The 140,468-nt window shown below is 44.9% G+C and overlaps 1 protein-coding gene across 5 annotated transcripts; it reads left to right on the top strand.

Annotated features, from left to right (window-relative positions):
- The first annotated feature begins 59,807 nt into the window (after positions 1–59,807).
- On the top strand, positions 59,808–139,733 carry LOC103188273 (cytoplasmic phosphatidylinositol transfer protein 1). 5 transcript variants are annotated; one of them, XM_042341013.1, is made up of 11 exons: positions 60,642–60,718; positions 63,483–63,747; positions 106,144–106,292; positions 113,357–113,445; positions 114,997–115,004; positions 122,074–122,145; positions 122,692–122,787; positions 123,349–123,504; positions 132,324–132,387; positions 136,082–136,197; positions 138,863–138,927. In XM_042341013.1, exons 2-10 carry the CDS (start codon positions 63,700–63,702, stop codon positions 136,177–136,179), a joined length of 780 nt encoding a protein of 259 aa, XP_042196947.1. In that variant the 5' UTR covers positions 60,642–60,718; positions 63,483–63,699; the 3' UTR covers positions 136,180–136,197; positions 138,863–138,927. The 5 variants fall into 5 exon arrangements, with proteins under 5 accessions (XP_042196944.1, XP_042196947.1, XP_042196943.1 ...); XM_042341010.1 differs by lacking the exons at positions 60,642–60,718; positions 136,082–136,197 and adding an exon at positions 59,808–59,838 and having other exon boundaries at positions 138,863–139,733; XM_042341009.1 differs by lacking the exon at positions 136,082–136,197 and having other exon boundaries at positions 138,863–139,733.
- Positions 139,734–140,468: the final 735 nt, after the last annotated feature.

Here is a 140,468-nt window from a genome sequence, read left to right as displayed (position 1 = left end):
AAGGAGTTTCTGCTTACTTTCTACCCACGTGGGGGGCAGGGGATACCGAGAGTAAGGTAAGTTATGTAATCATTTCAAAATGGAATTTCCTGCTGCAAACATGCCTCAAACCAACCACTAATGTGAGTGCATAGCTGGCCCAATGTGCAGTATATGAAATTAGCACGACATTGAGCCATTTCAAGGCTATAATTTCAGTTAACAACTAAAAATTGCTTGAGCATTACTCTCATGGCCTAGATTGGTCCAACTGGTGGCCCACAGGCTGCATCCTGTCCACCTGCTTCCTCCACAACCCGTCAATGTTATCTTACGTTTCTGGAAGGGAAACACAAAAATATTGCTTATGAGGCCTGTGGACGTTTCTCAAATAGGGCACCCGGCTCGTGGCAGCTAACAGGTTGGACCATCCTGGTTTAGAACATGATTTGAACCCCTTAATTAGATAATAATAATAATCCTTGCATTAGACATAGCACCTAATCACGTCTTCAAGACATCTCAAAGTGCTTTACAGAATATACTGTAAAGTGAATTGACTGTATATTTGTGGGCGAAATGTGGCAGCCAATTGTGCACAACAGCGTCCCACAAACAGTCGTGGATTGAAGTGACCAAATTATTATTGTTTTATTTTTTCGGGAGAGGGTTTTTTAATGGAGAGTTTAGTAAGATTTCTGATTTTGGAGTCCATCCCAAATCTTTGCATGGTGATATATATGTGTGTGTGTATGTATATATACATAATATATAATAGATATATTTAATAAGTGTTAATTTACTCCATGCCTTGGTTCAGTTACCTTTTGAGGTATAATGACCATCACTTTAGCTGAGTGTTATTGCAGATGAAAAAGGACATAAAAATTAATAATCATATGATTAGTACAACTATCAACCATGAGCACTTTGCCAATCTGGCCGAATCAGTAGATCTGTAAAAATCCTGCTTCACTTTGTCACATTTCAGTTTCAAAATTGAAGTCCATTGACGCGATTAATTTTTTTTTGCAAACGTCAAGTATTTTCCAACACCACATCATGTGTAGTAGTTCCAACTTCCTGTTGATGGTGCTGCTCACCATATACTATGGATGTCAATGTTGATCACCACACTGGCGAGGAGATCCAGGTGCAGAACTGTATTCCCTTCAGTCAGTCCATTGGATACATCTCTGGGCAGAGGAACTCAAAGCCATTGAGAGAACAGGCTTGCCTTACTCACGTCAACACTAGCATAACAATCCTTCTTGACTATCCTCCAGAGTGGGGGTGCGTGCGGGTGTTAAGCTGGGTGTCCTTGCTGCTGAGCTGGCTCGCAAGTGAGATGCTTCGCAAAGGAATATCAGAATCGAGTTTGTCATGGTCTCAGTTGTTCAGGTCATGAATCAGGTGGTTACGCAGTAATCCAGGTCACTGCTTATGGTAGACCAGCCAGCCTGGCTCATCGGCAGGATCTGGAAGGGTAGACCAGTCTCAGGTGGGGGGAGGGTATCTTCCCACTCAGCTCCTGTTAACCATGCAAGCCAAAACCCTAATGGGTAGTGTGATCTGAGCTGGATAAGCAATGGGAAAACTTACCAGACAGTGATATCAATGGGAAGCTGTGCAGTTTTAGCTGGTTGAACTCAAGCAGTACTGGATTGCATATTCCGTGATCCCCAAAACGCACCACCCTAAGCCTAATACTCCCCAGAATTGGGTAAGCAGAGTTCTACCCTGTGGGGAGAGAGTACAACAACAACTTGCATTTATACAGCGCCTTTCACGCGGGGAAGCATCCCAGAGCGCTTGACATTGGCAGAGTCTGACCCCGAGCCAGGGGGCGAGGGAGAGGAGAGGTGACCCTAAGCACGATCAAAAAGAAAGGTCTTTAGGCTGGATTTGAAAGTGTGGAGGGAGGGGGCAAGGCCGAGGGATTGAGGGAGAGAGAGTTCCAGAGCTTCAAGGTGTAGTGGCTGAAAGCACGGCCGCTGAGGGTGGAGCGGAGGGGGCGAGGGACGAACAGGAGGCTGGAGCTGGCTGAGCGGAGGCAGCGGGTGATGGAGTGGGAGGTAAGCAAATCGGAAAGGTAGGGAGGTGTGAGGGCATGAAGGGAATTGAAAGTGAGTGAGAGGATCTTGAAGTCGATCAGTTCGGTAATTGGGAGCCAGTGCAGCCTGGCAACGAGTGCACATTGCACAACACAGGTAACTTTCCGTATGTTGCTGTCATGTATATATTGGAATATAGTTTGTGGAATATAGTCTCAGTCTAGTTTGGATACTCTAGACACGGTGATGGGTTTCCACATGTTTCAGACACTTAGCTGACTGAAAACAAAGGGTACATGACAGTGTACTGAAACTGTTTGTTTATTCTGATTCTGTGCTATCCTCGGATAATCTTGTGCTCAGTAATATGTTTGTGTGCAGTCATTTTAATCCTCTTGTTTAATTCTGGTTCAAGTGATTACATGCTGCCCTGATCTTTACCACTCAGTTGATTAGTCCGTGCTCGCTATCTGATTCCAAAGGTTGTGTACAAGCCGTTTGAATTGACCACCTTACCGCTGTCTTCCTTTCTCTCACATTTATAACTATAGAAATCAATGTCACAGTAGGTTTTGGTGTTTGCTCCTTCACAGAATCCGTCCATCCTAATCACGATTCCTGCTCTTTCCCTGTACCCTCTGGTAGGTGGAGTCCTGTCACGTATTAGTCAGAACTCTTGCCTCACAAGCGAGAGGACCCGGGTTCAATTCCCGGGCAGGGCGAAACCTTAGGCGAGTTTCCTTCCTCCACGCGCCTCGGTTTACCTGACAGTAAGTGGGAACCCGGTCGCTAGTCACTTTCCAGGGGTAATAATCCCTTCAAATAAATAAAATAATAATTTGGTCACTCAATATGGGAACATTGCAGGGCGCTAATTGGCTGCCGGGTTTTGCCCACAAAATGTACAGTCAATTCATTTGACAGTATATTTTGTGAAGCGCTTTGAGACGTCTCAACGACGCAATAAGGCGCTGTATCAAACCTAAGTATTATTATTACCCTTCAGCCATGTTTGCCTTTCAAAATGTAGAAAGACTACAGCACTTGGCATTCCCCCAACCAAATGCTAACCAGGATTGACCTTCACCTTGTTAAGCTTCTGAGATGAGACAGGATTGAGCATTGCCCATATTTTCCCGCAAGCTACATATTTTAGCATCAGGAAGGTTTGGACCTTTAGAGGAGATTGTGACTTACCGTCTTCTCATTAAGATACCATTGGGTTTTGGTTGACTGCCTCATCTCAGAGGGTTGGTTAGGCTCCCAGTGAGCCACCACTGATGAAGGCTAATGATCGTCACAGCTCTTTGGGAGCAGAGTCACAGAGCACATAACAATAAATAATTAATGATAATGCACCTTTACACGCCACCTATCATGTAAGAATGAATGCCTCGAAGCGCTTTACAAAATATAATTGATTAGAAATGAAGCGAACATTGTTGTACGGGCAGCAGCTAGCTTGTGCCAGTGACATTGTGTAAACAGGGTGACGAGCAGGCAATTACTTAGAATTTGGGAGTAAATTTGGGACAATGAGGGGGAAAAAAACTGCCTGAAAGGGTGGTGGAAACACATTCAATAACAACTTCCAAAAGGAATTGGATAGGTACTTGAAGAGGAAGAACTTGCAAGATTATGGGGAACGAGTGGCGGAGTGGGACTGATTGTGTCGCACTTCCAAGCTAGTCAGCAGTCATGAATGGCCTCCTTCTGTGCTCTAATATTCTATATAAAGCAGAAAAAAACAGGAGAAAGTCCCTTTGGTTCTTTCAAATAGTGATGACAGTGTATCTATGTCCAAGTATTCAAGCGCACCATTCAATAGTTGTTCAACAACAGCAGCTTGCATTTATATACCACCCTTCACGCAGGGGCGAGGTTGACGAGAGCCATATGCTACTCTGTGGAGGCCTGTTATTTATTTGTTCAGCCAAATAGAATGTACCCTGTGCAAGGAATTCTATTTTACACAGTACTGTACAGGGAATTAACTCAGCCTTGCTGCTGTTCCTTGTGATTCACTGAGCTACTTAAGCTGGTGGCTATCTATCTTTGCACTGCAATAAACTGCACTTGTGTCTTACAGAAAGAAGCCTGAGGTTCTGTGTTCTGATATTAACCGCGATCCATTTTGATCCAAACATGAAATTATTTGACATTTCAGCAATCCCACAGAAGTTGTAGTTAATATTCACACGTGTGTGTTTGTGTGTGACTATGGGTATGTATGATAGTGTATACAACAACAACAACGCTGCACAGTTGGGTCAGGACCCGAGCAGGGGGGAAATGGTCAGGGTGAGGGGAGGGAAGGGAGGGAGCGAGGAGGGGGAAATGGTCAGGGTGAGGGGAGGGAAGGGAGGGAGCGAGGAGGGGGGAAATGGTCAGGGTGAGGGGAGGGAAGGGAGGGAGGGAGCGAGGAGGGGGAAGAGAGTCGAGGGGGGAGCTGAAGGCTCGGTCAAAGAGAAAATATGATTGTGTCTAAGTTTGTATATGTATGACTGTGCATATGCGACCATGTGTGTAACTATGTATGCATGACTATGTGTATGCATGACTGTCTGTGTGTGCGCACATGCGTTTAAGTGTGCACGCATGCACACGTGTGTGTATGAGCATGTTCGACTATTTTAATATCCGCCTGTGGATTGGTAAAAAGTTAATGAAAGGGGAAAAAAAGTTCCACTATAAAAATACCTTAATTGTAAAGACAATGAATATTAACTAATGTATTTTATGGCATGTTTTATTTTGTCAGTTAAGTAATATGAGTGCAATTTCAGTGAGCTCCAAACCTGCCGTCAGTGTGAATCATGTCTCTGTACCTCCCTTGGGTTTCAATTGTATTTGTGCCTTATAATAATCAGAACAAGCTGTTTAGATGATAGATTACCCACTTAAATCAGTGACCTTAAGTCATTCTGACAAGCATATACAATGTGAACGTCAGTGATTTTTCAAGGTCCCGTCTCAAAACCTATCTCTTTGACCCCGCTTTCGGTCATCATTCCCTTCTCCACTCCCACTGTTGAGTGCTTTGAGACGTCCTCCCGATGTAAAAGGCTTTGTATAAGTGTGAATTGTATTGTAATTACTGTATTCCTTGTGCTAGTTCAAGAGCGCTGGAATATTCCGGGAGGGACGGACATCTTCCCGAAAACCTTCCAAACCAAAGTTTCGCCAAATGTCATCAGTTCAAAACTACAGAAAATGTTTTATTAAGACAACAGCTAGGATCGTGCTCATAGCATAACATCTCGGAGTGCTTTATGGTAATGGAGTTGGATGCTGACACAGCCAATCTCAGCCTGGGGTTGGGGGGGCAGGGGGTGGGAATGAAGGGCCCTTTATCTGCCTAATCAGCGAGACTTAAGATTCAAGATCCTCATCCTCACCTACAAGGCCATTCACGGCCTTGCTCCCTCCTACCTCTCCGACCTACTATCCCCCTACCTACCTGCCCGTATCCTCCGTTCCTCTGGCTCCGGTCTGCTCCACATTGAGGCCTTCAGCCTCTCAGCCCCTCGGCTCTGGAACTCCATCCCCCAGTGCCTTCGCCGCTTCCTCCCTTTCCTCCTTCAAGGCCAGTCTCAAGACCTTTCTCTTTGACCGTGCCTTCAGCTCCCCTCTCGACTCTCTACCCCATCCTCCCTCCCTCCCTCCCCTCACCCTGACCATTTTCCCCCCAAGGCTCGGGTCCAGACCCAACTGTCCATCGCCTTGGGACATCCTCCCGACGTGAAAGGCGCTCTATAAATGGAATCTTGTTGTTGTTGTTAACAAGCTCCAGTCACCGAGCAACCACCCATTCCACAGGAGCTACTCAAAGCTGGAGCACAGAGCGACCATCTTGCCCCGTACCTGAACAAAACACAAAATACTGCAGATGCTGAAATCTGAAACAAAAACCGAGAGAGCTGGGAACACCCAGCAGGTCAGGCAGCATCCATGGAGAAAGGAAAGGGAGTCAACGTTTCGGGTCCATGACCCTTCGTCAGAACTGAGGCGTGTTGGGAGGGAGAGGTTTTTAAGGACAAGTTGAGAGGGGGGCGGGCAGGACAAGGATGACAAAGAAGATAAAAAAGAAGACAAAGGAGAGAATGTAGAGAATGTGTCAGTTGATGGGTTAAAGAGGTGATAGTGGCGTAAAACAAAAGGGAGGCTTGTACAACAAAATGGGGGGTGGGTTGAAACAAAACTGAGGAGAAGAGGTGCTAATAGTGCAGAACAGGCAACACACCAGAGAGAGGCAAAGAGTGTCTGGGGTTATCAGGTTGTAATGATAACAGAAGATAACTCTTCTGGTAACAGAAAGAAGGGGGTGGGGTGGGGAGGGGTCGTGGTTATGGTCTGAAGTGGCTGAAATCGATATTAAGGCCAGAGAGTCCCTACCAGATAGATAAGATGCTGTTCCTCAAGCTTTCGCTGTGGATCATTGGAACAGACCATGGATGGAATGGTCAGACTGTGAATGGGAGTGTGAGTTAAAATGGCAGGATCAGGGTTGACCTTACGTACAGAATGGAGGTGCTCTGCAAATTGGTCACCCAATCTGCGCTTAACCTCCCCAGTATATAGGAGACCAGACTGTGAGCAGCGGATACAGTAGACTACATTGGTGGTAGTACATGTAAACTGCTGTCTTACATGGAAGCTGTGTTTGGGGCCTTTGTTAGTGGTCTGGACGGAGGTGAAAGGGCAGGTATTACATCTCCTGTGCTGGCATGGGAAGGTGCCAGGGGAAGGAGAGCAGCTGGTAGCACTGACAGTGGAATAAACTAAGGAATCCCGGAGGGAACGATCCCTTCGAAATGCGGAGAGGGGAGGGAAATACGTGTTTGGTGGATGAGTTACGCTGGAGGTGCCGGAAATGTTGGAGAATGATGTGCTGAATCTTGAGGCTGGTAGGGTGGTCGGTGAGGGCTAAGGGGACTCTATCCCTGTTCCGGGATGGGGGGGGAAGGGGTGAGGGCAGAGGTGCGGGAAATAGGGTGGACATGGTCAAGGGCCTTGGCTGTTGCTGTCGATGGGAATCCTCGGTCGAGGAAAAATGAGGACATTTTGGTTGCTCTGGGGTGGAAGGTTGCATTGTCAGAGCAGATGGGGCAGAGGGGGAGGAACTGGGAAAATGGAATGGCGTCTTTGCAGGAAGCTGGGTAGGATGAGGTGTAATCAAGGTAGCTGTGGGAGTTGGTGGGCTTATAGAAAATGTCTGTGGATAGTCTCTTACCTGACGTGGAGCAAGTGAAGTCGAGGAAGGGAAGGGATGAATCAGACATGGTCCATGTGAATTTTATGGAGGGCTGGAAGATGGAAGCAAAATTTATAAACGCTTCTAACTCACTGCGATAGCAGGAAGCAACCCCTGACAAAGTCATCGATGTACCTGAGGAACGGGTCAGGGAGCAGAGCTGAGTAGGACCGGAACAAGGAGTGTTCCGGGTGGCCAACCCATGTGGGTTCCCATAGGAACACCTTTTACTGGGAGGAAGTGGTTGGAATTGAATGTGAAGTTGTTCAATGTCAGCACAGGTTCAGCCAGACAGGTGGAGGAGGGTGGTGCTGGATGGAGACTGGTTTTGCCGTTGATCAAGGTGGAAGCAGAGGGCATGGAGGCCGTCCTTGTGGGGGATGGAGATGTAGAGGGACTGAACGTCCATTGTGAAGAGGAGAGGTTCAGGACCGGGGAACCGGAAATTGTCAAAGTGGTAGAGGGCGTCTGAGGAGTCACGGATATAGGTGGCTAGGGATTCGATGAGGGGAGTAAAAATGGAGTCCAGATAAGACAAAATTAATTTGGTGAGACAGGAACAGACTGAGACAATGGGTCTACCAGGACAGTCCTATTTGTGGATCTTGGGGAGGCAATACAGGCAGGGCTGTGCAGGGCTGGGTGGCTATGAGGTTGGAGGAAGATCACCAGAGAAGATGAGGTCATGAGGTTCCTCTGGCTCTGGTCTGCTCCACATCCCCCGCCCCAACCTCCCTACCATCGGTGGCCGGGCCTTCAGACTCTCAGCCCCGAGGCTCTGGAACTCCATCCCCCAGTGCCTTCGCCGCTTCCTCCCTTTCCTCCTTCAAGGCCTTTCTCTTTGACCGTGCCTTCAGCTCCCCTCTCGACTCTCTACCCCCTCCCTTCTCTCCCCTCACCCTGACCATTTCCCCCCTGCTTGGGTCCTGACTCAACTGTACAGCGCCTTGGGAGGTCCTCCCAACGTGAAAGGCACTCTATAAATGTAATCTTGTTGTTGTTGTCATTGACTACCTCGGTGATGGTGGCTTGGTGTTCAGCTGTGTGGTCATGGTCCAGGGGAAGGTAGGAAGAGTTGTCAGAGAGTTGGTGTTTGGCCTCTGCCAGGTAGAGGTGCTTTGGCCAGACAACGACAGCGGGTTTCATAATGGTATCAGGGTTGGTCCTGAGGGAGTGGAGTGCAAGGCGTTCAGAGGGAGAGAGGTTTGAATTGGAGTGGAGAACTGGACACGGCTGATGAGCAGATCGAGGGAGGGTAGGGAGCCTGGCGGTGGGGTCCAAGTGGAGTGGGACTTCTGGAGACAGGCAAAGGGGTCCGATATATGGGGGGAGGCATCCTGGCCGAAGAAGTGATCACGGAGGCGTGGGAAGATGAGCTCAGCATCCTGATGGGATCAAAATTCATTGAGATGGGGGCGTAAGGGGATAAAGCTGAGGCCTTTACTGAGGACAGATCGTTCGGGAACAGAAAGTGGGAGGTCAGAGGGAATGGAGAAGATACTGCAGGGAGTGGGATTGCGGGGAGAGGTGGTGTCAGGAGAAAGCAAAGAGTGGGAGAGTTCAGGAGGTGAGTTGGCACCCAACTGTCACTGGAGTTTGTAATCCTTGCCATCTCGAAGAAAAAGGAACAAAAGGAATCTGTTCTGCACTATTAACACCTCTTCTTCCCAGTTTTGTTTCAACCCCCCCATCAACTAGCACATTCTTTACATTCTCTCCTTTGTCTTCTTTGTGGTCCTTGTCCTGCCGTCCCCTTTCAACTTGTCCTTAAAAACCTCTCCCTCCCAACATGCCCCAGTTCTGACGAAGAGTCGTGGACCTGAAACGTTGACTCACTTTCCTTTCTCCGTAGATGCTGCCTGACCTGCTGAGTTTTCCCAGCTCTCTCTTTTTGCCCAGTACCTAGCAGATCAGTGGACTCTGGGCATGCCCTGTTACCTTCAGAAGTCGTGCTCACTGCAAAAATACTTCACTCCACACTGGATGGACCACAAGACACAATGATCTGTTAAAGATACATGTTTTACTTTATGGTAATAAGGTCAGATGCAGGTGGGGGAGGTGGTGGGGTGGGGAATAATTTGGTCACTCAATCCATGACTGTTTGGGGGACACTGCTGTATGCAATTGGCTGCCGTGTTTTGCACACAAAATGTATAGTCCGCTATATCAAAACATATCCTATATCAAATGCAAGGATTATTATAAGGAGGGAAGTGACCGTAGGCATGTTCAAAGAGGTTGGTTTTAAGGCGAGGACATCAGGAGAAACTCAGCTCAACTCATTTAGAATCTTTCACATCAACAACAACATTCCCCTGAACAGGCACAGATGGGACCTCGGGTTTAACGTCTCATCTGAAGGACGGCGATAGGGTGGCCAGCTTGACTCTGTGTGGTACTGAGAGCTGTAGATGGAACCTTTGCAGCCTGTCGCACATTTGTGTCCATCTCTGATGGAGAGGCATAGCAAAAATAAACCAATCAACATAGCTCTCCAATAAGTCCTATTCTCCTAACTTTTTTCCCTGATTGCCTTTTAAATTTTTCACACTTTTATATTTATCTAATTCGCTCTTAAGCGCTGAGATGAATTCTGCTTCAACTTTGTTTCCAGTGAGGGCATTCCATGTGCTAATAACCCTCTGGCTGCAATACAAAATTCTCTTAACTTCTCCCTTTGTTCTTTGGATAATTACCTTAAATCTGTGCCCTTGAGTTACTGACTCACTGACCAGTGGAATTATATTCTCTGTTTGTAATCAGATCCTTATCATTCCAAAAGCCTCTCTTGGGTCTCCTCTCAACCTTCTCTGTTCTGGGCAAAACAGCTCGAGTTCCTCTTCCTGGACTCCCCCTTCTCTGTTTAGTAGTTCGCCTTCAGACTTAACTCTTTGACCTCACTTTTGGTCATCTTTCCATCCTCCACACCCTCTTAAGTCAGGTATCTAAAGTACGTTTGATACGTCCAGCTGCTGTGAAAGGCCATGATTCAATGTAAGTGAGATTGTCATGTAGTGTATTGCTGGCATTGCCCTCCCAAGGCTTATGGATCCTCATCTTAGTCTTATGACGTGTGATAATAAATGGAAACCAAGCGCAAGGCACATTAAGGGTACGAATGGCTCAATTAAGATGGAAATGTGCACAATCAGCTTTACCCACCAGCTGTGATATCAGCTCTCCTCCAGAAAAATCTTCTCTTGGCAAAAGAATGCACTAACCTTCAGTCAGCGAGGGTGAGAGGACATGCTGCTCCTCGCTCCCATCTACCAGTTGGTGCACTTGGCCATTATTTTTGATAAATCATGTTACAGAACATGGAATCGTAGAGTTATACAGCACAGAAGGAGGCCATTCGGCCCATCGTGCCCATGCCGGCTCTTTGAAAGAGCTGTCCAAATTGGTAAAGGAGGACAGTTTTGTCCTCTTAATTTGAAAAATGTGGACCTCTAGAAATGATGCTTTTGTTGAGCATTGTTTTCTGGAGTTTATTGCTGGCAAAAGCATAGGAACACAGATACCTCAGTCCTGCTCGAATTGCCTATAGCTAGTTTTGTGTGAATGTTAATAATAATAATTATAAAAATAATCCTTGCATTTGATATGATGCTTTTCAGTATACACTGTGAAGTAGATTGACTGTGTATTTTGTGGCTGAAACATGGCAGCCGATTGCACACACCAGTGTCCCACAAACAGTCGTGGATTGAATGGCCAAGTTTTGTTTTTTAATTGATATAAAGGTACAACGAACATGTTCAAACAGGCAGCTAGATGACAGTTTCCGAGACTGTCATCTGAGCTGCAAGTCTCGTTCCCTTTTAAGGATTTGCTGATTGTGTAGCGGTTAGACTGTACACTTCTCATTTTAATTAACACATTCAGCCTGACGCGTTTCAAAGTGCCCGCTGGTTTCTATGACGACAGTTGGTCGTCTTGGAGTCTAAACTGTTTGAAGTCATTGTAACCCTGAGCGGCTTTGCATTAAAAAAAATTACTCAAATAATGTCAGAATGACGTGAGTTCGGTTTAATCTGTGATTTGTTCTCGGATAGTTAATTGGTACGTCAGAGTACAATGATATATTGTAAGGGTATTTATTGTACTTTAAAGTACAACATATATCTCTGCAGTATATCACTGAGATTCTACAATAAAAATAATCCTTACATTTAATACGGCGCCATTTTATGTTGATACGCCGTCTCCGAGCGCTTTAAGGATTCACTGTAAAGTGTAGTGACTGTGTATTTGTAGGTGAGTGCATAGGAGCAGGGCTTTTTTGGGGGGGGCAGCCGGGTATCTGACACGTGCGGAAACCCATCACCGTGCTTAAAAGGATCCAAACCAAACTGAGTATTCCATGCGTCCCACCTACACATGGAAATTCCAGAGATAGATTGCTGGAATGGAACAGTGAGGATGGGCTCAGAGCATTGTGCAGAGACGGGGTGAAAGCTCAAGCTGGGAAGGAAATGCTGGGGGGAGGGGAGTAATGTGAAAGCAACCAGAGATGGGCGTTTCAATGGATTTGGAATTCGTGTTTTGTGTGGTGGGTGGAGTGGGGGGGGGGGGGTAGTGGAGGGACTCTAACTCCTAATTAATGTTTAGAAAGTACAGTGTGGTGACCGCTGCGGGGTAAATTGCAATGTTGAGAATAATTTATTGTCAGTTCCAGTCCTCCGCAAAATGAAACCGTACCGTACATTTCCTCCTGTCCGATTGTACACAGCTGCATTGCTGACAGGCTGTTCCTTAGTCAGGCACTCCCTCTGATAGACTCCGAGATTGTAATGAGAGGCCAAACTGCTTCACAGGATATACTCTAAAGTGTAGTGACTGGCTGCAGCATTTTGCTGCATAATTGTGGCACAGCAATGTCCCACAAACAACCATGACCAATGATCAATTTTATTTGAGGGATTGTTGGCCAGGAAATCGGGAGAAAGAAACTTCCTTTCTCTTTTCAACTAGTGCCAGGGGATCTTTAACATCCACCTGAACAAGCAGACAGAATTTTAGCGTTGTATTGAGTAAATATAGAAATAGAAATATAAAATTGAGCCTTATCATGACATTGAAAGCATCTGAAAGCACGTGACAGGATATACTGTAAAGTGGAGTGACTGTGTGATTTTGTAAGCAAAATACAGCAGCCAATTTGCCCACAGTAATGTAGTAATGTCCAACAAACAGCCAGGAAGCAAATGATCAGTTTTGTTGGCCTGGACTCTGGGAGAAACTCCCTTCTCTTTTTGGATTAGTGCCTTGGCATCTTTAGCGTCCATCTGAAGAGGTCGCTGGGACCTCAGTTTAACATCTCTTCAGAAGGATGTAGCAGATGATTGAGCCTGGAGGGTGCCATTGATGGCGTTTGCTTTGCTTCAGTGAATAATTTCCATTACAACCTACCACTGACCAAAGTAATCCCCTTTTATCCTGCTAATATTATGGAGGATCACTTTGCCTTTTAGAGGCATGGTGGATAGCAAAAGAGAATAAATTACCTACAAAAACAGCTCTGCATTGTTTTAATGAGTAACCGGTCAGGTCAAGTGAAATGGAACCTGTTGCCAACAATTACTGATTTCAAGAGGAAGATTACAGAGACGGAATCTGCTCAATTAAATCCCATTACTAATGTAAACTCATACCCGACAGCTTTCATGACTGCAGCTACCGGTGTGTCTTTCTCATTCTCCAAACGTGTGCGCTCAAGCGGAGTGTTACATCTTGTAAACTCTGTGTACAAACACTTCAAAACAGACAGTATCAGGCGTCTCCCACAGCCTTGTCTGTCCTCTTTTAGGATTCAAAACAGCCCAACACAGTCGCTTTGACACATCAGACTGAATAATGCAGGTATTACAATTTACTACGCAGAGCTTTGCAATACAACATTAACAAATTAAAATTGTTTATCTCATTCCCTTTCAACTCTGACGTTCCTCTCCACCCTATAGAATCATAGACTTAGACAGCACAGAGGGAGGCCATTCGGCCCATCATGTTAGTGCCGGCTTTTTTAAAATAGCTATCCAAATCAATCCCACTCCTCCGCTCTCTCTTCATAGCCCTGCAAAACTTGTGCTCCCCTATACATGTATCTGTTTTTAATACTCTTGTTCCACAGTCCCTCCCTCTTTCGCTCCCCCCCCCCTCCCCAATCACTAAGTGCTGACACTATCGTGCCACTGCTGCCCACCCACAGTTGAGTGGTTACACAAACTGTGGATGTTATATGAAACCGTTCCCTATCTACTCTGCACATCGGCTGTTTGTCAGGTAATTATAATCGTGCCCTGGCCATCGCAGGTATCAGCTCATTTGGTTACACTCTTGCCTCAAGAGTCTCTACTCACTGACATTATTAACCTTTCCCTGTCATCTGGTTCTGTTCCCACCTCTTTAAAAACCGTTGTCATCATGCCTATCCTTAAAAACCCTCCCTGACCCTTCTCTACTCCATAACTAACGCCCCATCTCCAACCTCCCCTTCCTCTCCTGGAACGAATTGTTGCTTCTCAGCTTTGCTCCTTCCTCTCCCATCCCTCCTTTCTCGAACATAACATGTAGGAGCAGGAGTAGACCCTTCGAGCCTGCCCCGCCATTCAATCATGGCTGATCTTCTAATCTAACTCCAGCTAATGACATAACTTCTCCAATCGGGTTTCCATGCTGCCCACAAGCACAGAAACCGCCCTGGTCAAAGTGACAAATGACATTCTGTCCATCTGCGACCAGTGCTCCCTCTGCCTCCTCATCCTCCTTGACCTCTCTGCTGCTTTTGATACCGCCGATCACTCTATCCTCATCCACCGCCTCTCCTCTCACCTCAACCTCCACGGCGCTGTCTTTGATTGGTTCAGATCGTACCTCTCACACCGCCTGCACTTCATCTCCTCAAATGGCATTTCCTCTATCCCCCGGACCGTCTTGTGCGGCGTTCCTCAGGGCTGTGTCCTTGGTCCCCTCCTCTTCAACACCCTCTTGGTGACATCATCTGCAGACATGGGGTCAATTTCCACTTGTATGCAGATGACACCCAACTCTACCTCTCAGTCTCCACCCTTGATTCTAGGACCCACTGCTGTGCTGACAGAATGTCTGTCAGACATCAAGTCCTGGATGAGAGTGAACTTTCTTCAGTTGAACGTCAACAAGACCGAGGCTCTCTGTCAGCGCCTCCTCACCTCAGGTGCTGACAGCATCACCATCCATGGTTGCACACTCCACCTCACTGAGCCAGTCTGGAACCTTGGGGTCTTGTTTGACCCATAACTATCCTTTCTACCCCATGTCTGCACCATGACCCGCTCTGCCTTCCCCCACCTCTGCAACATCGCCCGGCTCCGACACTGTCTCACACCACAGGCCGCCAAAACCCTTATATATGCCTTCACTACATTGAGGCTTGACTATGCAAACTCATCGCTTGTCGGCCTCCTCAACTCCTCCCTCCATAGGCTGCAGATCATCCAGATCTCTGCAGCCTGTGTCCTCTCCCCAATTAGGCTCCGCGACCCTATCACCCCCATCCTCACCCAACTCCACTGACTTCCCATCACTCAGAGGATACAAGTTCAAGATCTCGGTCCTCACTTTCAAAGCCCTCCATGGTCTTGCTCCCCCTACCTCTGCGACCTCCTAACCCCCTACGACCCTATTCGTTACCTCCGCTCAGCGGGTTCCGGCCTGCTTCATGTACCCCGCCTTGCTCACCCCACTATTGGCTGGCGGGCCTTCCGCCACTCTGCACGCATCCTCTGGAACTCCATCCCACAGTCCCGTCTCGCCCCCTCCCTCGCCACCTTCAAGACCCACCTTAAGACCCTCCTCTTCGACCGTGCTTTCGATCTCCCTGCTTCCCGCCCCTGCCCTCCACTCTCCCCGACCACGACCCTCAGCTCGGGTTCGTATCTCTGTCTGTCCAACACCTTGGGACTTCCTCCTGACGTGAAAGGTGCTTTACAAATGTAATTGTGTGGTTGTGCATTCAAGCTGCCCTTCAGGACTTTGAACTCATATCGTCTAAGCTGATGCTACGGTACAGTGGTGGGGAAGTGCTGCATTTTTTAATGAGAAATATAGTAATAAATAATAATCCTTGCATTTGATATAGCACCTTATCAATCACCTTATGGTTTTTGGTCAGACATTGATGTGTGCATATATGGCTGTTGCATTCACCTACAAATTACACTGTCACTACACTTGACAGTGTATCCTGTAATGCTTTGCCGATGCAAGTATTATTAGGCTTTGTATTATTATCATATCAATGGTTATCGCCATTCATAAATTTGGGCCTAAAATTTGTAAGCCACTTCTTTTTCAGCAGCCGTTTTCAAATTCTAATACAGTATTTAATAAAAAAATCACCCACCAAATATGTAATCAATTTGCTTTACAGTATATCCTGTGAAGCTCTTTGAGATGTCTCAACAATGAGATAAGGTGCTGTATCAAATGCAAGCATTATTATTATTATTTATTATACATTAATTCCAAATTAAATTTAATACATTTAATAAATTTTCACAATTCTGCAAAATCTTTAAATGTTAAGACAACTGGCCCTGCAGGCGAAGAGGAGATGCAATTTCAGGCCTCCTGTGTGTTGGTTGACCCACTGCTTGTGTGGATAACAGGACACCCTACTGCTTCAACAATCCAATTAAGTATTTACTAAAAGCAAGGAAAGGTCTGATTACCCTACAAACTGCAGCTTAAAATAGTTCTTTTGAGGGAGGGAGCACTATATTTAAAAGAAATCTTTATTTTCTTTGAAAGAGCCGTAACACATGGAGTGTGTGGGTGCGAGTTATCTACATGCGTGCTCTAACCACTGAGCTACAGGACTTGTGTGGAGTCCTGTAGCTCAGTGGTTAGAGCACTTGCCTCTCAAGCGAGTGAACTGGGTTTGATTCCCGGCAAGGCGAAACCTTGGGTAAGTTTCTTTATTCCACACGCCTGATAATAATCCCTCAAGAAAAGAAAACCATAATCATTTGGTCACTTCAATCCGAATGTTTGTGGGACGCTGCTGTGCGCAATTGGCTGCCGCGTTTCGTCCACAAATATACAGTCAATTCACCTAACAGTATATTCTGTGAAGTTCTTTGAGACGTCCAGAAGACATGAAAAGTGCTATATCAAAATGCAAGGATTATTCTTGTTATTGTTATTATTATGCTTGCTTACAAGGTAACCAGAGATGTTTCCTAGACATTGGTATCACACCAAACACACTCGCACATGCGTTGTCTCATGCTGGCCCAACCTTGCAGATGTTCCGGGCTGGACGCAATTCTGATTGTCACGTTGGGCAGATTGTTCGTTGGCAGCTTTGGTGATGACTATTTCAAAGCGAGTGAGAGTAAATTGATCCTGTTTCCAGGAAAGTGCATCAAAGGAAAGAGAAAATTGCAGCACCTCTCTGGGTGACATGGTCTTGCAAATGTTCCAGGCCAAATATAATTACATCAGTCTGACGTACTTAGCCAGAGCTGGGAAATTGTATCTGGTCCTTTTCTCACTGGAAGTTAAGGATGTCGAAAAGCACTTCACAGAATATTGTAAAGTGAATTGACTATGTATTCTGTGGGCCAAACACAGCAGCAGTGTCCCACAAACAGTCGTGGATTGAGGGACCAAATCAATATTATTATTTTTTATTTAGACGGATTATTAGTCCTTTTTTGCCATTATTTTCATTGGCACAGATAACGTTGAATTGTATTTGCTGAGATGAAATCTAATTCTTAAAATAACAAAACGCCATTACTTACAGAAACCTGTGATGCAGTTTATGACATTTAATAACTCTGGAGCACATAAAATTACAATAACACGGGTGTGGGTTCAGTTCCTGTCTCTTGAATCCTGCTGGAGAACTTTAAATGTGCTTCTGCCCTTAAGGCTCCAATTTTTGCATTTATAGTTCTGAACATTAGGCTGCACTATAACATTACTGTAATTGTCCATTAAACTGCTATTGAAATTGTTAATCATTCTATGAAACCGTTACAAAGGGGACGCTTTCTAAGCGAGTTTTCATACGTTGCAGATTGATGCACTGAACGACTGACGACTTTGGACTAAATGTTTTAGCCAATACATGCAAATTTCCTGCTGGCACAATTACAGCTAAAATATAACTCCCAGCAATGCTCTGGTTTGATGGATTGTTGCTTGAGAGCCTTCAGGTGAGACAGACCAGCTCATACTGATCTGCAGCATCGCTCTCTCGCGTCATATGGCTTTCAAAATTTGATCATTATTTATTGCTGTCATATTCCACATTTAACTACATTCTACCATCCTCCATTCCCAGGCCAGTGTCAGACTCCTAATCCAGCATTGGGCTTCCAGTCCAGCACTGCAACCCAAGACCTGATTGCCATTTCCCTTGAACAGGCAATTTTATTTGGGGAATTGTTGGTGAGGAAGGCAGGAGAAATCCCCTTCTCTTTTAAATAATAATAATAATAATCCTTGCATTTGATATTGCGCTTTTCACGTCGGGAGGACGTCCCAAAGCGCTTCACAGAACACACTGTAAAGTGAATTGACTGTATATCTGTGGGTGAACGCGGCAGCCAATTGCGCACAGCAATGTCCCACAAACAGTCATAGATTGAAAATGACCAATTTATTATTGTTTTGGGTTTTGGAGGGATTATTATTAGGCTCTGTGTGGAGTAAGGAAACTTGCCCAAGGTTTCGCCCTCTGCCTGGAATTGAACTCAGGTCTCTCGCTTGCAAAGCGAGTGCTCTAACCACTGAGCTACAGGACTCCACAGATAGTGACACAGGATCTTTAATATCGATACTTCAGTCAAGAGAAATTTGAAGGAATATAATATTAATAACAATCCTCACATTTTGATATGGCGTCTTTCACAAATAGTACAATGGGATTGTTAACATCAACTTTAACAGGCACAGATGGGACTTCAGTTGAACATCTCATCCAAAGGATGCACCTCTGACAATGCAGTGCCCCCCTAGTATTTTGTTTTAGTGTCAATCTACAGAATGAACTCAAGTTCCTGACGTAGGCTTTGAGATCACAATCTTCTGACCCAGAGGTGAGAGTGCTACTATCTAATTCTCTGTGTATTAATGAAACAGTTCAAAATCTTTGTTGATTAAAAGCTGCATTGATTGCATTTGATGAAATGTTAAAATTGATTTATCTATAAACAGTTTGAACTTCCAGTGATGATTAGCAGTCCAGTTTTATCACTGGTTTAATGTAACTGACTGCTCTTTGACATTAGCTGAGCTGAACAACAATGACCCTGTTATAACCTCATGCTCTCAGTATTAATTAATGTCATTCCGATACTGTTAGCATAGTTCATTCTGCTCGCACAATTGCATCTCAGACAATTTTTGCATTTCGTGTAGAGTTGAGGCGCCTCAAAGCGCTTCACAGGATTCTACTGTGAAATGTCGTGACTGTGTGTTTGCATGCGAACAATGTTTTCTTGGTGCAGTGCAGATTCCTACATCAAAATACAAAGATTGTTATTATTATCTGGTGAAGCACAGGACCTTGGTTTAACATTGCATCTAAAGAATAGCACCTCTGACATTATAGTGCTTTCCCCAGCACTGAATTTGAGTGTCATCCTAGACCAGACTGTGAGCTCAAAGCCCCATTGAGCAGCTTGAGCCCACAATCTTGCAGCTTTACTTGGAATCACATGAACATGAATGGCGTCTTGTGCTTTCACGTTTGTGCCCTTTTTGGACATAGCAAAGCCTCTCAGAGATATTTTATTTGCATTTCAAGACTGGCTTGGCTTTACCAGGAGGAAATATCACATGGATGCCTGTAGTTTGTTGCTGTGTGTTTGTTTTTCAACATTTCCCGAAAGTCAGACTGAGTTCATTCAAGGCAAATAGGATGGATTGCATTGCTCTCCGAGTCCTCTCCATCTAACTGTGTAGCGTGAAACATTTAGAGAAAAATGTAACTGATAATAATAATAATAAAAGTCCTTGTGTTTGATATAGCCCCTCACGTCGTTGAGACGTCTCAAAATGCTTTACAGAATATATCGGTAAAGTGTATTTTATAGGTGAAATGTGGCAGCCAATTGTGCACAGCTTGTCCCACAAACAGTCGTGGATTGAGTGACTGTTGTGCGCAATTGGCTGCCACATTTGTCCCACAAAATATAGTCAATTGACTTTACAGTATATTTTTGAGACGTCTCAACGATGTGATAATGCGTTATATCAAATGCAATAATTCTTCTTCTCCTCATTATTATTCCTCTAACACTGAATACCATTAGTGCCAATTTAAGGTGCTTTGTGGGGTGGTAATACAGCTTTTATTTTTGTGCAGGAAAAACACAACCCTAACAAGCATTGGTGAGCTCATCTCCCCCCATAATTGTATTGCAGCAACAATTAGACGATTAAATTCCAAGACGATCAATCAGTAAATTGTAGCTAATCCCCTAGTATTGAGGTTCTATTTAAAACTCCATGCCTTATCTCGGAATTGAACCAAAAATGGCCTATTTCCTTTGCCGCATTGTCTGGAATTAATGCGCCCACGTTTGTTGCTAACTTTGTGATCTGCCACAGCCCCTGATCGTGCAGGGGATGTTGTACAGGCTATTATATTGAAATTGCTGAGGATTAGCTCTGCGTGTGGTCTCTCAAACAAAGAGTCTCTGGGGGACAAGGTTTTGACACAATGACTAATTGCCACGATTAAGATGTTCCCAAGATCTGCGGTGTCCACTTTACCTCAATGAACAGGACTATATTCATAAGACATGAGCAGTTTATAGTTTATCTCCGATATGCATGCATTATTGCTATTTATGAACATTCAAATGCATTGCGGTGAAAATGATTTATTTTTGCTTACAAAGTTTTTTCTGGGGAGACTGTGAATGACAGAGAGGGCTGTGTGTTTTCAAATCCTGCTTACCCCACAACCCGCTGCCTCCGTTCGACTGGCTCCGGCCTTCCGCATGTCCCCAGTGCCCTCTGTTCCACCATTGGTGGCCATGCTTTCAGCTACTACACCTGACTCTCTCCGCGGCTGTTTGTGGGACATTACCGTGCACAAATTGGCTGCCGTGTTCACCCACAGAAATACACACAGTCGCACCACTTTTATGGCATAACCTGTAGCGTTGTCTCGATGATGTGATAAGACACTATATGAAATGCAGATATTGGTACAGTTTTGTTACAGATTGTCTTTCAGGGTGAACAGATGGATATTAACTGCTGGCTTGATAACATTTTCCTCTCAAGACCACGACCACTTTTCAGCAGAAATTCCGTTCAGCAATCGGCACATCGATTGCCTGTGGTCTTGTGGCCCTAATGAGGTTTCCAGTTTGCAGTCACACATCGACAAGTGCACAATGTATAGCGCTGAATGGAAATTCTAGCCATTTGGGTGTTGTTTTTTTCACACTTCTGGGTTATGTTTAGAAAATGAATTGTCATCAGAAAAAAAAGCACAACGGTGTTTTTTCTAACAAAACCTGGAGGGCGTTAACCTGAATCGAAAGTTATCTTTCTGCAGAATTCTAAAAGGAATCCAGAACTTTGCACATACCTCATCTTTGTAACCAGGCAACACTGGAGTGATCTTCGAACTAATTGGCGAGTAGACAATTAAATATAACCGTGAGCACTTGCAATAGCTGAGCAACTATTTGAGAAAGATTGATCCATTTTTTCTCTACTCTTTGTCGAAGTGAGACAATTTACACTGGGTTCTTTATGCGACTGACTCCAATTATGGATGGTCTAGACATCAGGACAAAAGAGTGCGAGGTTGCTTCAATGCAAAGGCACAGCCATGAGATGGAACACTTTTATAAGTAATCAAAAAGTCTGCCCTATTATCTAAAAAAATCATTTCTTTAGGACTTATTAGACATTGTAATAGTATCATGACTTTTTGGTGACCCTGTAGAATAGCTTTTTGTTGAGAATGTATACCCATTTAGGAGAGAGCGTGTTGGAGAGAGAGAGAGAGGGGAAGGAAAATTATTTCTTGTTCTGGTGAGGCTCTTCTTTTTCTGGTCTGGATCAATCGGAGAGGTCCACATATGTCTGTTTTCCGTTTGTTTGTGGAGTATTCACTCTCTCCATGGAGGGTAACCTACCCTGCTAAACCCAGAGAGTTTAGGTGCCAGTTTAGGTGTGCGCTTGGGGTAAGCTGGAGTTTAACTAGCTAAAACTGCCCAATTATTATTGCGAATCCTGGTAAGCTACCTGTTGCTTATCCAGCCGGGACCCTCTGACCAGTAAGGGTATTCATTGGCTTCAGGGCTAACAGGCGCTGAGCAGGAAGAATCCCTGCATATTGTGAATGATGAGTCAACTAACCCACCCCCTCCCAACTCGTTCAACTTCTTATTAAAATATAATAACAATCAACACAGTTGAAACATCTCAAAGCACCTCACAGGATTTACTGTAATGACTGTAGTTTTGATGGTGAATGCAGCAGCTAATTTGCAGAAAGCAATTTCCCCAAAGCAGCCATGCAGTGAGTAACCAATTTTATCTGGAGGATTATTGGCCAGGACACTAGTAGCTAGAAACCCCCCTTCTCTTTTCGAATAGCGCAATGAGATCATTAATGTCCACCTGAACGGGCAGTCCTCGGTTTAAGGTCTCATCCGAAGGCCGGAAACTCCCAACTATACAGCGTTTCCCCAGCACTACCCTGGAGTATCAGCCTGAACTCTGAGCTCAAATCCTCATGTGAGGCTTGAACCCACAACCTACTGACACAGAGGCGAGAGTGCTATCATCTGAACCAGACTGACACCCTTGCTATGTTCTGTCCACAATGGAGTATACATCTGGGCCTTCTATTTTTATTTCCACATCTGGTACTTTGCTATTTATCAGGTTTTTGTCAGTGGATGAATTTGCAATACATAAAAAAGGGTCGAAATTGTGTACTAAATATTGACTATTCAAATGAATGCTGTCTGTAGTAATCTGGGAAGCTAAGTAGATTTCATCGTATTAATTTTACAAGGAATTTTCCTGTGAGGTTGCATTTTAATGTAACGCTTTATCACGTTGTTGAGATGCCTCAAAGCTCTTCACAGAATATATTGACTGTATTTTGAGGGCAAAACATGTACAGCAGTGGCCGATACACAGTTGTGGATTGAATGACCACTTTTTTTTGAGGGAATATTACCCCCAGAAAGTGATTCACCAATCCTACTTACTGCTAGGTAAACAGGAATGTGTGAAGTAAGGAAACTTCCCTAAGGTTTCGCCCTGCCCAGGAATTGAACACAGGTCCTCTCGCTTGCGAGACAAACGCACTAATCACTGTGCTACGGGACTCCAGTTCAGTGTTTGACATTCTCTGGAGAAGGAATGTCAGACAGAGAGTTTCGATAAGATACACAGCTTAAAATAAGACCTAAAAACCTTCCTCTAATAATGTGGTGTGTTAGCTGAACAGCCCTGAGCACACTGCATAACCTGCATCACAGCAAAATGTCAGGGAGAACTTCCAGGCAGGTCCAGATTCACTCTCTTTATGTCGTTTTTCCAACCGTCCAGAATTTGGCAAATTGTTGAATTCACTATTAACTTTGAAGTAATTTCTCTGTAGATTCTTAGATAAACTGAAAAAGTGTCTCCAAAATTAATACTATACAATTGACAAAACTATGCATGTAGCAGCTTTCACGCCAAGAGAACATTTCGCCCACAAAATACACAGTCAATCCACTTGCATTACATTCTGTGAAGAGCTTCGAAACGTCTCAATGATGTGATAAAGCGCTATATCAAAGGCAAGGATTACTATTATTACTATTATTATCTCAAACACTTGACAATTCTGAAATTAAGGCTGTGTTTATGAATTTGCCAAATTCTGGAGATCCTGTTTTGCGGCATAAAGTCAATGTAGACCTGGGTGGAACAGCTTTTGAAGCAAGCTTTTAGCAAAACGTTGAACTGATTATTTTTATGACATTATGGTCAAGCATTTAATGCACCACATCCGTTTCCTGCCTTCTTTATTCGTACATGAGTCTGTGGCTGAAGGGAAAGAGTGCGGATCTGAACCTGAGCTGAAGAACCTAGGCGTGCATGTGAAGACATTGGCTTTCCTATCTTTAGTGACTTTGTACTTTATCGCAAAAACAAGTTGATTTCCATCAGAATATGGGTTTCACCAGCAGTACATTTCATTAATACTAAACAGTCCCCTTCAGGTGCTATCTTCTGTGACATTGTTAATTTTCTGTTTCGTTTGAAGTTTCATGAATTATATTTCCTTCTGCTCTTTCTAAATGCGTGATGCTATTTTCACTTCTTGTGCCTAATATTGACAAAGTCACTGAAGTGGAAATGATTTAGGTACCAAATGTATGAGGAGATGCAGTGGAATCTGTATACAGACCCTCCTACAGAATGTATGGAAATGTTTTTCTAACAAAAAAGAAAAGATGCTGAAATTACCTTGGAAGATACATTATAATTAATCATAAGATTAAGTTCATTACGGCCCCTGTTCTCTGGAGTCCTTCCAACTTGCTCCCTTCCTTCATTCACGGCATTCTATGCCCATGTTTTCGGCCACCTTTCTCCTCCCCAGCTTCCTCGACTCCCACGCTCAGCTCAGGTGACCACCAGCAGTGTCATGTGCTTTGAAACGTCCTCCCGAAGTGGAAGGTACTACAATATACAAATGTAAAATGACATTGTATTTGATCTTATCCTTCCAGAACACCCGCCCTGCCCTCCTCCCATCACAGCATCAAGCTGTTTCTTAAATGAGTCCCAGCATCCTGTCCTCAACCACTCTTGCTGGTAACCTGTTCCAGTGTTAACTAACTTCAGGATGAAGAAATGCTTCCTGGTGTCTGTCCTGAAATTTGCATTTCACGACTCTGAATCTTTGCCCTTGATGTGATGCATTATTTACAAAAGTATCATGAAAACTAAACTTAAAACTCAGAACTGAGTTCTGGAACAGGATTAGAACCAGGGTGGTTGAGACTAGGACTCACTTAACAAGCACTGAACCTTTCAGTAAATCCAGTGACAATGTGATAACACGAGGCATCAAATGCAATAATTATTATTGTTATTATTATGTTATTACAGTTTAAATCACTCTGTAGAGGTAGTTTCTAAGTGGCTTTCACTGCCATGTTATATATGAACGGATGTTACTTTTCTTAATATATTTGAGCTTCCTAAAATGGCTACCTTTTGCGCGAGGTTGATATTTTGTTCACCAGGTATTTTGTCAAATCATTTCTGAATAGTCTTATTAACAGTCCCAGTTGCACCGATGATTATAGGAGCTATGTTTGTTTTACATTGCCACATATATCCGCAATATTATTATTAGGGTTATAGCACTTTGCAGACATGTATTCGCCCTCAAATATACAGTCAATTCACTTTACAGTATATTCTGTGAAGCGCTTTGAGATGTCTCGATGATGTAAAAATTGCTATATCAAATGCAAGGCTTATTATCATTATATATATTTAGTGTCTTGGCATGTTATGTGGTGGGTAGCAGCCTGTTTTGTGTGTAACCTAGTGAGGAAATGGTTCATTAGTGGGTTGTATATGTTCTTTGGAGCCCAGCCCAGCTAAATGACCTCTCAACCCCTGCTCTATATCATCACCTTGCAATTTTGTTTTGTCAGCCGAGGGTCTGACACACGTGGAAACCCATCACTGTGCTTAAGAGTATCCAAACCAATCTGAGAATTCCATGCATCCCATCTACACATGGAAATCCCAGACATAGATTGTTGGATGGAATGTGCACTCTCTCCCTGGAGGGACGCTCCCTGCTTACCTATTTATGGAAAGTATCAGGTGTCGGTTTGCAAGAGCAAAGGCTTGGGGACCCCAGAGTGTGTGTTGGGGTAACTGCTGGATTCTAACCAGCTAAAACTGCATAGCTTGCCATTTATATTGTTGTCCGACAAGCTTTCCTGCTGCTTGTCCAGCTAGGACCACCCTACCCATTAGGGCTTTGGCTGCAGGGTTAACAGGAGCTGAGTGGGATCACTCCCTGCCCCCAGTGACTGGTCTGCCCTTCCAGGTCCTGCTGATGAGCCAGGCTGGGCTGTCATCAGCAGTAAGTGCCCTGCAATACTACGGGCCCGCCTGGCTCAGGAACTGGACTAGGGACCGTCACAGAGGGCTGGCTCCATTCTGACATTCCATTGCTGGGCATGTCACCTTGGAGCCACTTCACCCTGTATTTACAATTTACCCTGTAAACAGCAGCGATGAGGATGACTGAGAACACACCTGCGTTCTGTGTTGTTTTCAAAAGATTCCAAAACTGTGAACTAATGCTTGGCTTTGACATTGTAACAAGGTTTGCTATTGCCATAAATTACGGTTCTGTTCAGCTGCCTGTTCAGGTGGACATTGGAGATCCCATTACACAGCTCGGAAAGAGAAGAGAGTTTCCCCAGGTGTTATTGGCCACGGGAAGGTCATTGGAGATCCATGTCTTTTGGGCGTATTTACTTTTAAGTCATAACTTACTTTATTTTATCAGTGACATTGAACCCATATATACAGCACCTTGGAACAGCATAGATAATATACACTGGTCAACTCCACAGAAGTTTCCAACAATCCACATGGTCCTAACAATTTCTCAGATCAAATTGGTCATTCACATGGGTGCTTGTGGGACATTGACAGTAAATTCCTGTGAAGCGCTTTGAGACATCCTCCCGACATGAAAGGCGCTATATCAAATTCAACGACTATAATTATAATTACTTCTATAATCTTCTCTCCAATAATCTACCCTCACGCCCAGATGCAGATGCTTCACTTCCTGCTGCTATCTCTGTGTCACCCATCTATCCTTACATGCTGTAATGCCAGCCTAATAGCTTAAAACATATCTGATTTTACAGGATTGACCTCTCGCGTTGTTTGTAAAACTGGTGATTTGCCTTTAGTCTGTGTTTGAAATCTGAGCACTCGAATGGGCAGCACTAAAATTGATGTCATAGCAACATCTCAATATTATTATTTTTACAATCTGACAACTGTTATTGGGATGTGGAGCTCTATGCCTGACCAGCTATAGCAATGTATTATTGCTATAATACAGTCTGACTGTCTGTCAGACATCAAGTCCTGGATGAGAGCTAACTTCCTTCAGTTGAAGGTCATCAAGACCGAGGCTCTCCTGATTGGCTCCCGTCAGCGCCTTCACACTTTAGGCACTGACAGCATCACCATCCATGGTTGCACACTCCACCTTACTAACCCAGTCTGGAATCTTGGCATCTTGTTTGATCCTCAACTATCCTTTCTACCCCACATCTGTGCCTTGATCCGCTCCGCCTTCCCCCAGCTCTGCAACATCGCCCGGCTCCACCACTGTCTCATGCTACAGGCCGCCGAGACCCTCATACATGCATTCGTAACATTCAGGCTTGATTATGCAAACCCCTTGCTTGTCGGCCTCCCCAACTCCTCCCTCCACAGGCTGCAGATCATCCAGAACTCTGCAGCCCGTGTCCTCTCCTGGACCAGGCTCCATGGCCTCCTTCAAGACCCATCTCCAGACCCTCCTCTTCGACCGTGTCTCGGTCTTGATGACCTTCAACTGAAGAAAGTTAGCTCTCATCCAGGACTTGATGTCTGACAGGCAGTCAGGAGCTCGGTTTAATGTCTCACCTGAAGGACGGCACCTCTGACAATGCAACACTTCCCCCAGCACAGCGTTGGAGTTTCAGTCTGGACTGTGAACTCAAAGTCCCAACCTGGGGCTTGAAACCACAAGCTTCTGACACAGAGGCAAGAGTACTTCAGTATCAACTGAGCTAGGCTGACATATCAATCATTAATAAACGACCAACAGTCAGGGATGATCTCAGGTTAAGAATCAGTTTGCATTGTTTCCAACTGATTGCGTCAAACAGCTGTCAATGGAAAAGCTGCTTTAATATCTCTCCCACGATTCCACTTCACTCAAAGCCTCAAGAGTGTTCTGTTTAAAGTGTGTCTGACGTGATGGGGGTTTCAGTGAATTAGCATTTGTGATTGTGCTTCTGGCTTGTGTGCTGCAGCATAAATCGTCACGGTGCCTACAGAAGGCTACGCTCCACTACACTTTACAGTGAGTCCTGCAAAACGCTTTGAGACTGCTCAACGGCATAATAAGAAGCTATATCAATTGAAAAGATTATTATTATTATAATTACCCCTCATCAGTGGAAAAGATTGTTGTGGGCTGGTTAGAGTGTCTGAATGTCACACGGCCGAGTCTGTTCATCGGGAGCTAACTGTATGCTTGTGCACAAGTCCTGGGTAACATTTTGTCACATCAGTTGAGGTGTGAGTTGTCTTCTCATGGGCCTGAAAAGGGCTGATTGAAATCCATTTGAAAAACAAACCTGACGCGGGGGAAAACTGACTTATTCGTCCGTAATTCTTCTGCCATAAAGCTGTCTGTGCAATATTTCCCCATTGGCAAGCTATGTGGCTTTAGCTGATTAAACTCCAGCAGTACCCCGGATCCACACTCCAGGGCTCTCACCAAATGCTCTCTGAATTAGGTAAGCAGGTGCATCCCTCCAAGGAGAGCAAACGCATTCCATTCCAGACACAGGAAGATTTCCACTTGTAGGTGGTGTACATATGTGGAGCTGTCTGGTTTGTGTGTCAGTCTGGCTCAGTTGGTCAGTCTAGACTGGCTTCTGAGTCAGAAGGTTGTTTGCTCACTGTTTGCTCACTCAGTGTTGGGAAGTGTTGGATTGTTAGAGGTGCCGTCCTTTCACTGTCCATCGGAAGTTTCGTCGGCCTGTTCAGCTGAAAAATAATGATTCTATGGTACTATTTGAAAACAAATGGCAGTTTTTCCTGGGTTGTGACCAACAATCTTCCAGTTAAAATTGATCACTTACTTCATGGCTGTTTGTGGGATATTGCTGTGCACAAATTTGCTGCCATAACCCCTACAAAAGGCACAGTCCCCACACCTTAACTATAAATTCCCTGAAGCACTTTGAGATGTCCTCCCGAAGCGCTAAGGCGTTATATTAAGTACAAAGATTATTATTATTGTGAGCGATGCCAGAGCCGGTGGTTAGAGCACTCGCCTCGCGAGCGAGAGGACCTGGGTTCGATTCCCGGGCGGGGCGAAAAGTTTGGCAAATTTACTTCCTCCGCACGTTCTCTGTTCACCTAGCAGTAAGTAGGAACCCAGTTGTTAATCGATTGGCAGGTTGCTTTCTGGGGGTAATAATCCCTCAAAAATAAATAAATAATAATTGTGAGTGATGGCATGACATGAGTGCAGCAGCAATCCACCCAGCGAGCATCAGGCAAGCCCTGAATCATGGTTCTGATGCTGAGTGGAAGGCACAATCCATTTAATGATGATGCACTCTCCGAATTAACTCATCATGTGATTCCCACAAGGCTGTTATTAATGTCTTTTTCCCCCCCCCCACCGGTATTTTATAGCCTTATTTAGCACGCAGCGCTGTAGATTTTAGTCTGTGGCTGAAATAAGCTGGCACATTGTCTTTAATTACCTTGAAGGAATTTGCCAAGTTGGCCGTGCGATTCGGCACTTTGGTTGTGTGGCTGTGAATTATTAACCGGTGATTGAGGTGTAAGCTGTGTGGTGAGAGGGGTAAGGCAAGGTCACCACTGGGGGTGGCAACGTTGGAAGATTATTGCTCAAAGTAGCAATGCCTAATCACACAAGATGGTTTTGCTATGCTGACACAGACTGGACTTCCCAACTCTTGCGTCCACAAGCTACAGATCATGCAGCAGTCTGCAGCTCATGTCCTCTCCCTCACTAGGCTCCTCGAGCCATTCACCCCCATGCTCTCCAGGTTCGACTGGCTCCCCATCCCCCAGAGGATCTTGTCCTCTTCCTCATTTTCAAATCCCTCTACGGTCCTGATGCTTCCTACCTCTGCCATCTTCATAAACCCTCGGCAGACACTGGCCTGCTTCACATCCCCCGCCTCACCTGCCCCATCATCAGCATTCGGGCTTTCAGCCTATCTGCCCCCAACCATATAAAAAATAATAATAGTTTGGCTACTCAGTCCACGACTGTTTGTGGGACACTGCTGTGCACAATTAGCTGCCAAGTTTCACCCAAAAATACAGTCACTACATTTTTACTGTGAAACATTTTGAGAGGTTTTGATAGCATGATAAACCACTTTATCAAATGATTATACAACAACAACAACTTGGATTTATATAGTGCCCTCCATGCTGGACGGCGTCTCAGAGCGCATCACAGCAATGGATCCGGGGCCGAGCCAGGGGGAGGAGCCAGGGGGAGGGGGGGGGGGAAGGTGACCAAAGTCGCTGTCGAAAAGAAAGGTCTTCAGCAGAGACCTGAAAATGGGAAGGGAGGGAGGAAGGGAGTTCCAGAGCCTCGGGGCATAGTGGCTGAAGGCACGGCCGCCGGGGGTGGAGCGGAGGACTCGGGGGACGAGGAGGAGGCCAGACCCGAAGGAGCGAAGGCAACGGGTACTGTTTTGATTATTATTATTATTGTTATTGCTGTCGGAGTGTATTCTGTGAGTCTATAGGAACACAGGAACAGGAGAGGCCACTCAGGCCTTCGAGCCTGTTCCGCCATTCTATTAGATCATGGCTGATCTGTACCTCAACTCGAATTACCTGTCTTTGCCCCGTAACTCTGGATACTCTGACCTATAGATCACTGGAAGACCTGGAAAGATCACTGGGACAGAACTGGTTAAAATATCTTGCTCCAGGCTGAATCATCAGAAACGCACTGTGCTGCCAACTCAACACATTATTAATCCTTTCAGATAGAATAAGAAAACACCGAGTGAGTCACTTCGGGCTGCATAAAGATGAGCCGATTGCATTACCTGATGTGCTTTGATTTTCATTTTTTGGATTAAAGGAATGATTTCTGTCCTTTATAAGCTTCTCCACATCATCCCACGTCACCCCTGGCCTGGAGTCTATCCACATGCTGGACTTCTGTGCAATCTCCTCCATGATTAACCAACAGGAGCTTAGACATGAGCATGGGGCTCCGGATAATGTTAACTCTTGCTTACATTACCCCCTCCCCTCCTCTTGCATTTGATTTAGTGCCTTATCACAAAATTGAGACATCTGAAAGAGCTTCACAGCTGGGAAGTGTAGTGACTGTATTTGTAGGCATACAGGCATGGTCAGTGAGACCATTTTTTTCTCTAATATAAGAGCAACTGTACACTCCCCTCACTCCCTGTGCCCCGCCCGGCCTGCTCCCTGTGGCCCGCCCGGCCTGCTCCCTGTGCCCCGCCCGGCCTGCTCCCTGTGCCCCGCCCGGCCTGCTCCCTGTGCCCCGCCCGGCCTGCTCCCTGTGGCCCCGCCCGGCCTGCTCCCTGTGCCCCGCCCGGCCTGCTCCCTGTGCCCCGCCCGGCCTGCTCCCTGTGCCCCGCCCGGCCTGCTCCCTGTGCCCCGCCCGGCTTGCTCCCTGTGCCCCGCCCGGTCTGCTCCCTGTAACATATCCATCCCTCCCCATCATCAGGTGGGGGAGCTCTCAGCAATTCTGTCCTCTTCTTTTGGAACTCCATCCTGGAGTGAGATGGGACGTCTGAAAGGGCTTCACAGGATATACTGTAAAGCAGATTGACCGTGTATCTTGTGAGTGAAACACAGCAGCCGGTTGCACACAACAATGTCCCAAAAACAGTGCCCAGTTTAGTCTGGGGGATTGTTGGCCAAGTCACCAGGAGAGAGAAACTCACTTCACTTTTTGAATAGTACCGTGGGATCTTTAATGTCCACCTGAACAGGCAGACGATACCTCGGTTTAAGGTCTCTTCCGTCGGACGGCATCTCTGGCAACGCAACACCACCCCCAGCACTGCATTGGAGCGTCAGCTTAGACTATGGGATTCCAAGTCCCAATGTGGGGCTTGAACCCACAATTTTCTGACTCAGAGGCGAGAGTGCTACTACTGAGCCGGGTTGATGCACAGATATCAAATTATTATTATTATAATAATAAAAAAAAGGTATTGGATTTTCTGCATTTGCCACACTCAAACCCTTATTTACCTTTTAGAACCAGCTTGAACTCTGCACTCTTCCAGAGGATGGGAGAAGCTCAGAGATGTTGCTGCTTCATCATTTTGACACTCCAGCTGTCAGCAAAATGCTTTCAGGTTTGCTTCAACCTTGTTCCAGATCCGCAATCCCTTTGTCCTGCATCAGCATGGGATCAATAAGTGTTTAATGGAGTTGCTGAGTAATGCCTATCAATACTGGCTGGGTCTGCACAGTACCCTTTGGAGGGAGATGGGGGAGGGTGGGGGACACATCTTTACCCCGCCAACTGATCTATCAGCAGAGGCTGTTTTAGCGGTTGACATATTTTGGATCAGGATATTGTCGCGCGTAGGGTCGCTGGTAAGCTTTTGACCTCTAAGCTCCATTTACCGTTATGAGCTGAGTATTTAATCCATTCGCGTTTAGCGATGGAAGTCACTGGTGTTTAAAGCTGAGGACTTGGTTGGCTCTGGTTGCAAATACAGCAATAATTTAGTTCAGCCACAATTATTCACTAGTTTATTATTCATCCACAAGAAAAACTCGAGTCAAACGGAAATGCTTTAGGCCTCAAATTCCACCAAGTCTTTACCTAGCCTGTAAAACAGTTTTGTCTCTAAGTTTAAGGTCGTCACCTGGAATTCTTGAAAAATTCTTCAATCCAGTAGTATCCAATGCAGTAGCGAAGCCAGCTCCAGCCTTCTGCTGGATCTCGACCCCCAACGCTCCACCATTGGTGGTGGTGCCTATAGCCACTGTACCCTGAACCTCTGCAATTACCTATCTTAATCCTTCCATTTTACTTCCTCTTTGTCCATCTTCAGATTGCACCTGAAGACCTTTCTCTTCGACCATGCCTATGGCCACCTCCCCTTCTCTTGTCCAGGCATCAAACTACATTATTCTTTCAAAGACTGCGGAAAACCAGCTTTCCAATTGAGACTAAGTTTTAAGAATTGTTCTATCATTCTGTGCTATCATAAACTTTAGCACAATACGGTGCCAGCGAGTAAGACAGGGCGAAATTTCAGGCACTTCTTTGGTTTATCCTTGGATCAGAATGGATCAGGGAATTAATTTGATCTCACTGCCATCTCATTTTGTTTCAAAAACTCTGCAGCCCAGCTCAGGTACCTTTATGTCTTCAGATGTTTTTTTTCTGGTCAGCCGTGGACACACGTGGAAAACCCTCACTGTGCTTCAGCGTATCGAACCCAAATGGAGTATCTAAAGAGTATTCTAAACCAGATTGAAATTTCCCTGTGTCTTGAATGGAACGTGTACTCTCTTCCTGGAGACACTCACCCTGCTAACCTAAATCCGGAGAGCATTAGGCGCAGGTTGGCGAGAGCCAAGGCATGGGAACTTGAAAGTGTGGGTTACTAAAATGCATAACTTGCACTGTCTGGCAAACTTCCCGCTGTTTGTCCAGATAAGACTATCCTACTTGTTATAGCTTTGGCTTGCAGTGACTAAGTGGGATTTAGAAAAACATTATTTGGCACAGAAACAGACCAATCCGGCTCATCTAGTCCGTGCCTGTGTTTATATTCCACACGACTTTCCTCCCTTCCTATTCTACTCTTTTAAACTTTATATTCTCTTTTACTTAAAAGTGTTTCAGTGTAAAAATCAAAATAATTTAACAGGACGAAGCGAGAAAGATTTAAAAAATCAGGTATATTAAAATCTTATGTTTTTAATTAAAAATGAACTTGGGTCAAATTATACATCTGCTGCTTTAAGGGTGGAGAATTGTGATGACTGTGTTACTCCGTTCACAGAGCTTCACTGTGGACTATTTAAGAACAAATGCCTGAAGGCACTCCCTGCACATCTCGCACTTTTTCTCTCTCTTGGTTATTAAGAGTCACAAGCAAACTTTTGTTCTCGAGATCTTAGCACAAACCTCTCCATGTCCTTTCAGTCTGGTGCGTTCACACATGTGCTTCACGTGTTCTCTGTCAGCATGTTGTATTCTCCCACGTGGCTTCCATCCTCTCTCCAAATAACACAGACTCTTACTCCCACTCCTACCCTTTGCATTTCTGCTCCCATTGGACAGCTCTCGAAATACCCAGCGTAAGAAGTGGAAGTTCTTACCCATTTGCATCTATTTATAACTTTAAGGCACAAGTCCGTGTGGTCCCTCTTTCTGAATCAAACCCTGTGTTCAAGAAAAAGCTTCCTCTTTCGAAGCACGTATCAAAGTGTACCTCTTTGATCACGTTTTCAATTATCTTTCCTGCCCCAACAACAACAAAATAGTTGTTTGTATAGTGCCTTTCACATTAGGAGGATGTCCCAAGTCCCCACCCCTGTCACCTCTGACTCCCAGCTCAGGTGCCCAGCCAGCACTCTGAAAGCACTTTGGGATGTCCTCCTGACATGTAAGGCACTGTATCAATGTAAATTGTAATTGTTTTGAACCTCTGGAAGTTTCTTCTCATCTCAGGGACAGATGGTTGTTGCGAATGCTATTGCGAGTGACTGTGGCAGGGCTTGAGTGGAGAGGAGCTGATGCAAGACATGGTGCAGTTCCAAGAGGTGAGATTAGCAGGGCTACTACTGTAGATGTGAGCCTGTATTGATGCCGACTGCAGAGAGATTGTTAGTTTTTTCTAGTTTACTGGCACAGTTCCCACATTCGTTCTTTCAAAATCTGCTGCAAAACTGGGAGTCAGAGCCAGCTTTTTTAGCACTCTGTTGTTAATCTTCCATTCTCCTTCGTCCAACAAGAAACCCACCTCCCCCCCCAAAAAAAGATTGTTAAAACTGTATTTCCTTAGCCAGGAAGCCCCTTGTAACTGATATTGACACTCCCCTCCTCAAATGTCACTCTGCCTCAGTTGATAACACTTTTGGCTCTGGGACCGAAGGTTCTGGGTTCAAGCCGCCACGTCAGGACATCAAACTCTTAGCTCAATGAGTTAATTTTTGAACTCATGACCCTCCAATGCAATGTGTTGCATTGTCAGAGGTCCCATTCTACAGCTGAGACTTTTAACTGAGATGCAATCCAATTCTCTGAAGAAAACAGAGGCATTTATCTTGTGTTCCTACCCCAGGGATCGCTGTGGATTTCATGCTGAGCGCCAGGCTATGGATCTCACCACTGGGACCGGCCATGTGCAAGAGTCTCTGTCCATTGAATTGCCACTTATAATGATTGATAATGATCCGTGCATTTGATTCACCATCTATAACATTGAAAGTGCTTCACAGGACTGCATTACTCACAGACCAATAAGGTTTAGTGGGGCAGCGATCTCAGGGTGTTTTACCTGTTTGGAAACCTTTCAAGCTCACATAAGTGGGTACCTATGACAAGCAAAATTCAGAGGCAAATAGCAGCTGACAAGAGAGTCAGACGGCAGTGCGTCTCACAGCTGGTGGCTTGGAATACGTGTTGTGTTGGGGGGGTGGGTGGGGATATGTTACCATCTGCTGTGCAGATTGCAAGCTGCTGTAGTAGATTTTACCTGATCAGGACATCATCGATAACACAAGCAGCAGAGCATGGCCTATCACCATCTGCCAATAAATGCTGACGAGGTTGCAGTGCAGTCAGCATGAAAGGAGCCAACTGGAAACACTGCTAGGAATAGGAGACAGACCACTACACACACACAGTCCTTTTGCTTTTAATAATGATCCTTAAATTTTATATTGCATGTTGCATGTCAGGAAGACATTTTAATTTTGCCCTCAAAATACAGGCAATCCACTTTCCAATATATTGTGTGAAGCGCTTTGAGATGGGTCAATGATGGGTTAAAGTACTATATCAACAACAACAACAACAACAAGATTCCATTTATAAAGCGCCTTTCACGTCAGGAGGACGTCCCAAGGCGCTGCACAGTTGGGTCATGACCCGAGCAGGGGGGAAATGGTCGGGGTGAGGGGAGGGAAGGGAGGGAGCGAGGAGGGGGGAAATGGTCAGGGTGAGGGAAGGGAGGGAGCAAGGAGGGGAAATGGTCAGGGTGAGGTGAGGGGAGGGAGGGAGCGAGGAGGGGAAGAGAGTCGAGAGGGGAGCTGAAGGCTCGGTCAAAGAGAAAGGTTTTGAGACCGGCCTTGAAGGAGGAAAGGGAGAAGGCGGCGAAGGCACTCGGGGATGGAGTTCCAGAGCCTGGGGGCTGAGAGGCTGAAGGCCCGACCACCGATGGTAGGGCGGTTGGGGCGGGGGACGTGGAGCAGACCAGAGCCAGAGGAACGGAGGGTACGGGCAGGTAGGTAGGGGGATAGTAGGTTGGAGAGGTAGGAGGGAGCGAGGCCGTGAATGGCCTTGTAGGTGAGGATGAGGATCTTGAAATCAAGTGTAAAGGATTATTATATCAAATGTAAGGATTATTATTAAGATGTCTCAAAGAGCTTCATAGGATTCACTGTAAAGTGTAGTGCCTGCCTATTATTTAGTATGTGAACACAACAGCTAATTTTGTGCACAGCAACATCAGTCAAACAGCCATGAAGTGAATGACTGATTTTATTTGGGGGAATTGTTGGCCAGGACACCAGGAAAAACGCCCACCTGAACAGACACAGCTAGAATCTTAATGGTTTAATGTCTCATCCAAAGAACGGCACCTACATCAAAGCAGCGCTCCCCCAACACTGCACCAGTGCGTCTGCCTAGATTATGAGCTTGAAGTCCCAACCTGGGGCCTCAACCCCTCTAAATCTGTGGTGGATTCATTTCCACTTTAATTTATTTGCCAGGGAAAGTGAAGGCAGTTTTTAGATTGGGCTAAAATAATAATAATCCGTGCACTTAATATGAGAATAAAGATGGAATATAAGAATCTCAGAAAAATGGCACAATTTCCAAAACATCAGTAAATATAAATTAGCCAGAGTAACAGATATAAAAGGGAGTTTAAGAGAAACGTTTTCATGGTGACGGTGGTGAGAATGTGGAACTAACTCACCATTGGAAACTGTGGCTGAAGGAAAAAGCATCAATGTATTTAAGAATAATCTTGATGCATACATGAATGAGGGAGAAGGGAATAGAGTGGGGGTGGGAGGGGTGGGAACAAGTGTGGAGTATAAACACTGGCATGGACTAGATGAGTTCTCTCTGAGAGAGAAGGGAAGCTGCCATTGGGTTGTCAAACATCGAAAATCAGGTGCTAATATATTCTCAGTGCTCAAATTGAAAGAGTGAGATTGAGCAAAATTAGGGCATATTTTGCTCAAACTCTCAGTCCCACTCCTTCAGTCTAGGTCAACACAAACTAGTTGATCTACATTGCCCCTTTCGGACTACGACTCAGCAATCCATTCACATTGAGGTGTTGATTAAGTCACCCACGCGTTTGTCTGCCCGGCTCAGAAACCTGCTCTCTGTCCACTTTAGCCAGCAGTTTGAGGTCTTTTCCTTTGAATGGCAGAGATCCTTGATGTTTTTGTCAGTACCAAAGTGCTTTGTAGAAGTGTATTTGACCAGGATACATTGTGTTCAGGTGGAACCCAACTGATAAAACCATTTCAGACTCTGTGTGACCTTCAGTTTTTTGATCCAATTTCATGTACATTTACCAGAATTTACAGAGATGGCAGCCTTGTGTCCGCTCCCATTTGCTGTTGTAATTCTTGGTATGAAACAGTCAAGCACTTTAGGCTAGAAACAGAATAGGAACCAATGAAAGGCATGATGTGAGTGGTGTGTGTGTGAGCAGTGTTTGTGTGTGTGAGCGGGTGTGTATGGGTGTTTGTGAGCAGTGTGTATGTGCAGCAGGTGGGTGGGCAAAGGGTTGATGCTACTATTGAGCTCTGTTGGTTTCCCCCAACCTTTATTTGAATCCATTTGATGGAGGTGAGCTTACATGGGAACACAGGAAATAAGGAACAGACTGAGGCCATTCAGCCCATTGAGCCTGCTCTGCCACAGACCTTTCAATGGCCCACATATTACAATATCTCCAAAACCCACCTCCTTGGCTTCCCGGCCAAGGGCAGCCTGCCTCAGTTGGAAGCACTCTTGCCTCTTAGTCAAAAGATTGTTGGTTCAAGCCCTAAATCGGGACTTTGAACTCATACCCAAGGCTTTTTGGGGGGGATTATTAGCCCCAGAAAATGATCTGCCAATCAACAAACAACTGCGTTCCTACTTATTGCTAAGTAAACAGGTGTGTGGAATAAGAAAACTTGCTTAAGGTTTTGCCCTGCTCAGGAAACAAACCCGGGTCTTCTCGCTTGTGAGGCAAGTGGCTAAGCACTACGCTAGGGACTCCACACAAATAATATTATTACTTCACTTAATGTTTTCAGGCCCTTTCCTTTATGGTTCTTTCTGTGATGAGTGATCTGTTATTTGTGCTCTGACTGTGATTTGGGACTGTGCGGAAACAAGTGTAGCTCGAAACTACAAGAGATAAAAATAAGGCAAAGCCTACTGAGTGCCATGAAATATTGAAGGCAGTGGAGTGCTATTCGTGTGAATAAATAATGTTGCTATCTACCATGCTATCTACCACCTGGATTAAACAGTAACCTCAAAAAGGCAAGCATGTGTACTATTCTTTCCTCATGGCATTTGCTTGATTATTCTTCTAACAATTTACAACAACAACAACAACAAGATTCCATTTATAAAGCGCCTTTCACGTCAGGAGGACGTCCCAAGGCGCTGCACAGTTGGGTCATGACCCGAGCAGGGGGGAAATGGTCAGGGTGAGAGGAGGGAAGGGAGGAAGCGAGGAGGGGGGAAATGGTCAGGGTGAGGGGAGGGAGAGAGGGAGCGAGGAGGGGGAAGAGAGTCGAGAGGGGAGCTGAAGGCACGGTCAAAGAGAAAATATGGCATTTGCTTGATTATTCTTCTAACAATTTACATACACTTTGCTTAACTCAAACTGACTCTCTCTTGTTATTGTGCTGAATGTGGATATACAAAGTAGTAGTTGCCACATTAATAATAAAAATTCTTGCATTCAATATAGCGCTTTAATCACATCTTCATGATGCCTCAAAGCGAATCAGAGAATATACGGTAAAAGTGAATCGACTGTATATTTTGTGACTGAAACGCGGCAGCCAATTACACACATCAGTGTCCCATAAACAGTCCTGGATTGAGTGAACAAATTATTAGTATTTTTTATATTGTAAGATTTGCACATTACAAAATAATGCTGTTTTGCTGGTTATTCGTTTAGCTGCTTAAACTCAAGCAGTTACCCACAAAGTACGCCCTGGGGAACCTCAAGCCTGAGCTCTCGCCAGCCTTGTTCTTAAAGAGTCAGCTCAGCACAAACAGAAGCACTGAGCTATGCTGAGGCAATTTTTTTTTTGAAAAATGTTATTGTTCCTGCTTTGAATCATATTGTCTAGGTCAGCCAAGAAGATGGTGTTTTAGTGCCAGAGTGACTTGGTGTGCACAATAGGGGCATGGGATATAGACAGAGCACAACACAGCAGATGTTGTTTAGTCAGTCACCAAATTGGTATGGGTAAAGGTTGCAGAGGTAGAGTGGGGCGAGACCATGGAGGGATGTAAATGGGAGAATGAGGTTCTTGAACTCAATCCACTGGAGCGTGGGGAGTCAAGCAAAGCACAAGGGTCACCGTTACAACTCAGCTGGGTCCAAAATCTCACTGGTGAGGCAGAGACGACAATATGGCTGACTTTCAAAGACATCAGACAATTAACAAAAGATCATAGGGTAGGAGATGTATTTACACACAAAGTTGAGGCTGTATCACAAATAACTTTTCATAATAATAATCCTTGCATTTCATAGAGCACCTTATCACATCACTGAGACACCTCAAAGTGCTTCACTGAATGTACTGTAGAGTATATCTTGAGCAGAGAGCCCAGCAGCGTGAAGGAGAGAACTGAGTGAGGTGGAACAGAGTGAGAATTCTGTTAAGTAATTTGCTGAGAGTGGGAATTCTTCAGTAAGAGAGCAAGCAGAACTCTTTCATTCAGCAGAAGACTTGGAAATCTATTTTGAGGTAGAGGCAACCTTATATGTAAGTAGGCAAACAAGTCAATTAGTAATTAATCATAGGCCACGTGTTGGGGATTAAAAAATCTGCTGACCAGTCAAAACTGGGTGCTTTTGTTTAATTCCTAAATAAAGGAGAAGACTTGAGAGTGAAGAATTCGGTGCAGAACGGGGAAAAAGGTGCATAATAATAAAATAAATAATAGTTATTAAAATAACATAAAACATGTCTGGATATGGCAGGGCAGCTGAGACCAGTTGCAATGTGTGCCATGTGGGAACTCCAGGATACTTTGTGTGGCACTCACAAACTGGTTTGCTGTACTGAATACCAGTCAGGGTGATGACATTTCTGAGGAGAGGAGTCAAAAGCAAATGGATGCACAGGGGCACACAGGGAAGAGTGTCAATGCAATGCGACACAATGGTGAAAGGAGTGGACAGGCGTTTCTGCAATCAAAGACGTGACTCGCATGGTATGGTGGCAATATTGATTAAAGTCACGGTTATGGCCCTGCAAAGGGACGATGTGCTAGAGGGTCCAAAACCAGAATCTATTTGGTTAGAGTTAAGGAGCAGAAAAGGAGCTGTTACACTGTTAGGTGTATACTATAGACCACCAAATAGTGGGAAGGAGATAGACGAGCAAATCTGCAGCAGATTTCAGAAATATGCAAAACCACAATAGTGATCATATGGGGGACTTCAATTATCCCAACATAGACTGGCAAAATAACAGTGCAAAGGGTGAAGAGGGGTAGGATTCCTGAAATGTTTGCAGGATAAGTTTTCTAATTAGTATTTTTCCAGTCCAATTAGGAAGGAATCTAGGTCTGGGGAGTGAAGTGGGGCAAGTGGAGCAGGTTTCAGTTGGAGAGCATCTGGACAACTGTGATCGCAACATCAATAGGTTTAGAGTACTTATGGAAAGGGACAAAGAGCCATCAAAGGTAAAGATACTCAACTGGAAGAAGGCTAATTTCAGTGAGTTATAAAGGGACCTCGCCAAGGTGGACTGGAAAGACAGATTGGCAGGTAAAACAGCTAACGAGGAAGCCTTCAAGGAGGAGAAAGTTCGGGGACAGAACAAATACATTCCCACAAAGGGGAAAGGTAGGGCATCCAAACCTCCCTGGATGAGTAAGGAAATTGGGATTAAAATAAAACAGAAAAAGGAAGCTTATGATAACTGTCAGGTCCAAAATACAGAAGATAATCAAATAGAATATACAAAGTACAGAGGAGAACTGAAAAAGGAAATAAGAAGGACAAAGAGATTGTATGAGAAAAGATTAGCGGGTAACATGAAAGGGAACCCTAAGGTATTTTATAAGCATATAAAGAATAAAAGGTTAGTCAAAGGTAGGGTGGGTCCAATTAGGGACCAAAGAGGAAATCTTCTTGTGGAGGCAGAGGGCATGGCTGACGTACTGAATGAGTACATTGCGTCTGTGTTCACAAAAGAAGAGGATGCAGCCAATGCCACAGTATTGGAGGAGAGGGGAGAGAATTAGATAAGATAAGAATAAACTGAGAGGAGGTACTAAAAAGGTTGTTGGTGCTCATGGTAGATAAGTCTGTCTGTCCAACACCTTGGGACGTCTTCTCGAAGTGAAAGGCGCGATACAAATGTAATTTTGTTGTTGTTGTTGTTGTCATCTGGTCCTTACAGGAAGCATCCTAGGTTACTGAGGGAAGTAAGGATGGAAATAACGGAGGCTCTGGCCACAATCTTTCAGTTCTCCTTGGACACCAGGGTGGTGCCAGAGGACTGGAGGGTTACAAATGTTACTCCCTGTACAAAAAGGGGCAGAAGGATAAACCCGGGAACTACCGGCCAGTCAGCCCAATGCCAGTAGTGGGGAAACTTCTAGAGACTATAATCCGGGACAAAATAAATTTTCACTTAGAAAAATATAGGATAATAAAGGTCAGCCAACACGGATTTGTTAAAGGCAAATCATGTCTAACAAACCTGATAGAGTTTTCTGATGAAGGAACGAGAGGGTGGATGAAGGGAGTGCAGTTGATGTAGTTTATATGGATTTTCAAAAGGCGTTTGATAAAGTGCCACATAAGAGACTTGTAAGCAAAATCGAAGCCCACGATATTAAAGGGACAGTGGCAGCGGATACAGAACTGACTGGGAGACAGAGAGCAGAGAGTGGTGGTGAACGGTTGTTTTTCTGACTGGAGGGCAGTGTGCAGTGGTGTCCCCCAGGGATCAGTATTGGGACCACTGCTGTTTTTGATGTATATAAATGATCTGGACTTGGGTAAAGGGAGGACAATTTCCAAGTTTGCAGATGATACTAAGCTGGAAAAGTAGTAACCAGTGAGGAGGATAGTAACAGACTGCAAGAGGACACAGACAGACGGGTAACATGGGCAGACACGTGGCAGATGAAGTTTAATGTGGAGAAATGTGAAATGGTGCATTTTGGGAGGAAGAATGAGGAGAGACAATATACGCTGATGGTACAATCTTAAAGACGGTGAAGGGACAGAGAGACCTCGGGGTCATATACGTAAATCTTTGAAGGTGGCCAGACAGGGAGATAAAGCTGTTAAAAAAGCATACGGGTCACTAGGCTTTATAAATAGGGGCATAGAATACACAAGTCAGGAAGTTCTGATGAACCTTTATATAAACACTGGTGAGGCCTCAGCGAGAGACTGGGTTCAGTTCTGGGCTCCACACTTTAGGAAGGATGTCAAGGCATTGGAGAGGGTGCAAAGGAGATTGACCAGAATGGTACCAGGAATGAGGGGCTTCAGTTATCAGGAGAGGCTGGAGAAGCCGGGATTATTCTCCTTGGAGCAGAGAAGGTTAAGAGGAGACTTAATAGAAGTTTTCAAAATTATGTGATATGATATTCAAACAGAGAAGGGAGTTTCTCTCTCCCCTACTCCAGTTAAAATCAATCATTCACTTCATGGCTCTTGTAGGACACTGTTGTGTGCAAATTGTTTGTACATTCACCTACAAAACTACACTTTACAGCAAACTCTAGCAAAGCACTTTGAGACGTTGTCCTGTCGTGAAAGGCGTTGTATAAAAAGCAAGGATGATTTACTATTATTACACTGCATGTTATTCAGGCGCTACAGTGAAATTGGCATCGTCTGTTGGTGTGAAGAACTGCAGAGAGGCTCCCCATGCTGTTTATACTATTTATACCTTTCTCCACACTCTGTGCTTTCATATTGCCTGTCACCCGTCAGCACAATTCACTGGCTATTACACCGTGCTGTCATTCAGGCAAGAAGCCCTTGCCATGATGGGGGCACCTTTGGAACGAACCTTGTAGTTAAAGAGACGTTGACATCAGGAATTTCCAGCCTGAAAATCCTGATCACAACAAAACCAGGGCACGGTGTTGCGTCGCTCTCATTGCACAGCTCTCTCGATAGTTATAAACTGCCGTGACCTCCAACTGAAAGGTTACGTATGAAAAGAAATGAATCTGACTTTTAAAAAATTGCAATGCAGCTTCTTGCTGAATGTCACAGGTGTCACTGGTTAATATGGCAACCACATTAGCAATCATTGGAGGCATTAGATGCAATCATACCCCACTCCTCCACCTGCCCCCCCCCTTCACTCAGCTAACACTGGCCTGCTGCACGTCCCCCGATCCTCTGCCCCACAATCAATGGCCGTGGCTTCAGCTACTTTGCCCTAACCTATCGAACTTCCTGCCTTAATCCTTCTACCTCACTCCCTCTTTATCTACCTTTATGATCAACTTCTCTCTTCTCAGCGTCCAAAGCTGCCACTGTACAACGCCCGAGATGCTATCCTGCATCAAGGGCGCAGTATAAATGCAAGTTGTTGTTGTTCTTACAGCCCCTATAATATTTCAAAGTGCATCACAGAGTTTTTTTGGTAAAGTGCAGTGACTTTTTTTTGCATTTGGTATAACGCCTGTCGTAGAGAGATCTCAAAGCGCTTCACAGAATATATTGTGAAGTGGAATGATTGTGCATTTTATAGGTGAATGTCCCACAAACAATCATGTAGTGAATGATTCATTCTTTCTGAGGGATTTTGTTTTGACAAAATACAATGTCAATCCATTTTACAGTATATCCTGCAAAGCGCTATGAGACTTCTCAATGATGTGCTGAGACTATATTATTATTATTATTATTATTATTATTATTATCAACTCACATTTACATAGCGCCCTTCAGTGGGATAACATCCCCGGAGTGCTTTACAAAGACTGGGTTGGATGCTGAGCAGGTCAGAGGATTCGGGATGGGTGAGTGTAGAGGGGGTTACTTTTATAATATGTTTGCAGAGAGCAGGAGGCAATCTCCTCCCTGTTGGAGGGCTCTGATCCTGAGTTGGTCTGTCAGTAAACAGCTGAATGTCATTGTAACAATAGCAGGTGAATTAAAGTCCTGGGTAGCCCTGGGACTCAAACTCATAACCATCTGGCTCTGAAATGAGCACCGAGGTCTGGCATGACCTTCCGCAATCAAAGTTATTGCAGAGGACAATTTTTTTCTCTCTCTTTTTTTAAAAAAAATGTCCTCGCTCTTAACGCACTTTAAAGACAGTTATTCCTTCTAGATAAAGACTGGTGTAATAAAGGGGCGATTGACTGAATTCCAAAGCCGAGACCGTTTACCACTTTGCTTCAGGTAACAATCAAATTGAAATGCATTTTTTCAGATTCTCTCCATGTTTTCTGGCCCAGGCGAGGAGAGTTGAAATGATGGTGGGAAGGAGAGTGGCGAGTCAGAGTTACAATGGGCCATCAAGAGACAAATAGATCGCTCTGGTCCAGGCGATGAGATACTGGCCCACGCAACTATTGAGAGCCATAGAGAGAAAGATTCCGTTCCCATTCAGCCCTTTTTGGTAAGTGTTTTTTTTTGCAACCGCAGTGTGTTAACTATTCTTGTTTTGTACAATGCCTCATACTGAACAGAGCACCAAACATTTAGAGAAAATGTTTTATACTTTCAACGGTTCTCTGTGTGTTTTGTGTATGTTGTTTGTGTGAGTCTGTGAGTGATGTGTGGACGGATGTTATGTGTGGTGTTCGTGTGTGCGTAAGTATTGTGTGAGTGCGTATGTGTGTTGTGAGTGTGTGTGTTTCTGTATGTTGTGGAGTATGTATTTTGTGTGTGTGTGTGTGTGTGGTGGCATTTGTGTGTTTGTATATTGCATTGTGTGAATGTGGGAATTGTATGTTTGTTTGGTGTGTGTTGTGGTGTGTGTCTATTGTGTTTATTTGGTGTGTGTTGCGTGTGTATGTATTATGAGTGCGTTGTATGTGTATGTTTGAAGAGTGTTGGGGGGAGAACTGGATATTCTCCAATCTCTGTCCGCTTTCCACTGGCATCACGTCCTTCAGCCAGAGGAAAGAAATGCTCTGAATTCCTGACTAATTGCCACTAATTTGTGTTTTCACCCATTGAGGCCAAAGGCAGAGTGTGAGAACGAAGTGTCCCACAGGTGCACAGTGCACAGTATTCCTGGCTGGCAGATCCTTCTCTTCTGGTGGGTACGTTGTCAGGGCAATGACCTAGCTCTGAATCTGACTCGCCACCTCATTGAAAATCATGCTTACCACGTGGTAACGAGTAAAATAAAGGACTGAGAGCTGTCCGCAAGCTGACAATAACAACAACAAGTTACATTTATATAGCGCCCTTCACGCCGGATGGTGTCTCGGAGCGCTTAACAGAGGCGGAGCTTGAAGCCGAGTCCATAAGCAAATCATTGTCCGCCTGTGGTGTGAACTCTCAACAAACCCTCTTCCTGTGCATTATTTACATAAATGAAAATTTCATTGGTTTGGCAGTTTCCTTGAGTTACCCAGCAAACCCATATCACTTTCCAACCTACATATTTCAGGGAGAGTGGGAGTTGCAGAAAAAAAGTGCACACTTACCCACAAACATGCCAGTACATTGGTGTGTGCCAATTGGCTGCCGCTTTCGCCTCTAAATATACACAGTCACTACTACTTCACGGGAAAAACCTTGTGAAGCATTTTGAGATGGCTTGATGACACGGCTAAGTTGCTATAGGAAATGGTGAACATTCGACGGGGGGAAAAGACCACAGCAAAGACATAGTGATATTGCAAGGACACAACATCACAGCAAGGACACAGACACAGTGACGGAGTCTGGGACAGTTACAAACCCCTCGAGCTGTCTTGATTAGCCTTCAGGATTCTAGTTACTATAACGGGAGCTCAGTCTATAACAGTGTTGGCCAAACTTTATGGCTGGACAACAAAATACATTTTCTTGATTGAATATTTTCTGATTGATGTCATCAATCAAGAAATATTGAATCAAGAGAAAACTGAAAATACGCTACCGATCGAACACGGATTTACCTTGACTCGGGGAGGAGGGGAGGGAGGGGGTTGGCCCACAGGTTGGCCACCATTGGTCCAAAACATTCTCACAGGGAATTGCTGTAAAATGTAGTGACTGCATTTTGTAGGCAATGTATGCCGAGCAGTAACCCACAAGTAGCTGTGAGGTGAGCGACCAATTTTATCTGGGGGTTTGTTGGCTGTCTCTTTACGTGTCATGCCAAAGGATCTTTCACGTCCCTTTTCAAATAGTGCCATGGGATTGCCAATGCAGTGCTCCTGTCAGCCTGACTCATGAGCTCAGTCTTAACATGGGGCTTGAACCCAGAACCTTCTGACCCAGAGATCCAAAGTTCCCCCATATAAAAATGGTCATTCACGGCTGTTTATGGTATATTCCTGTGTGCAAATTGGATGCTGGATTCACTTACAAATACACAATCACTACACTGTGTAGTAAATCCTGTAAAACTCTTTGGAGACATCCTCCGGACGTGAAAGGTGCTGTATCAAATGCAAAGATTATTATTAAATTATTATTTACAGAGTTTGGGGGAAAAGAGACTGAATGGATTTCTGTTTTAGAGAGCAATTGAAACATTCTGATGACATGGTAAGGTCATCAAAATGTCAAATGCAAAGATTACATCCTTGGTTTTGTTTTTATTAAATGCAAATTGATGCAACATAAATGGTGAGTACTCCATCTGGATTGTGTTTCCAGAAACAAACGTCCTTTGTAATACTGTGGAGCCCCTGTAATGGTAATCAATTGCAAGGCAGCAGCATTGACTTGATATCTAAACACATCTCAGATGAACATGTTACCTGGATCCATTGATTGACTCAGATCATTAATTTCACTTGCTTGGGAAAGATTTGTGTCAGCCTGGCTCAATCAGTAGCACTTTCACCTCGGAGTCAGAATTTTGTGGGTTCAAGCCCCATGTCAGGACTTTGAGCTCATTGGCTTGAATGACACTCCAATGCTTTGCTGGGGGATTACTGCATTGTCAGTGGTGTTGTGCTTCAGATGAGATGTTAAACCAAGGTCCAGTCTGCATGTCCAGATGGACGCTAAAGATCCATCGGCACCATATTTAAAGAGAAGGGAGTTTCTCCCGGTGTCCTGGCCAACAATCCCCCAAATAAAATTAGTCATTCATTTCATGGCTATTTTATGGGACTTTGCTATGTGCATATTGGCTGGCATGTTCATTCACATAATAGTCACTACGGTATATGCTACAATACACTTTGAGGAGTCCTCCTAATTTGAGAGGCCCTATATCAAAGTATTATTAATCTTATTAAGAATTTGTTCAGTTCAGTGGGTTAGCAGACTGCAGGCTCTGACATCCAAGGGGACACATAAGATCAGGAAATAACATTAGCGGTCGTTATTGTGGCCCGAGTACGTATAATGTGTTTGGCTAATTTTAAAACAGTCACTTTTATGAGATGTTTTATCAGTGTGAAACCAAGAAACATCTGTTGTTATTTTAAGATTCTGTGTAAAATTAGCTTGCACAGGCTAATTATAGAGTCTTGTAGCGTATTGGTTAGAGCGCTCGCCTCGCAAGGGTGAGGATCTGGCTTCAATTCCCGGTCCCGGGCAGGATGAAGTTTCCTTATTCTGCACAGCCCTGTTTACCTGCAGGAACCTGGTTGTTAGTCGATTGACAAATCGCTTTTCCAGGGGTAATAAACCCTTCAAAAAAAATTAATAATTGGTTACTCAATCCATGACTGTCTGTAGGACACTGCTGTGTCCAATTGGCTGCCGCATTTCACCCACAAAATATACAGTTAATTCATTTTACAGCATGTCTGAAGCGCTCTGAGACATCTTGAAGATGTGATAAGGCGCTATGTCAAATGCAAAGATTATTATGCTTTGGATGAGATGTTAAACCTGTTCAAGTGGACATAAAAGATGACAAAAAATGCACCATGACGGAAATTTCTGTGAAACACCTTGAACAAATTGTCAGTGGAATTGGTGGAACATGTTTTAATTATAATAATAACCGTAGCATTTGATACAGAACCTTTGAATTCTGGAGGATGTCTCGAAATGGTTCACAAGATTTACTGTAAACTACAGTGACTGTGTTTTGTAGGTGAACCCTGCAGCTAATTTGTGCACAGAAATGTCCCACAAACAGCTATGAAATGAATAACCCATTTTATCTGGAGATTGTTGGCCAGAACAAAGGGAGCAGCTCTCTTCTCTTTTTGAATAATACCACGGGATCTTTAACATCTATCTTAGTTTAAACGTCTCATCTGGTGGATGGCACCTCTAACCTGGAGCTCCTCCAGCGCCTCACTGGAGAGTCAGCATACACTGTGTGCTTAAAGTCCCAACGAGGAGCCAGTCTACCACATTTTAATTTTTTTAAAAAAAACTAGAAAATTTAATGGAAATGTTCTGGGTTTTTCAATGCTTCCATCAGATGTATTAATGGAATCTTTTGGAGGAGTGGAATGGGTAAATTAGATAGACCAATTGCCTGAAACTGTTGCAATCCACCTCAAACCAGATTGAGTTCTATGTCTGAGTCGCACTTTACTGGGGATTTATGTAAAATGTCACCTTACTATCAAACTGTTTTCATGTGAGTTGCGAATTGAAGCCGCCAAATATCCAGGACTGACATTGAACAGAAGCTTGTCCTCTCAACTGTTTTATACCTGGAGTCCCGAGGCATAATAATATAATATAATAATCCTTGCATTTGATATAGTGCCTTATCACGTCTTCTAGACGTCTCAAAGCACTTCAAAGAATATATACTGAAAAGTGAATCGACTATATATTTTGTGGGCTAAACGCGGCAGCCAATTGCTACAGCAGCGTCCCACAAACATTTGTGGATTGGGCGACCAAATCATCGAGACGCCAATTGACTAACAACTGGGTTCCTACTTACCGCTATGTAAACAGAGACGTATGGAGTAAGGGAACTTGCCTGAACTTTCTGACCAGAGGTGAGAGTGGTACCGACTGAGCCAGGCTGACACCTGAGCACCTAAGAATTCTGAGCAATAACCTCGGATGAGAAACCACAGGACGCTGGGCAGCAATGTCACTTCACACAGTAACAAATGTTTTGATGTATTGTAAAACCACAATATATGTTTGTGTTTGTTTGTGTGCGTGTGTGTGGTGTCTGTGTGTGTGGTGTCTGTGTGTATGTGCGTGGTGTGTGGTGTGTGTGTAGTGTCTGTGTGGTGTGTGTGGTGTCTGTATCTGTGTGGTGTGTGTGGTGCCTGTGTGTGTGTGTGCGTGGTGTGTGGTGTCTGTATCTGTGTGGTGTGTGTGTGTGGTGTCTGTGTGTGTGTGTCTGTGCGTAGTATAGTAGCGGCTTCACGTGACCACTCAATCACAGTTCACTAAATGCACGGCTCACATGGTCATTAATGGGTCACCTCATGAAGTCCCATCAATCTTGATGCAGCTGTACAGACAGATAACGTTACTTCAGCACGCTTGATAAATTGTAACGTGCACTATCCCACCTCCACGGGGACACATACATCAAGTCCCTTGATGGTTCAATCTTATGTCCTTCGCTTTATTTTTAACCCACGTCTCAGCAGGTCTATTTAAAACCCTCGGTGTTCATCACTGTCACGTTATATTACAGTTACTCAAAATAACAAAATCTAAAATTAACAGTGCAATAAATTACGGACTGAACCCAACCAACAGACAGATGATCGTTTCTAATCACAAAATGATCATTTTAGACAAGATGTGCGCTGTTAAACTGGGAATATTTTCTTGGTCCTTTGATGGGTCTGCAGTAATATTAGTTCCATTAATCATATTAACCTCCAAACAAATGAAACCAAGCTCTTCCTCCTGATCAATGGAATAGATATTTTCGTCCACAAAATATACTGTCAATTAACTTTGCAGCATTGAGGCGATTTGAGATGTCTCAACAACGTGATAAGATGCTATATCAAATGCAAAAATGCAAATGCAAGATATAGGTTAGCATTTTCTTACCTTCCACAGTCTATCAAAATAGAAGGTTCCTTAAAAAGAAAGCCCTTAGATTTGATATAATCAGGACTTCAGGACTTTGGGCTCAGAGTTTTGCCTGACTCTCCAGTGTAGTGCAGTAATCCTTTTAATAATAATCTTTGCATTTGATTTAATACCATTTTATTTGGTGGATTGTTAGCCAGGACACCGAGATAAAATTCCTTCTCTTTTCAAATCATGCCACGGGATCTTTATTGTCCACCTGAACAGGCAGATGGCACCTTGGTATGAAAAATAATAATATATTGGTCACTCAATCCACGACTGTCTGTGGGACACTGCTGTGCGCAATTGGCTGCCACGTTTTGCCCACAAAATCTACAGTCAATGTATTTTGTGAAGCGCTTTGAGACGTCTCAACGACGTGATAGGGCGGTATATCAAATGGAAGGATTATTATATTATTATTATCTCATGCAAAGGATGACACCTCCCACAACTCAACAAGTCCCGGGCACTGTATTGGAGTGTCAGCCGAGCCTGCAAGTTCAAAGTCACTTTACGGGAGGTTGAACCTGCAATTTGCTGACGAGAGACGTGATTGCTACCCACTGAACCAGGCTGACAACTCAGTCTGAGATTTGCAACGTTGACCTGAAATTGACAAGCAGACCGTTTGAGAAAGGAATGCTACAAGTACAGGTCTGCACCTCTGCTGTTCCTACAGTCTCTTCCAGCCGGATTAGGAACTGGACCCAGTTGAATTATAATCACAGTGGTGGGCACAGGTGAGTTCAATTTTTTAGATTGCAGACAGTAAGGAAGGTGGGGACTTGCGGACCATAAACTGCAGCTCAGAACTAGTTTGGTGGAATGGCCTGTTCCCCAGCTGTCAATTTCATGTAAATCTAAGTAAGTTGCCCTCCCCCCCCCCCCACTTCCTCCGAGATCAATGAACAAACAATATTGAAAACTTACAACAATGAACCCTCAAACATCAGCCCATTCTTCAAAGGAAGGGTGGCGATGAATAATCTGGTGAGTTTTGCACAGGTCAGTCCCGCTTGGCTCTTGCTATTTGCAAAAGTTATGTTGCTCCATCCTTTGCAATCTGTCTGCAGTGCCCCCATGGGAATGGAAATCTACAGAAATCGTTGGGCGAGATTGCAGCCAAAATCTGCCCATTTTTGGTTATCTTTTCCCCTCCCCACTCTCTTCAGCTTACATACCCCCTCCAGCCCAGCCAGTAGCATAAAGAGCTCTGAGATCTCTTCCAGATAAGAAAGGTGCTATAGAAATACAACAACAACTTGTACTGATACAGCGCCCTCCATGCAGGGTAGTGTCTCAGAGCGCTTAACAGTGGTGGAGCCTGATTCCGAGCCGGGGGGGAGGTGGCCGTAGGCACGGTCGAACAGGAAGGTTTTCAGGCGGCACTTGAAAAAGGGGAGAGAGGGGGCAAGGCGGAGGGATTGAGGGAGAGCGTTCCAGCGTTTTGGACTGTAGTGGCTGAAAGTGCGACCCCTGATGGTAGGGTAGAGGGTGCGAGGAACGAGCTGGAGGTGCCGGGTGGTGGATTGAGGAGTGAGGAGGTCAGAGAGGTAGGGAGGTGCCAGAGCGTGAAGGGATTTGAGGATCTTGAAGTGGATCCATTCAGTGATGGGGAGCCAGTAGAACCTGGGCCAGAACTGGTGAGATGTGGGTACGGAGTTTGGTTCAGGTTAGTATGCGGGCGGCAGAGTTTTGAATGAGCTGGATCTGCATCTATATAAAATGCATATTGTTTACAGTCCCACAAAATACAGCCAATTTACTTTACAATATATTCTGTGAAGTGCTTTGAGACGTCTTAACAACGTGATAAGGCGCTATATCAAGGACAATTATTACATTGTATTGCAAATTGTCACGAGCGTGTGACCAACACCTCACACCTTGTGTATAAATAATAGCCGGGAGGAGTCTTTGTGAGAGTGTTATCAAAGGAGAAGTGCAAGTGTTTTCAAAGCAGGATGACAGGGCAACAGGGGTGTTGCTAATTCCTTGGGTAAAAAAAAGTCATGCAAAGGGATTCCTCAAATACTAGTATTTGGGAAATCTTTCCTCCCTGGTCCTTGTTTTCTTCTGTATGAAGAAATTCTTGATGTGAATTTGTACTTCGCTCAAAATCAGCTGCAGAGAACACCTCGACTTCTCTGGTTATTTTTGTTATTTTGTTGGTTGTTTGCTCTCAACGGCAGTGTAAATGTAAAATACAAGCCATTAGGTGTAACAGAGAGAACGGCTGACTACACAACATGCATAATGCAATGATAGATTGCATCAACAAGACAGTAAATTAAAGATGTGGCAATCTTACGTAAACGAGAAGAGTTTTAAAGGGGGATGGATGAGGATGACTTTTCATCTCTGTCTGTCTGCTGTGAAGGTCAAATGTAAGACGAGCTTTCTGTCACCAATCGGCAATCCGCACAGCAGAGCTGCCTTTGATCTGACATATTTTTATTAAACTGGTGTCGGCCTGGCTCCGAGAACATTGTGGGTTAAGGTGTAGTCTTTAAGATCGCAGTCTAGGCTGGTGTTCCAGTGCAGTGCTGGGGATGCTATGTCTTTGGAGGAAAAACTCTTCTCTTTCCAAGTCGTGTCAGGGGGTGTTTAGCAATGACTTGAACCGGCCACACGGGAGCTCAGTTTAACATCTCATCCAAAATACGGCACCTCCGAAAATGCAGCACGCTCCCCTTCTCCTTTAGCTTGACAAAACAAGCTTCACCGCGTCAAAAATGTCCATTTTTCTGTTTTCCTTCCAGATATTTGAAACCAAGATGTACACCTGAAATTGTGAACCTGCCAAACAGCTGAGATACACAAAATATACAGTCAATTTATTTTACAGTATATTCTGGGAAGTACAGTGGAGTCCTGTAGCTCAGTGGTTAGAGCACTCGCCTCGCAAGGGAGAGATGTGGGTTCGATTCCCGGCAGGGTGAAATGTTGGGCAAGTTTCTTTACTCCAGACGCCTCTGTTTACCTAGCAGTAAATAGGAACCTGGTTGTTAGTCGATTGGCGGATCACTTTTCCGGGGATAATAATACCCCCTCAACCCCCAAAATAAAATTAGTCACTCAATCCATGACTGTTTGTAGGATACTGCTGTGCACAATTGGCTGTCGTGTTTCTCCCACAAATATAAAGTCAATCCACTTTACAGTATAATCTGTATAACCTGTGATCAGGCGATATATCAAAAGCAAGAACTATTAATTATTATTGATCTCATCCAAAGGACAACACCTACAGAAACACATCCTCCAGACTGACTGGCTCTGTACCAAAAACAAGGATTATTGTTGTTATTATTATTGGGATGTCAGCTTTGAGACGTTTCGAAGACGTGATAAGGCGCTATATCAAATGCAAGGATTATTATTAATTATTATATTATAGATGCATCCAGTGGTTCAGTAAGTCTTTGGCGAGATATTGACATTACCATTTCTGGACTGCACCTCATTTGTCAGGAGGTGAGAAATATGCAACCTCAGTGGTAAATAAGAAGAATATTTTCGGGTCTGCGTAAAGTCGTAATCCTCACCTCGGAGTTCTTGGCTTCTTAGAACTCGCTTCTATTTTACAACAATAGTCATCTGGAGGAACATAAAGGGAAGCTACAGTAGAACCCTAATAATAATAATAATAATCCTTGCATTTGATATAGCGCCTTATTACATCGTTGAAACAATGCTTTGGGACGTCCTTATCAGCGCCTTGCAACGTCCTGTAAAGCAATTACTGTAAAGTAAATTGATTGTGTATTTTGCGGACGAAGTCCAGTAGCCAATTGCTCATGGCAGTGTCCCACAAACAGTCATGGATTGAGTGACCAAATTATTATTATTATTTCATATAAGAGACCCATTATGAGGTCCCCTTATAAAACCTGGGCCGCTTATAAGACAGATGCCCTCTGGACCAACTCTTAATTTCCCACAAAGTGCAGGAAGTGACCTGTGACCCTGAATGTAGTCATTTTTTGACACGGAAAGCTGGCCGGCTTTTCTTGCACATGTTCAGTGAAGGCAGAGGCGCTGAAAGGTGATTTCCTAAACCCTGTTGTAAACCAGATTGGGATTTTATGGACCCCAATATGGCCATATAATGAGGTGATGGCAGCTCTGTGTACTGGGTGTCATTCGCCTCCAAATCAGAAGGTTGTGCGTTCAAGCCCTACGTCAGGATGATGAACCAAGCTGACAGTCCATTGCAGTGGTGGGGGAGCACTACAAGAGGTGCCATCCTTCGGATGAGAAGTTAAACTGGGGTCCCGTCTGCCTGTTCAAGATCCAATGGCACTTATTGAAAAGAGAATCGAGTTTCTCACAATGTCCTGGCCATCAATCTCTCAGATAAAATTGGTCACTCACTCCATGGCTGTTTTTAGGACATTTCCATATAAAAATTGTATTCTCTGTTTATCTACAAAATGCACAGTCACTACACTGCACATTGAATCCTATGAAGCGCTTTGACACCTCTTGACGTAAAAGACGCTGTATCAAATATGAGGCTTATTATATTATTATCAGGCTATGGGCATATTATTAGGATTTTCTTGGATGTACATTTTCACAACAACTTGCAGGCGAACTAAAGATCACATCCCTCCATCATATTGAATTGTCAGCCGAGGTTGGTAACTCACATGCCCAACGTGTGGCTTGAACCCACCACCTTCTGACCCAGAAGTGAGAGTGCTACCAAGTGTGCCAGGCTGACACCTTGCATTGCACTTGCGTTTGGGAGAGCATCTGATGTCTGAAATCTAATTTAGAACAGTGAGCGACTTGTCATGTCAAACCAGAGTTTATTTATCCTAACTCTTCCCATATTTCTGATGTGAATCAAAGGGAAAGAGATGAAGGAAGGGTTATTTCACAAGTTGTTTGAAGTCACTGTGATGTGCATGCTTTATGTTCTTTTCTCGTGGTTTGTGTGATGTTTCTCTCCAGGGTTGGATATGTACCTGCCCATTTATCTTAGATTAACTTCCAGAGCCCACTGCTGCAGCTGCAAACACAAACTGAAGGTTTTGCATACAGTTGAGATCTGTCTCTTTCAGTGTTGGCTGTTCAGTGTCGAACTCTGGCGGTGAGCCAGTGTGTTAAACTGCGGCAGCACATTTCATCTGCTCACCGTGGCCCCATTTAACTGCACCTTCTCTGTGTTATAAAACCTGTCAGCACAGATCGTGTTGGTGTAATAACATCAGAGGGAAGAAGATGATCTTCAACCAATCTAGCTTGCACTGTCTATCTCTGGGATGTTCTGAGCAACCTTGACCCCTTGACTTGGTGCCTGGATCTGCCTATTCTCTGATCTATTCAGTCTATTCACAATACAGTCATTATTTTACTTTAAAATCCTGTGAAACGCTTTCAGACGTCTCAACAATGTGATATAATAATAATAATCCTTGCATTGTTGCTACTTATTGCGGCTGAATTTAATTACTCAGAAATTAAGTAGAATAAGGATGAGGATCTCTCAGTGAGATAATAATAATTCTTGGATTTAGTAAAGTGCTCTTCACAAAAGGAGGACAGCTCAAAGCGCTTCACTGGATAAACTGTAGTCATTGTGTATTTGTTAGGCGAACATGGAGTGATTTACGCACAGTCATCACCAATCTCCAATAAATGGGATAATAAAGGTCAGCCAACACGGATTTGTTAAAGGCAAATCATGTCTAACAAACCTGATAGAGTTTTCTGATGAAGTAACGAGAGGGTGGATGAAGGTAGTGTAGTTGATGTAGTTTATTTAGATTTTCAAAAGGCGTTTGATAAAGTGCCACATAAGAGACTTGTAGCAAAATCGAAGCCCACGGTATTAAAGGGACAGTGGCAGCGGATACAGAACTGTCTGGGAGACAGAGAGCAGAGAGTGGTGGTGAACGGTTGTTTTTCTGACTGGAGGGCAGTGTGCAGTGGTGTCCCCCAGGGGTCGATATTGGGACCACTGCTGTTTTTGATGTATATAAATGACCTGGACTTGGGTATAGGGAGGACAATTTCCAAGTTTGCAGATGATACTAAGCTGGAAAAGTAGTAACCAGTGAGGAGGATAGTAACAGACTGCAAGAGGACACAGACAGACGGGTAACATGGGCAGACACGGGGCAGATGAAGTTTAATGTGGGGAAATGTGAAATGGTGCATTTTGGAAGGAAGAATGAGGAGAGACAATATACGCTGATGGTACAATCTTAAAGGGGGTGAAGGAACACAGAGACCTGGGGTTTCATATACGTAAATCTTTGAAGGTGGCCGGACAGGGAGATAAAGTTGTTAAAAAGCATCCGGGATACCAGGCTTTATAAATAGGGGCATAGAATACACAAGTCAGGAAGTTCTGATGAACCTTTATATAAACACTGGTTAGGCCTCAGCGAGAGACTGGGTTCAGTTCTGGGCTCCACACTTTAGGAAGGATGTCAAGGCATTGGAGAGGGTGCAAAGGAGATTGACCAGAATGGTACCAGGAATGAGGGGCTTCAGTTATCAGGAGAGGCTGGAGAAGCTCGGATTATTCTCCTGGGATCAGAGAAGGTTAATAGGAGACTTAATAGAAGTTTTCAAAATTATGAGGGGATTCAATAGGGTGAACAAGGAGACACTATTCCCACTGGCGGGTGGGTCGGTAACCCGAGGGCACCGATTTAAAATAGTTGTTAAAAGAAACAGAGGGGAGGGGAGGAGAAATTTTTTTACACAGCGAGTTGTTGGGATCTGGAATGCATTGCCTGAAAGGCTGGTGGAAGCCAATTCGATAACAACTTTTAAGAGAGAAGCAAATAATTATTTGGGGAGGACAAGTTTGCAGGGCTATGGGGAGAGATCGGGGGAGTGGGGTTGAAATGGAAGCTCTTTTCAAGGAGCCGGCACAGACACGATGGGCCGAATGGCCTCCTTCTGCGTTGTATAATTCTATGATTCTATAATAAATAATAATGAAGTGAATAACCAATTGTATCTGGGAGATTGTTAACCAGGACACTGGGAGAAAGAAACTAACTTCTCTTATCAAATAGTGCTATGGAATCTTTAACACCCACCTGAACAGGCAGACAAAACTTAGGTTTAAAGTCCCATCTGAAGGACGACTCTTCCAACAATGCAGGTCACCCCCATCAATGTGTTGGAGTGTTAGCCTAGACCAGTGGTGGCCAAACTTTATGGGTGGCCAACAAAATGAATTTTCTTGGTGGAATATTTCTTGATGCCATAAAAACCGAAAACACACTCGCAATTGAACACGGGCTTACCCTGACTCGTGCAAATGTTCAGGGGCCGTGTCCAACCTGGGGGCCACTGGCCTAGACTGAGCTCAACATGGGACTCGAACACATGATCTACTGTCTCAGAGGTGAAAGTGCTACCAACTGAGTGCTAACACCTTTTGGAGGCTGATTTAGATTTCATGCAGGACAGTGTGCCGGTGTTAATATATATGCGATGGAAAGTGTCGGGCACCACCCAGACCTGGCCACATGTAATGGAAATGTGGACGTTGGAGTAAATGGAAACCAGGGGTAATAATACCATTAGCTGTGACCCTGTGGCACAGGCTGGAGTGAGGTATAATAAAGTAAATGCACTCGCTCTCTCGGGACTAATGATTTCATGCAATGAGGGAAGATAAATTGGGAAATGCACCTAGTGGGAAAGCAGAAAGCAAGAAAAAAGTTGCTAAAGCTATGTAAGAGGCCGTGAAATACAATGCATGTACAAGGATCCTGAGTACGTCAGCTATATGGGGGAACATATAATAATAATCTTTGCATTTGAAAAAGCATCTTTTCACATTGTTGAGACGTCTCAAAGCGTTTGACAGAATATATTGTCAAGTGAATTGACTGTATTTTGTGGGCGAAACGCGGCAGCCAATTACGCACAGCAACGTCCCCACAAACAGCCGTGGATCGAGTGACAATTTATTTTGAGTGATTGTTACCCCCGGAAAGCGATCCGCCAATCGACTAACAACTGGGTTCCTGCTTACTGCCGGGTAAACAGAGGCGGGGGGGGTGCAAAGAAACTCGCCTAAAGTTTCGCCCCGCCCGGGAATCCAAACCAGGTCCTCTCGCTTGCGCTAACCACTTTGCTGTAGGACACAGCAGTTTTGTGGTGCTCATGAATAGACGCTGGCGGTAAAGGTCAAATATGTTCTCCACCTTGATCTCAGAAGTCTGCGCTTTGAAGACTTGCAGCTCGGGTGAGACTGACGGACCGCGTGTGTCTGTGTGTGTGTGTGTGTGTGTTGTGGGGGTGGGGGGGGGGGGGGGGAGAGAGTCTCTGCTGTCCTGCAGGAGGCAGTGTGCAAGTCTGTCTGCAGCTCTCATTTCATTTCATTTTGATAGCTTTTGGTTGCATTATTGATGTATTCTCCCCCCATCTCTCTCTCTCTCTCTCTCTCCCTCCCTCCTCCCCCCAGTCAGGCGTCATCTAACAGCGGATCTGGAGTGTGTGTGTGTTGTGTGTGTTTATAAATAGATAGAAAAATTAAGCATCAAGTCAGGGTGTGTGGGGGGGGAGAGGGGGGGGGGGGGAGAGATTGCAGAGAGAGTGAGAGTTAAGAGAGCAGATCACTGGTGTGACAGCCCCGGAGAGGCTGCAGCAGAGAGAGAGAGAGGAGAGAGAGAGAGAGAGCGCTCTCACACACACAGTGTTGGGCACTTTCACAGCTGTTTGTCGCTCTCTCGCATTTTAAAACCAACATCATTCGCTGCACAACGCTGGAGGAGAGAGGGAGGGAGAGAGAGAGAGGGAGGGGGAGAGAGTGAGGGAGGGAGAGAGTGAGGGAGGGGGAGAGAGTGAGGGAGGGGGATAGAGAGTGAGGGAGGGGGAGAGAGTGAGGGAGGGGGAGAGAGTGAGGGAGGGAGAGAGTGAGGAAGGGGGAGAGAGGGAGGGAGAGAGTGAGGGAGGGGGAGAGAGAGGGAGAGAGTGAGGAAGGGGGAGAGAGAGGGAGAGAGAGAGTGAGGGAGGGGGAGAGAGAGGGAGAGAGTGAGGAAGGGGGAGAGAGGGAGGGGGAGAGAGAGAGGGAGAGAGAGAGAGAGTGAGGGAGGGGGAGAGAGTGAGGGAGGGGGAGAGAGGGGGGGAGAGAGAGTGAGGGGAGGGGGAGAGAGAGGGAAAGAGTGAGGGAGGGGGAGAGAGAGAGTGAGGAAGGGGGAGAGAGGGAGGGGGAGAGAGAGGGAGAGAGAGTGTGAGGGAGGGGGAGAGAGTGAGGGAGGGGGAGAGAGAGGGAGAGAAAGAGTGAGGGGAGGGGGAGCGAGGGGGAGAGAGAGAGTGAGGGAGGGGGAGAGGGAGGGGGAGAGAGAGGGAGAGAGTGAGGGACATATAGAGGGGGAGAGAGGGGGAGAGAGAGAGTGAGGGAGGGGGAGAGAGAGGGAGAGAGAGAGTGAGGGGGAGAGAGGGAGAGAGAGAGTGAGGGAGGGGGAGAGAGGAGGGGGAGAGAGAGAGAGGGAGAGAGTGAGGGAGGGAGAGAGAGGGGGAGAGAGAGAGAGAGGGGAGGGGGAGAGAGAGGGAGAGAGAGAGTGAGGGGGAGAGAGGGAGTGAGGGAGGGAGAGAGAGAGAGAGAGGGAGTGGGGGGGAGAGAGAGGGAGAGAGGGAGAGAGTGAGGGAGGGGGAGAGAGGGAGTGGGGGAGAGAGAGAGAGAGGGAGGGGGGGAGAGGGGGAGAGAGAGGGAGAGGGGGAGAGAGAGAGAGAGAGAGGGAGTGGGGGAGAGGGGGAGAGAGAGAGAGTGGGGGAGAGGGGGAGAGAGAGGGAGTGGGGAGAGGGGGAGAGAGAGGGAGTGGGAGAGAGAGAGAGAGAGGGAGTGGGGGAGAGGGGGAGAGGGGGAGGAGAGTTGGTGAGAGCTGTGCCCCCGCGGACACTTGAGAAAGTTTTTCACTGCCGAAGGAGGACAAAGAGCTGTTATTTCTTGGGGACAAAACCAGAACAAACATCGTCAAACAACGTCCAAGAGACCCAGAGATAACTGTGGGGTTTTTTTTGTTAGAGAACAAGTTTTATATATATATATATATAACTTACTCTCTTCTCATCATTTGCTATTCTCTCTCTCTCTCTCTCTCTCTCTCGGTGGAAAGATACGGTAAGTTTCCCATCGTGTTGTGTGCTCTCTGGTGGTGGTGATGGGGGAGAAACAGTGTCACCAGTGGTTTAAACAGACTCTACATTTGCAATAAAAGTGAATTCATTGAAGAATTCTCCCAGTGAGAGGGGAGAGGGGGAGAGGGAGGGAGGGGGGAGAGGGGGAGAGGGAGAGGGGGAGAGGGAGGGAGGGGGAGAGGGGAGGGGGAGAGAGAGAGGGGGAGAGAGGGAGAGAGAGGGGGGAGAGAGGGAGAGAGAGGGGGAGAGAGGGAGGGAGTGGTGGGTGTTGCAATATTTAATGTATGCTTTTGTCTTTGTTTTTTGGGGGGTGGGGTTTTGGGGGTGTGGGGGGTTTGGGGGGGTTTTGGGGTGTGGGGGGGTTTGGGGGTTTTGGGGTGTGGGGGGGTTTGGGGGTTTTGGGGTGTGGGGGGTTTGGGGGTTTGGGGGTGTGGGGGGGGTTTGGTGTGTGGGGGGTTTGGGGGTGTGGGGGGTTTGGGGTGTGGGGGGTTTGGGGGTGTGGGGGGGGTTTGGGGTGTGGGGGGTTGGGGGTGTGGGGGGGTTTGGGGTGTGGGGGGGTTTGGGGGTGGGGGGGTGTGGGGGGGGTTTGGGGTGTGGGGGGTTTGGGGGTGTGGGGGGTTGGGGGGTTTGGGGTGTGGGGGGTTTGGGGTGTGGGGGGGTTGGGGGTGTGGGGGGGTTGGGGTGTGGGGGGGGTTGGGGGTGTGGGGGGTTTGGGGTGTGGGGGGGTTGGGGTGTGGGGGGTTGGGGGTGTGGGGGGGTTTGGGGGTTTTGGGGTGTGGGGGGGTTTGGGGGTTTTGGGGTGTGTGTGGGGGCAAAGAGAAAGAGTATTGTCAGAATGTTGGTGGATTTTGAAGGTGGTTGTGGTGAGTGCTGTAATGTATTGGATGGGAAGTCAGTGCATGTGTTTGTGGTTATGTTGTGCTTCAGAGCCATCTCAGAGAGAGGGGCTGCGCACTGCACTGTAATGTAATGTAATATAATGTAATGTAATGTAATGTAATGTGCTGATTGTTAGCTCCCTGTCCCTGTCCCTGTCCCTGTCCCTGTCCCTGTCCCTGTCCCTGTCTCCATCCGTGGGGTTGGGATGCGGATCCTTGCTGTACAGACAGACCCTGGCCATTGGGTTATCACTGCATAAATGGGCCATGTTGACCGCCCTGACCTGACCAGCCCAGGGGACGGTGCGGGCAGACTGATGCCGTGTATCCAGGGTGTCCACAAAGTCGTGATCCCATTACACCGTCTAATAAGTCTGGAAAGAAATGATGATATTTTGCTTAGATGATAGGATAGTTATCACGACCTTTTGATCACTCCGTGTGTGTGTGTGTGTGTGTGTGTGTATATATGGGAGCGCATTGCATTGACTGTATTCTGTATTTTGCTTATGTGTTTCAAAAACTGTACTGTTCTCTTCTTGGCTTTAATGCGCTGTAAAACACTTATTCTTTGGGGGTAGTTTAGTTGCTGCGCTTGACACAGTCTATCTCTGGGATTTCCATGTGTAGGTGGGATGTGTGGAATTCTCAGATGGGTTTGGATACTCTTAAGAAAGCTGATCTGTTTTCACAATGTGTCAGACACCCGGCTGACCAGAACCCCCCAAATTGTTTGCTCTGCGACCTGTTTCATTGATTGTCTTTCATTGATAGTCTTGACAGCTTTGCTTGTCTGGAATGTGCTCATGAGAGTGTTGCTCAGATGGACAACTATAGTACAGTATTGGCTCCAGAGTGCACAGCAGTGCACAACCATGTGAAATGGGCTTGAGGTGCAATTTATACTGCATTTGAATTATGTTTGAGTGGGATGGGGAGCGGGGCTGTCTGGCTAAGGACAATGTTTGTAAGAAAGTAGTAAATAATAATAATCCTTGCATTTGATATAGTACCTTATCACATCGCTGAGATGTCTCAAAGCGCTTCACAGAATATATTGTAACGATATATTGACTGTATTTTGTGGCTGATAATCACACCGATGTGTTGAAACTGTTTTGACCATTTAAAAAAAAATGATTGTGCAAGTTAGCGATTGAAATACAGGCGCCAGGTTCATTAAAATGATTTGAATGATATCTGTGGATTTCTGATGAAGAGACATATCTTTGTGGAGAATGAAGAGATGCTTGGAACTGGGAACTGAGTGTAACAGCTTCACATTCAGGCTTGGAATGATGTTGTCATGATTTAAAATGATCCATCCATCTATGCTTGTCTCAACCGCCTCGGTTTAGAGTTAATTTCGGTTTTAACCTTTGGGATTCCAGGTTTGTGGCCTGAACACCATTAAATTACACTTATACCTTTAACATTAACAGTGATAAACTGGGAAATAGGGGAATTATTTAAATGAACTACTAGATTATTTAAATGAATTTAAATGTAACTATTTCACACCCAATAAGACTGCTTTACATTTATATATCCTATAAAGCGCTCGGAGAAGTCTCAATGACGTCATATTAAATTCAAGGATTCTTATAAATCCTATTCTTATAAATCCTAAATTCCATCAGAATGCTGGAGCGTGACATAGAGGTCTTTCTACGCTATAGATCTCTACACTTTCCCTTATTGTCTCTGCAGCTGAACAACTCTGATGGTGAGAAATATCTACAGTGCCAGCATTCTTTCTGGGCACGATAAATTATTATTTTTAGTTATTTTCACTTATTAAAGTGTTTTTTTTAAAAAAAACTTAAGGGCAATAATGGAAAAGAGGGTTAAGAAATACTGTACATACTGTACACTGTGTGTGTGTATATATATAAAAAACGTTTTAATGAATCCTGACTACTGATGTGGCACAAAATCAATATTGTATTTTAGAATCCGTCATTCACTAATATTGCACACTTGGAGTTTAAGAGTTGCAAGTGTGTAACCCTTTTGGTTGTCAAAGCTATCACTGGGAGTATTTTCTCTGCAGTTACTGTCCTGGGAGCATCTCATCACAGTAACTTACTACTGATAATAATCCTTGCATTTGATACAGTGCCTTGGCAATGTCTCAAAGTGCTTCACCGGATATATTGTAAACTGGATTGACTGTATTTTGTGGGCGAAACTTTATTGGCCACTCTCCACTCCTCTTGATTCCAATCCTCAGCTCGGGTGCAAACCCTTCACTGATCCAGGGCCTTGGGACGTCCTTCCGACGTGAAAGGCGCCATAGAAATGTAATCTTGTTGTTGTTCTTGGTGTGGAGGCTACACACAGCTGGTGCGTGCTGGCTGCAGTGCTCCACGCAACAACTTCCTTTCGTCCCGGGCATCTTACCGCTCTCTGGGACGTCTTTGTTGTTGTATGGCGGTTCCATGTGACATTCTCTGTCCATTCGCCCCACTGCTCCTCCGTTGGTGTATAACACACCTCGGCCAAATTCCTGACACAAGGAGTTCAGTTGTGCCGAAGTACAACAGGGGACTTGTCTCTCCATTTTGATATTGGTCACTTAAGAAGCTAAGAATTTGTTAGGTGAAAGAAGACCAAGATCTATCCACTTTGCCTTCCACCATCCTGGCAGTCACAAGTCATGTCCCCAAACTGTATCCCGCGATATTATTTCCTGACAAAAATCTATCTAATTTAATCTTGACACAGGTTCACGTGTTTTGTTTTGCAGAGTAAAGGCTTGAGAGATCTTATCGCACAGAGACTTTTGGTGGCTGATGCAGCATTTAACCACAAGAGGCTTTCGCGTGGTCGGCCTTGTTTGTTAGTGACTGCCGAAGGGGACTGATGCATGACCTCAGCTAACCATCACTGGCTCGAGAAGCAATCCTCCAGAGTGTCTTCAAAACACTTCGAATCCCCTCGCCTCAAGGACCTGAAGCACCATTATGTTGCTGAAAGAATATAGGATCTGCATGCCCCTCAGTGTGGAAGAGGTGAGTAAATTCTCGGGCTCACGTTTTGAGTTCCACTCTTCCCTTTCCCAGCACGGTGGCAGGCATTGAAATCTGAGCCTCTTATCTCCAGCTCCTACTCTGTCTCTCTAAAGCTCATTCAGACCTTCTCCTATGTGAAAGATGCTGTGTAAAGTGTGGTTCATTGTTGACATGAATTGCTTGGACGTACAACAACGTGTGTTTATACAACGCCTTTCTAGCGAAAGAACACCTTGGAGCACTTCACAGAGATGGCGCTGCATACTGAGAAGGGAAGTGACCGCAGGAATAGTGGAAGCTTTCACAAGGTTTATAACGATAGACTGAGAGGTGTGGGCGGAGGGTGGATGTTTGAGGGAGGAAGCTCTAGAGTGTGGGGGCGTAAGTGGCTGAATGCTGGGACACCGAGGGCGGGGTAGGATGTGTGTATGTGTGAGCAGCAGGTCCCAGTTAGCTCAGTGGAAAGGGTGATCAGCAGAGAGAGAGCGGTATGGAGGTGTGAGGGCATGAACGGTGAGGGTGAGGATCTTGAAGTCGATCCACTGGGAGCTGGGAGACTGGGACCTGGGAGGTTGGAGATCCTGGTGAGGGTTGTTAGGATGATGGATGTTGGGCTAACGATGTGAATGGCCAAACTTTGGCTAGTTTGGGGCTTGAGGACCGACGTACACTTCATATTCCTCGGTAATCACCGGAAGATTTAGAGGCAGACGTGAGCCTTTATTCTGCCAAGAGCAAAGAAACGTTGACGTGAACTCCACCAATTTATTTAGAATGAGTGGATTGTTTTTTATAAAACACTGTTATATAATGCATCAAGAGGCTCCAGTGAGCTAACAGTGAATCACATTCATTTCACCAATAGCTTTTCGTTAAGTGCTGCAGTGCTCTCTCTCTCTCTCTCTCTCTCTCCCTCTCTCGCTCTCTCTCATTTTTGAAAAGATTCTCTGAATTGTTAATTGAAATGTTAAGTCAGTTAATGCTGGCGTGTAACCATTTGTGTGGGGGTGGGGGGGGAAAGAGAGAAGGAAAGCGGGAGTTTGCCACAATCAATTGTCACAATATTTTTTTTATCTCCACCACGTGTAACTTCGGGGAATTTAGTCATCGGATAAATAGATGCCTATGGTGGAGGCAGGCAACTCAGGCACCAACCAGACAAGTGTGTAGACTGGCAGTGTGTGCCCAACAACAACAACTTACATTTATATAGCTCCCCCTATGCAGGGTAGCATCTCAGGGCGCTTAAAGGGGTTGTACCTAATGAGTATGTACACTGAGGGGAAGACAGGGGGAAACAAAAACAAATTGCATTTATATAGCGCCTTGCAGGACACTGTGTACACAGGCAGTGTGTACACAGTGTGTACTGGAACACACGCGCAGGAATGGCAGTACTGTAGCCAAAGCCGAGTGCAGCACTCTGAGCCGTGTATGTGTTTTGCATGTGTGACACGGCTTCAGCTCTGATCCAAAGTGCTTCGAACAGCAACAGCTTTCATTTCCCCCGCTCTGTGGTTTTACATGCTCCAGGTGTGTCCCTTACAAGGCTCTTTAAGCCCTGTCACCACTCCCGGTGGAGACAGTGGAGCTAACAAGTGGTTCAACCAAAAGCAGGGACTCGCTATCGAGCTCTGGAGCCAATAGTTGAGAAATCCTCTCCGCCACTCTCCTCGGCCCAAGTAGTTCTATGACATCAATTGTTTTGCACGTCACCCATTTTACCGGTGAGACTGACCCGTCTGTGGAATTGAATTACTGTGTTTTGCTGTTATTGTCATCCTTCGTAAGTGGTTGGTAATGTGTCTGCGTGGGTGTGTATGTGTGTGCGTTTGTCTGTCTGTGTCTGCATGTGTGCGTGTCTGTGTGAGTGTCTGTGTGTGTGTGTGCGTTTGTCTGTGCGCGTGTGTGTGCATTCGTCTGTTTGTGTGCGTGTGCGTCTGTCTGTGTGTGTGTGGACTGTATAGATGAGTATCTGTTTTTTAAACAGGAGACGGGCTGCTTTGAAATCTCTGAAATATTTAGATCTGGCTGGGTTGGAACAACAGCATTTCCATGTGTACTGTATCACTGTTAATCAGTTTATTACCGTACAGGAAGGATATGTTGGAATTCAACACTCAGAGCCCTCAGTGTAATGTTTTAGGAAATGGTCATCACAGATTGCTTCACACACATCTCAGCAGTCGGCTGCCATTAGCGGCAGAAGCCAAGGTTTTTATTTGTGTAGCGTTAGCCAAAGATTTTATAACCCAGAGGCCATTTAACGATTTGAACTGCGTAACAAGAAAGGTGGTCGAAGCCAGGACACTAGACTCAATTAACAAACACTTTCGATAATTAGAATAATCCTTACATTTGATACAGCGCCTTAGCGCACCATCGAGACGCATCTAAGCGCTTCACAGAATATATTGTAAAGTGAATTGACTGTATTTTGTGAGCGAAACGCGGCAGCCAAGTCCATACAACAGTGTCCCACAAACAGTCGTGGATTCAGTGACCAAGTATTTTCGGGGGAGGGATTATTATCCCCGGAAAGCGATCCACCATTCAACTAACAAGTAAGGTTCCTACTCACTGCTAAGTAACCAGAGACGTGTGGAGTAAAGAAACTTAGCCCAAGGTTTTGCCCTGCCTGTGAATCGAACCCGAGTCGTTAACCACTTTGCTACGGGACTCCACAGTGATGGGAAAACAGTAGGTTGGGGGGATGTGAAAGGAACAGATCATATGCGTGAAAGGGACCTTCCTCACCTGAAACCATTTTGTGATCTTGTGATTAGAGGAGATGTTAGTGTAGAAATCGTAAATCTGCTGGTTCTTAAGCATCCTGTTATCTTGATATTCAGTGTTTTTCACAGTTCCCAGGAAGAACAGACGCTGACATTTGCAGCAATTTATACTGTAACTGTATACAGAAACCTTGGTCCCGGACTGTGCCATTGGTAGATTTCAGAGCATGCCTGTAGATGATGAGCTTGATTGAAAGTGAGTGAGTGCGGGAGTGAGTGCGAGAGTAAGTGAGTGCGTGCAAGAGTGCATTCGTTCCTTTGTTCGTTAAGGTGTCAACCTGGCTCAGTTTGGTAGCACTCTCTCCTCTGAATCAGATGGTTGTGGATTCAGGCCCCACATCAAGACTAGGGTGGGTGTTCTGGAGGAATGAGATCGGATGGGCCAAAGGGCCTTCTTCATCCAAACCAACCTTGTGATATGCAGTGAGGGCAGGAAAGCCATAGACACACGGTATAAGAGACAGCGTTCAACCAGAAATTAACAGGATGATAAACTGAAGAGCACAGTAAATTTCATTAACACTTTATCAGAAGATACTTAATTATCCCATCATCTCCTTCCTTCCTCTGTCCAGGGTATATAATGTAGATAATATTTATAATGGTTCTGCAAATTCTACAAATCTATCAGCCTTGTAATTAATCTAAATCAGATATACAGAATTAATCTTTAAAATGGATTTCTGAACATAACTTACACATGCGCAGAAGAAATTATTAATATGAAACATTTTTTGAGAATCTATCAGCTGATGACTGATGTGAAATAAATGTTACAATAATTAAATTCATAATACTTGATGTTGAATCTTGGCAATACAATTAACACACTTAAAATTATATTTTAACACACAATATGACACTCTGGAATGTGTGTTTGCCACCCATCAACCATAACAATTTACACGGATACAGCACCATTTATGTAGGGAGAATGTGTCACAGCAAATCACACATCTATAATAAACATGCTCTATCCATAATGTAATATCACAGAACATAGATGAGTTGAATTGTATTTTAAAATGTTGTACATCTCATCTCACCAATGTTTTCTCAAAGAGTCAGTTTTAAGAGGACACGGATTTAGAGCAGCAAAGGACAAGTTCAGGACAGACAACACAAGTTTTTTCTGAATCCAGAGGGTAGTTAATGACTCAAACAGGTTGCCCAGAGGATGGATGAGACCAAGACAATGGGACTCATTTGAAAAACAGCTTGATGCTGGGATGGGAGGACTGAAGGGTGGATTTTCTGGAAGGATGAGATCCGATCAGCCGAAGGGCCTTCTTCATCCAAACTAATTTTGTGAAGTAAAATTCTTAAATCCAATCTTAATTTGGAAGCAGTTTTTCCACTGTTCTTAAAAGAAACTCTCTTCTAAAGTAAGACTCAATTTAATAATTTTAAGTACAATATTATGTTTATAGAAATTGTCGGAAGAGGTATGCCTCTAATTGCTCTTTATTAATCATTCCAACAACACTAACAACAACTTACATTTGTATAGCGCTTTTCACATCGGGAGGACATCCCAAGGCGTTGGGCAGTCAAGGATTTACACCAAAGCTGGGGTATGGGATCAGGAGGGGTGGATAGGAGGATGACTGCAGGTGCGGGCTAAGAAGAAGGTCTTCAAAGTTGGGCACCATAGTTTCACCCTCAAGGTTATGAACTTGAATGAGCATTTCAATTCAGAAGTATACATATTGTCCTATGAACTTGTGTTGCGGGTGGTGGGGGTGCGGAGGGAAGGGACGAGAACTTAGACATTGCTTTGTCACACTGGTTTTGTTCACATCTTGTTGTGAAGATAAATGTAAGAGAGCTTTCTTCCACTATTGCAGCCTGGACAATGCCTGAACATTCCTCGATTGGTAGATCGTTTTCCAGAGGTAATAATCCTTTCAAACAAATAATAATTTGGTCACTCAATCCACAAATGTTTGTGGGACATTACTGTGCGCAATTGGCTGCCATGATGTGCCCACAAAATATACAGTGAATACACTTCACAGTATATTCTGTGAAGCTCTTTAAGACATCTCACTGGTTTAGGTGCTATATCAAATGCAAGTATTATTATTAATAATTTTCAGGGTTAAGGGAGAGGGCAGCAAGCGAAAGCACATAAATGGGTCTGTAAAAGATACGATGGCCCTCTTCTGTCCAGTAAATTTATACGGTTCTATCTCGATGACAAGAGGACAATATGCTCAGTGGCACTCAGACTATTGACACGATAGCAATTCCATGAAGGCATGTGGAGAAAATGGTCAGGCGATGGGACTAAAAAGATCTGGCAAGACCTAATACACAGGCCGATGGGCTGATTGGCCTTTTCCTGTTCCTACGGTCCCACCTTCCTACTTATTCTATCAGATTCTCCCTCAGCGCCACTGGGGAATCTGAAATTAGATAAACGCTCTTTGTGATACAAACAGCGAGAGTCTTTCTAAGTTGTCAAGGAAGCCTGTGGAAATCAGCATTCTGAATGATGAGTCAGTGGGAAAAACAGGATAATTAAGCATCTTGGAGGCTTAACTATTCACTGCCTCACAAAAGTGAACCAAAGGACTGTGACTGCAGTTTAATTTGTCCACATTATTCCCCCGCCACCCCAACCCACCCAAGCCAATTCAGGCACCCAAAATAAAACACTTTTTTCTTGAACGGTCACTTATGATCTTTGTGACAGTTGTCTTTATTTCCTAAGGCACAACACAACCAAAGTATATTATTAATAATAATAATAATAATAATCCTTGCATTTTATATGGCACCTTATCACGTCAATGAGATGTCCCAAAGCGTTTCACAGAATATACTGTAAAGTGGATTGACTGTATTTTGTGGGCGAAACATGGCAGCCAATTGCACACAGTGGTGTCCCACAAATAGTCATGGATTGAATGACCACATTTTTTATATACTACAATATATTTTCTATAATATAGTGACCAGAACTGTACACAGGATTCCAAATGTAGTTTAACTAGTTTTATGTAAATTTAACATCACTTCCCTACTCTTGTACTCTATTCCTGTGAATATAAAGCCAAGGACTTAATTATCATCTTTTATAGACTGCTACTATTAGAGTGCTATGAACGTGAATCCCTCGATCGCGTTGTTCTTTTAACCCTCTTCAGTTCCCACCATCCAGAGTACAGTCAGCTTCTTTATTCCTCCTGTTGAGTGAATTACCATATTATCTTATTGTTGATCCATGGAATGTATTCACACACATTCAGAGAAGATGATGTGAGCTGCTTGTGTCACTGAGGGTGAACCCAGTGGGTGCCATCTCATCAGCAGGTGCCATCTCAGTAGTTCCGCTAATACATTGAACCACATTGACCAGGTCACCATTAGCGGCTTCACCATTGGCCTCAGCTCCTGGTCTAAGGTGGAAAAATTAGCCAAACTCACACCTAAACAATTGTAGTTAATAATAATGAAAAGTAACAAAAGTAACGTGTTATTGGTTTGGCTCACCCATCACTGTAAAATACTTAGAAACGACATCTACAGAATGATTTAAACTGTAATAACATAATAATCATAATAATAATGTTTGCATTTGATTCAGCATCAAAACATCGTAAAGTGCTCCACAGAGCTTTTGTGACTTGTAATGACTGTGTATTTGGTATATGAACACAGCAGCCAATTTGCGCACAGCAATTTCCCAACAAAGAGCCATGAAGTGAATGACCAATTTTAAATGGGGATGTGTTGGCCAGGACACCGGGAGTGAGAAAATCCTTTTTTTTATGGATATTAATATCCACCTGACCAGGCAGATGACTCCTCAGGTTTTACAGCGCAAGCCCAGCCCAGACAGTGAGCTCAAAGTGCCGATATGGGACTTGAACATAAGAACATAAGAATTTGCCAGCAGAAAGAAGACCAAGGTCCATCCAGTTCACCTTCCACTGTCCTGGTAGTCGCATGCACGTGAAATGTCCCGAACTATATACTGTATCCTGAGATATTGTTCCCTAACAGAAATCTGTCTAATTTGTTCTTGAAGGAATCAAACAGTTTCTGCTTCCACCGTCTCCCAAGGGTGCATGTTCCATATATTTACTACTCACTCACTGAAATAGAGTTTGTTATGAATTTACCTCAATCGCAGGCTGTGTCCTCTGGTTTTCTACTGTTCAATACAAGATAAAACATCTTATCAGGGTCTACAATATCTAGTCCCTTTGGAATGTTAGAGCGCAGACCCACAATCTTCTGAATCAGACGCAAGAGTGCAACCAACTGAGCCAGACTAACGCACAAATCGTTTTGGCTGAGAACAGCTGATGTCCCCCACTCCTTCACGAGGGAAACAACATTTTTTTTAAGTTTGTTTTGTCACAGGTCAAGTAGCTCAACGTTTTAACCCAACCTTGTTTTGACTAATCATCGAATATGAGGCACGATGACACAAAATGAATTATTCCAAACCTGATTCCTTCATTTTGGCAAGCAACATCACTTTGATGGCAAAAAAACACTTTATTTGGCCATGCAGAAAGCTAAAGCCCTTTAATATGGTGAAATCTGGCTCAGTTGGTAGCACTCTCACCTCTGAGTCAGAAGGTTTTGGGTTCTAGCCTTTGAACTCACAACAACCAACAAAATTACATTTGTAAAATGCCTTTCACGTCGGGAGGACGTCCCAAGGCGCTGGACAATCAGTGTTTCGGACCTGAGCTGGGGGTTGGGACAGGGGAGGGTGGAGGTCAGGGGGGAAGGAGGGTGATTGAAGGCACGGTCGAACAGGAGGATCTTGAGATGGGTCTTGAAGGAGGCAAGGGAGGGGACGGGGACAGAGTGGCTGAGGGCCCGCCCGCCAATGTTGGGATGGGCGAGGTGGGGGACGTGAAGCAGGCTGGAGCCTGCTGAGTGGAGGGAGCGAACAGGTTGGTAGGGGGTTGGGAGGTCACAGAGGAGGGGGGAGCAAGGCCATGGAGGACTTTGAAGGTAAGGATCTTGAACTGTATCCTCTGTGATGGGAAGCCAGAGGAGTCGGGTGAGGATGGGGGTGATAGTGTCACGGAGCCCTGTGCGGGAGAGGACACGGGCTACAGAGTTCTGGATTATCTACAGCCTATGGAGGGAAGAGTTGGGGAGACCGACAAGTAAGGAGTTTGCATAGTCAAGATGAAAGCATGTATGAGGGTTTTGGCGGCCTGTGGTGTGAGACAGTGGCACAGTCTAAACTGATGCTCTGCAGTGCTGGGGAGCGCTCCATGGTCAGAGGGTGCTGTGCTTTGGATGAGTTTAACCGAGGTCCCATCTGCCTGTTCAGGTGAACATTAAAGATGCGTCCACCATTTGAAAAGAGAAGGGAATTCCTCCCAGTGTTCTGGCCAACAATCCCCCTAAAGATTGTTCATTCACTTCATGGCTGTTTGTGGGACGCTGCTGTGTGCAATTGGCTGCTGCGTTTCACCCACAAAATACACAGTCAATTCATTTTACAGTATATTCTGTGAAATGCTTTGAGAAATCTCAACGACATGATCAGGCGCTGTATCAAATGCAAGGATTATATTATTATTATTATTAACAGGAACCTGGAGCTTGTGCCAGGCACTACAATCAGTCTTTTCAGGAATTTTTCACCCAGAGGTGTTTCTTGGAACAATTTTACAATCGCGTTTCTATGGTTACTCTCTTTCTCGTTTAAAGCTCAAGAAATCTTTTATATTTCTGGCAGGGCGCCACATCAAGAGATCAGCAATGGTGATAGAGACTTGTAACTGTTTAAGAGAGTGCTTTCCCATCTACAGTAAATGCAAGTTGTTGTTGTCTCGAAGCAGAGAGAGGAGGGAGAATTTGAAAATAATTTATATAACCTCCGTGCATCTGATAAAGTGCCTTTCACGTCAGGAAGACGTCTCAAAGCACTTCACAGAATTCACAGGAAACTCACTTCTCTTTTCGAATAGGATCTTCGTTGTTCACCTGAAATGGCAGATGGGATCATTTCATCCGAAGGACGCTCCCACTGACTGAGCGAGGGCTGATGATTAAATAGTAGAGTTCACAGAGCATGGGAACACAGGAAAGGAAGAGATTGTTCAGCGCATTGAATCTGTTTATCAGATCTTGGAAGATTTCCCAATGTCCGTCCTTTCTCCATTACCCCTTAATGCCTCCACTCGGCTGGCTCTGGCCTCCTGTTTGTCCTTCGTTCCCTGCACTCCATCATCGATGGCTGTGCTTTCAACCACTACTCCCCAAACCTTTGGAACTCACTTGCCCAATGCCCGGCTCAGCTCTAACCATCTTGGCTCTGATCTTAAGGCTTGCAACGGATCTATACCGGGGGGAAGATTATCTATCTAACCTGTCGATTCCTTCCACTGTTTTATTCCGGCTTGTCTCACACTACATTGTTTGTTGTGCAGGATTTATTTTATGTTTTTGGCTACCCGGGTGTCTGACACATGCGGAAATCCATCACCGTGCTTAACAGTATCCAAGTGTGTGTTGGGGTAACTGCTGGAGTCTAACCAGCTAAACACGCATAGCTTGCCATTCATATTGCTATCCGGCAAGCTTTCTCACTGCTTGTCCAGCTCGGACAACCCTACCCATCAGTGCTTTGGCTTGCAGGGTTAACAGGAGCGGAGTGGGGTGACTCCCTGCACCCAGTGACTGGTCTGTCCTTCCAGGTCTTGCCAATGAGCCAGGTTGGGCTGTGCAGTCATCAGCAGTGCCCTGGAATACTGTGGACCCGTCTGGCTCAGGAACCGGACCAGAGATCGTCACAGAGGGCTGTCTCCATTCTGACATTCCATTGCCAGACATGTCACTTTGGAGCCAGTTGAGCTCCCTGCTGACCTCCCCATCTCCCCCCCACCCCAAGGAGGATAGTCACTTGTTGGACTAGGGTTACCAGGAAGGGTGGTTGAGTCCAGGACCCTGAGACTCATTTAAGAAACAGCTCAATACTGTGATGGTGGGTCGGTCGGGCGGGTATTCTGGAAGGATGAGATCAAAGAGGCTGAATGCCGCCTTCAGCCAAAACAATCTTGTGATCCTACAATAATGACTGATTGTAAATCTTCTTGGCCTGCACACAATCATCTCTTTGTAAAGCTGGGCTCATTGCACCACCAAGGGGGTTCGTCACGGGCCCCATGAACACCCCCATCCCAACCCCACCCTAGCCTCCATCCACACCCCCACCAATACCCACACCATGACCCCCACCGATACCCACATCCCCACCCACAGAAGCGATCAGTCCATTGGAACACCTGATGTTCTCTGCTCACTCTAGGCGTGTCCTGGTTCCGTTGGGAAAAGCTGATACTTGACGGTCACTAATTGCACTTCTCTTCTTGCATAACAGCTGCAGAAATAATTATCTGTAAATTCCAACGCTGATCTGACAGAAACACCTGAGTTCTCATCTTCTCTTTAACGTGTCACCTGCAGCGCAGGTGGAGAGATTACACCCGGGTTTAGATTGCTTTATTTTTCTTAGGTTCCCACTGCAAAACACGTCGTCACTCCACTTTACAGTAAATCCTGTGAACCGCTTCAAGATGTCCTGCTGATGTGAAAGGAACTCTGTCAAATAATGATAATAATCCTTGCATTTGATATAGCGCCTTATCACGTTGTTAAAACATCTCCAAGTGCTTCACAGAATATATTGTAAAGTGGATTGATTGTGTATTTTGTGGGTGAAATGCAGAGGCCAATTGCACACAACAGTAGAAAAATGGCTTGAAAATTGAGTTTGAGAATTTGCCAAATTTCAGGTGTTCTGTCAAACAATGATAATAATCCTTGCATTTGATATAGAGTCTTGAAACGCTTCACAGGATTTACTGTAAAGTGGAACGACTACGTGTTTTCTCAGTGGGAACCTAAGAAAAAATAAAAAAATGTTACGTTAGAGTAAATCTGCAGACAGGTGGGATTTTGAGCCCCTTGACTGTGTTCCACAGTGCAGCCTTACTGTGTTCCATCTCTGGGCTTCCAGCACTCACACATTGACCCGCAGCCTGTCTGCAGCACAGGGGCTGCCCAGCTTTACAGTGCGGTCAGCACTCACTCTTCTCCAGAGTGTGGCCTGGGCGAGAGATGGTGGGGGGGAGACAGAGAAGAGTGGGGGATGAGTGAGCGGGGGGTGGGAAGAGAGAGCAAGAGGTGGGGAGGAAGAGAACGAAGAAGTGGGGGAAGAGAGAGCGAGAAGGACGGTGGGCAAGAGAGCAAAAGAGGGGGAGAAAGGGAGAAGAGGAGAGAGAAATGAGTACCTGCCAAAGATCTGACAAGAGGTGCAACATTGCAGCCCAGTCCGTCCACGGGGCCTTGGGGCTTTGCTTGCATAGTTGATGTTGATTCTCCATGTTAATGTGTTCCTTATGTCTGCATAGCCAAGTGACGGCACGAAAGGAAGACATTAATGTAGAGGATTCCCCCTGACAATACCCGCAATGCAGAGGAATGTGGCTTTGGAGATATTGCTTGCAGATGTCAACCGTGCGAGCATCGCTTTCCTACTGGCCATAACAAACACGTTTGATTGTAAAAACACACAGTCACTACACCTCACTGTAAAATCCTGCAAAGTGCTTTGTGACGGCCTGCTGACATGGTAAGGTGCTGCAGCAAATGCAAGAATTATTATTGTTATTATTATTTAGCAACCACTTGCTGAGCCTCATTGCCAGGGCAGATCCCTAATGGCTAAGCAGCAGGTAGTTACTCCCCCAATGCATACTCTGGAACACACAGCCGTCTGACTCGTAGACAAGAATGCTGCTAATATAGTCAGGCTGACACCTAAGCAGGGATTCCATTCCACACTCGGGAAATTTCCATGCGTGCGTGGAACGCCCTGTCTGGTTTGGTGGCGTTTTTGTCAGTGCAGCGCTAGGTTTCCGTGTGTAGCAGTCACCCGGTTGACCCAAAAAATCTGAGCTGCGGAGTCCTCGTTAGATTCCCGAGCTGGACAAAAACTTAGGCAAGTTTCCTTACTCAATGGTTACCCTAACAGTAAGTATGAACCCTGGTGGATCACTTTCCAGGGGTAATATGCCCTGCAAAAAAAATAATTTGGTCACTCACTCCATGACTGTTTGCGGGACGTTGCTGTGCACAATTGGCTGCTGTGTTTCGCCCACAGAATACACACTTTACAGTATATTCTGTGAAGCTTTGAGACCCTTCAACGATGTGCTAAGGCACTATATCAAACGCAAGGATTATTATTATTATCAGCATTTCCATAAATGTGTATTGTATTATACTGTATAATCATCTTGCTGCAAGGTAGATTGACACAGCGACACATACAGTGACTGATTGCTGTTAGCTGATGAACACCACAAGCCTTAATGTACTCATTGGGAATTTGTGTCTACTTGATTATTCCTGCAGCGTCTCACCTTTCTGAACAAAAGCCCACAGTCTTGTATCGAGAGGTTTAATAAGTCACGCCACCAACCCCATTAATAATTCAATGAAGTATATACTGTAGGGCGCTCCATTGCGCTTGTTTTTCTTTTTCGTCTGCCTGCGGCTGTGATAAATTCAGTGCCCACCACTGCTTCGGGGAGTGTCGTTTGTATAGTTCATACAACAACATCAACAACAAATTACATTTGTATAGCGCTAAAGTGTTTGTAATTCCAAATGATGGATTTCTTTTGCTTGTCCAGCGAGAACTAGCCTATTGGTTCGGGCTGTATTAACTCAGGGTTAACAGGAGCTGAATCCTTGCACTCAGTGCTCGAATTCTGGAGTTGTCAATGAAGTAACCAATTGTAGCTTCCAATCCTCTGATCTGAATATTGAACAGTAACTTAGTCCAGAATGCCTTTTTAAGGGACTCCCCTCATCCTCTCCCACCTCTTCCAATCCCTATTCCAGGGAAACCATCTGTGCCTATTCAGGTGGATGTTAAAGATCCCATGGCACCACTCAAAAAGAGAAGGGAGTTTCTCCTGGTGTCCTGGCTGACAATTCACCCAAGAGAAACACAAATTGGGTTATCACTTCATGGCTGTTTGTGTGACATTGTGTAACCCTAATGTAGCTGCTACATTTGTTTAAAAATACACAGTCACTACACTTTACAGTATATCCTGTGAAGCACTTTGAGACGTCTTGAAGATGTGATCAGGTCTGTATCAAATGCAACGATTATTTGTTGTTCTGTTACAGACTGATTTTCCCTCATATAAAATCCACCTGAAACTTCAGATTGATTGTCTTCACCTCTAGGCACGTATCAGCCGGTGCGTCTGCCTCTTTGACAAATATTCCCTTCATTTTTAATTCATTCCTCTCTGCAAGGCTCTTTGAGACTTTCTCTTTATGTGAAAGGCATTATATAAATGTGTTTGTTGTTCATGTTGGGTTCTTTTGAAAGCTCCGATTTAGTGCGGTAGTAAAAAATCACGATCCATTTAAAGTGCCTCACTCAGTCACTCACTCAGTCAGTCACTCACTCACTCTGTCTGAATACAGATGTGAAGAACCTGATTCTATTGCAGATTCTGTTTTCCCTCACAGCTCTTAGCCATTCCCATACTCCGCATTCATCTAAGCCAGGCTAATTGGGGTTTTATTAAAGAGATCCTCTTGGGAATCTGCAGGAGCCTCCCCCACTGCAATCCAGCAATTCCTAAGGTCAGAAATGACATCAAAACTGACCTACATCAGTAACGTTCATTTGACATTGTTTCATCAGATTTTCACAGCCATTAGACAAAGCTGATTGGCTGGGTTTCAGAGTACAGAGAGATGGTACAGCCATGGAGTAAACAGGCCATTCGGTCCAACGAGTTTATACTCCACACCCCTCCACATTCAACATCAAGCACATCACATGGGTCAGAAATTGCCAGCATTTCTTCAACTTCAGTGTCCGAGCTGAGTCCTGACTTGACAGGGTTCTGAAGCCAGTGCCTTGGTTCCCAGAGTAGGATTCCTCTCAGAATGTAGTGTCATTACCACTTACTGCAGGAACCTCACCCCCACACACACACTCAAGATCAAGTGCTCCAACAACAACAACAACAAAATTACATGTATAGAGAGCCTTTCACGTCGGGAGGATGTCCCAAGATGCTCCAAGCCACTTGCAGAGTGAGATTGTAAAAAAAAATTAAGAAAAATGTATTGCCTTATGAAATCCTTTCATAATCTTAAACAGGTCTATCAGGTTCCCTCTCAATCATATGAACTCTACAGAGAAAGAGAAAAGCTCTAACCTGTCCAATCTTGACAGCTGTGTCCCCTCATCCCTGATAACATTCTTATAAATTGGTCACTCAATCCACGACTGTTTGTGGGACACTGCTGTGTGCAATTGGCTGTTGCATTTTGCCCCAAAAATTCACAATCAATTCACTTTACAATATATTCTGTGAAGTTCTTTGAGATGCCATATATGGAATTTAGTCCGATTTTGATATTCTTAAGCAGGGCGATGGGTTTCCGTGGGTGTCAGACACCCGACCGACAAAATAAATTACATAGCACAGCAGTAGTTACAGAGTGGAGTGTCCTGTACATTGTAAATCTGTTCAGAAAGCCAGACTTACCCCAAAAGGAATGACGCAGAAATAACTACTTTAGGTTTGTTTTGATTCCATTTTCTCTTGGGAGTTTTAAGAAGTGTTTCAAATAGTTTCCAGTACTTTGCAGTTAAAAACGACATTTTATAATCTGTGTGTTTAATCTCGGCATCTGTCCAGATCAGCAATCTCACACAGGCTGCTTTTTCTCCTGCGTTCTGGCCTGAAAGCATCGCTATAGACCACAGACGTTTGGAGCACAGAAGGTGGTCATTCACTTCATGGCTGTTTGTGGGACATTGTTGTGTGCGTGCAGGCTACTGTTTTCACCTGCAAATACACGGTCACTACTTCACAGTAAAAAAAAGGCTCAGAAGCACTTTGAGCCATTGTCCTGATGTGAAAGGCACGACACCAGATGTAAGGATTATTATTGTTACATGCGGCCCATTATACCTATGCCTATTCTATGAAAAAGCTCTTTGTTTATTAATATTATCAATAATAATAATCTTTATATTTTATACAACATGTTATCACATCAATGAAACATCTCAAGGAGCACTAGGGGAATTTCTGTAAAGTATAGCGATTGTATATTCTGCAGGCAGATGCTTCATTCCATCTCACACCCTCCCTCCCTCATACCCTTGTGTAGTCTCCTTTTCAGATATTTATCTAATTCCCTTTTAATAGCTAATTCTGCCTCAACCACGGTTCCTGGTTAAGTGTTCCACATCCTAACAACTCTCCATGTGTAACAAATTCTCCTCTAACGTCTCCCATTGTCCTTTCAGTAATTGCCTTAAATTGATGTGCTCTAATTACCATCTCATAAACCAGTGGAAATAATTTCCCCTGGTTTACGTTATCAAAACCCCTCAAATGCTCAACTTTCTAGTGAAGCTCTACACCTCAATAGGGTGGCTATTCCTACCCAAACTAAGCCATTCGTCTACAAAATACACAGTCACTACACTTTACATTTGAGATGTATTCCCAACGTAAAAGGCGCTACATCAAATACAAGAAATTATTATATACCAAAGAAACCAGTATCCTGTGCTTTTACCTTCCTTGAAAATAACCTTGAGGTTTTCCCTTTTAATAATAATGATGAATAACTTGCATTCATATAGTGCCTTTCACGTAAAACTAAATGTCTCTTCAATCCAGCAATTCCTACCTGCTTTGTTGGTAGAAAATATCTTTTAACTGTGTCAGATCACCAGCTCAGAGAGATTCCAACCAGCAAAGGTTGTTTCTCCGCAATGTTTGAACTTAATACCTCAGCAAAGCTGAATTTTCTTTTGTGTACTTCGCCCACAAAATACACAGTATTACAGTATATTCTATGAAGCGCTTTGAGATGTCTCAACGACGTGATAAGGCGCTGTATCAAATACAAGGATTATAATTATTATTGTTTTATTATATTAAAAAAAATCTTCTTGAGTCTGGGTTTTCAGCCGTGAAAGAAAAGGTCACTGGGAACAAGTGTGTTTATTCACCGATGCCTTACACTGTCCTCTGTACCAGTATTTGTTGATGTCCTGTGCTGGCTCTTTCCTTCCTCACTGTGAGAACCTCAGGATGTTTGCATGTTGATGGCTGCTCCTGGGCCGCTCTGTCTTCTGGTAATGTTATAACTCCTACATTGACGTAAGAGATGTATGTTCTCTCTCATCTCTTATTCCACCTCCCGACCCCCCCCCCCCCCCCACCACACTCCACTGTGTCGTGACTTGAAACCCGGCATTAATCATTAAAGAGAAAAAAAACCTCAAGAGCATATTTCTAAAAGTTAAAGCTTACGTGCAATCCTCTCCTGAAAGTAACGAAAAAAACCCAGCAGTGTTCCAGATGAAACAAGTTAATCCTTTCCCCATCCCCACAAACGATATCCCTTCTGAACAAAGCTGTTTAGCATGTGATTTTGTTAGTGATGATAGCAATGAAATGGGTTCAACAGCAGCCAATATACTTCCACCCACACACTGCTTCACATTGATGCACATGCTGACACACACACAGATACACGCATGCAGAAAAACACATGCTCATACATGCAAGCACAGGTATACATGCTCACACGCTGATACGCACTGATGCACACACATATGCACGTATATGCACGCACAAACACACACAAGCAGGGTACCACACACACCCACACACATACTGATATAATATATAATACCCTCTCTTCTCTACTGTTATTCTCTCTCCCTCCCATCTTCCTTTCTCTCTCTTACCTCCTCTCTCTGAAACTCCCTCTCAGTTTTTCTCTCTTCCCCTCTCTATCCCTCTCTCTCTCTCTCTCTCTCTCACTCTCTCATGCAAAGTATTTTTTCAGATTTTATGACAACAGCTTGTTTATCACAAGATTGATCTGTGTGTATGTGTGTGTGTCTGTCTGTCTGTCTGTCTCTGTCTGTCTGTGTCTGTGTCTGTCTGTCTGTCTGTCTGTCTGTCTGTCTGTCTGTCTGTCTGTCTGTGTGTGTGTATGTGTGTCTGTGTATGTGGGGGTGGGGGGTGTTTAACATGCACTAATCACTGAACCTAGCAATCTTTTTTATTGTATTCAGAATGTTAGTGTTTAGAGTGCTGTAGACACCGGGGTGTTTGATCAAACTTCTTGAGAGTCCCCTTTAAAGATCAGCGCCCTGCGGTTGCCAGTAACAGCATTGCAGCGTTGCCTAGGCCCACCGCTGGGCATTCTCAAGCGAATACATTGGTAGTAAATGTAGGATATAACGGCATGCTAGCGGCCAAGGCACAGAGCACATTGTTAACGCGTGTATTTATTTCCCCCCCATATCTGTCGTCTGTGCCACATGCTACCCTTGTCCATATTGGTGTCCCTCTTCAACTAGCAGCTTCATTAGTATTTAATGTAATGTGTGTTCTTGTGGGGAATCACTTAGCATCCTCACAGAGCTACTCCCCACCTAGTGATGCATGCTGAGTTGACAAACACTGTAGTTTGACACACGCAGAAACCCGAGTCCAGGCTTGAGAGCATGCAAACCAAATGGCTGAGAGTTCCTCTATAGCTTTGTGTGTCTGGAATGGAATGCACACTTTGTCTTCCCGCGGAGGGATGGACCCTAATCCTGAAGGGTATTAGGCACTGGTTGATGAGAGCTAAGGCTTGGGGACCCTCGAGTGTGCCTTGGGATACAAATGGATTTTAGACATCTAAAACCACATAGCTTGCCATTGAGAGCACTTACTGGCAATCTTCCCACCTCTTGTCCAGTGAACGCAGCAGCCAATACGCGCAAGTCCCATAAAAAGCCATAAAGTAAATGACCACTTTTAGTTGAGGGATTGTTGCCCAGGACACCAGGAGAATGTTCGAATCGTGCCGTGAATCTTTAACATCTTTAATGAGTAGACTAATAATTAGACAACAGGAAAGAAATCACAGGCATGGTTAGGTGACACTGGGCTCTAGTGTGGACATTGAACTTTGTTGGGGATAGTGTGAGAGGGAATGAGATAGGAGGAGAAAGAGAAGGGGGCTGGGAACCTTTGTCTCTGTGTGAAACCATGGAGAGTAAAGGAACATTTTATGTGCTTGTCAGTTTTATTGAGCATCTAGAGCGTCCTGTGTTACACTCCCCATCTATCACTTTTATTCTCTTCTTTATACAACAGCGGAGAAAATCACAAGCCTTATTTCAGATGAATATGGTAATATCAGTGAAATATAGGTGAGAGCATCCATTCACTAACCATTCATCTGGGGGATGTGTGGCTGTGTCTTGTGTTAAAGTGAAGATCTTGAAGTGGACTCCTGTAGCTCAGTGGTTAGAGCACTCGCCTCGCAAGCGAGAGACCAGGGTTTTATTCCCGGCAGAGCAAAATATTGGGCAAGTTTCCTTACTCCACACACCTCTGTTTACCTAGTAGTAAGTAGGAACCCGGTTGTTAGTCGATTGGTGGATCACTTTTCTGGGGGTAATAATCCCTCAAAAAAAACAATAATAATTTGGTCACTCAATCCATGGCTGTTTGTGGGACACTGCTGTATGCGTCTCTTCAGGATTAGGGTCCAATCACTTCACTTTACAATATATTCTGTGAAGCGTTTTGAGATGTCTAGAAGACGTGAAAAGCACTATATCAGATGCAACATTATTGTTATTATAATAATTATGCTCCAGATCCTTGGGTTTTTAATAGAAAATAGAACCAGCGAGCTGAGTGGGAAGAATTTCTGCTCCTAGTGATTGGGCTGTTCCTCGAGGTTCTGCAGATAAGCCAGGCTGGTCTGTGCTGTCATCAACTGCAGACCCGTTTTGCTCAGGAACCATACTATCGAGATTACTACCGAGAGTTGAATCAATTCTAACAACAACAAAAACAAAATTACATTTATAGAACACCTTTCACATCAGGAGGACGTCCCAAGGTGCTGGACAGTCAGGGGTCAGGATCCGTGGGTCCTGGGGGGAGGGGTGCAGTAGGGGTGAGGGAAAGCAGAGAGGTGGGAGGGCGACCAAAGGCACAATCGAAGAGGAGGGTTTTGAGACCGTCCTTGAAGGAAGCGAGGGAGGAAGCGAGGCGAGGCGAAGGGACTGTGGGATGAAGTTCCAGAGTGTGGGGGCAGAGAGACTGAAAACCCGGCCACCGATGGTAGGGCGGGTCGGGCGGGAGACATAGAGTAGGGTGGGAGTAATGGAGTCACAGAGCGCGGTGCACGAGAGTACACGAGCTGCAGAGTTTTGGATGATCTGCAGCGTGTGAAGGGAAGAGTTGGGAAGGCCGATGAGGAGGAAATTTCCATAATCGAGCCTTGATGTGACGAATGCGTGGGTGAGGGTTTGGGCAGCCTGAGGGGTGAGGCAGTGGCGGAGTCTGGCAATATTGTGGAGGTGGTGGTAGGCAGTTCCGGTCATGGTGCGTATGTGGGGGAAAAAGGACAGTTCAGGGTCAAACAAGACCCCCAGGTTCCTGACTGGCTTAGTGAGGTTGAGTGTGCAGCCGTGGAGGCTGATACTGCCAGCGCCTGAGGTGCGGAAGCGCTGGTGTGAGCCAATCAGGAGGGCTTCGGTCTTGCTGACGTTCAGTTGGAGAAGGTTCTCCCTCATCCAGGACTTGATGTCGGACAGGCAGTCGGTCAGGACGCCAGTAGTCCTGGAGTTGAGGGTGGAGGCAGAGAGATAGAGTTGGGTGTCATCTGCATACATGTGGAAATTTATCCCATGTCTGCGGATCATGTCACTGTCCCACTATGATGACATTCTATTGTGAAACATGTCAGCTGGAAGCTGAGTCCCAAGAAGATCAGACCGGAATCTCCTTACACTGAACTCTGAGCCAGAGTTCCAGTTACACTGAGGTCCATGGGCCAGGGTTGGTCTTACACTGAGGTCAATGAGTCTTGTGGTTTTGAGTATTGTTAACAATGAAGGTCGGGTTAATGAGGCGTGACAGGACCTGGTATCAGTCGTTGCTTCTCTTTAACAGCTTTAAATGTCCTTGGTCACTGAGAACGGTCCCGAAGCCAAGGATCACAGATGGAAAAAGAGCAGCGAAGTGTACGGTTAATCTCCCAGTAAACACAAGGCTCACGTTTCAGGCACTTTGCTTTGCCTCTAAAGTGTTTGCTTTAGTAATGAAACGTAGCTGTGACTTATTGTGCGTGGAGCAGAGGTGTAAAACACAGCTCTTTATTAGACAAGCAGACTGACTGGAGGCTACTGCACGGGATGTAAATCATCAATCAGAACTGGCGTTCTGCATCACCACAATTAAGCACACGGTTTAAAATCCTGTTAAATCCTCCAAAATGTCTGGAGAACCTGAGCCGGGCAGACCAGACCTCTGTGACTGCTAAAGGTTACCCTGTAACAATTTTAAATTTATATTGCTTCAGGGCAGGACATTGTACCTTAGCTCTATGTCCGTGTCTGTGTACAGCTGTGGCTACGTGCATGTCCTTCTGTTTGGGTGGGTCTGAGTCTTTGCTTATGTCTTGGGACATCCTCCTGACATGACAGGTGCTAAACAAATGCAATTTGTTGCTGCTGTTGTGTCTTTGTGTTTTTCTGTATATTGTAATGCATGTGGTGTCTGTCTTATGTGCATAAGCCATCTGCCTGAGTCTGTATCTCTGTCATTGGCTTTGTACCCCTCCAATCGAGCTTCCATGCCGCCCACAGCACAGAAACCGCCCTGGTCAAAGTGACAAATGACATTCTGTCCATCTGTGACCAGGGCTCCCTCTGCCTCCTCGCCCTCCTTGACCTCTCTGCTGCCTTCGACACCGTTGACCACTCTATCCTCACCAGTGAAAGTGACTTGCTCTGTCAAAGAACCGGCATAGACTCGATGGGCCAAATGGCCTCCCTCTGTGCCGTAACATTCTATGAATCTATGAATCGTACCTCTCACACTGCCTCCACTTCATCTCCATAAATGGTTTCTCCTCTAATCCCCATGCCATCTCGTGTGGCGTTCCTCAGGGCTCTGTCCTTGATCCCCTCCTTTTCAATATCTACAGGCTCCCTCTTGGTGACATCACCAACTTCCACATATATGCGGATGACACCCAACTCTATCTCTCTGTCTCCCCCCTTGACTCCAGGACCACTGCTGTGCTGACAGAATGTCAGTTAGACATCAAATCCTGGATGAGAACTAACTTTCTTCAGGTGAATGTCCACAAGACCGAGGCTCTCCTGATTGGCTCCCGTCAGCGCCTCCTCACCTCAGGTGCTGACAGCATCACCATCCATGGTTGCACACTCCACCTCACTGAGCCAGTCCCGAACCTTGGGGTCTTGTTTGACCCTCAACTATCCTTTCTACCCACATCCGTGCCTTAATCCCCTCTGCCTTCCCCCAGCTCCACAACATCGCCCGGCTCCACCACTGTCTCACACCACAGGCCGCCGAGACCCTCACACACGCATTCATAATATCGAGTCTCGACTATACAAACTCCTTGCTTGTCGCCCTCCCCAACTCCTCCCTGCATAGGCTGCAGATCATCCAGAACTCTGCAGCCCGTGTCCTCTCCCGGACCAGGCTCCATGACACTATCACCCCCATCCTCGCCCAACTCCACTGGCTTCCCATCACACAGAGGATACAGTTCAAGATCCTGTTTATTTGTCTGTGTCTGTGCCTTTGTGTCTGTGTGTATTTGTCTGTGTGTATTTGTCTGTGTCTTTGTGTGTTAGAAAGAAGAAAGAAACTTCTTGCATTTTTATAACACCTTGTATGGCTCAAAGTGAACTCTTTTCACGAATTATTAAGACTGTGCTTAAGAGGCTGACGAGGCCAGTGTGAGTTCTGTACGTGTCAATATGTAAATTAATGGTGATGTAGAGGTGAACATTGCCTAATTCCTTCCTCTTCGCAAAATCGTTTTTGTTGACTCAATTCTGATGTGCGAAAAAAGAATCGAAGACGTGCGATGTCCAGAAGAAACATCAAACCCATGAAAGTTAATGGGCACAATTGTTTGCGTGATCAATAAGTCCTAGAGACGAGGATGAGACAGAACTAGCACGAGGAAAGTTAAGTGCGGCCCTGGAAATTCACGCTTCGCTGTACAGTTTAATTGTGTTTGAACAGAGTGCCAGATTGTGCGATGGCAGGCAACTTGGCTGATAGCTACCCAACCTCAGCAGCAAAAAAACTGCCTTTGTTTACTGCTCTATGGGTGGCTCAAGGCAAGGTGTTATTGAGGAAGTAATTTCTTTGTTGTTTTTAATGTTTTTCATCATGAAGGGCGCCTCAATCAAATGCCAAATTAAGCATTCCGAGATGCCATCCGGTGTGAAGGGTGCTATATAAATGCAAGTCGTTGTTTATGTTGTCAATATTCTGAATAGGAAGCGTAGGGTATTTACATAACAACCTCATAATGGCTCCTTCCATATCACACCCAAGAGCTCACAGAATGCACAGTAACACACTTTACAGTACAGTATATCCTGGAAAACACTTCGAGACTTCTTGACAATGCGATCAGGCGCTGTATCAAATGCAAGGATAATTATAATAGTCCAACAAATGTCATCAGGCACAAAACCTAAATAATAATAATAATCTTTATACTTCTTATAGTGTCCTGTGATACAGGAGGCTGTGATACTGGGGAAAAAAAACTCCCTTCACTTTCCCAGTAGTGCCATGGAATCTTTAACGTCCACCTAAACAGGCAGACGGGATCTCGAGTTTTATCAGAAGCATGGCACCCTCCCCCCACCTGCCCGCCCTCGGCCCAGCAAGTGTCAGTCTCAAATGTAAGATCTCACAACCTTCTGGCGAGAATGCTGTCAACTGAGCCAGAAATAAGCTGGCAGCAACATTTCTTTTGATGGTTTCCGTGCTTGGCCTTGGTCTTGCTCGTAAAGCCAGGAGTGGAGCTAGCCGATGCACATTGTTAGCCTGGTGCAAAACTTTTCTGTTCCAGTGAGCCAATGTTACATTTATTTGTTCTGGAAAGCTGCGACAAGCTTGATTCCCATTCTCTTCAGCGATCTTCACTTCAAAATAATAATAATAATAATCCTTGCTTTTGATAGTGAGCCTTACCACATCATTGAGACGTCTCAAAGCACTTTGCAGAATATACTGTAAAGTCAAAAACAGAAGTCGCTGGGAACACTCAGCAGGTCAGGCAGCATCTATGGAGAAAGGAAAGTGAGTCAACGTCTTACATTTTGTTTTTTACTGTAAAGTCAATTTTCTGTATATTTTGCGGGCAAAACACGGCAGCCAATTGCGCACAGCAGTGTCCCACAAGCAGTCGTGGATTGCGTGACCACAAGTTCTAGTACAGTTTAATGTGGTTCTCTGGTGGCAGGCAATTTGGCTAATTGCTACCCAACCTCAGCAGTAAAAATCTGCCCTCGATATGGCTGATCGTCCTCACGATTTGGGAGATGTTGGGTCATCAGCTGGAGCTCGCCTTGGCCTGTGAGCCCAGCTCCTGTAGCTCACACACAGTCTTGCTGACTTAATGCTTAATGGAAGGACTGGACAGAGAAAGGAGGCAAAGCTAGGTGCTGGCTTGAGATGCTACGCTGCAGCTCAGCAAGTGTAATATTTGTGCTGCCTTCCAATCTGCAGTGTTGTATTACAGGAAACTTCTACACCATTTCCTGTTGCTATGTAACCATAACCTTTGTTAGTGTGATGGCTGTGCGTCACGGAAACTTCACGCTCCCCCTCTCTCCCCTCCTTCCCTCCCCCTCCAACATAACATTATACTGATTGACTTGGTGATAGTTTGTAATTGATGGGGGATGTGTTGCCTCTATCCAGACCCTCCTACAGTCTGACAGTATGTCACACAGGGCTTGTGCTTACATGGCTAATGAACAGGAATGGCCTGTTCATGGCAGGATGCTAGTGGCCATCAAAATGTTTCCTTTACCCTGTCATGCTTGTTAAGTCTCAGCTACAGCATTATAAACATTATAGGGGAGGAGACAATAAATGAGGATTTCTCTTTAAAAGAGCCAGTACAGACACAGTAGCCTTTTTCTGTGCAGTAGATGTCTACAATAATAATAGTCCTTGCATTTGATATAGCGCCTTATCTTGTTCAGTCGGAAAGATCCCATGGCACTATTCAAAAAGAGCAGGGAGTTGCCTGACCAACATTCCCCCAAATATGATCTTTTATCCGGTGATAATAATCCTTAAGAAAACAATAAGGAGTCACTCAAACCCCAACTGTTTGTGGGACACTGCTGTGCACAATTGACTGCCGAATTTCGCTCACAAATATACAGTCAATTCACTTTACAGTGTTATCTGTGAAGTGCTTTGAGACGTCTGGAAGACATGAAAAAGCGCTATATCAAATGCAAGGATTATTATTATTAGAAATAAAATCGGTCACTCACTCCGAGGCTGTTTCTGGGACACTGCTGTACATAATTGTGCTGCTGCATTTGCCTGCAAATACACAGTCACTCCATTTCACAATAATTCCTGTGAAGCACTTTGAGACGTCCTTCTGACATGATAAGGTGATATACCAAATGCAAGGATTATTATTAATATTATTATGATTATTATTATTATCACATCGTTGAAACATCCCAAAGCTCTGCACAGAATATACCAAAGTGTATTTTGTGGGCGAAATATGGTTTCTCTGATTTATTTGTTCCATCAGACTGGGTCAGTGGATGGAGCAGTTCAGACTCTTTGACCACGTGAGCTGTGACGATGGGTTCTGCACCCCACAGCAAACAGCAAATCAAACGAAACCAATCTTTCTCTTTATTTTCACTTTAAGAAACAGCGGTGAGGTAAACAAACTAACCGTCAATTGAGGCTGTGCTATCTCCGTGTCACTCGTGACATTTGGTGTCTCTGTGATGGCGTTATCCATCTTTCAACTTCAAACGTCCAGTGTCCTTGTTGGTTAAATGTTCTCGCCAACAATTGACCGAATAAAATTGTCATTCACTTCATGGTGTTTGTGGGCCTGTGGCTGCACGCAAATTGGCTGCTGGGTTCGCTAGCAAGATACACAGTCACTATACTTTACAACAAATCCTGTGAAGTGCTTCGAGACATCCTCCCTAACATGAAAGGCGCTATATCAAGTGTAAGTAGTATTATTATTATTGCAGTGTTTACTACCAAATGCTCTATAGGAACAACTACCAAACCCCAGCAGGTCTCAGCTTCATTCCACTTTCTGGGGCTGGCGATAATCATGTTAGGAGGACTTCTCAAAGCGCTTCACAGGATTTTCTGAAATGTGCGGTGACTGTGTATTTCATGGACAAACACAGCAGCCAATTTACAAACTATAGTGTTCCCACAGACAGCATTGACGTGAGTGACCAGCTGTTTATCTGGGGGATTGTTGGCCAGAACAGAGAAACTCCTTTAACGCCGTGTGATCTTTAATGTCCTCGGTTTAATGTTTCATCCGAAGGGCCAACAATGCAGCACACAGTGCAGTGGAGAGTCAGCCCTAGACGATGCGAGTTCAAAGTCCCTACGTGGGTCTGGAAACCACAACCTTGTATGCTTATAAACAAGAGTGACACTGACTGAGCCAGGCCTGAGATGGTTGGTGTTTGGGAACTGGGTGCACAATAGATGCTGAAACCGTTGTTCTCATTTCAGGGTTGAAGCCCTGCTATAATGGGGGTTGGGTAGCAATGGGTTTTACATAAGAAAGCTGCGCCCTTGAATTGAATCATTTACTCATCGTCCTTTAGCAGGAAAAATGTCATGGCAACCCAGGTGATCTGAGTAAATGAACAGAGCGTTCTAACAGAGAGACGTGGTGACTTTCAGCGAAATTAACAGACAGCACCTCCAGGAAAAGGAAATCAATTGAGGTGATGCTGGTTAGTGATTGCACATCGAAATCGGATGCATGGTTGTGTTAATTTCATATTCCCAAATTCACGAGGTGTTAGGAAGGAGCGACACTGCAGTGGCTTAGTGTGGAAGCTAGTCTATCTATTACAGTGTGTCAGCCTGGCTCAGTTGCTAGCACTCTCGCCTAAAAGTTAGACGGTTGTGGGTTCAAACCTCACATTGGGACATGAACTCACATAGTCTAAGCTGAAACCTCAACGCAGTGCTGGGGGAAGTGGTGGATTGTCGGAGTCCTGTGCTTTGTATGATGTGTTAAGCCAAGACCCTGTCTGCTTGTACAGGTGGATGTTAAAGATCCCACGGCACTATTCGAAAAGAGAAGAGTGTTTCTCTCTCCCAGTGTTCTGGCCAACAATTACTCAGATAAAATTGTTCGTTCACATTACAGTGTGCAATTGGCTTCCACATCTGCTTGCAATTGCAGTCACTCCACTTCACAGTAAATACTGTGAGAAGCCCTTCCAATATGAAAGCCACAATATCGAACGCAGGGATTATTATTATCATTACAGTTCTATTTACCTACTCTTTCCTCGTCCCCTTTTGTAACTGGATTTGTCAACCAGTTGTATTTATAACAGTAATAATCCTTGCATTGATATCTCCTCATCACGTCATCGATAAATTAGCATTTCCGCTGTCCCAGGTTCCACAGCGTGACTGCATTATAAACACACATTCAGTGTACTGGAGTCTGATTGATGTAAAATAATAATACAATAAAGCCTCGTAGTCTAGGCCAAGGATCTCTAATCCAATGATTGCTGCTGGATGACGTCTTACACATCAATCTTATACTAATACTAATAAGACAAAATGTCTGTGTGTCTGTCCACCAAGAACGCAATAATCGATTGACGTAGAGACATGATTTATACCTCATCGGAAAGGTCTTGAATGGGAGAGCGTGATGGCCATTTTTTTTCGGGGCTATCTCCAATTGTTGAGCTATGACCTAAACAAGCTCATCACATATGTATGGCATTTTTTTTAAGGTGTACACACAGTGCTTATGGCATGTTAAATGGTTTGTAAGTGGTATCACTGAAATCTACATTCCATATTGGATCCTTTGGTTGCAAGCGTAGCTGCAAACGGTACAGCTAGTACTTAATAAAACCAGGAGGCAAGAGCAAGATTTTTTGCAGTTTTAACATTAAGGTTTATATTTTTATTTCCAGAAGCATGAAACAGTTTGTGCATCTGGCTTCCCTTTCAATTAGAACTCAGTAATGATGCAGATCTATCGCCTGTTCCTCTTGTCTTTTTGGTTATGCGTGACATCGCCACCTCGTGGCAATCGACCGGTTGGAGCCCCATGGTCCAGGTTTACACTCCAGTACTGTGCAGGGGTTGCACTGCATTGTTAGCAATGCTGTCCTTCATTTAAACCAAGGTCCTGTCTGCCTGTTCAGACGGACAATGAAGATCCCAAGGCACGATTCGAAACGTGAAGGGAGTTTCTCCCCAGATAAAATTAGTCATTCACTTCATGGCTGTTTGTGGGACACTGCTGTGTACAAATTGGATGGCGCATTCACCTACAAAATAAACAAACACTACACTTTGCACTGATAATAATGTAATAATTCTTGCATTTGATATAGCAACTTTCATGTCGGCGAGACGTCTCAAAGCGCTTCATAGGATATACTGTGCGCTAATGGATTGACTTGTGTATTTTGCGGATGAAATGCACCAGTTGCGTGCAGCAGTGTCCCACAAATAGCCATGGAGTGAGTGACCAATTTTATTTGGGGGATTGATGGCCAGGACACCAAGAGATACTCCTTCTCTTTTCGAACAGAGACATGGGATCTTTAACATCTGTTTAATGTCTCATCCAAAGGACCAAACTCCTCTGAAGCGCTTTGAGGTTTGAGCCAAGTCCTTGCATTTGATATAGCACCTTGTAATGTCTCAATCACATGATAAGGCCAGAGAAAACCTTGGCGAGTGCGTCTCTTTCTCGCTCGTGAGTTTATTTGTTCAGAGCTGCTCCAGTTAGCACACACCAAGCAACTGCACCAGTTTATGCAGCAAACGGCTGTGTTTACATACATGTGGTTTTGATTGAGATACAATTTCAGAGTTTACTAACCCGCCAAAGACTGAGGACTACACGAGACATTGCTGAAGGATAAACAAGCCTGGAGGTTGGATTTGGTACAAGCTCTTAGTGTAGAGTTACTGCAATCCAGAAGCTCAGATTTGGCTCACGATCTCAACCTCCCTCGCACCAGGCTGCATTCACTCCCCTGTCAGTGTCAGATCATACATTGATGTAGGTGGACAATTTTTTGCTATTCATTGTGAATAGTGCTATGAGGTCTTTAACATCCAGCCTCCAACAGTGCAGCACTTCCCCCAGCACTGCATTGCAGTGCCAGACTAAACTTTGAGCTCAAAAGTCCCTGCATAGGCCTTGAATCTACAAGCTTCTGACTCAGAGGGCAAGAGTGCTACTAACTGAGCCAGGCTGGTACCTAAGTGTCCCTGTTGGAGAATGGAGCTGGCTTGAGGGGATGTTGTACAGATTACATAGGTTAAGAAGGACAATTACCATTTGCTGGCTACAGTGGACCTTTGAATGGATGTCCTTTCAGTCAGTGAAGATCTGTAGAATGGAGAGACTGGGGGAAACTGGGGGGTGGCAGAGTTTGGGAAGAGAGGAGAAGACACAAATAATTCCAGCGACAATGTGCTCCTTACCTGAAGAGTCACATTCATTCCGGAGAGGAACACGCAAACGGACAGACCAGAAAAGACCTTTACAGTCCATCTGGCCAGTCTCAAAGTATCTGCCATAGCCCTAAATCAATTTCTAAAGCAGAGAGTGATCTAATTTCCTCTTGAATTTACTGACGCAGTCTGTCTCCCGCACCTTCACATATTCACCACTCTCTGTGGAAATAGCTGTAGACTTAGCGTAAGCCTGTTACCGTAATATAACGTAAGCAGGCCAGGCAGCCTCATGCTCCTGAAGTTAATTAACTCCAATGCATCTGGAAAAAAAATCAAACCGACTCCTCCAGCCTTCCCTGGAAATCTGAACAATGAAACTCCATCCACCGCACTCACTGGTGTTCAGATGTTTCATTCTACCAACTCGGGCAGAGGATGCAGATGGCACCTGTTGATCGAGAGCTCCTTAATAATTGCCTGTCACCCCCTGTCACCCACATTACAGAATGAGCTTCCTGTTTAGGGGTTCCGGCTGTTTGTAATTGATTGGTTGCCTCTGTTAAGGCGGGACCACTGCAGGCTAACCTCTTCAGGGTCTTGAAGCTTCTTAAGACTCCCCCCCTTAACCCCCCGGAGAACTTCAGGAAGACACCTCAAAGTGCTTTTCAGAATATTTACTGTAAAGTGTAGTGACTGTGTATCTTGTAGGCAAAGCTGCTCTGGGTGCAGTAAACCGGCCTCAAAGTGGGACAGAGGCCAGGTGGTTGGATCTTAAAATCTGTTAATGTACTTTGGTTTCCAATGATCATTATTAAATGTTCTTTTAAATATACAGAGATGATTTGATTATCTGGCAAGTGAATCTGTCCAGGCAAAATTTGTGATTAATGTGCTTGCTCTGGGGGAGTCAGGAAGATGTACGACTTAATTAAATACCAGGCACAACCCTCCTGAACCTTTCAGTTGCGTCCTTTTTAAAGGTTTAGTTTAAAACTTCTTGTGTGTATTTTTGGAAAAAAAATGTCACCGTTTCCTTTTAAGGTCTTAACAAAGTGGCGTCTTTTCCTCTGTTTGCAGTTACTTCTGACAGTCATGACAACAGACGTCCTAAAATTTTCTTTCTTTGTGATTGAGGAACTTCTGTACAATATGGTACCTCAGGAGGGTGTGTGTGTGAAGCCCTCGGCAGTGCAACGAATAACCTTGAAAAACCGTTGCCCAAGTGACCCAAAGTGCTTCACGAATAGTTTCTGTCAAGTATAAGTGACTGTTTCTGTAAGGCAACTTTTAGTGCCCACTCATCTCCTGTTAACTCTGCAAGCCAGGGCTCGAATGTGAAAGCTTGCCAGACAGTGCTCTCAATGGCAAGATATTCAGTTTTAACTGGTTAAACTCCAGCAGGTACCCCAACGCACGCTCTGCGGTCCACCAAGCGCTTGATAAGCCCTGGTATTAGATGAGGATGGTGCATCCCTCCAGGGAGAGAGGCACTTTATATTCCAGATAAACAGAAATGTGTATAGATTGTACAATTTGCTTTGAAGGCTTTTTAAGCACAGAGACAAGTCTCTGTATGACTCCAACATCTGGCTGACGGGAGAAAAAAGCCTAGGGACGCATTAGGGTTAAGCTTTTGTTGAAAAGCACTGAACTGGAGCACTGAACACATTATAAGCAACCTCCCTGTTGTGGCAACATTCTCCAGAACTGTCCTGCACCTCACATTTCACAGCAGTCTTCATCAACCACAACGAATGTTCTCAATCCCACTGAGAGGACGCTGCTCAGAGGAAACTGAGGGTCATCTTCCTGTTAGTTTATAGACACAATCAAAGTAACAACCTGTGTGAGAAGAACCTTGTGCGATTATTTCCTCACCGATCTACACAGAATAATTATTTGTCATTCACTCTCGCAGGCTGGTAAGGCTCCATCCTGGGTGTAAAATAATCATGTGATACAGTGCCTTATCACTTCAAGAAGATGGCTCAAAGAGCTTCACTGGATATACTAAAAATTGTAGTGACTGTATATTTTGTAGGTAGCCAGGTTGCGTACAGCAATGCCCCACAAATAGCCATGAAGTGAATGGCCAATTTAATCTGTAAAGGTTATTGGCCAGGACGACTCCTTTCTCTTTGTTGGATAGTGCCGTGGGAACTTTAAGTGGAGATGGAGTTCGAGGTCAAGGCTTTGAGGAGAGATTTCCAGAGAACCTTTTTCCTCAAAATCATCAGCAAGGTTAACCTCACACAAGCAGACCCATCTTTACCTAGTTATTAAACATTCTGAGGGATAATGATGCTCTCGTGTTTATTACGTCACACACCACCCCAGGCCCTCAGCACTGAGGGTCTTGACCTCGAGGACCTGGAAGAGGAACGTGTGAGTGGCTAACCAGTCAGACTCGCTTTCCATTTTCCACCCACTACCTGGGAGCCCGAAGTATTTCCTGACCTTATTGTCCTGTGCCCTTGTTATCTTTTATTTCCATATAAAGAATTTTCCCACAACGGCTCCAGATATCAAAGAGATGGAATCATATAGCCTCTGTTTATTGTCGTCAGCAGACGCTCAACTCCCTTTAGCTGCGGTGGCGGTACTCTAACCCATTGATTTATATCGCTTCGAACACATGGCCCAGCCAATGTAAAAACTCCCTCAAGGAGCTTTAAATCACATCAAGGGGCTAAGAAGGAAAGCTTCATTTCAGTAACTAGATATACTCAACAAGCACTTTGACCAAGGTTTAGACATCCAAGGGGCACTGTCACTCTGTTGAGGCTTTTGTACTTTCTTTTTGTAAACACTCTCTGAAGCTCTTGTGTATAATTATGCCCACACACATGAAACAGTTGTTGGTGAGTTTTAAGGATTCTACATTTCTCCCCACTGCCTGATCCGGTCTGGCCTCCTCTCACTGGGTGTGGCTCCATGGGCACTGGTTGCCCTCCCAACTCCCTTCTCCCCCTCCCTGCCCCGCCTGCCCAAGTGACCATTGGCCACGTGTGAGCCTTGGTAGTGAACGTAGGAAGCAAGAACTGCTGCACATGCTCACACACAGTATTGGGCGTTGAAGAGGGACCAGGAGCAGGAACCCTGGCTGACTTCCCCCTCTCCTGATGGAAGGGCTAATGTAAACTCAGCACGGGTAGGGATTGGAAACTACCAGCTCTTGGTGTGTAAGCTGCAGCTCTATCCACAACACCAACAGGGCTTGCGTTCTTAAATTAAAGCACATTTATGATCTAATTCATCCAAGGAACGGATTAGCACCGTGGTGCAGTCTGATTGAATTTCATGTCTCATTGCCATCCTCTGTGTGTACAACTGAGCTCAGCTGCTGCCTCTATCCTGATTTCAGCACAGATAATGAATGCTTTCTTAGACCTGATCAGATACTAAAGGTTGCCCCGAGTGACACTATAATCTAATTTACCATCTCATCACTTCCATTACACATGTAATGCGGGATGTGACGATTGGGACTCAGAGTGGAGAGAATAAGTGGTGTCTTGTGTCAAGGAACCAGGAGCAATGGCCAGAATTTTCATCCAGTGATATACATCTGGCTCAATATAACAACAACAACTTGCATTTAAACAGCACCCTTCACACAGGGTAACATCTTGGATCGCTTAATCATTTCTTGTGTTTGCATTTGACATCAAATGGCTGACTGGTGGCATTCTGTCTCGTATTTTATTCCCACCTTTTATGAATTTAAATATCTACTCACTGCCACTTATTTCAACCCTCACTTCTCGGAATCCCTGTCCGTTTTTTTGGTCAGCCGGATACCTGATCCCCATGGAAACTCATGGCCACACTGAAGACTCTTCAAGCCGAGATTGAGAGTTCCCCATGTGTATGTCATCTACACATGGAAATGGAGTGTTCACTCTCTCCCCAAAGTAACACGCCCTGCTTACCTAATCACAGAGAATTTAGGTGCAGGTTGGCTAGAGCCAAGGCTTGGGGACCTCACAGTGGGGTTTGGGGTACCGCTGGGGATTAACCAGCTAAAACCCGGGCAACTTACCTCATGTGATACTGATGGTCTTTCCATAGAGATTGCAAGTGCCATTGATTATGCTCCAGGAATGCAGGTAAATGGAACTGAAAGAATTGGTCAAAGAACCAGCAATGGTTGTGCTGGCCAAATGGCCTTCTTCTGTGCAGAAATTATCTACGGTGTCTATGTATGATATCCATATATATAAAAAAAACTTGGTGCATTTTAGATGTAAAATTGCAACTGAGACTTGCCTCTCTTTCTCTGTTTCACTTTATTGTTTTGTGGTTAGTTAATGAAAAAGAAAGATTTGAAAAAATAACTTGGAGAAATGGGTATGATGGCACAATGTTCTTCCTGAGATCAGAAGATTAGTTCGGATGAGGAAGGCCCTTCGACCAATTTGATCACATTCTTTCTTCACAGCATCAAGCTAGTTCTTAAATATAAATCTTCAGCGCCTTGGGATGTCCTCCCAACGTGAAAGGCGCTACACAAATGTAATCTTGTTGTTGTATAATAATAATGATTTGGTTACTCAATCCACGACTGTGTGTGGGACACTGCTGTGCGCAATTGTCTAGTGCGTTTTGCCCACAAAATACACAATCAGTACACTTTACAGTATATCCTGTGAAGTGCATTGAGACATCTCGAAGAGGTGATGGGGCACTGTATCAAATGCAAGGATGATTATTATTATATTATTATTAAATGTGTTCAGTGTCCTGGCCATAACCATACTTCTTGGCCATGTGTCCCAGTCATTACATTTGTTGTGGGTAAAGGAATACATCCTGATGTCTGCCTTGAAATTGCCTTTTGCAGCCCTGAGCCTGTGGTCTTTTTGTTCTGTTGCGTTGGTACACCCGAAAGTATTGTTCTGAGTTTATTTTCTCAATCCCATTAAAAATCTCTATAAGGTGCCCTGTGAGAATTTGTTTTCAGGGCTGAAGACCCCTGGTTTGTTTAATTGCTGCTCCTGGCTCAGTCCTGACTTTCAATGATCTGAGTCGGAGCTCTTTCATTTTACTCTCGTGGCTTCTTGCTCTCCTTCAGCAGTGACTGTGAGCTGCAGATTCCACAGCACAGTGCACGGTTTGAGAATTGTGTATCTGAGGGATTTGGGCAATAGGCAGCTCGGAGATGCTGTGAGTTAGGCAAAGTGTTGCTCGAGCAGTTTTTGACGGGGTGTCAGGAAAGAACACTGCACTCACTGACACTCCTGACAACTCAACTACATGTATCAAATGCAAGGATAATTATTTTATTCATTCTCACTCAGACCTCAGGTGTTAAACAAATCAGTACAGTTAGTTGCTCATTGTTTAGTTGTTCATTGCTTATTCTTCTGCTATATCTGTCAGACAGACATCCTTACCTGCATACACATCATGTTTACTTTCAGCACATCGAGGCCTCAGTGGACTCTTACCTTCGCATCAGAAGTTGAGGATGATTTGGGGCTAAGAGTCAAGGGTGCCACTCCCGTGCAGCACTGTGAGAGCACTGCTTTGTCAGAGGTGCTATTCTGCAGATGAGAATGAACTTTCTGCCAGTAACATTCTGGCCAAATATCCCTCAGATAAAATTGTCCGCTCACCTTCTGGCTATTCGTTAGACATTGCTGTGAACAAATCGGCTGCCACATCTGCCTACAAAACACAGTCGCTGCACTTAGCAGTAATTACTGCAAAGAGCTTTGTGACATTTCAGCATTATAGGTGCTGGTAATCAAATATAACAATTTTAACATTCACAAATGAATGATTTGCTTGGCTATGATAAGCGGAGAGGATGGTTTGGGAAGTGAATTGTTGGGATAATATATTGGTGCAGTTTTTAGCAGGAGGCACACTGAGATGGAACACCTTGTGCCAAGTGCTGTTTGTGTGAATGATTAATGAATGAAATGATTAATTTGCCTCTCCATCTTCTGTGCACTAGATGTATCAGAGTGTCGTGCAATCATGCAAATGAAAAGTATAAGTGTTGCCAATATAAATAATGGTATTCCTTACATCTAATACAGAGCACGTCTTAAATGGTTTACTGTAAAGTATAGTGACTGTATTTTCTAGATGAATACAGCAGCCAATGTGCACACAGCAATGTCCCATAAAGAACCCTGCAGTGAGTGACCAATTTTATTTGGGGGATTGTTGGCCAGGACACCAGGAGAAACTTCCTTCTCTTTTTTGAATCGTGCCATGGGATCTTTAACATCCACCGGAACTGACAGAGTAGGGATTCAGGAATTCTAGAAAACCCTCTCCAGCTTGTGGGGCGGGGTGGGTGGGTGGGGGTGAGTGGTGAATCAACGTGTGAATCTGGATCCAAAACAATTATTAACGGAAACCAGAATTGCAATCATGTCCAGTTTAAACTAGTGGCTGAGTTTCAAATGCAGTCTCTGGAACACCAAGCCTGGGGGTAAACTCCATGTGCACGTTCTGTGTAATATAATCTCTTAGAATAACAAATACATGGAGAAAAGCCAAGCTATATTGTGGCACAGGGTCAGGCTGCTGAATTAATCCGTGTTTCAATCATTACAATTAGACCTTGTCCTCACAGGGATTTGATCACAAAGATCCACACACTGCTGCACTTTGGTACAGAATACATGGTATTTAATATATTATGAGTGGCTTATTTAGGTATAGATATGGCTTATAAATAAAGGCAATAGAATACAAAAGGAAGGAAGTTATGCTAAACCTTTATAAATCACTACTTAGGCCTCAGCTGGAGTATTGTATCCAATTCGGAGTACAGCACTTTAGGCAGGATTTCAAGGCCTTGGAGAGAGTCCAGTGGAGATTTACCAAGATACCAAGGATGATGGTCTTCAATTATGTGGAGAGACCAGAGAAACTGGGATTGTTCTCCTTGGAGCAAAGAAGGTTAAGGGGAGATCTAATACAGGTGTTCAAAATTATGAGGGGTTTTGATTGAGTAAATCAAGAGAAACTGTTTCCACTAGTGGGTGGGTCGGTAAGCAGAGAACTCAGATTTAAAATAACTGTGGCAAAAAAAAACAAAGGGGATTTAAAGATAACAGCAACGACTTGCATTTATATAGCGTTCTTCATGTGAGGTGGTTTTCAGAGTGCTTAACAACAGATTGGGGGGGGGGGAGGGCAGCACAGAGGGATAGAGGGAGTGAGTTCCAGAGATTAGGGGAGTAAAATGTGAAGACTCAGCTACCAATGGCACGGAGAGGGAAGGGACCTTTTCCAAGCCCGAGGTAGCTGAGGACTGGGATGATGAGCATGCACAGCTTGTGGGGGGGGGGGGGGGGGTTGTTGGCTGAGGATGCAGGCAGCAGAGTTTGGGATAACGACAGCTAAAGATTTGTTCATGCAGGAAAGAGGATATTTAGGAAGGAAATGTTTCTAATGACCAAAGCATGTCTCTAAGGAGCGACTAGAGCCCCTCATTACTTTTTGAATCATTTTTTCTGCTTATTATAGTCTCAAAGACAATTTGAAAATGGAAAAGTAGCGTTGACCCGGGTTGTTTAAGTACTTACTAATGCGGGCTTTCAAGTGAAGCTGACTCAGCTCCTCTCTGTACTTAAGCCGTCAAGATAAAAAACCCTTGTTGAACTTATAAAGACTGGGAACTTTCGCAATTCGCATGGTCCTCTTCCAAGTGCATCGCTCCTCACTGACGTCAACTTGCTTTCAAGAGAGGGAATGTCTGCTGCCAGCAAGCGATGATGTGTGTGTGTGCGTGCGTTCTCGCTCTTACTTCAATGTTGCTGTCCATCAAGTCTCACAGTGGAATTGCAGCTGAACTCAGTGTTAGTGGGACATGAGACGTTTCCAGTCCTTCTATGGTCAAGTGTTCATATTGTTCAGATTCTTTGCCCCTTCCTTTTGCAACTCCGTTCCTCTACCCCTCTGTCTCGCTCGCTCATTGCCTCTCTGTCTCACCCCTCTCTCCACCCCTTTGTCTTGCCCTCTCTTCAACCCTCCATCTCGCCACTCCCTTCTCCATCTGTCTTTAGGTCCCACTTCGAAACTTACCTTTTGAACTCCCCCCTCTCTCTTCCTCGCTCGGTCTTCAACCCTGTTTTTGTGACGCACTCAAACTTTATCCTATGTGAAGGTTGTTATATAAATACAAGTGGTTGTTGTTCTCTCATTCATCTCTAAAATAAAGAAAAAAAATCCTTGCATTTGATGTAGCGCTTTTCGCGTATTTTAGACGTTTCAAATCACTTCACAGAATATACTGTAAAGTGAATTGACTGGATATTTGTGGGCGAAACGCGCAGCCAATTGCAGCGTCCCACAAACAGTCGTGGTTTGAAGTGACCAATTTTATTATTGTTTTTATTCTTGAGGGATTATTATCAGATGTGTGGGGCAAGGAAACATGCCCAAGGTTTCGCAACTGCCGGGAATGGGAATCACAAGTTTTGCCCACATAATACACAGTCACTCCACTTTACAGTGAATCCTGTGAAGCACTTTGAGAGTCTCCCTGATATGCAAGGTGCTATACCAAATATAAGGATTACTATTATTAGATTAAAGTAAGTACTTCATTAGATTAGCAATTGAGCAGTTAACAGTAATCATTTGATAAAGTGCCTTATCACGTTGTCAAGACGTTATAAAGCACTTCTGTAAAACGTAGTGACTGTGTATTGTGTAGACGATGTCGGTAGCCAATTTGCACACCAATGTTCCACAACCAACCATGAAAGGAATGTCAATTTCATTTAAGGAGTTTTTGGCCAGGACAGTGGGAGAGAGAAACTCCCTTCTCTTTTTGAGTTGTGACATGGGATCTTCAACATCCATAGGAACAGGCAGATGGGACCTTGGTTTAATGTCTCATCCATGCCTGAGGAATGCTATTTTTAACGCGATTCAAAACATCTAGATCCGTGAAGCACCTTCTGAATCCCTTCTTAATTTGGACAGGAAATGTGTGAATGAGTCTATTTTTAAATGCTTTATTGAGCTCGGGATAGCTTATTTGATGAAGCTGTTAGAGTTTATTGGATTGCGCAGCAGGAATTAATCTGGGTTATCTGAGCAAACATAGTTGCACACAAGCTGAGGAGAGACACAAGATTTTAGCACAATTTGCAAAATTACTCTATTCACAGGATATAATGCAAAGTGTAGTGACTGTATTTTATAGGCAAACGCTGCAGCAAATTTGTGCACAGCAATGTCCCACAAAAGAGCTGTATGATGAGTAACCAATTTCTTATCTGGGGGATTGTTGGCCAGAAATCCAGGAGAGAGAAACTCCCTTCTCTTTTTGAATCATGTCGTGGGATCTTTAACATCCTCCTGAACAGACAGGTTTCTATAGCCTAGGATTGATGGAGCTAGAAGTTTAGGATATCATTCTTTATGGAGCAGATATTCAGTGTTGCTATTGATCATCTGTGTAACAGTGGGTGGGGAGTGGAACCAAACCTGCAGTGTTAAAATTGGCCATTCACTTCATGGCTGTTCGTGGGACATTGCTATGTGCAAATTGACCACTGCCTCCGGCTACAGTCATATCTCTACACTGCTTTGGAGTGGTTTTGCCATTCTCGGAGCAGTGACTCACATAGGAGTTTTTATTTCAGTGCAAGCTGGTACAACACATTTCATTATAGTGAAGATTCACTAAGCTACTGTCATGCAAAGGGGGGTGAAAACCTGCCATCGCAGCCAGATTTACTGAGAAAAAGCAATTACACAGAGAGAAGGCAGAGCCTCTAGAACCAAGATGCTCTTGATCTTGCCACGCTGGCCCACATGATGAAGTGCGATTATTAACACCACCCGGACATCCCACATTCTCTATTTCAGAATCCATCAGAGCTCCAGTTGAGGAGTTAATGATCACAATGGGTTCAGCCCTGCTCAGGTGCCAGCTTCTGCTTAATGCCTCTGAAACGAATGCTGCCATCATTTTTTTCCTTTGTTCACTGATTGATATATGTGTAGCTTGCTCTGTGGAGTCCTGTACCATATTGCTTAGACCACTTGCCTCGCAAGCTGGAGGACCCGGGTTTCATTCCCAGACAGGGCGAAACCTTCGACAGGTTTCCTTACTCCACACGTCCCTCTTTACCTAACAATAAGTAGGAACCCGGTTGTTAGTCGATTGGTGGATTGCTTTCCGGGGGGTAATAATCCCTTCAAACAAACAAATAAATAAATAAATGTGGTCACTCATTGCACGACTGTTTGTGGGACACTGCTGTGCGCAATTAGTTGCCGCATTTCGCCCTCAAAATACCGTCAATCCACTTGACAGTATATTCTGTGAAGCTTTGAGACATCCCAATGGTGTGATAAGGCGCTATATCAAATGCAAGGATTATTATTATTATTGTCGATGTATTTGCTGTAACCGACCACCATGTATTCAGAGGCGTCCGTTGCATTATAGCCAATGGCAGCCTCAAGGCTAGAGGGTCAGAAGGTTGTGGGTTGAAGCCTCACAATGGGGAGTGTGAGCTCAAAGATGCCACTTGAGCATTAAAGATCCCATAGCTTTACTCGGAAAGAGAAGGGAGTTTCTCTCTCCCAGTCTCCTGGCCAACAATATCACAAATAAAATTGGTCATTGATTTTGTGTGATGTTGCTGTGGGCTAATTGACTGCTGCAATTGCTTACAGTTATGTCATTATACTTGTCTTGCTTTGAGTAGTTTTGACATGCTGTCCCACACACAGGGAGAAGTGCTCCACCAAATAGTTCTCAGTCAGCTGGTGTCGAGGCAGCGAGGCGGGTAGGAGATAGGGGGTACTTTCCTGTACCGCTCTATCCCTCTCCTGCACCCCTCTATCCCTCTCCTGTACCGCTCTATCCCTCTTTTGTACCCCTCTATCCCTCTCCTGTACCGCTCTATCCCTCTCCTCCACCCCTCTATCCATCTCCTCTACCCCTCTATCCTCTCTTCTGTCCCCCTCTATACCCCTCTTGTACCCCTTTATCCCTCTCCTGAATCCCTCCTATTCCCTGGACAAAACAGCTGTTTGTTTCCTGTGCTGGGACTTTGATTGTGAAAGGCTGAGTTAGATGTTACGGAGACCATGAGGGCCTGAGCCTCGGGTGAGAAATATGCTTGAGCAGCACTAAAGTGTGTCCAGTTTTCTCATTTGCAACCAAATTATTAACTGCAAGAAAGCAGCTTGCTATTTTTAGCTCCTCTTGACATCAACATGACGTGGGTGCAGGAGTTGAGTTATTTTAGGAGTCTCACGAGGTAGAATCTAATCTGTTAAATATTGTTCTGCAGGGGATGAGGTGAGCAGCGTGTGGTGGAGGGGGGAGGAATCAGACCTTGGTCGTGCTGATAGATCGTGTGTGCAGAATATTGATGGTGCGGAATTGCACCCATTTTGCCCAGAGATGCAGAGTGCAGAGATTGGAAATGCATTCAGAGAACAACCTGTGCTTTCTCATTCACTGCAGGAACAAATCACATTTTCCCTGCGATGTTCAGGAGTTTTATGATTGATTGTAAAAGGGACCATTTCTTTTCCTTTCCTCCTTTTCTTTTGGCAATGAAATGCTTGCAAGCATTTTATTTCCGCCTCTTATCAAATGCACAAAATCCAATGGGCTTTGAACGCCCCGCTCTTCGGAATGAAACACATAAATCTCAATGGCGATTAAAGAAGGCTATGTGTTTTCTCTCTCTCGCCCGTTTTTTTCTCTCATTGGTGATGACAACACAGCTAGTCTGGCTCATCGGCAGGACTTGGAAGGGCAGACCAGTCACAGTCATTGGTCTGCTTAGGGAATCGGTCCTAGCTGGACAAGCAGCGGGAAAGCTTGCCAGACAGTGCTATCAATGCAGTGATCAACGATTTACCTATGCACACTCTGGGGTCCTGAAGCCTTGGTTCTTGCCAACCTGCGCCTAATAGTTTTCGGAATTAGGTAAGCAGGATACATGCCTTCCAGGAGAGCGGTCACTTTCCATTCCCACAATCTATCTCTGGGATTTCCATGTATAGGTGGGATGCATGGAAATCCCAACCTGGTTTGGATACTCTTAAGCACGGTGATGTGTCAGACACCCGGCTGACAAAAAAACATTCTCTCTGTCTTTCTCTCTTTGACTTTGGCAGTGATTTCCCTCTTGGGAGCAAGCGCTAACTTCCATTTCATGTGAATAATTGAGATCTCCTGTTGAAGGCCAGCCTTACTCGCCTTGTGGCCTTTCCCAAATGTCTTGTGAAATGGTTTTCGATCAAGTCAGGTTTCACAATGACGGACCTTCAAAAGAGTCAGGTCTCAGCCCGGCTCAGTCGGTAGCACACTCGTGCTTGTCAGTCCAGAGGGTGGGTGGGTGGTGGGTTTTTGAGTTCACGCTCCAGGCTGACCTTCTGATGCGGTGCTGGGGGAGTGCTGCATTGTTGGAGGTGCCGTCCTTCGGATGACACAATAAGCCAAGATCCCGACGGCACGATAAAGATCCCATTACACTATTTGAAAAGAGAAGGGAGTTTATCCTGGGGTCCCTGCCAACAAACCCCAAATAAAATTGGTCATTTCACTTGATGGCTGTTCATGAGACATGGTATACACAAATTGGCTGCCACATTGGCCTACAAAATATGCAATCACTACACTTTAAAGTAAACTACACTTTATGTCATTTTAACACGTTACCCTGAAGTGAAAATTACTTATATCAGATACAAAGATTGTTGTTAGTGGAGGATCCAGATTCAATTCCCGTGCGCGGCAAAACCTTAGGCAAGATTCCTTACTTCATATGCCCCTGTTTACCCAGCAGTAATAATTCCTACAAAAAACAATCATAATTTGCTCACCCAATCCAGGACTGTTTGTGAGACACTGCTGTGCACAATTGGCAGTCGCGTTTCACCCACAGAATTTACAGTCAATTCACTTTACAGTATAGTTCGTGAAGCACTTTGAGGCGTCTCAACGACATGATAAGAAGGCACTATATCAAATGCAAGAATTATTATTATTATTCAGCAGTGACACAGTGGCACCATGTGTTATTAGAGTTGCCACTGAGGCCATGTGCAGCGAACGGGTAGTGACATTACCGGTGACCCGGACGTTGGCCATTTTCTTCTCTTAGCGAACAAATCAGCCAACTCACTGCTTGTTAAACATTGCCATGGGAAACAAAACCTGGTATAGTTGGGGAACTTGTGATACCTTGATGAGGGGTTTGGTTGTAAGTTGAATTCAGGGGTTAATCTGAGTCGAGAAGCGGAGTGTACCCAGGATAAACCGTGAGAAAGACTCCCAAGTTTCCTTGAAATAGCAACAGCATTGTTACACCATGAGGGAGCACTTAAGCTGTTCGAGGTAATTAAACTGTCCGCCTCCTCCCTCGTGGGATGTATCTTGCCTTTTTTTCTTTTGCAGGAAATCTCTGTCTGTCATTTGAGGCAGTTATCTGATCCCACTCTTACTATCTTCAGCCGCGGAAATCCGCAGTGTATCAATAATTGCCTTAATTATCAAAGGAATTCAAATTTGCAGGGCTGAGCCAGTGCTGTGTTGTCGGAGATGCTGTTCTTCGCATGAGACGTTAAACCAAGGTCCCGCCTGACTGTCCAGGTGGACGTTAAAAATCCTGCAGCACTATTAGAAAAGAGAAGAGAGTTTCGCTCTCCCGGTGTCCTGGTGAAAAATGCCCCAGTTAAAATCGGTCACTCACTCCACGGCTGTTTGTGGGATGTTGCTGTGTGCAAATTGGCAGCAGCATTTGCTCACAAAATACACACAATTGCACCACTTTGCAGTGTATCCTTCGAAGCGCTTTGAGACATCTCAACAACGTGATCAGGTGCTATATCAACCGCATGGATTACTATTATTTTTGTTATGTTATGCTGGGAGCTTGTGTTGGACGAGACTCTGATCGTTCCTCACTCAGGAACCTTGCTCCTGGTTGCCTTCAGCTCGGGGTGTGCATGATTCAAATTCTCTTTGTGTCTCGTTACAGTACAGGATAGGACAGCTGTACACCATCAGCAAGCACAGCCACGAGCAGAGCGACAAGGGCGAGGGGGTGGAGGTGGTCAAAAATGAGCCGCACGAAGACCCCATCCATGGCAAAGGGCAGTTCACGGAGAAGCGGGTCCATCTGTCCAGGTAGGTGGCCGGCAGCTTCGGCACTAAAGTGCGTCATGTCCATTTCTCTTCCAACAACGCAAGCATTTAAATAGCTCCCTTCTGTGGGGCAGCTTCTCGGAGCACTTAACATTGGCGGAGCCTGACACCGAGACCAGGGGGAGGAAGGAGCTGACCACCATCACGGTCGAAGAGGAAGGTCTTCGGTTGTGAGCTAAAGGAGGGGAAGGAGGATGCAATGAGGAGGGATTGGGGGGCAGAGCGTTCTGAGAGTTTAAACCTTTGGCTGCCTGCTGGAAGGCAGACATGTTTTAGGATTTTTAAGATGGCACAGAATTGTGGAAATCTCCCCCCGTTCACCAGATTCTTTTTAAGAAACTGTGGAAAACCCTCTTCCACGTGAAGACTGAATTTAAGAATGTCTCCAGAATGGGGAGTGAAAAATTCCACTGCCATTATTCAAAAAGATAAGGGAGTCTCTCTCTCTCCTGGTGTTCTGACCACAATCCTCCAAATAAAATTGGTCACTCACCTCACTCTGTTTTCAAAACATTGCTGTGCACAAATTGGCTGCTGCAAACAGCTACAAATACACTCTGATAAGGCACTGTATGAAATGCAAGGATTTTTTAGTATTATTCTGCAGAGATTCTGGTAGTTTTACTGGAGATGGGAGACGATGGGAGAACGCATTCCTGTGTTGCTGCTGAGGCTCAGCCTTTCTGTGGTGGTAAGCTATTATATATACAACAACCTCATCCCCATTAATCCTAGGCTCCCACATTAACCAAATGCCTTTCAATCAGTCCTGTTGGCTGCTGGATGAATCTTTTAGCAAAAAGGTATTTGCGGGAGCATTTTAGGGCTGGTTTGTCTTCGGAGCTGTCCAGTTCAATCGAACATCATGTACAAGGCTCATTTTTTTAATGTCAGTGTTCACTCCTTTGGGAAACCATCCATCCTAATCCCAATAGCCTGCCCTCTCTTCCTCCCCCGCTCCCCCCCCTCCCTTCCTCCAGTACCCTTCCTCTGTATGCATCTTACTGTACCTGAAGGGCACTGTATCAAATCTCCTGGATGACAAACCTATTTATTTTCATAAACATTATTAATTAAGGGCAATATTGATAAAGGGCATTAGAAGGGGGTCCAGTGCCTTGGGACTTCCTCCCGATGTGAAAGGCGCTATACAAATGTTGTGGGGAAAGAGCAGGGAATGGAGATTGCAACAACAACTTGCATTTATACAGCTCCCCTCACGCAGGGTAGAGTCCCAGAGCGCTTGACAGTGACGGAGCATGACATCAAGCTGGGGTGTGGGGGAGATGACCATATCCACGGTCGAAGAGGATGCCTTTCAGGCACGACCTGAAGATGTGGAAGGAAGGGCAAGGCAGAGGGATAGAGGCAGAGTGTTCCAGAGTGTTCGGCATAGTGACTGAAAGCGTGGCTGCCAATGGTTAATTAAGATTAAGACAAATTGCTTTTGGAAGAACAAGCACTAATAAGAAAAAAATGGGTCAAGTGACTCCCTACCATGTCAAACACCTCCACGGTTCTATAAATGCAAGGATTTCATGCTATTAATGTGTCATTTCCTTCATGGCTGCTTGTGGGAGTCAAATTGTCGGCCATATTCGCCTACCGAATGCACATCGATTCCCTGTGAAGTGCTTTGAGAGGTTTCAATGTTATAAACGCTGCTTGAAATATAAGGATCATTATTTACTCCCTGGGTGATCACACAAAGAGGCATGTTTGGTTGGCCCCTTCGAGTTTCTGTTCTATGGTTGAGCTGAACTGCAGGAAACAAGAGAGAGAGAAACACACACCCACAGCCTGCAATTAATATATACCGCTCTGGAGTCCTGTAGCTCAGTGGTTGAGCACTCGCTTTGCAAGCTAGAGACCTGAGTTCAATTCCAGGCAGGGCGAAACCTTGGGCAAGTTTCCTTACTCCACACGCCTAATAATAATCCCTCCAAAAAACCAAAAAACAATAATAAATTGGTCATTTTCAATCCACGACTGTTTGTGGGACATTGCTGTGCGCAATTGGCTGCCGCGTTCGCCCACAAATATACAGTCAATTCACTTTACAGTGTGTTCTGTGAAGCGCTTTGGGACGTCCTCCCGACGTGAAAAGCGCTATATCAAATGCAAGGATTATTATTATTATTATTATTATTACATCTCTTTAATAAAATCCTCTTCTTTTTGAATACATTTTATTTCCAATTTTTCTTGCATGAAATAAATTGAACAAATATTTGTAGCAAACATTGCAAGGGTAAACGGGATCCCATCATGAAATATTTCTTTCACTTTGTACTACGAAAATACAGTTAATTCTGTTGAGACCACCTCCCCGACCATGAAAGGGGCTAATAATTACTAATAATAATCCTTGCATTTGATATATCATGTCATTGAGACATCTCAAAGCGCTTCACAGAGTATACTGTAAAATGGATTAACTGTATTTTGTGGGCCGCAGCCAATTGTGCACAGCAGTGTCCCACAAACAGTCGTGGATTGAGTGGCCAAATAATTTTTTTGAGGGATTATTAATTATTATTGAATGCACATAGATTAGTGTTTAACCCGGAAAGGAAAACGCACAAAATGATATCAAATTGCATTCCTTTTTCACTTTGTGTATCTGGGAGAGGGGGCGAAGTGTTGGGAGGAAAGGTCGCCTCCATTTTGCAAGAGATTAAAACCAGAATCTCTTCAGAATACGTGACAGAACGTGTGAGATGTCACAGGGGAGCGCAGGGGGAGCTAAATTAATGGGCTGATTTACAGCACGACTGGTGAATTATGCGGGGTTAAGGACATGGCTGGGCGTTGTACTGCTGTGTATGCCTGTGTCAGGCTGATTGTCTCCATCACTGTTGTAGTGATGCTTGTTGGTGGCCCTTACCTTTTAATGCAATTTACACTCAGAGTTCCTGTTATGCTGAGGCTGTGCTTAAGTTTGATTGTGTCAGAATACTTCATGGTCCTATTGTTAAATCATTCTGCAGCCTGACAGCTGCATGTCACAGACGTTGAATACACCTCGTAGAGAGTGTTTTGCAATAAACTGTTGATGGGGATTAGATCTGAGCCAATTTGCTTCAAAAAGCGAAAGTGTTAGCCAACATCAGCTTTGTCTGGGTTTCAGTCACTTGTCAGCCTGGCAAGTGACTTGAGACAGTAGCGCTCGTCTCTGAGTCAGAAGGTTGTGGGTTCAAGCCCCACTTCGGGATTTGGAATCACATAGCCTAAGCTGATGCTCCAATGCCACACTGGGGTTGTGTTTCATTGTTGGAGGTGCTACCTTTCAGATGAGATGTTAAACTGAGGTCCCGTCTGCTTGCTCAAGTGGATGTTAAAGGTCCTGTTTTGCTATTTGAAAGGAGAAGGGAGTTTCTCTCTCCTGGTGTTCCGGTCAACAATCCCCTAAATAAAATTGGTCACTCACATCACGGCTGTGTGCATAACCTTAAGATTAGGGCTAGGCCATTTAGGAGTGAAATCAGGTGTAAGTAAGAACCCGGTTGTTAGTCGATTGGTGGATTGCTTTCCGGGGGTAATAATCCATCAAAAAAAAATGTGGTCACTCAATCCATGACTGTTTGTGGGACGCTGCTGTGTGCAATTGGCTGCTGCGTTTCGCCCACAAAATACACAGTCAATTCACTTTACAATATATTCTGTGATGTGCTTTGCGATGTCTCAACGATGTGATTAGGCCAAATCAAATGAAAAGATTATTTTTATCATTAAATGCATTAGAAGCGACTCGGTGCTATAGTGAAGCACCTTATAGCAGAGTTGCACTTAATACTGATAAAATCAGTGGCTCTGCATGCCTTTCTGGTCAGTGCTGGTCACTTTCTCCTCCAGCTTGAACACAAGGCTTAGTGAGTGACGCAGCAATCTCTGCGACAGATGTTTGTCCAGATGTGCAATTTGTCGGAGGGCTCAAAAGAAAAACAATTCTCACTCCAAATACATTTTTGAGAAGTGGTAATAAATATTATAATTAAGAGGCGTTTTTAAATTTAAAAATACACCAAAATAATCTTTTTGTTGCAGTTGCCTGTAATCCACACATTATTTATGATTCCAATCAGCACAGTATTGATTCTCAATCCGTGTTAGCCTCGGTCCATTCCTAACGAAATACTAACAGCCATTGATTGCGACAGTGTACCTAATAACTCAAAGTCATCCGATCTGAACAAGCTCTTCTGTTCCTCAGCGTGGATTTAACAGTTGATAATATAGTTGCTTTGCCTCCCTTATTAAGTACAGCTATGCATGTATTTGATGCTGTTCTTTATATCAGTGCTAGGTTACCCTGAGATGACAGGCATTAACCAGAAGGACTCATAGGTGACCATTTTGTTGCATTCAAATCACGCTGCGATGTTAAATATAGAATATCTGCAGCTACTCTCTGCTATTCTTAGCTGCTTTCTCCCCAGTGTAATCTCCCAGTTTAAAAGTCAGGCTGCTATTTCAGGAAACACATTATTCAAACGTGTGTGGCTGCTGCCCCAGCAGCGTCAACGTTGTGTGAGATTATAATGAATGCCCCCATTGCCGCCATGTTCAGGAACAAAGCATCGATCTTCATTTTGCTTGTAATTTGTCAAGATGTTTGCTCTGGTAGCACAGGCTATCAGCCATGTCCTGCTAGCCCAGCAAAGCATTGGGAGCAGTCGTCGCAAAAAGCGACATAGGACAAGGATTGTATTGCTTCCGAACTTCATCAATCTTAATCATTTCGTCCACAAAGATACACGGCCAATCCACTTTACAGTGTGTCGTGTGAAGCGCTTTGAGACGTCTCAACAACGAGATAAAATGCTATATCCAATGCAAGGATAATTATTACTATTATTATAATCCTCCCATTTGATATAACATCTCATAACGTTGAAACATCTCAGAGTGGGCACAGAGTTTTCTGTAAAGTGTAGTAACCTGTACATTATTGGAGAACGTAGCAACTAATTTGCGCACAGCAGAAACCCACAAACAGCCGTAAAGTGAATGACTCTTTTTTTCTCTCTGGAAGATCAGAGGAACAAAAATAATATAATAATCCTTGCATTTGATATAGCGCTCTATCACGTCATTGAACGCTTCACAAAATATGCTGTAAAGTAAATTGACTGTATATTTTGTGGGTGAAACCAATTGCGCACAGCAGCGTCCCACAAACAGTCATGGATTGAGTGACCATTTGTTTTTGGAAGGGGGATGGATTATTACCCCCGGAAAAGCCATTTTTTAAAGAAAGAGGAACAGGGGGAATGAGATAGAGTTTGTTAGAGTGGCACTGTATTTTGGACAGTGATGAGGTTTAAGTTTCGCTCAATGACTTTCTGTGTTTGGATCAGAAGTTGGCTCCGTTGAGTCATCTGTTTCATTAATTTATAGTCCTCCATTTTATAACGTACTGGTGCCAAGCGTTGAATTGTTGGCTGGTCTGTGAAATAGAATCTCACAGAATAAGCTGCACCATAGATCTTACTATATCTATCAAAGGCAACCAGCTGGATACACACATTTTAACACTCTTCAATAAATTCTCAGTTGAATGATTTCCCTCGTCTGCGTCCTGTGGAAGTATATAATGTACGATTGCTTTTTGGCACTGTGCCTCTTGAAAAATATATCTTTGTGACTTGGTCTGACATGAGAAAATCTGCGTTTTCCAGCAATTTTGCCTTTTCATTGTCAACAGTCTTGTGGAATGTGATGTTCCAGGCTCCTGTGGCTGTGCTTGGAGGCAAATATCTATGAATCCTGTTAACAAACATCATGGTCTGATTCTAACCCTCGTCCCTTCCTCACAGTGATGCTGCTCAGATCAGGAGCTGGGAAACACGAGGATTATTAGCAAACATAATGGTGCCTTTAACTCCAGCTCCTTCCCCCAATAAGTGTGAGGTGGTGGGGGTGAGGACCTCAAACCAAAATTCTATCTCTTTGACCGCGGCTATGGTGACCTCCCCCTCCTTGGCGTCCAACTCCACCACTGTGAAATGACCCCACTTCTTGTGGGAGTACTATTCAAGTCGCCGCTTGTGCTTTGTGAGCAATGCACAGGAAGTGAAGGCCAGGGTGGCCTTGCCACCCAGAATAAAAATCATCCTGTCCCCCCCCCAAAAGGTAATTAAACATCAATATTATCTGTCAATTTTTTTTAATGAAACTGTAATCCTCCAGCAATGACTGAATTGGGAACCAACCTGTAATAGCCTCACGTTTGGCAGTTCCTTATGGAAGTGCTTGCATTAACAATAACAGCAACAACAACAACAAATTATATTTGTACAGCGCCTTTCACGTCAGGAGGATGTCCCAAGGCGCTGAACAGTTAGGGATCCACACCTGAGCTGGTGGTTGGGATCAGGAGGGGTGGAGGTACAGGTAAGAAGGTGACCGAAGGCACAACTGAAGAGGAGGATCTTGAGATGGGTCTTGAAGGAGGCAAGGTAGGGGAGTGAGGCAGAGGGACTGTGAGATGGAGTTCCAGAGGGTGGGGGCAGAGAGGATGAAGGCCCTCCCACCAATGGCAGGGTGGGCAAGGTGTGGGACGTCAAGCAGGCCGGAGCCCATTGAGCGGAGGGAGTGGAAAGGTTGGTAGGGAAATAGGAGGCCACAGGTAGTTAGGAACGAGGCTCTGGAGGGCTTTGAAGGTGAGGTTAGAAGGAAGCTGCCTCAGCAATAGAAACAACTTTCTCCTCCTCACTGAGACCATAGAAGTGCACAATAAGTCGCTTGTCAAAATATAATTAATTTGAACCAAAGTGACCAGCCCAGAGAACCCGGGACAAATAACCTGGTGCTTACTCCTTCCGAGGCTTGAGTATGACAGGCTCCTACTCCAGAACCTCAGTCTCTGTGATAATACGTGGCGTTCATCCTGGAACAGAAATAATAATCCTTGCATTTGATACAGCGCCTCAATACAATGTCGAGATGTCTCAAAGCGTTTTGCAGGATATTACTGTAAAGTGTAGTGACTGTGTATTTAACCGTTGAAACAATTTTTTTTTATTTTCGTTCTCTTCCCACAGCAAACTGCCGAGCTGGGCCAGGGCTGTGGTGCCTCGGATATTTTATATCACAGAGAAGGCCTGGAATTATTATCCCTACACCATCACAGGTAAGAGGACAGCTGAATCTTCACCTTTGTTGTTGTTTCACAATGGAAATCATTGAGGTGGAGATGTGTGTACCTCCTCAACCTCAGGCAGATTTCACAGGGTCTTTTTTGGGGGGAAGAAAGGATATTTACTCCAATTCTTATTTGTACATAGATTTTGAAGTTTTTTTTAATGGAAACTCCTCCATTTTACACTTGATTACACCATTTTAATACCCAATACAGACATGAACTTACGCACGTGAACATTCCCACATTAGAAACAGTGTCTCTTTGACAGGAGGCAAACCTTTTTGATTTTGATGCTCTTCAAAATCTCCTGGAAACAACTACAACAAATTACATTTGTAGAGCGGCTTTCACGTCGGGAGGACGTCCCAAAGCGCTGGATAGTCAAGAAACATTCTTATTCTTCACGTTACTGCCTTTCTAATGCTCTCTCAGGTGGGAGAAAGTGCAAGAATTGGATGTGCCAGAGGGTGCTAAAGGTTTTGTCAAGTTCAGCATGAAAGGCAACGAAAGGTTCCCCGTGTACTGGCCGCCAGAGTCATTTAACAAACAGCTCGACGGTCGGGTGGGTGTTCAAGAAGGTTGAGATCAAATGGGCCAAATGGCCTTCTTGATCTGACTGTTTCTTGTGATCTTGTATGTTCAGTTAGAGTTGAGACCTCCTGCTGGTTATTCAGTGTAATGGGGATTTGGACAAGTGGGGATTTTAACCCTGGGTTTGCAGCCCGAGTTGAGTTCTCGTTTTCTGAGGTGAGCTGCCGAATTTTGCCTGGTTCCTGCTCACGGCTCCCCTACAGGGGTTGCACCCCTCACAGTCAAACTGTTCCCTTTCTTTCCGATCGAGCCGCAATTCAAGAGCTCCACCTGACAGCCTGTCTGAGAAAAGCCAAAACCGTTCACTTCTGCTGAGACTCAGACTTCACCTCTTGGCCTGGCCTTCAAAGGGAGATACAAGTTGCCTGTTTTGTCTGGATAATTTCTCATATTATGGCTGATCCTTCCATCCTATCTCACGCCACAGACCATCACTGGATTCAGTGGGAGTGGAGGGGTGTAGGGGGAGGGATGGAGGGAATGGGGAAGTCAATCACTGTGCCGTGCTGTGAACTGATCACCCCTACTGATGAGTTGAAGGAAATGATAATCTTCATTTGTTCGCTCGTTGGAAAAAAGTGTAGAACCCCAGACGTCAACGACAGCTGAATTTTGTACCGTTTAACTCAGGTTGTGTGTGTCGTGCGGAGACGGGGAGGATGGTTCCTCTCTTTAAGCTGCATTGCTGGAATAAGAATCGAGATTGATGCCTTGTGTGGACAGAGCTGCCAGGCAACAGATTTTGTTCTCTATTCATGAAAGACCGCAGCATGCTTTAGGTGCTGAGTGAAGTCTCCAATGTAGATTACTTAACCGAATGCCTTCAGAATTAACACCTTCTGGAGTGTGCAATCGAGGGGGTAGGGTGTTGCTTTAATTATTGTCATTAATTTTTTTTCCATTTCTCTTTCTTTAATGCATCACCTCCCATTCGTCCTGCGAATGCAGAATACACAGTAAGTACTTTCAGGCTTCATGTTGCGCTATTTTCTGAGTAATTTATGGATGGAATATGAATGCTGATGGTGATGAAATTTCCGGTCGGCATTGGCAGTGTTGGCCTTTAGTGGCATTTCCTCATTCTAATAGGTATCTTTACATTTGATCTGGCACTTTTCACATCAGGAGGACATCGCAAAGCAGCTCTCAGGATACACTGTAAAGGGTAGTGACTGTATTTTCACACAGTAGAATCACACATCACCGCAGGTGTAGCACAAACACACAACAGAAAATATACGTTGTGATAAATTCACTAAAATTCAATGAAGACATACCAGCTTGTATCACTTAATAATAATGATTGTTATTAATAATAATAATAATGCATTTGATACCGCACCTTTCATGACAGGAGGTCATCTCAAAGGTGCACAGGATTTTCTATTAAGTGGAGTGACTGTTTTGTAGACGAACATGGTATCCAATGCACAGCAACATCCCACCAACATCCATGAAGTAATGACCAATTTCCATCTTGGGGAATGTTGGCCAGGAGCCTGGAAGAAACACTTTCTTTGTTTTGAATTTTTGAAACTCCCTTATTTTTTTTAATAGAATAGATGTACTCCCATGAGATCTTTAGGCATCTAATAATAATAATAATCCCAATAATTTGATATAGCGCCTTAACACGTCGTCAAGAAGTCTCAAAGCGCTTCGCAGAATATACTGTAAAGTGTAGTGACTGTGCCTTTGCTTGGTGTCCAGGCGATCAAACACTTTATCGCAACTTCATAGCTCAGTGCGTTCACACACACACACACTCAGTAGGAAGCGGGTGCCACTTCAACCTGACAAATTCACACCTGAACTAACAAAGGAGACAAAAAATGGAGTGTTTGAAGGGTAATATATAATGGCTGTTGGATTTATAATAATTGTTCATTTGATACTGCATCAAGATTTCTGAAAGCACTTCGTAGGATTTGATTATGAAGTGTAGTGACTGTATATTTGTGGTCAAATGCAGCAGCCAATTTGCACACAGTAATGTCCCACAAACAGCCATGAAGTGAATGACCAGGTTTATTCGATTGATCACTGATGACAACAGAGGGTTTAAGGATTTGATAATCCGGTGAGCAGCCGAGCAATGAGCCATTGCTTCCTCTGGGCCTGAGGAAAGCAATAGGTGGGTTAGCATTAGCTATTGAACCCCCCCACCCCCATCCCACATTGCATGAGACCACTACTCTGTGAGATCTACTGTGTGAGATCTCTACAACAACAACAAGATTACAACAACGACGACAACTTGGATTTATATAGCGCCCTCCACGCCGGACGGCGTCTCAGAGCGCTTTACAGTAACGGATCCCGGGACCGAGCCGGGGGGAGGAGGAGGGGCCAGGGGGAGGGGCCAGGGGGAGGGGGGCCAGGGGGAGGGGACGGAAGGTGACCAAAAGCGCGGTCAAAAAGAAAGATCTTCAGCAGAGACCTGAAAATGGGAAGAGAGGAGATGAGACGAAGGGAGTGAGGAAGGGAGTTCCAGAGTCTTGGGGCATAGTGCCTGAAGGCACAGCCGCCGAGGGTGGAGCAGAGGACTCGGGGGATGAGGAGGTGGCCAGACCCGGAGGAACTTTGTATTGCGCCTTTCATGTCGGGAGGACGTCCCAAGGTGCTGGACAGTGTACAGCATTTCAGACCCGAGCTGGGGTCAGGGAGGGAGAAGGGAGGGGAGGGGAGGGAGGGGTGGCCGATGGCATGTTCAAAGAGGAGTTTCTTGAGGCGGGACCTGAAGGAGGCTAAGGAGGGGGCAAGGTGGAGTGATTGGGGGATGGAATTCCAGCTCCCGATGAACAGACTCAGCCGTGTGACATTCAGACACTCTAACCAGCACACAACAATCTTTTCCACTGATGAGGGGTAATTATAATAATAATAATCTTTTCAATTGATATTGCTTCTTATTACGTCGTTGAGCAGTCTCAAACAACAACAACAACAAGATTACATTTGAATAGCGCCTTTCATGTCGGGAGGACGTCAGAAGGCACTGGACAGAGAACAGCATTCAGACCCGAGCTGGAGTTGGGGATGGAGGGGAGGGGAAGGGGGGTGGCCGATGGCACGGTCAAAGAGGAGGGTCTTGAGGCGGGACTTGAAGGAGGCTAAGGAGGGGACGAGGCAAAGTGATTGGGGGATGGAATTCCAGAGGTTGGGGGCAGAGTGGCTGAAGGCTCTCCCACCAATGGTGGGGCGGGGGACGTGGAGCAGCCAGAGCCGGCTGAGCGAAGGGAGTGGGCGGATTGGTAGAGGGTTAGGAGTTCGCAGAGGTAGGGTGGGGTGAGTCCATGGAGGGCTTTGTAGGTGAGGACCAGCATCTTGAACTGGATCCTCTGAAGGATAGGGAGCCAGCGGAGTCGGGTGAGAATGGGGGAGATGGGGTCACGGAGTTTGGTGCGGGAGAGGACACGGGCTGCAGAGTTCTGGATTATCTGCAGCCTGTGGAGGGAGGAGTTGGGAAGGCCGACAAGCAGGACGTTTGCATAGTTGAGCCTGGAGGTAATGAAGACATGAACAAGAGTTTCAGCGGCCTGAGCGGTGAGGTAGTGGCAGAGTCGGGCAATGTTACGGAAGTGAGGAAAGTCAGAGCGGGTCATGGCTTGGATGTGGGGAAGAAAAGACAGCTAGTCTGTGAGACCACTACTCTTGTGAGACCACACATCAGCCTTTGATCCTGCTTCATCACATCCACATTCGACCCTGTCTCATGATCTTGTGATCTGGATGTACGGAAATCTGCGAGCGATTGCGAGGTGGAAGGAACCTGAGCTGGCTGAATTTCCCTTCAAAGCAAAGTTTATCAATGCTTGCTTGTTTCATTCCCTAGTTTTCCATAGTGCTTCCTTTGATATTGAATGATCTAATAACTCACTAATCAGGAAAATGCAACCAGAAACCCTCGACCAACAGAAATGCGCTTTATAAATGTAAATTGTATTGTATTTGCACATGAAGTGTCCTGCACTGTGTGGGAGGAACGAGGAATTATTGAGGATGTGTCAGAAGTTTTTTTTGGTCGATTAGTGTAAAAATCCAATATCTGCTCTTTGTGTATTGTAACAGAGACTCGAGATGGATTTATTTCGGGAAGTTAAAGTAATTTCTGAGGATGTGCAGGATTTGAAATTGCATCCTTCTAGCATGAAAGCAAATACTTAGTTTTTCCACTCTCGACTAATGTTTATTTGAGGTACTTCATAATATTAGGAATCCTCAGTTTGATAGAACACCTAATCTCATCGGTGAGATGTCTCAATGTGATTTTCTGTGAAGTGTAGTGACTGTGTATTTTGTAGGTGAACGCAGCAGCCCATATACCCACAGCAATGTCCCACAGCAGCCGTGAAGTGAGTGATACATTTTATCTGGGATTTGTTGGCCAGAACACCGGGAAAAATTGTTTCTTTTTCGAATAGTGCCATGGGATTTTTAACGTCCACTTAACCAAGGATAGATGTGGGACCTTGGTTTAATTGGCAGTTGGGTCTTCAGACTCTCTATGCCCCACCCTTTGGAATTGCTTCCCACAGTCCCTTCGCCTTGCCCCCTCCCTTGCTTCCTTCAAGGTCCGTCTCAAGACCCTCCTCTTCAACTGTACCTTCAATCACCTTGCTACGCCCATCCTCCTTGCCTCCACCCCTTCTGATCCCAACCCCCAGCTCGGGTCCAAATCCTTGATGTTCCAGTGCCTTGGGACATCATCATGACGTGAAAGGTGCTATAGAAATGTACTTTGTTGTTGTTGGGAGGGAGGGAGGGAGGAGGGATGCCTCTGCCTAGTTCACCAATCACTTCATACTACACCAGTTCTGCTATTGCCTCCTGAGGAGTTACAACAGTTCACTTAATTTTTCTTCACATTTTCCGAAACTGACAAAAAAAAACCTGGCAAGATAGCCTACTGCTCAGTGCAATATGGTAAACCTGGGTCAGTTTGTGTTCTTAAACTCATAATTGGAATAAAACCCCCACGATTCTATCACATTTTCCACAAGAGATAAAATATACAGTGCGAAAAGGCACTGTGGGCTTTTATTTTAGGAAAATATCAGCACTTAATTGAGCATAAAGAGTATGCTGAAAGGGTCATTATTTAATTGCTTCTTCTATATGTTGAGATATTGCAGATTACAACAACAACTTGCATTTATATAGCATCCTTCATGCGAGGTAGTGCTCTGAGACACCGCTCAGCGTGGAGGGCGCTATATAAGCGCAAGTTGTTGTTGTTGTTGGCAGCATCCCAGAGAGCTTGACAGTGACAAAGTCTGACCCCGAGCCCGGGGGAGAGGGAGGGGAAGATGACCGTAGGCACGATCAAAAAGGAAGGTCTTTAGACGGGTTTGAAAGTGGGGAGGGAGGGGTCAAGGTGGAGGGATTGAGGGAGAGATAATATGTGATAAGATGCTATATCAAATGCAAGGATTATTATTATTATTATTACTACATCTTCATAACCTCAGCTTTCTCTTTGACCGAGCCTTCAGCTCCCCTCTCGACTCTCTTCCCCCTCCTCGCTCCCTCCCTTCCCTCCCCTCACCCTGACCATTTCCCCCTCCTCGCTCCCTCCCTTCCCTCCTTCCCTCACCCTGACCATTTCCCCCTCCTCGCTCCCTCCCCTCCCCTCACCCTGACCATTTCCCCCCTCCTCGCTCCCTCCCCTCCCCTCACCCTGACCATTTCCCCCCTCCTCGCTCCCTCCCTCCCCTCACCCTGACCATTTCCCCCATGCTCGGGTCCTGACCCAACTGTGCAGCGCCTTGGGACGTCCTCCCAAATGGAATCTTGTTGTTGTTGTTGTTGTTTTACTGTCTCAGTTCTGATTTGAAGGCTCTTGTGATCTTGTGATTGGTCACCAGTGGCTGATTATCATTGACTGGTCTGTAAGATTTCAACTTGGGGAATGTATGTGTGAGAAGAGCAAGAAAAAGAACCTCAGAACTAAACTTTATTCCGCTGTCATTGTATTTTGGGGATTAACTTCTTGAATTTGCTAGCGCTCTGAGACCCTGCCCTGCGTGAGGGACGCTAGATAATGTTTTGCCCACAAAATATACAGTCAATTCACTGTACAGTACTTCTGTGAAGCACTTTTGAGACGTCTCAAAAACATGATAAGGCGCTATATCAAATGCACAGATTATTATTATTATTAAGTTGTTGATTGACAGAAATCTCTCTGTGTTAAATTGTCTCCCCCACTCTCCTTCCTCCTCCCGGCCCCCCCCATGTCTCCTGTGCATGAGACTTAATGAACATTTCACAAACTCCCCCAGGAGATAAATATTTTATTAAAATAGCAAAAATTAAGATTTTGGAAACGCACAGCTTGAAGAAAATTTCCTTTAAAACATTTAAATCTTTCTAACCCTAAAGGAGTTGCACTATTTCCTCACTTAGTTTAATTTCGTTTTTCGATAACTTGTGATATCTGAGTAGGGAACCGCAAATCTCGCTTTGAATCTCACACAAAATTAATAGCATAGAAGGAGGCCATTTAGCCCATCGAGTCTGTCTGTGCAATCCCCCTGCTCGCTTCCTATGCTCTTTGATGCCCCAACCTACCTCTGTGATCTCCTCCAACTACACTGTCCCGGCTGTTTCCTTTGCTTAGTGATTGCTGCCCTGCTCCATGTCCCCTCTTCCTGTCCGCCCTATCATTGGCAGGCGGGCGTCCAGCCTTATTGTCCCACTTTCTGTAACTCCTTCCTGGAGTCCGTCCGGCCCTCCTTTCCTCCTTCCTTCCTTCCTTCCTTCCTTCCTTCCTTCCTTCCCTCCCCCTCTCTCTCTATCCCTCCCTCCCTCTCTCCCTCCCTCTATCAATATCTGTCTGAAAACGTGCCTTTTGACCGTGCTTTCGGTCATCTTTCCCCTCCCTCCCACGACCCCAACCTCAGCCCGAGTGCCGACAACAACACCCGACATAAACATCTTGCATTTATATAGCGCCCTTCACGTGGGGTAGCGGCCCGGAGCGCTTGACAGTGAAGGAGTCAGACCCTGAGCCAGGTGGAGTGGGAGGGGGCAGGTGACCGTAAGCACGGTCAAAAAGCTAGGTCTTTAGGCGGGAATTGAAAGTGCGGAGGGATGGGGCAAGGCAGAGGGATTGAGGGAGAGAGATTCAGAGTATCGGGGCATAGCGGCTGAAAGCACGGACACTGATTGTGGAGCTCTGTGAAGCGCTTTGAAACGCCCTCCGGATATGAAAGGAGTTATATAAATGTAAATCGTATTGTAATATTCTTTTTCTCTCGAGTATTTCACCAGGTCACATTTGTATGCTGTTATAGATTTGGCCTCAACAGCCATTTGTCTTAAAGCTCTACATTTAAACAACCTTCCGTGTGTGTAAAAAAAGCTTTAATGGACTGCACACCTATTCCCCCCATTGATAACAAGTACCATCTACACTAACCATGTAGCAGTGCTCTGTAAAATAGACAAGTTTGATTCGTCTTTAACAGCTATTTAAAACTGTTCGAAAAAGAGAAGTTTCTCCTGGTGTTCATCCTGGCCATTAATCTCTAGGAAAATGGGTTGTTTGTTTCATGGCTATGTGTGAATGAGACCTTGTCTGCTAAGCTTGCCTACAAATACACAGTCACTACACTCGACAGCAATTCCCTGTGAAGCTCTTTGAGACGCCTCGACATTAATAGTGTTGCATCAAATGCAGGGATTGCTATTCGTGTTGTGTTGTTATTTAAATTTGGAAACCAACAGCTGACGTGGGTATCTGTACCTTCTGATTGTCATGCGTGTCCACACTCTCGCTGTTCAAGCCGCGTCTTCTGCTGAAAACAAAGTTAATTGGACTAAACTAGATGAACTACGTGCTGAGCAACACTGATTTTGAATCTCACAGGATAATATAGTCCTGAGTAAAAACCTGACTTGAATGTAACTGCATAGTGTATCAATTCTCACCCACATACGAGTTTCCAATGCAATGGCTTGGGTTTCATTCTGTTTAATTTGATCTGTCACTGACTTGTTTTCTATACCTTTTCCCATCAGTGCTCCTTTTTGCCAAAATTCTCCATCTACATCGAGACAAAGTATGAAGACAACAATGGAGCCAGTGACCATGTAAGTGGATTTGTTAGACCACTTTGCACCGCCAGTGACTGGACACATTTATTTTATAACAGCAACTTTGCTTTCCTCTATAAATAGCACGTGGCTAGTTAGAGATATACCTGCAATTAATTAATGCATTCGGAAGATATCCGGGTTGCTCTGTGCCTCAGATAGAGTTACGTACAATATTACAACAACAACAAGATTACATTTGTATAGTGCCTTTCATGTCGGGAGGACGTCCCAAGGCGCTGAAACAGTGTTTCTACTCCACACGCTCCATAAGGTCCCTTTCTCAAGACCCTCATCTTCGACCACCCTCCAACCCCCACTCTTGCTACCTTCCACCCCTTCTGATCCCAACCCACAGCTCAGCTGTAAACCCTAGACTATCCAGCGCCTTGGAAGGTCTTCCCGGGATGAAAGGCACTACACAAATGTAATTTGTTGTTGTTGTCCGCTCTCAGACATCTCCTCTCAAGATTGAATCTGGTAGTAACTGAGTTGAAGCAAGGACTCCTCATCATTTACCATGTTCCTTTTCTGTTCCTGCAGATTTTTGACCCCGTTAAAAACCATACAGACCACGAGGTGTGTTTCCTAGACATTGCTTACGATGAAATTCCTGACCGTTACTACAAGATGTCAGAGGTGAGTGGCCCTCAGCAGCCTTCACAGCAGAACAACGCAACACTGGCACGGCTTTCCGCACTCTAAATAAATAATAATTCCTGCATTATTATTAAGCAAACACAGCAGTGAATTTGCAGACAGAAATGCCTGCCCAGAGAGCCATGAAGTGAGTGGTCACTTTTATCTGGGCTATTGTTGGCTAGGAAACCAGGAAACCTCCCTTCACATTTTGAATAGTGTCATGGGATCTTTACAGTTCTGAAAGTCAGATGGGATCTCGGTTTAATAAGTTCCCACAGCACTGCCCTGGATTGTCAGCCTGGACTGTAAGCTCAAAGTCCCAACGTGGGGCTTGAATCTTATAACAGAACGGTCTCACGGGCTGAGATTAGAAGCGATTTCAGGTCTCTCTGTTGTCTAAATGCTTATTCAGTTGTAAAAACTCCAATTATCCTTCCTTCTGAATGATTAATTGGGATCTTGTTGTTGGATGATTTAAACGTTGCCCAAATATGAAGCACTTTTTAATACGGTTAAAGTTGGCATTTGATATTCAGTTCAGTATCTTGTTGCTGACAGGACCTCAGGTACTTTGCATCAGTGAAGACAGGTCGTGGGCCACTGAAGGAGCTCTGGAGAGAGGAGTTCACGCCAGTCATGTGTTCGTACAAACAAGTCACCGTCAAGTTTGAGGTCTGGGGACTTCAGACTAGAGTTGAGCAGTTTGTTCAGAAGGTGAGTGTCAGGAACAATACTACTAATAACACGGTGATACAATAATAACCATAAACAATCAGAATCATCTTTGCATTTGACGTAGAGTCTACAACATCTATAACTGCTTTGGCAGTTTCTGTGAAGTGTAGTGACTGTGTATTTGTAGGTGAACGCAGCAGTTAATTTGCGCACAACAGTTTCCCACAAACAGCCATGAAGTGAATCACCCAATTTTATCTGGGAGGTTGTTGGCCTCCCAGGACACTGGGAGAAACTCCCACTTCTTTTCAAATAGTGCCAAGGAATCTTTAACACCCACCGATAGGACCTTGGTTTAACATCTCATCCTTAAGGGTGTCACCTCCGCCAATGCAGTGCACCCCCAGCTGTTTATGAAATGTAGTTCATAGATTCATTGAAGGTACATCTTAGAAACAAGAAATTCGTCCCGTTCCCTATGACTGGTGATTATCCTTCACCCGAGGGCATCTCCGAGATCGTATCCTTAGTTCCATAACCCGGCTTGTAATGGATGGGAAACATGTTCCTTAGAAGATTTGCCTTAATTAATTACAGAAGGCTGGCTGGCACAGTGGGACAGAACTGTCATCCCAGTCATTGGACAGACATGTTCTCCCTCTGCCAGCTGCAGAGCCTTCAGTTTGTAGCTTCAGTGGAAGTCCTCAGTGTGATGTGGTACCAGCGTCCAAGGGAGATATGTGGCTGGAGGCAATTTTGATACCGTAAATTGTTTAATTGTTTCCTCAATTATCTAACCTTCCATCTCAGGCAAAGAGGCCGAGGGAGAGAAATTCTTCCTGCCACTAGATTTAAACTCTTATCATAGCATTTCGGAGAGAGCAACATTTCATATCATTCTTTTATCCAGTCTAACAGACAGTCATAAAGTGAATGACCATTTTTTTTTATCTGGGGTTTTTGGCCAGGACCCTGAGAGAAATATCTCTTTTTGAATAGTGCCTTAAGGTTCTTAACGTCCAATTGAACAGGCAGTCAGGATCGTGGTTTAAAATCTCACCCGATGAATGGCATTTCCGACAATGCAACACCTCCTAGCACTGTCTTGGGGTGTCAGGCTAGATTAGCTGATCCCAACATGAGGCTTGAACCCACAACCTCCTGATGCGGAGGAGAGAGTGCTACTAACTGAGCCAGGATGACGGAAAAGTTCACAAACTGATGACCCAGAAACTTTATTGCATGTCACCTCTTCAGGACAGAGAAACGTGTGGTTAAATGTTACAAATGAAAGATGGTGATGGGCTCCATTCAGCTCCAGGTGACCCCTGTCCTGGAGTCTTCCATTGACTGGCTGATTGTGCTCTGTGAGAGATAGCTTTTCAGCCGCCATGTAGATTCCTGCTTTTAATCATTTCCACTCAGCTTCTCCCACGCTTTGAGACGTGTGTATTAATCTTTCAAAGAATGCTCGAAGCAAGGTCCCACAGTATGTCATGACAAGCTGGTAGGCTGCAGCACTTTATTCAAGGGGATTAGGTGAACAGTGATAAATACGCTGACTAAAAAAAGCTGCTTTCACAGCCACGTGTGACCGGTTGGAAACAGCAAGAATAGAAATCCAGCCATTGTGAGCTGGTCCAAAGACTTTATCCTATGCAAAGGGCACTCTACAAATACAACTTTATGTAAAGAGCGGGTGGGATGGAGGGGATAAGGAGCAGGGATAAGGCCAAGAGAGTTCCAGAAGAGAGAGGCAACGTGCCCGAAGGCTCAGCCACTGATGCTAGCTCGGAGCGGACAGTGTTAGCTGAGCTAAGGGTGGGGGCGAGGGGGGAGCCAGAGGAATATATTAGGTGGCAGATCGGAGAGATAAGCTATGGAGGGATTTATATGTGACGGTGAGGTTTTTGAAGTCAGTCCATTTGGAGGCAAGGAGACAGTGGAAGATTGGGGTGGTGGGTGTTATGGTGTTTGGTGTGTCTAATCTGAAAGACGGCACCCCCAGTACTGCACCGCACTGCACTGAGCTCAAAAACCAATGCCAACCTTGTGACTCAAAAAAGGGGAGTGCTACCAACACGAGCTCCAAATGCACCACTTCCCAGGTTGATGACGTATTGCACAGGGTGGGGAAGGAGTCAACAAAGTAAAATGTTGCTGCTGAACTGTTTTATCCGTCATCTAAACGCAAGCTTTCATTGAAGGGAAAAGTTCAATTTTTAGCAAGAAATCTTCACTGGTACAAAACTTTTTTAAAATTGTTATGATAAAACAGAAAGCAACTTGCATTTGATACAGCATAACATCGGAACATCTCAAAGTGCGTTAAGGCAGTGACTGCTGAGTGTAGTGACTGTGTTTGGAAAAAAAACACCGCAGCCAATTTGCACATGGCATTGTCCCAGAAACAGCCGTGGAGTGAATAACTGATTTTATCTGGGGTCTTGTTGGCCAGGAAAGAAGGAGAAACTCCCTTCTCTTTTCAAATAGTGCCATGGGATTTCTAATGTCCACCTGAACAGGAAGATGATCCATTTAATTCCAGGTTTGGGCTATTTTATTTTCCCCTTTTCCTCTCTAATTTGCCACTCATTCTGTGATGATCTGGTTAACACATCCCATGGAAAGTGACTGACTTCAGCAGTGCCTCCAAGGGGTGAAGCAGTGAGACACAATGTTAGTGCTGATCTCACAACCCGAATGTTGACCATTTCTCCCACGTAAAAAAATTGTTCAAAATCAAAAAAGTCAAATAAATGTTAATATGAACTAGCAATTTTTTAAAAAAAACTTGATATTCAGCAATTCGGATTTAGTTACAAATAGTGTATAAAGTATATGAACATTGGGAAGAGTTGAGAATTCTAACATGGAATTGTAACTGGAATCTGAGTTTTCTTTTGATCAGCTGGGTGTCTGACACAAGCGGAAACCCATTCACCGTGCTTAAGAGTATCCAAGTCAAGCTGAGATTTCCGTACATCCCACATACACATGGAAATCCCAGAGATAAATTGTTGAATTGGAATGCATGCTCTCTCCCTTGAGGAATGGATCCTGCTTACTTAATTCCGGCAAATATAGGTTGGCAGAAGCCGAGGTTTGGGAACCCCAGAGGGTATTGCTAGAATCTAACCGGCCAAAAATTACATAGCTTGTCATTGATAGCACTGTCTGGCAAGCTTTCTCACTACTTGTCCAACAACAACAACAAAATTACATTTGTAGAGCACCTTTCACGTTGGGAGGATGTCCTAAGGAGCTGAACAGTCGGGATCAGTACCAGAGCTTGGGGGTGCAGAACCTGGGCGGGAGAGGACATGAGCTGCAGAGTTCTGGATGATCTGCAGCTTGTGGAGGGAAGAGTTGGGGAGGCCGACAAGGAGGGAGTTTCCGTTGTCAAGCCTTGAGTTGACATATGCATGTGTGAGGGTTTTGGCAGCCTGAGACGTGAGACAATGGCGGAGTCGGGCCATGTTGCGGAGGTGGGGAAGGCAGAGCGGGTCATGACATGGATATGGGGGAGAAGGAATAGTTGAGGGTCGAACAAGATGCCTAGATCCCTGACTGACTTGGTGAGGTGGAGTGTGCATCCGTGGATGGTGATGCAGCCAGTGCCTGAGGTGCGGAGGTGCTGGCATGAGGAGGAGGGCCTCGGATTTGCTGACGTTCAGCTGTATAAAGTTGGCTCTCATCCAGGACTTAATGTCAGACAGATAATCTGTCAGAACGTCAGTTGTCCTGGAATCGAGGGTGGAAGTTGACCCTGTATCTGCGGATGATGTCACCAAGAGGGAGCATGTAGAGGTTGAAGAGGAGGGCACCGAGGACAGAACCCTGAGGACGTATAGGAGCATAGGAATTAGGAGCAGGAGTAGGACATTCGGCCCCTCGAGCCTGTCCCGCCATTCAATAAGATCATGGCTGACCTTCCAATTTAACTCCATCTGCCCGCCTTATCCCCATATCCCTTAATCCCTCTATCCTTTAGAAACCTATCAATCTCAGTCTTGAACATGTTCAAGGACTGATCATCTACAGCCTTCTGGGGTAGAGAATTCCATAAATTCACTACCCTCTGAGTGAAGAAGTGTTTCCTCAACTCTGTTTGAAAAGGCTGACCCTTAATCTTAAGGCTGTGACCCCTATTTTAGATTCTCCAACCAGGGGAAACAGTCTCACACTGTCCACCCTGTCAAGCCCCATAAGAATCTTATATGTTTCTATAAGATCACCCCTAATTCTTCTAAATTCTAGCAAATATAGGCCTAGTTTACTCAACCTCTCCTCGTAGGCCAACCCCCTCATCCCAGGAATTAACCTGGTGAATCTACACTGCACCTCCTTTAAGGTGAGTATGTCCTGTCTTTAATAAGGAGACCAAAACTGCACACAATACTCTAGGTGCGGTCTCACCAAGGCCTTATACAGTTGCAGCAAGACTTCCCTATTCTTGTATTCTAACCCTTTTGCTATAAACACCAACATGCCATTAGCCTTCCTAGTTGCTGCTGTACCTGCATACTAACGTTTTGTGACTGGTGTACAGGGACACCCAAATCCCTCTGAATACTAACCCTATCTAGTCTCTCCCCCTCCAGAAAATAATCTGCTTTTCTGTTTTTACTACCTGGGTGAATAACTTCACACTCCCCACATTATATTCCATCTGCCATCTTCTTGCCCACTCATCTAGCCTATCTATATCCCTTTGCAATCTTTTTGTGAACTCATCCTCAGAGCTTACTCTCCTACCTAGCTTAGTGTCATCCGCGAATTTAGATATTTTAAGTTCCATGTCCTCGTCTAGATCATTGATATAGACTGTAAATAGTTGAGGCCCAAGCACTGATCCTGGTGGCACTCCACTAGTCATGTCTTGCCAATCTAAGAAGGACCTGTTTATCCCTATTCTCTGTTTTCTTCCCGTTAGCCACTCTTCAATCCACCTAATATATTGCCTTTAATTCCATGGGCCCTAATCTTGTGTAGCAGCCTTTTATATGGCACCCTGTTGAATGTCTTCTGAAAATCGAAATATACTTCATCTACTGGTTCCCCCCAATCTAACCTGCTGGTTACATCCTCAAAAATCTCTAAAAGCTTTGTTAAGCATGACTTCCCTTTTGTAAAGCCATGCTGACTCTGCCTAATCATGTTATGGTCCTCTAAGTACCCCACTACGATGTCCCTAATTAAGGATTCGAGAATTTTCCCTACCACCAATGTCAGACTGACTGGTCTCCAGCTTCCCATCTTCTCTCTCCCACTCTTCTTAAATAGTGGTGTTACGCTGCACAAGACTCTGTGGGGGCTGGAAGGGAAACCGTTGACGGAGACAAATTGGAGAAGGTATGAGAGATAAGACCTGAACCATTCAAGGACAGAACCTTGAAGGTTGAGGTGAGAGGAGAGGTAGTGGAGGAGGACGGAGTGGCAGCAGAGAGGTCAAGGAGGCAGAAGGAGCCCTGGTCACAGATGGACATTTGTCACCTTGACCAAAGCAGTTTCTGTGCTGTGATCATCGCTGGAACCTGACTGGAGGGGCTCATGAAGTGAGTGGTAGGAGAGGAATGAATTAAGCTGGGAAGCATCAACTCTTTCAAGGACCTTGGAAAGAAAAGGGAGGTTGGAGATGAGCTGTAAGTTAGAAGGCAGGGATGGATCCAGGGAAGTTTTTTTCAGGATTGGGGTGATTGTGGCTGTTTTTAGGGGGATGGGAATGGTGCCAGATGATAGGGAGAGATTGATGGTGTCAGAGAGTAGAGGGGCGAGGAGGTGGAGGTGGGAGGTAAGGAGAGGGATGGGGCTGGGGTCAAAGGAGCAGGTGGTGTGTTTCATGCTGGATATAGTGGTGATGAGAGAGGAGAGGGCGACAGGTTCGAAAATGTGGAGGAAGGGATGGATAGGTGTCGGAGTGTGGGTGAAAGAAGGGGAGTGAATGGCGGTTGGGAGGGCGGAGGAAGCTGAACGGAATCCCCTCGATTTTGGACTCGAGGAAATCCAGCATCGCCTCACAATCAAAGCTTGAGGAGAGAATAGGCAAAGCACGGGAGGGTGGATGGAGGAGCCAGTTGGTGGTGAAAAATAGGAGCCTGGGGTTGTCCCTTGCCTCCAAGATTATTTTGGAGTAGAAGGACGATTTGGTGGAGGCGAGGGCGGAGCGGTACATTTTGATGTGGTCCAGCCAGATCTGCTGGTGGAGCGTTAGATCAGACTTGAGCCAGGTGCGTTCGGTGATGTGCACCTGACCCTTGAGGGAACGGAGGTGGCTGATGTACCAGGATGAGGTTTGTGAGAAGGGGCGGTTCGGGAGGCGAGGGGGGCAAGAGCATCAAGAGTGGTGGAGAGGGAGTTGTGGAGGAGAGTGAGTGAGGAAGATAAATCAGTGCGGGAGGTAGGCCAGAGGAGGGGGACTCCAGGGCAGTGGAGAGGGATTGCAGGGAGATTTTTTCCAGGGGTGATAGGAGATGGAGGTGAGTTTGGTGATGGTGGGGGAGAGGGATTGAGAAATTAAAGGAGATGAAATGGTGATTGGAGATGGCTTTGTCTAACTCGAACCACCGCGTTAGGGCTTTGGCTTGCAGGGTTAACAAGATCTGAGTGGGAGGATTCCCCGCCCCAATGACTGGTTTGCCTTTCCAAGTCCTGCTGATGAGTTTTTTAACATTACACTGGTAATTATACAGAAATATTTCTGCAAAGGGTACCAAATCTCGATGGAGTAATGAATTCTCATTAAGGCTCTGATATGCTCATTTATTCTCCTGTTCCTGAGAGCAACAGCCCAATTAAAAAACGGCGTCTTCGCGAAAGTTTGGGCACGAGATACAAGCTGTCGTCTTGTATCATGTACAGTAATGAATTTCCAATTACCAGTGAGCAGCAGCAGGCCTGGCCGGGGTATGTGCAGCATTGTCTGATGAGCCAGAGCAGCCTGATGCTGTCCCTCCCAAAGCAGAGTTGCTTCCCTTTTGCCTGACATTTTCCCAACATGTGGCACTGTTCCACAAGGATGTGGGAGCTGCAGCCTGTCAGCTAACATCTGCTTCGGATCACGGGCAGCTGCCAGCTCAACTTGCAAGGATACGCGCTAATACCTTATGTTAATGCCTCGTGGGTGTCTCGGAAATATTTGTGGAGATACTTCATGGCCAAAGTGAAAGCGAAAACATTTGCCTACACATTGAGCATGGCCTAACGAGAGACTATGGCAACTGTGTCTGTTTTGCTTTGTGCCACTGTTGTCTGCTTTGAGAGGCCAAAGTTATGTTGAGAATATCAAGCAGGGCTATTTGCTATTTCAGGTCAGGGCAAACCTTTTCTCTTTGCACATCACAAAGGAACCCTACTTTTCTCCTCACAAAAACAGAGAGAGCTGGGAACACTCAGCAGGTCAGGCAGCAACCATGGAGAAAGGGAGTGAGTCAACGTTTCGGGTCCACGACCCTTCGTCAGAACTGGCTCACTCAAAAGCTCTGACGAAGGGTCATGAACCCGAAACGTTGGCTCACTTTCCTTGCTCCATGGATGCTGCCTGACCTGCCGAGTTTTCTCAGCTCTCTCTGTTTTTGTTTCAGATTCCAGCATCTGCAGTATTTTCTGTTTTGTTCCTACTTTTCCCCTGGTTGATTGAAGCTTCCAAATCACTCGCAGTAGGTCGAAGGCTGAGGTCCCGGTCTTTCGCTCACTAAAACTCAGCCACCCTCAGGCGCGGATGGTTACACCTAGTCAGCAAGCAGTAAACTATCCAAGGTCATGTCTATAAACCCCAGCAGAGCCTTTATGTGTGTGGTTTGGATATAAATCATCACAGACTGGAATCAGGTCCAACTCCACGATTGAGATGTAGCAGCAAGAAACATCAACATCACCTCAATATCCAAGGATGTAAAAGATTTATTAGTCAGGGCACCAAGTGCCTCTCATTACTCCGAAATGCCACTTTGAGTGAAGGGCGCTACATAAATGCAAATTGTTGTTATTATTAAAGACTTGCTGTTGCTTGTCAAGTGGGAAGGAATAATGTTGGCCTGAAACGTTGGCCTAAAAATTATTGTGCAGTTGAATTTGATGTTAGTATACTTGCATTTCAGTGAATTTAACTTTGTTTTGTATGAGAGAAGATCGCTGCTCAGGATTATATTTGATCTTTAGATGTGATGACCATTTTAGATGTGATGACCTGATTTCTGTGTAGCATTTCACAATTTATAGAATTAGTGAATCCTACGGAACAGAAGGAGGCCATTTGGCCCATCATGCCTGTGTCGGCTCTTTGCAAGAGCTATCCAATTAGTCCCACTCCCCCGCTCTTTCCCCATAGCCTTGCAATTTTTTTCTTTTCAAGTAAATATCTAATTCCCTTTTGCAAGTTATTATTGAATCTGCTTCCACCATCCTTTCAGGCAATGCATTCCAGATCATAACAACTCTCTGCATAAAACAAATTCTCCTCATCTACCCCTCGAGTTCTTTTGCCAATTATCATAAATCTGTGTCATTTGGTTACTGACCCACCCGCCAGAGGAAACAGTTTCTCCTTATTTACTCAATCAAAACATCTCATAATTTTATTAAATCTACCTCTTAACCTTCTCTGCTCTAAGGAGAATAATCCCAATTTATCTAGTCTCTCCACATAACTGAAGGCCCTCATTCTGGTATCATTCTGGCTTCCTTTCAGCAAGAAATTAATTCTGCATTTGCTGATCAGCATAAAGAAGTCTCTAGATGGTTGGCGCTTTGATCCAATGGTTACCGATGTCCACCATCAGCATTTCCTGCAACTGAAGGTTAAAAGATGTCATCGGTACAGTCTCTAAATGTCTCCTTTTCTCTCACTTTCATTTCAGGTTATCAGGGATATTTTGTTAATTGGGCATCGGCAAGCATTTGCCTGGGTGGATGAATGGTGCGGTAAGTTGCGTTCAATTATTGCTTCAAATGTGAAAAGTAAAAGAATGCGTTTCACAATCTCTCTGATCCAGAGTTCACTCTGTCACAACCTCAATGGGACTCGATGGAGGCAGTGAATTGTTTGGGCGATGGGTATCACAAATCTTTTTGAAAATAATAGTTCAATGTGTCCATTTTCCAATGAACTTGGTACCTTCTCTATTCTTTAGAGGTCCCCTGTCTGACAGATTTTCATAACCCAGTATTGGCTTTGCACAGGAGGGGCATTGGATGAAAGCAGTCGTTGAAATTCGGTCAAGTGTTCGGTACTGTTTGCTGTTTCATAAGCCAATGCAGAACTCACCACCACACTTAATTTAGACACACAAGCTCAAATCTTGACATCGTTCGAATGCCACAATTAGCCTTTGAGTATTTTGATAGAGACTGAACTAAACAGAAATCTTAAGGAGTGATTTGTTCACCACACACTGAATAACACCCACAAAGTACAGTTAACCCACTTTACAATATATTCTGTGAAGTGCTTTGAGACATCTAAACGTTGCGAAAAGGCGCTACATCAAACGCAAGGATTATTATTATTATTATACAAACCCCAAGGCGCTGCATGGGTGTGACTTAAATCATCCAGGTTTGCATGTTTTAAGAGACACGATCCAGAGGAGAGGCTGTTGGGTTTAATGGAAGAAATCAAATTGTCTCCTGTTTCAAGACAGATGGCCATATCCTAGTTTTTCAACCCTCTCTTCCTGCAGGAAAAAAAGATGGGAAGTAGATAAACATCTGTTTCTGAAAGCGAGCTTGTATTGTCTAATTAGTCTAATAGCCATATTTATACCAGCAAATCAACAGTCACTGAGGCTGCTATTACTGGATTCATTTAACCAGGCATGCATGTGTTTACTTAAACATGCCCGTAACTCAATGATCTGTGTGTTCATTATATAGGGACTTATATTATATACTGCCGCTCGGGGAATATTAAAAGCAGTACAAGTGCAAACTCGTGTGCTCAGTTCCTTTCAGTGACTGAATGTTCTGCTTATAGTCTTGTGTTCTGTTGATACAGGTAAACAAGCATTTCCAAAGTCTAACTCTTTGTACCTTCCTTATACTGTCGTGCTAAAACCCCAGAACAGCAACCACAGAACGATTCAGACTATGCGACTTCTGTCGGTCACCATAAACATAGCAAAGCAAATCATTATATGTCTTTCCATTAGAGAGAAGATGCAGAGTGAAAGCTGTGGTCACTGCTGATAACCAGCTCTTTATTGGTCCAGTTACATGTCAGCCTGGCTCAGCTGGTCACACTCTTCCCTCTGAGTCAGAAGGATGTGGGCTGGACTTTGAACTCACATAAACTAGGCTGACGCTCCAATACAGTTCTGGGGGGCGGTGCATTGTCCTTTGGATGAGACATTAAACCGAGGTCCTGACTGTACCGGTTCATTTGAACGTTAAAGATCCTACGGCACTATTTGAAAAGAGAAAGGGATCTTCTCCCAGGGATCTTCTCTGAGGAACATTGCCTGCGTAACGTATAGTACTAGCTTCAATCTCCTCACTTTATCGGCTCGCAATGTGAGTGACAGACGACATGTTGAACTTAACCATTAGTGTCGATGTGACATCCCCCAAAGTACAGGTAATTAATTTTGACTTGAGGAAATGAAGGATATCTGTTATAAGAGCTGCTATTGATGAATCCTGCTCAAATTCATTGGAAAATGGTACTTTGAACTCTGATAACTCTGGTTAGTGTGAAATTGTTGAGATGGATATTAATAGAAATAACACTTTAAGGTTGTAAGTTGTTTTGATGTGTGCGCTGCAATATTCATATTAATTCTCGAGTGCCTATAGACCCGATGCGATCTCAACGTTGGTTTGCATCGCCTCCAGTTGCTTGCTGCTGCGGTCAAATGGGCTCAGCTCTCAGAACTCTCCACCGCTAATCACTAATTTGCAACAAAATGTCATAGATCCAGTTACTAACCGCTGTCAAAAATACCCGGCAGAAGGGTGAAATGAGAAAGCCCTAGAAATGTCTCCTTTGTGGATGTGATATTTAGTCTACAGCTCTTCAGATAAACTTGGTTGCTATCTCTGCTTTCCTTTGTTAACCTCCACTAACGGAAACGCTTGATCATTTTGACAATCGTTGTTTCTGCTTTTAAAAATACGGGGTTTCCTCTGAGTGAAACTGTCCAGAAGATGAGACAGAACGTCGTGAGTTTTAACAAATCCCAGCGGGTTTTACGCTGATGCCTGTTTGTTCCCCTGGTAATTGGCTAACTGGTAAACTCCTCAAGGGCAAAGCCTTTGGACTCAAGGCAAGACAACACAAATCTACAGGACCTTTCACTCAGACTCGGGAAATAGCACTTCTCATACCATGTGATTCGCTTTCCCTCACTCTGATGATCTCACCTTATTTGCCCAGTAGGTGATGATGACATCTTAGGACCATAGCAATTTACAGCAAGGAAGAAGGCCATTCAGAACCATCATGTCTGGCTCTTTTAGGAGCAATCCATTCATTGCATTTAGCTGCCCTTTCCCCCTATACCCCCTCTGACTCAGCTCCGTGGTTCAGAGACAGTGACATGGCCACAGGCCTCAGCTCCATGTAAAGTTCTCCCCACAATCCCACAGACCCAGCCCTTGTCGAGGGCCTAGCATTCATCTCTTTCCAAAAGGTACAAGCACTTTGAGATGTTCTCCCACGTGGAAGGTGTTATGGAGGGTGAATTGTTGCAGAAAGGAATGAGTTTAAATGTTCACAAGATTAGTTTGGGTGAAGAAAACCCTTCAGCTCATCTGATCGCATCCTTCCAGAACATGCAACTTGTTAACATACTATTTGTTCAGAATCTCAGCAAAGGTGAGAAGGGTCTGAGGATATATACTCTTAGGTGGGTCATTTTTTTTTCATATGTATGAAAAAACTCCCACCAAACATTGCCCGCTGGAAGCCATGCCCCAGTCTCCATTCAATCTCTGGTGTGCGCGTGTGTGTAAGCACTGGGTGTGTTCGGGGAGTCTGTTACTCAAACGTACTCTTTCTAAGACGTCAAGACTATTTTATTTTGATCAGCCGGATGTCTGACACATGCAGAAACCATCACCATGCTCAAAACTATTCAAACTAGACTGAGAGTTCCATCTCTGCGTTGTTAAGAGGCGAGGCTTGGTAATCCCAAGGGGGTGATAGGGTTACTGCATGAGTTCAAGCCACATAGGTCGGTGTTAAGGTAATAATTATGGGATGTGATGGGGAGACGGAGTGGATCCTATTCTACTTTTCAGGCGCAAAAACAAACCAGGATCTGAAATATCAAATTTAAACCTGAAGAGATGTGTTGTCACCAGTTGCTGAAGCATTCCGCTCGGCTAGCTTGTAATTGAGGTACAAGGGGCGATGTACATGTGTTCTTAACGTTGCAAATTGCTCTTTGCTAGGAGCTCCTAGGAAACTTTCTTCACTTCCTGCCCTACTTTAGAAGCCCTCTTTTCTCTCCAGCTTTTTTTTTCCAATAAAAAGTACTAACACCCAATCTTTCTTGCTGGGCTAAGCTAGGCTGTGCTGGCACTCGGAGATGCAGGTGTTCTTTCCTCTCTGTTCGCCGTGTTGAAAGTCCGGATGAAATCGTTGAGTCAGTCAGTAGCCTGTTTGAACTTTTCACAGACTTGACTTTGGAGGAAGTTCGCATAATCGAGGCACAGATGCAAGTTGAAACCAACCAAAAAATTGGATCTCAAGGCCCAGCTTCCTCTGATCCTTAAGATTTCTGTTGGAGAAATGTATGTTTTTTACAATTTATTTAAAACAATCTTGTACATTGTGTGTATTTATTTTGGATCCTCTTTTCAGTGATCTTGGATTTCAAGAGGTCGGAGGCACCGTGTGTGTTTGGGGAGGAGGGTGAAGACACTGTGTAGCGGGGCACTGTTGTTGGGGTGCTCTGTGTGTCGGGGGGGCAGTCTCGCAGGGTGTACTCTCTCAATGTAAATGAGCCATTTAAGATGTGATTGCTGAGTGCAGATGACACCTCTCTGTGCCCTCGAAACCCACAACAAACAGTGACCGTATCATTTAGAGAGGAGATGGCCAATGCTTCTGTGATGCTTTCACAGGATCACACAAGAGAGGTTTGGTGAAGAAAGTCTTTTGGCCCCTATGATCTCCTCCTCACAGAACACTGACCACTGTCCTCCCATCACAGCCACAATCTGTTTCTTAAATGTGTTGTGCCCTGGCCTCAGCCAGCGTCCCTGGTAACCCTGTTCCAATCATTAGTTACTCTCCGTTAACAAACTACTCCTTGATTTGCTGTCTTTGCAACTCTAAACCTGTGTCCACCCACCTGTCCTTCTGTCCTAGTATATCTGGGAGTATTTAGGTTTGCTTTCTCAATCCCACATGAAAATGAAAAATGAACAGAGATTACTGTGAAGCGCTTTGTCCATCTGCGACCAGGGCTCCCTCTGCCTCCTCATCCTCCTTGACCTCTACTGCCTTCGATACCGTTGACCATTCTATCCTCCTCCACCGCCTCTTCTCTCAGCTCAGCCTTCATGGCTCTGTCCTTGATTGGTTCAGATCGTATCTCTCACACCGTCTCCATTTCATTTCCACAAATGGCTTCTTCTCCAGCCCCTGCACCATCTCATGCGGCGTTCTTCAGGGCTCTGTCCTCGGTCCCCTCCTCTTCAACATCTCTTGGTGACATCATCCGCAGACATGGGGTCAACTTTCACATGTATGATGATACCCGATTCTACCTCTCTGTCTCCACCCTTGACTCCAGGATCCACTGTTGTGCTGACAGAATGTCCCAATGCTGTGAGAAGGAACATGGAAACGGGAGTAGGCCATTCACATCTACCGGGTGTTTTGACACATATTGATACCCACCACTGTGCTTGAGAACATCGGTGCATGTTCACCATGAACAAAGTGCTCTGAGACACTCCCCTGCGTGGAGGGCGCTATATTGTTGGTGTTGTCGTTGTTGCATCGAAGATTTGAATGCGAGTTCATCATCAGGCACTGAATGCAACAAGGCACGGGCCAACACGAGCCAACACGCGCTTTGGTGCTGAAACCCAGACAGAATCTACATATCATCTCATTCTGTCTAGTTCAAGCTTGACGGCTTCAATACTGCCCAGAGTGAAACCTATTAGTTTTATTCTGCAGCTCAAGGTGACAGCGGGCACAGCCATGTACCCATTTGGGGCGACAATAGAAAGTATCCCGACTGTGCTGAACCTTACTTTACTCACTGCAGGACTGTATTGGCAATCACGGGCTGTAACACGCAGGCTTTGGGCGCCGCCGGCTGGCGGTTCAGTGCAGTTGCACTTGAGAATCTCTGGCTGCTGATGTACCATCATTTACCACCTGGGAACAGGTGAGCTTTACAGGCATCAACTTCCAGAGCAGGCTGCTGCTTGGGTCGTCCTCCCTCACACAGCAGAAACTCAGGCAGTGTTCAGAGATCGTTATTATGGGGTTAGCCATGACGCGCAGAAAATGCTGTTTACCACAACAACAGCTTGTGTTTATATAGCGCCCTTCACACGGGCTACTGTTCCAGAGTGATATAATTAGACTTGGAGAAGTGGCCATTGCCCAACCTAACAAGCCAAGGTTCCAGCTGGTGAGTTGGGTCCTGGGTAGGCTACATTGTGCTGCACCGTGGCCAAATAAATGTCATCCTCAAACAGGTGTCGGGGTGTAAATTAAACCCCTTCTGCAGTGTGTATTGGTGACACCTTGCTGTTGTGTTCTTTTGCGAGGTTCAAGGTTACAGGCACAACAATAGAAAAGGACCCGGGTTATCTGGATTCACTACTACAAACTCAAATATTGTTTTAGTCCAAACAATGACTTGCTGGCTTTCATTGACAGGGTAGATACGATGCTGCTGTAAGAAACAGTGAGCAAACAGCACTGTATTCGGCACCTAGAAACCAAGGGTGACAGGCTCTGATTCCTGAGTCTGTGCTCCGAAACTTCAAGCGTCCTCTATCATTCGCTGTTTCTTTGTGTAATCCTGATCACCCATTGCTGCTCAAGTACTTGTCCACGACACAGTAATGTCAGGGATTGCACCGGCTGACACGTCTTACTGCAAAGGTTGTTTTGAAATGTCACAAAAAANGTCATGAACAATTTGGATGTTTATGTCTATTTATGAGGGCAAACTTTGTGTCTCGAACCACAAAGAGGGAGCCCTGAAGTGTCTGGGAAACTCAATGAATGTACATCTGCTGTGCGCAATTGGCTGCTGTGTTTCGCCTACAAAACACACAGTCACTAAACTTTACAGTATATTCCGTGAAGCGCTCTGAGGCGTCTCGGCGACGTGATAAGGCGCTTATTATTATCTGACCTCTTTTCCTCCTTGCTCTCTCCCCCTCCCCCACCCAACACCCACCACCCTCCTCCTTGTCTTTGCAGACATGACGATGGATGAAGTCCGAGAGTATGAGAAGCAAACTCAGGAAGCTACGAACGAGAAGATCGGGATCATGGCCCCCACCATCTCCTTCAGCGATGCCGCACAGCCGTCCGCCACACGCAGCGCCCCCTCCAGCGCTCCGTCCACGCCGCTCAGCGGGGAGCCCCCCGATTTCCTCAGCGTGCCCAAAGACAGGCCAAGGAAGAAGTCAGCGCCAGAAATGTTGACCCTCCCCGAGCTGAGAGAGAGGGCAGCCTTGGAGTAACTTCGGGGGAAAATCGGGAATCGTCCCCGATTCTGCCAAGTTTCAGCGGCTGCGTTTATCCAACGCCGCTTCACTGAAACGAACCATCTCTGTTTTTGGGGGTTCTTCAACGCTTTCATCTGTTAAAAGATACCGCACTACGGTAAACCTGCATCAACATTGACCACCTGAATCAATTAGCATCTTAATTTTAGCTAAAGACATGGGGTGAGGGTTATGTTCCCCTAACAGGACTGCTGTATCTTATCGCATTCTCTTTATCATTCCTTGTTCAGAGTTTCAGGCAGAATCACAACATTGCGGCAGCACGAGCCTACACTGCATTCTGTCAGATCAGTGCGTGTCGCTGGCAGTGCTCCTGCCCAGGTGAAGCTAAGCTCATGCTGGGAGAAACTAGTTGGAGTTCACCCTCATCTGTCTGCAAATCGATGAGGACAAGTCAAACAGGCAATACCCATCACACCGGACGCTTGCTTTTAATGTGAAAGGCACTATATAAATACAACTTGTTGTTATTACCTTCCTGTTGAATGGGATTGTAATAAGTAAAAAAGAATCTTCTAATATTATAATAACCTTTGCATTTTATGCAGCACCTTATCACATGGTTGAGATGTCTCAAAGCGCTTCACAGTATATACTGTAAAGCGGATTGACACACAAACAGTCGTGGATTGAGTGACCCCTTTTTATTTTGCATTTCAAATAGCGCCTTTCACCTCGGAGGACACCTCAAAGCACTTCAAGATTCATCGTAAAGTGTAGTGACTGTGCATTTTTGTAAGCGAGCTCGGGAGCTAATTTGCCCATAGCATTGTCCCACAATAAACGGCTTTGAGACATCCTCCTGACATTGAAAAGTGCTACATCAAATATAAACACTATTTAAGTATAAAACTAGCAATCACCCAGTGTAGCATTAAGGGAACAGGTTACAGGTTTGATTCCTGGTCTATGCTGAGATCGATGATGTTAGTGTTGAGCTAAGACTGTCCAGTGTCCCCGCACAGAGAGAGGATGTTGGGTGTACACAGTGTTAGGATTCCACAAGGAATAAGGTGCTCCACTATCGATGTATTCCAAGTTGTTTAATTTAGTGTCAATCCAACATACGCCTATAATCTGTCCCTCAACACCTTCACCCAACCTCAGGCTTATGTCGAACACCCTATTGACATTCACTGTCCTGGCTCACACAAAACTGACTGTGCATTTGATTGAGGTAGTGAAGGGCACCCAGTACTCACAGAGCCATCAGTCTGCAGAGCAGAGAGAGAGAGACAGAGAATTGGCAAAAACAAACAGAAACTAGATCAAAAATATCCTGCATCAGAGCTCAC

The sequence above is a fragment of the Callorhinchus milii genome, unplaced genomic scaffold (assembly GCF_018977255.1).
Source record: "Callorhinchus milii isolate IMCB2004 unplaced genomic scaffold, IMCB_Cmil_1.0 Scaffold16, whole genome shotgun sequence".
NCBI classification, from domain to species: domain Eukaryota; kingdom Metazoa; phylum Chordata; class Chondrichthyes; order Chimaeriformes; family Callorhinchidae; genus Callorhinchus; species Callorhinchus milii.
This window is presented reverse-complemented; position numbering and strand designations above follow the sequence as displayed.

Bases quoted from the DNA above. Each gene is read 5' to 3' on its own strand.
- LOC103188273 (XM_042341010.1), top strand. From the start codon at position 63,700: ATGTTGCTGAAAGAATATAGGATCTGCATGCCCCTCAGTGTGGAAGAG. The intron at 122,146-122,691 runs GTAAGTGGATTT...CTGTTCCTGCAG, and splicing joins ACAATGGAGCCAGTGACCAT to ATTTTTGACCCCGTTAAAAA. The intron at 123,505-132,323 runs GTGAGTGTCAGG...CTTTCATTTCAG, and splicing joins TTGAGCAGTTTGTTCAGAAG to GTTATCAGGGATATTTTGTT.